Source organism: Ylistrum balloti, unplaced genomic scaffold (assembly GCF_031769215.1).
Source record: "Ylistrum balloti isolate Yb309-2 unplaced genomic scaffold, AGI_CSIRO_Ybal_v1 Utg371242, whole genome shotgun sequence".
In the NCBI taxonomy this organism is placed as follows: domain Eukaryota; kingdom Metazoa; phylum Mollusca; class Bivalvia; order Pectinida; family Pectinidae; genus Ylistrum; species Ylistrum balloti.
Window position 1 is genome coordinate 526591 of NW_026782672.1, and position 144179 is coordinate 670769.

General features: G+C 35.8%; 3 protein-coding genes and 1 long non-coding RNA gene across 4 annotated transcripts in view; 2 read left to right on the forward strand and 2 right to left on the reverse strand.

Annotated features, from left to right (window-relative positions):
- LOC132561616 (N-terminal EF-hand calcium-binding protein 1-like) overlaps nt 1-110 on the forward strand; it is a 22191-nt gene extending 22081 nt beyond the window's left edge. Inside the window, exon 12 of the mRNA XM_060226316.1 lies at nt 1-110. This exon is cut by the window's left edge and continues 659 nt beyond it. The gene's annotated coding sequence lies outside the window, so the exon portion shown is untranslated.
- Nucleotides 111-31551: 31441 nt separating this feature from the next.
- On the forward strand, nt 31552-75328 carry LOC132561614 (uncharacterized). The gene is made up of 31 exons (XM_060226312.1): nt 31552-31587; nt 34770-34805; nt 41033-41107; nt 41405-41452; nt 43504-43560; nt 45339-45407; nt 45700-45762; nt 46277-46309; nt 46867-46905; nt 47170-47205; nt 50245-50286; nt 50540-50548; nt 52266-52592; nt 56064-56114; nt 56378-56440; nt 57049-57090; nt 58060-58125; nt 59514-59558; nt 60356-60421; nt 60642-60665; nt 61156-61221; nt 62063-62086; nt 62316-62381; nt 62635-62658; nt 65443-65502; nt 70209-70262; nt 70546-70584; nt 73484-73624; nt 73750-73993; nt 74168-74389; nt 75242-75328. The coding sequence occupies exons 1-31, from the start codon at nt 31585-31587 to the stop codon at nt 75319-75321; spliced, it is 2214 nt and encodes a 737-aa protein (XP_060082295.1). The 5' UTR covers nt 31552-31584; the 3' UTR covers nt 75322-75328.
- Nucleotides 75329-85717: 10389 nt separating this feature from the next.
- LOC132561623 (uncharacterized) lies at nt 85718-87513 on the reverse strand. The gene is made up of 3 exons (XR_009554719.1): nt 87460-87513; nt 86374-86450; nt 85718-85756 (listed from the first exon to the last, which is right to left on the reverse strand). It is a non-coding gene; the product is annotated as an uncharacterized LOC132561623 (long non-coding RNA).
- An 8169-nt stretch (nt 87514-95682) lies between these two features.
- LOC132561621 (uncharacterized) lies at nt 95683-106705 on the reverse strand. The gene is made up of 7 exons (XM_060226323.1): nt 106599-106705; nt 104924-105041; nt 104554-104762; nt 104120-104212; nt 101139-101351; nt 98784-98986; nt 95683-96172 (listed from the first exon to the last, which is right to left on the reverse strand). The coding sequence occupies exons 2-7, from the start codon at nt 104997-104999 to the stop codon at nt 95764-95766; spliced, it is 1203 nt and encodes a 400-aa protein (XP_060082306.1). The 5' UTR covers nt 105000-105041; nt 106599-106705; the 3' UTR covers nt 95683-95763.
- Nucleotides 106706-144179: the final 37474 nt, after the last annotated feature.

A 144179-nucleotide genomic window follows, 5' to 3' on the forward strand; every position in this document is an offset into this window, starting at 1 on the left:
CCTTATTAAGACTGGTACTACCTTTTTTACTGAGATTTGTTGAATTAGATTAACATGTTTTTATGTTATCCTATTATATTAGCAAAACAATTTTATGCAATTTATTGATTTTAGAGTCCAATAATTATTTTGTCGTAAATTGCCATTTCAGTGATTAAAGCTAGACTACTGTACATTGTGTACCATTTTTAACAGTACAGTAATATTTCTGACCATGTAAAACAATGTAATATTTCTGACCATGTAAAACAATGTAATATTTCTGACCATGTAAAACAATGTAATATTTCTGACCATGTAAAACAATGTAATATTTCTGACCATGTTAAAATAATGTAATATTTCTGACCATGTTAAAATAATGTAATATTTCTGACCATGTAAAGCAATGTAATATTTCTGACCATGTAAAGCAATGTTAGATGCATGTTCTAGTGTAGATGTTACGTACAACCATTGTTCATAAATATATTTGGGTTTTAATCATTCTGTGTGACTTCTTGGACCAAATTGCATGAATGTCTATAATGTAATTTGCATATACGTATTTTGAAATAACCAAATAACTATAGATAACACCATATGATGTTCAGATTTTGCCCAAGTTTCATCAATTTTTTTTAATTGTGATTCCATTAGGATGTTGGCTTTTCTTTGTTGTTTTCATGTTGTTCTGCAATTCTATCCTGTCAGACAAGAAAACTGGCCAGTACATTTCTGTCTCACTATTCCTATGGTCAACAGCACAAGTGTTTTAGGTCTCAATATCATGATGCAGAACTTTGGGTATTCCATTATCACATTTAGACTTGTCTGAAATTCACCTGTACAATCTCAAAAATATTCAAGAAAAGATTGTGTAGCAGTATGTAAATATGCCTTTCACTAATTTAAGAAAGTAAAACCATGTGTTTGTGAATTCATCTTCTAACTTTGTAAGGCTTATAAATGTAGAAGAATTTCTGTCAATACTGTGTGATTTTTATATTATTTGTAGAACTCTGTACCTCAGGTGTTACCATTGTATTTATAAATAGGAATCATTGTTATGACTCATTAATGTTCAGTTCAGTGTGCTACCTTTACTCTGTAAAAAGTTACCTGTGTGATGATTTTTAACTCCTTTTCTGTCTGTTTTTTTTTTTTTTTTTTTTGAGCACGTAGTGACATATTCTCATCATGTTATATTTACTTTCATTGCTATGTTATGGATGTCTTTGAGCTTGTCACTTGTATATCTCTTAAATTTTTTGAAACTGTAATTCTATGATATTGACTTTGTCTTGCAGTATACAACAACAGAGGCTCGAGAAGTTAATTGAATTAGATGACATTCAAGGTCAAAAGTTCGAGACCAATTAGCTTGTAACCTGGGTAAAATGCTTATGCATGTCAAACCTGATGTTATATTGTATAAATGTTATGTATAAAAATAAACTATAGAATTATATTGTCACATATTATTTCTGTAGTATATTGTATAATACTCAAACACATGCTTAATTTTCTCTACACTTTCGTAACTTGGTTATTTTGTCTGTACATGTTCATTTAAATTTTACAGCTTTGCTTTGTAATTGATATCAGTGCCAAAGTGTTGGAAACATTCATGTCTAAATTATGAACAGCAAAAGTATTTTATCAAAAATATTTCTGATTTAAATAAAAAGTACAAATCACAGATGTTTTTTAACATCATGATCAAATGAAGTCAGCGTTGAACAAAGGTTACACCTAACATTGGATCTAGTTTACATAATCTACCACACACACACAGATACACTGAACCCAGCCCTCCTTGGTAAGTACCAAACATTGAACAAAGGTTACACCTAACATTGGATCTAGTTTACATAATCTACCACACACACACAGATACACTGAACCCAGCCCTCCTTGGTAAGTACCAAACATTGAACAAAGGTTACACCTAACATTGGATCTAGTTTACATAATCTACCACACACACATACACACACAGATACACTGAACCCAGCCCTCCTTGGTAAGTACCAAACATTGAACAAAGGTTACACCTAACATTGGATCTAGTTTACATAATCTACCACACACACACACACACAGATACACTACCACACACACACACACCCAGCCATTGAACTCCTTGGTAAGTACTACCACACACACACAAACATTGAACAAAGGTTACACCTAACATTGGATCTAGTTTACATAATCTACCACATTGGATCTAGCTTACATAATCTACCACACACACAAATACACCAAACATTGGATCTAGCTTACATAATCTACCACACACACACAGATACACTGAACCTTGAACAAAGGTTACACCTAACATTGGATCTAGCTTACATAATCAACCACACACACAAATACACCAAACATTGGATCTAGCTTACATAATCTACCACACACACACAGATACACTGAACCTTGAACAAAGGTTACACCTAACATTGGATCTAGTTTACATAATCTAACACACACACACAGATACACTGAACCCAGCCCTCCTTGGTAAGTACCAAACATTGAACAAAGGTTACACCTAACATTGGATCTAGCTTACATAATCTACCACACACACAAATACACCAAACATTTACATACATAATCTATCCACACACACACACACTGAACCTTGAACACACACAGATACACATGAACTAACACACACACACTCCTTGGTAAGTACCAAACATAATGACCACACACAGGTTACACTTGGTAAGTACCAAACATTGAACAAAGGTTACACCTAACATTGGATCTAGTTTACATAATCTACTACAGACACATACACTTAATCCAGCCTTCTTATTAAGTACCAAACACCCATGGTATTTTTTATGATATGCAATATGACAAGAAAGCATTGAATATTATTGTCAGGTCCAGTCTTGAAGGGTAACATGCAAGGTACCATAATATTTATTGCACTTATGTTGATATTTACATCCTCCAAATACTGCATTTTATTACTGTTACAATATTGTATTTGTGTGTTATACTAGATTAATAAATTATCAAATGGTTCCAGCTTTTGTTCATTCTTTGCATAAACAGAAATAGATAAGAAAGAAGAAAACAGCTACTAAAACATTGTGCCTATTCATGAAACAATTTGTGCTCCCATCTACATGCTACTTGTCATATCCAAGAAGTATATCTATCTACCTCAGACTGTAAACTTGTGTTGGAAAGAATTACTAGTAGTAGAGAACCAAATCTAGTAATAGCATAACAAACTGCATTCTCATCAGTACAAACCACACGTGTTAACTCTACAAGTCTTTCGAGGACAAATCTCATAAAAAAAATGCATTATTCTCTTGGACATTCCACGGCTGTGTAATTCATTCGTGACACCTCTATTCAAACTTCTCCGTTCTTTGACAGATTTGATAATTTCGCTTGGAAGGAAAGACTATTACGGGGATTTGTTGAACGTTGCAATACGGTTCTTACTCTTGGTCGGTAAGGTCAGATACATATAACACGATATATACGTCTCTGGTAAGGTTAGCCAGCAAAGACAGGTAAATGGTCAGTGATGTTGAGAGTACATCACATGGACATATTGTACATTGTAAGAAAAATAAGCTAAAGAAACCCTGAAACTGAGCCTCGTCCGTAATGCCAAACCAGTGACCTGACTAGTGACTAAATCATGTCAAATGTATAGCTAAACAGGACACAGTTACACTTCTTCGTGTTTAGGAAAACATTTTGATCTAGTTTTGCACTGAATAGTCAAGGCCATTTTATCAAGGATGCCCTCCTAATGTATACGACGTAAGTGCGTGATGTGTGCGCGTGTTTATGGGAGACATGATCAAGCAACCCTCTTTCCTTCGCAGTCCCATCAACTGTTTGGCTTAGAGAGTGAAACGAAGGGAAGTAACTCTGGAAGATCAGCATGTACTGACGGAGTGAAATGAAGGGAAGTAACTCTGAGAGATCAGAATGGCTTCTTGTGATAGTAAGGATTTGATGTTGATATTAAGACCAAAAGTGGGGTAGTGGCTCTTACGATCACATGTCAGCTTTCGTCTGCTGTCTTTCGTTGGTCCTGCTTTTGTTTCACGATTCCATTGGTTTTGCCTAAGTTCCTATTGTGTATTTGTATCAATTTTTGATTTCCGGTTTCATTCTTGAATACCGAACCTTGTATATGTTTTCTTTTTTATTGTCCATTGTTTTACATCTCCATGGGCGACTTCAGGAAGACAGCGCAATTAATTGTGAAAAATCAGATCAAGTAAAATTCTTACAACACAACCAGTAGAATATCGATGGAAGTTTTTATAACACAACCAGTAGAACATTGATGGAAGTTCTTATAACACAACCAGTAGAACATTGATGGAAGTTCTTATAACACAACCAGTAGAACATTGATGGAAGTTTTTATAACACAACCAGTAGAACATTGATGGAAGTTCTTATAACACAACCAGTAGAACATTGATGGAAGTTTTTATAACACAACCAGTAGAACATTGATGGAAGTTTTTATAACACAACCAGTAGAACATTGATGTAAGTTCTTATAACACAACCAGTAGATGATCGATAGAAATTCTCATAATAGATGACAAGTCGAAAGAGGTCTTAGAATTCCTATCAAACTATCTCTCACAGTCCTGTCATTCATGTTGGTTCTAACGTAGGGGCAAGAGTCGCTGCATCAAGAACAACATGTCTTCAATTTTTCTTCACTAAAGCACGCGCTATTGATTTGACACTCATTTGTCTTGAACATAATCGTGAAAAAAGCAAACTTGTGCTTAGTCTTGTCCAGTTGTAGAAGACATCACGCAACCTCAAAAGACTTGATCAGAAACCTGGTACCAAAGAGTAAATGATATAAAGTTGGATAACATTCCTGAGGATGATATGTACGGATTGATTGAGATGATGACGCCTTTAGTGTTGCTTCACTTCCTTTTAACAGCCAGGCACGTGTCAGGTTTGAGTGGTGGAGGAAAGCTGGAGATCCTGCAGAAAAGCCACCGACCTGCGGTGTCAGTGGAAGAAGTCGGACAATGCCTACCCACTAAATGTTGACAGGTCGTTAAACCTAACATTTAATTTCTTTATTTTCACTAATATGTCTCCCATGAAGACACTCTCGACACGTCTTACCTCGCTAATGAACACTATGTATTCTGTATAACAAGTTTGCTAACTAAAAGTACTTCTGTAAAATCGTTCTCCAATGTAATACCCTCAGTAACGTCAACATACAAACGATTCGTAAATTCTGTCTAAATAACTTATATCTTATGATTATATCAAAGGAAATATTGTTCAGTGACTGTAAATATATGAGAAGAAGTTCCAGAGTAATCACCAAATTATAGTTCCAGTTTTTGTGATCTGATTTTATTCCTTAAAAAATCATGAAAATATCCATTAGTGTTTATAAGGTTGTATATATAATCTGTCCCACAGATAAGAACGTATTTATGTAATGCTATAAGAATACCAAGATGTACTTTACCCCTTATTTATCTTCACTGACTGAGTACACGTTGTACCTAAGGCACAAACGTGCAAAATATTCATTAAATCTAACAGATAAGATCAATATTGGTATTGGTTCAAAATAAGTGAAGCTATTAAACGATCAAATACAGTTTAAGAAATGAAATATACATAAAATATATAATTGATGATATCTTGTATTTACCTGTACACTTAAATGGCTTACATATAAACCCATAGGATTTTGTCTTTGGGTAGTGTAGGTAACTCCCCGTCTTTTCAAATCTCTTGTTCAAAACAAAAATAATCAGTGATATTAGTCAATATTATTCAATATTTACTGATAAGAACGGATCACATACTTGGAGATCTTACTACAATGGTCGCTCACGTTATCAAACACTTCAAATCCCGCGCTTTGGAGACCGGCGAAACAACCAGATGATGGAACCTGTTCAGACACCAGCACTGGCATCGTATTTACGTGGTTCCTGGGCTCTATTATAGATAATTTATAGAAACGTCTCAACAATGAACTCTCTGTCAAAGCCAGTAACAAAACTGACGTCATCAATCGTCAGCTTTTCAACTTATACGTGTTGTCTTATTGATAAATACAAGAAATTGTCTAAATTATCTCACACATATTCTCCCCAGATTCAAGCGTCAAACAAATGTTAAATTCATAGAAGAAATACGTTTTACCTGTGTCACTGTTGATTAGAGTGACGTTTTACCTGTATCACTGTTGATTAGAGTAATGTTTTACCTGTATCACTGTTGATGAGAGTGGAATTTTACCTGTATCACTGTTGATGAGAGTGGAATTTTACCTGTGTCACTGTTGATGAGAGTGGAATTTTACCTGTATCACTGTTGATGAGAGTGGAATTTTACCTGTATCACTGTTGATGAGAGTGGAATTTTACCTGTATCACTGTTGATGAGAGTGGAATTTTACCTGTATCACTGTTGATGAGAGTGGAATTTTACCTGTATCACTGTTGATGATAGTGGAATTTTACCTGTATCACTGTTGATGAGAGTGGAATTTTACCTGTATCACTGTTGATGATAGTGGAATTTTACCTGTATCACTGTTGACGAGAGAGGAATTTTACCTGTATCACTGTTGATGAGAGTGGAATTTTACCTGTATCACTGTTGATTGGAGTGACGTTTTACCTGTATCACTGTTGATTAGAGTGACGTTTTACCTGTATCACTGTTGATGAGAGTGGAATTTTACCTGTATCACTGTTGATGAGAGTGGAATTTTACCTGTATCACTGTTGATGATAGTGGAATTTTACCTGTATCACTGTTGATGAGAGTGGAATTTTACCTGTATCACTGTTGATGAGAGTGGAATTTTACCTGTATCACTATTGATGAGAGTGGAATTTTACCTGTATCATTGTTGATGAGAGTGGAATTTTACCTGTATCACTGTTGATTAGAGTGACGTTTTACCTTTATCACTGTTGATTAGAGTGACGTTGTACCTGTATCACTGTTGATGAGAGTGGAATTTTACCTGTATCACTGTTGATGAGAGTGGAATTTTACCTGTATCACTGTTGATTAGAGTGGAATTTTACCTGTATCACTGTTGATGAGAGTGGAATTTTACCTGTATCACTGTTGATGAGAGTGGAATTTTACCTGTATCACTGTTGATGATAGTGGAATTTTACCTGTATCACTGTTGATGAGAGTGGAATTTTACCTGTATCACTGTTGATGAGAGTGGAATTTTACCTGTATCACTGTTGATTAGAGTGACGTTTTACCTGTATCACTGTTGATTAGAGTGACGTTTTACCTGTATCACTGTTGATGAGAGTGGAATTTTACCTGTATCACTGTTGATGAGAGTGGAATTTCACCTGTATCACTGTTGATGATAGTGGAATTTTACCTGTATCACTGTTGATGAGAGTGGAATTTTACCTGTATCACTGTTGATGAGAGTGACGTTTTACCTGTATCACTGTTGATTAGAGTGACGTTTTACCTGTATCACTGTTGATGAGAGTGGAATTTTACCTGTATCACTGTTGATGATAGTGGAATTTTACCTGTATCACTGTTGATGAGAGTGGAATTTTACCTGTATCACTGTTGATGATAGTGGAATTTTACCTGTATCACTGTTGATGATAGTGAAATTTTACCTGTATCACTGTTGATGATAGTGGAATTTTACCTGTATCACTGTGGATGATAGTGGAATTTTACCTGTATCACTGTTGATGAGAGTGGAATTTTACCTGTATCACTGTTGATTAGAGTGACGTTTTACCTGTATCACTGTTGATGATAGTGGAATTTTACCTGTATCACTGTTGATGAGAGTGGAATTTTACCTGTATCACTGTTGATGAGAGTGGAATTTTACCTGTATCACTGTTGATGAGAGTGGAATTTTACCTGTATCACTGTTGATGAGAGTGGAATTTTACCTGTATCACTGTTGATGAGAGTGGAATTAATTTTACCTGTATCACTGTTGATGAGAGTGGAATTTTACCTGTATCACTGTTGATGAGAGTGGAATTTTACCTGTATCACTGTTGATGAGAGTGGAATTTTACCTGTATCACTGTTGATGAGAGTGGAATTTTACCTGTATCACTGTTGATGAGAGTGGAATTTTACCTGTATCACTGTTGATGAGAGTGGAATTTTACCTGTATCACTATTGATGAGAGTGGAATTTTACCTGTGTCATTGTTGATGAGAGTGGAATTTTACCTGTATCACTGTTGATTAGAGTGACGTTTTACCTGTATCACTATTGATGAGAGTGGAATTTTACCTGTATCACTGTTGATGCGAGTGGAATTTTACCTGTATCACTGTTGATGAGAGTGGAATTTTACCTGTATCACTGTTGATTAGAGTGGTGTTTTACCTGTATCACTGTTGATTAGAGTGACGTTTTACCTGTGTCACTGTTGATGAGAGTGGAATTTTACCTGTGTCACTGTTGATGAGAGTGGAATTTTACCTGTGTCACTGTTGATGAGAGTGGAATTTTACCTGTGTCACTGTTGATGAGAGTGGAATTTTACCTCTGTCACTGTTGATAAGAATGACGTTTTACCTGTATCACTGTTGATTGGAGTGGTGTTTTACCTGTATCACTGTTGATTAGAGTGATAATTTACCTGTATCACTGTTGATTAGAGTAGTGTTTTACCAGTATCACTGTTGATTAGCGTGGTGTTTTACCAGTATTACTGTTGATAAGAGTGACGTTTTACCTGTATCACTGTTGATTAGAGTGGTGTTTTACCTGTATCACTATTGATTAGAGTGGTGTTTTACCTGTATCACTGTTGATTAGAGTGACTATTTACCTGTATTACTGTTGATAAGAGTGACGTTTTACCTGTATTACTGTTGATAAGAGTGACGTTTTACCTGTATTACTGTTGATTAGAGTGACGTTTTACCTGCATTACTGTTGATAAGAGTGACGTTTTACCTGTATTACTGTTGATTAGAGTGACGTTTTACCAGTATTACTGTTGATTAGAGTGACGTTTTACCTGTATCACTGTTGATTAGAGTGGTGTTTTACCTGTATTACTGTTGATTAGAGTGACGTTTTACCTGCATTACTGTTGATAAGAGTGACGTTTTACCTGCATTACTGTTAATAAGAGTGACGTTTTACCTGTATTACTGTTGATTAGAGTGACGTTTTACCTGCATTACTGTTGATAAGAGTGACGTTTTACCTGTATCACTGTTGATTAGAGTGGTGTTTTACCTGTATTACTGTTGATTAGAGTGACGTTTTACCTGCATTACTGTTGATAAGAGTGACGTTTTACCTGTATTACTGTTGATTAGAGTGACGTTTTACCTGCATTACTGTTGATAAGAGTGACGTTTTACCTGTATTACTGTTGATTAGAGTGACGTTTTACCTGCATTACTGTTGATAAGAGTGACGTTTTACCTGTATTACTGTTGATTAGAGTGACGTTTTACCTGCATTACTGTTGATTAGAGTGACGTTTTACCTGCATTACTGTTGATAAGAGTGATGTTTTACCTGCATTACTGTTGATAAGAGTGACGTTTTACCTGTATTACTGTTGATTAGAGTGACGTTTTACCTGTATTACTGTTGATTAGAGTGACGTTTTACCTGCATTACTGTTGATAAGAGTGACGTTTTACCTGTATTACTATTGATTAGAGTGACGTTTTACCTGCATTACTGTTGATAAGAGTGACGTTTTACCTGTATTACTGTTGATTAGAGTGACGTTTTACCTGCATTACTGTTGATAAGAGTGACGTTTTACCTGTATTACTGTTGATAAGAGTAACGTTTTACCTGTATCACTGTTGATTAGAGAGGTGTTTTACCTGTATCACTGTTGATTAGAGTGGTGTTTTACCTGTATCACTGTTGATGATAGTGGAATTTTACCTGTATCACTGTTGATGAGAGTGGTGTTTTACCTGTATCACTGTTGATTAGAGAGGTGTTTTACCTGTATCACTGTTGATTAGAGTGGTGTTGTACCTGTATCACTGTTGATTAGAGTGACGTTTTACCTGTATCTCTGTTGATTAGAGTGACGTTTTACCTGTATCACTGTTGATTAGAGTGACGTGGGGGGTGAAGGGCACATTCTTGAACACTAACACATAGAATATTATTACGGACAAAGACAAATGATCGGAATAGTCTTTGTCAAATGTTGAAATTATAATGAGACATTCTGAATTCCGATCAACACGGAAAAACTTCAGATTTGAAAACTAATGTTTATAGAGTGAAAGTGATATGTCAAATTAAGAGAGAACAGTGTTAGAAGATGTATACCACAACCGCTTGGCTAATTTAAAAAAAAACTAGTATGATTAATGTGAATACATTGGTATTCGTTACGAATCATAGGACACATTATTGAACGTTATTAAAACATCCCCTATTTGACTCTCGGAAAGCATGGCTACCTTAAAACTTGTCTAGTCTCTCCGACATGTAACAATATTTTGGAAGATCTGGGGTGTTACAATTATCAAACACAGAAATACTCATGACAGAAGAATTGCTATTAGTATTGCTAAGTGATAAGTATCAGTCCTTCCTGAACGCCTCCTAAGTAAAGATCGTGAAAAGTGGCTGATCTATGTAACCCTGTTAAAATACTAGTCGCAATATACTGGTCGGCTATAGAGATCTTGTCCTTAGCTCGATCGGTTGAGTGTCAGACTAGTACCCAGAGGTCCAAAGCTCGAACCCTAGCGGAGGCTTTGGAATGACCTAGGTTACACTGGCACTTATGTAGGGACTCGGTAATAATACTCAGCGTTAGTTTCACCAGTATCGCTGTAACTTCTGGACACTCGGGAACATAATATTTCCTGGAAGGGAGTATTCAACCCTGGTAAACACCAGCCGCAATATATTGATCGGCTTGAGAAAACGTTTACTATAGTAAGCGAGAGGTTCTGTGTTCGAGTCCTCGTGGAGGCATCGAAATAAATAATGACCCCTGTTACATTTAGATGAGTATGTATTTTCCCTATTTTTCAATGTCAAAAATATGTCCAAGATCAACATGAGGATAATTTACTGTAGAATGCATTGTTTAAAGTCAAGTAATACCCCAATATAACACATCTAAATGTAAACTTGAACGTCGGGGTGTTTGTTCTTCGTCCTGATAAAGTCAGTCTGATGCGAGAACGAAAATGAAGTCGTCGAAACGATTCATATAAGCTCTCTACAAATAGGCTTTTAAAATTGATTTCAATAAATTATCGCCCCTTGTTCTATCTAGAACGTGCGAGAGACTTTATTTACATACAACACTGCTGGCTGTGTACAGTACAGAACCAAGTCTGGTGGAATACACACGCACAGCAGAATCGGTAAAGTCTCTCCAAGGATTGTCAGCAAGGTTTCACTTTGTTGGTTATCCTAACTCGTGACTGTCAACAGGACGAGCAGTTTTCTATAACACAAAGTGTTTAATTGTGGGATAGAGTTAGGTCCGCGGTACACATCATTTAACTCAGAGGAAATTAATAGAAGCCTATCAGAAGCGGATTGTCTCCAAGCTCTTACAGGGTAAGTAATACTTATGTGTATTAAACCGTGTTTTACATATCTGTTAAATTACTATACTATGATACTTATATTCAAATCCATACAGAGTTTCATTTTTTAGAAAGTATTTTTTATCAAACAGATCGCAATCTGTTTGTTCTTTATTGAAAAAAATGAAGTTTTTACATTGTAATCAGCTTGTAACGTTATGATAATAACTATCTCGTTTGTGTTACATACAACGACAGTATTAAACCCCTTCCTACAATATTACCTGGCATGAAGACGTGTGATTTTCAATAACGTACATTTACCTGTGTTACCGTCTAGCTGTCATATGTCCTTAACCATCTCATTCATGTAGTTGTTTTTGCTACTCTGTCATATCTAATCAAGCATGAACTCACGCAAATGAAACATCTTTGTGTAAATTTGGCTCTGAGATATCGGGAGTATTGAATAATGCCGAACAAAACAACATACACAATTACATCGCGTGTCTTATTTTTCTCCTTGAAGACATGACCAATATAAGACAATTTATGTACAAACCGTTATATACCTAATTCGCGCTGGTTTTAACCCGGGCATTTATTTTTCTTTGACGCTGAACTTGTTTACATTTAAACCCAATGAACTATTCTCCCAGTGATAAAAATTTAGTGCTGTGAGCCCGAATGGCAATTTACAATCAATTGCGTATCGTTTAAATGTCACACATACATTCACCGATGCGGGCGTTGCTAAAGTGAAAGTCGATATGGTTAGCACGCATGCGCGGTATCTAGGTTGAGTGTTATACCGGGTGTATTCTCGTATGTATACACATTATAAATTCAACAACATGAGAGGGAGCTCTTCTATCATAGAGGGTTAAGAAAGCATGGTTAAATTAAAGTATTGATTACCTGAGTCTCCTGTCTATTAGTAGTTTAAATTAAAAGCTTTGTACTATTAAGAAGATGTTGACTTTCCTAGTACAAAATAGGCATCTATATATATTCAAATTTACAGCTTCTGGCGATGTGTTGATCTCCACTAGATTTTCAGACTGGTATTATTTGATCGGATTAAGTTGTCAAAACATGACTTTTAATAGAGCGTTAATCTAGTAAAGTAGCTATCGTAACTGCTATGCTTACTGGGATGTATATAGGATCAACATGAAACATGGCATAAAGAACTTGGCCGCTGTGACGAGGGTATTTCATTATTACGGATATTGCCATTGATTATGAGACGTGAAAGATGAATGGGCAAAGTTGGAGTTAATCAGTGTGACACTGTTTATATAAAAATACCGTATCGGAAGGAGCAATAATCGTTGGTATGTTGTGACAGAGATGCTGAAAAGTAAATGTTGGTCTTTTTCATCCTTTGAAATACGGACCTTGTAATCAGTTGTTTTTGAAGTCTGACTAAACATTGATCTAAACTTCTGCGAATTATGTTGTGACACATAAGTTATTGTTTTACATCATAGTAGGCTTGTTATCGACGTTAACACATTATAGATACAACAACACACGCTTGCTGAAGAGATGACCAATGGCTCCTTCACGCATGTTTATATTCATTTTCTTTTATTTTGTTTTTTTCTGATATGGGATGGTTTATAATTCAAGTACATTTTTACATCATCAAAAGTCACTCGAGATGTCGTAATATCAGTCTAGTTAACTTGATAAATCAATAGGAAAGAGTACCCTGTGTACAATGTCCTTTCTATAAATCAGTAACAGACGTTGATTTTTTTTTTCGGAAGGAAAGCCACTTGTAGTTAAGTCCCAGTCGTTCCTATTTGATATTACAATAACCTTTTATATATTAATTTATCATCACCAGTCATTGTAAGTGGATGCAAAGCTTTGTCAAGTGTTTGGATTAATCTTTATAGGGAAAGTAAACCAATATACAAGAGAGAGTCAACACGATCGCTGTTAGTCAATAGCAACCGGCTTTCTGTAGCTTCTACTCCTTCCCCTGTCAACATCAAAATTATATTTAACGTTAGTTACGAGGGCTTTCTGTAGCTTCTACTCCTTCCCCCGTCAACACCAAAGTTACATTTAACGTTAGTTACGAGGGTTTTCTGTAGCTTCTACTCCTTCCCCCGTCAACACAAAAGTTATATTTAACGTTAGTTACGAGGGCTTTCTGTAGCTTCTACTCCTTCCCCCGTCAACACAAAAGTTATATTTAACGTTAGTTACGAGGGCTTTCTGTAGCTTCTACTCCTTCCCCCGTCAACACAAAAGTTATATTTAACGTTAGTTACGAGGGCTTTCTGTTACTTCTACTCCTTCCCCCGTCAACACCAAAGTTACATTTAACGTTAGTTACGAGGGTTTTCTGTAGCTTCTACTCCTTCCCCTGTCAACATCAAAATTATATTTGACGTTAGTTACGAGGGTTTTCTGTTACTTCTACTCCTTCCCCCGTCAACACCAAAGTTATATTTAACGTTAGTTACGAGGGTTTTCTGTTACTTCTACTCCTTCCCCTGTCAACACAAAAGTTATATTTAACGTTAGTTACGAGGGTTTTCTGTTACTTCTAATCCTTCCTCTATCAACACAAAAGTTATATTTAACGTTAGTTACGAGGGCTTTCTGTAGCTTCTACTCCTTCCTCTATCAACACAAAAGTTATATTTAACGTTAGTTACGAGGGTTTTCTGTTACTTCTACTCCTTCCTCTATCAACACAAAAGTTATATTTAACGTTAGTTACGAGGGTTTTCTGTTACTTCTACTCCTTCCCCTGTCAACACCAAAGTTATATTTAACGTTAGTTACGAGGGCTTTCTGTAGCTTCTACTCCTTCCCCTGTCAACACCAAAGTTATATTTAACGTTAGTTACGAGGGTTTTCTGTTACTTCTACTCCTTCCCCCGTCAACACCAAAGTTATATTTAACGTTAGTTACGAGGGCTTTCTGTAGCTTCTACTCCTTCCCCTGTCAACACCAAAGTTATATTTAACGTTAGTTACGAGGGCTTTCTGTAGCTTCTACTCCTTCCCCCGTCAACACAAAAGTTATATTTAACGTTAGTTACGAGGGTTTTCTGTTACTTCTACTCCTTCCCCCGTCAACACAAAAGTTATATTTAACGTTAGTTACGAGGGCTTTCTGTAGCTTCTACTCCTTCTCCCGTCAACACAAAAATTATATTTAACGTTAGTTACGAGGGTTTTCTGTAGCTTCTACTCCTTCCCCTGTCAACACCAAAGTTACATTAACGCTAGTTACGAGGGCTTTCTGTAGCTTCTACTCCTTCCCCTGTCAACACCAAAGTTATATTTAACGTTAGTTACGAGGGCTTTCTGTTACTTCTACTCCTTCTTCCGTCAACACAAAAGTTACATTTAACATTAGTTACGAGGGTTTTCTGTAGCTTCTACTCATTCCTATGTCAACACCAAAGTTAATGTTCTAGTTCCTAATTCTAGGACTTATATATCATCAAGTTTCCTGATCTAAGAGCCACGGGTTAGGTTGCATGTAGGCCACATTTTTGGGGGGTTTTAAATGTAATTGTGCATTAATTAAAATTTAAGTTTATTTGTAGTACAGTCAAATGAAAAAAAATAATTTAGTAATTGAATAACATATTTCAGTTGAAAAATCTGTTCGAAACGTACCAACCAACATGTTTATGTCCATTTATATATGATTTCAATTAATGTTGATTTTCTATATAACGCAACAGAAGATAAGATGTCCACTACCTTTACACAGTCATTCAGTGTAATGTAAGTGTATGTAACAAAACAGGTTTTGCAGACCTTTGATTAAATACCACAGTACCACAGTATAAGACTAACAAAGACATTTCTCAAATATACATGGTTGTATTAGTGTAATTGAAATAATTACTGATTATGAAATTATAGCAGCTTGTATGAAATAGAGAAATATGTTGTATGATTGGACTTGCCCTGGATCAGAGACCGTGATTAACACGATGATCGTTATTTAATTATCCAGGTAGGAGTTCCACTGGTCGTAGTGGTAATGATTAATGCTCAGGGTAGTAATCGACTGATGTTATCGCCTTGTATTGTGACAAAGGTTATCGTAACCACATATTACCCTCAAGCCTTAATGAATACACAGGCATAATACCAATGTCTACCGCTGCTTATCTCGGCAATTAAACACTCGCCAACTTTGATGCTAACTTCAGTTTAGGGATCGTAATATATAAAGATTGTACCCCTGCCAGCAATTTTTGTTTTTGCCTTCATCAAAACATTACTTGTATTAGAAATGGAACAATCTATTGTCTTCTCGTGGCAGTAAGTTATTTATATGCAGTACTTCCAACAGCCAAGCAACTTCGATTTAGACTGCGTTATAACTGTCCTATGTTAGCTTCAATTGGCAGTAAATTCTGTAAGGTACGTTTTGATTGGTTCCTATATTGATCCTTTACATTAAGGTACGTTTTGATTGGTTCCTATATTGATCCTTTACATTAAGGTACGTTTTGATTGGTTCCTGTATTGATCCTTTACATTAAGGTACGTTTTGATTGGTTCCTATATTGATCCTTTACATTAAGGTACGTTTTGATTGGTTCCTGTATTGATCCTTTACATTAAGGTACGTTTTGATTGGTTCCTGTATTGATCCTTTACATTAAGGTACGTTTTGATTGGTTCCTATATTGATCCTTTACATTAAGGTACGTTTTGATTGGTTCCTATATTGATCCTTTACATTAAGGTACGTTTTGATTGGTTCCTATATTGATCCTTTACATTAAGGTACGTTTTGATTGGTTCCTATATTGATCCTTTACATTAAGGTACGTTTTGATTGGTTCCTATATTGATCCTTTACATTAAGGTACGTTTTGATTGGTTCCTGTATTGATCCTTTACATTAAGGTACGTTTTGATTGGTTCCTATATTGATCCTTTACATTAAGGTACGTTTTGATTGGTTCCTATATTGATCCTTTACATTAAGGTACGTTTTGATTGGTTCCTATATTGATCCTTTACATTAAGGTATTAACTTTCATTGTCTACTTACTCGAACACATTCTACCCATTCAATATATATGAAAGGCAATGAAATGTTAAATCCTGAGTGTTAGGGATATTAAGTGATCGGGAGTACAGAGCTCCATACTATATGTACATGGTATGTACATTATGTTGGTTTTACCAAGAGGTGACTGCTCGCACACTGTTTTAACTGTAGGCCTTTTCTTGTCGTTAATATACCCTTTATTATAAGCTGATGTTATGGTGTGCAATGACCAGGTATACAAATGAATAGTAAAGAATAGTATTTATTTCAATAAAAAAGACTTTGCAAGGTAGGAACTGTCTTTTTGAATGGTTGTCAATACCAAGTGTAACTGCTGGCAAAGACCCATGCCAGGTATTTAAGCATTGTTGACTAGATATTATAAGCTTGTATGTTAGTTTTATTGTAAACGTTTTGACTAAAACCAACACCTGAAATATACAGCCAAAATAAAAACATTGGAGTTGCTGGTTTGTTGGACAGACGAATCTTTGTACTATAGTATAATGATAAAGTAATGTTCCCCTGGCTATACATTCTTTTTCAGAAACACAGGGAGTAGTTTACATGGAGTCGATGATTGATGAAAAGATAAAAAAGTGAATATTACCGTTCAATACAAATCATAGAAATTGATACTGTAAAACCAAATGTATAAACCCAACTACCTGGTAAGCTGTGTCATTGTCAGTGATGGAGAGGGAGAGCTGTGAAGTATAAATGTGAGCTCATATGTAAATAACCGGATATATATATATAGGTATGAGACAGAATGGTATTAAGCCTTGTGAATTATATACGAGATTCTAGTTTCTCCAAAGTGCGCTTAAAACGATCACATTTAAGTGTAATTATTTGAATTCTACCCGGTATGAAACATATCTATATATGATGACGGTAATATATCTTTCATTTTGTTTCGATACTGTTTGTTTTCACTACAGCTATAATTAAATGTTAACTATCGATATTATTGGACGTTTTCTGATAGATTAGGTATCAATGACACACCAAACAGTCAAACATTAGGCTTCAGTTATATGTTTTCTAGGTTAGTATATAGACTGGTGTCATTCGGTGATCCTCGCTGTTCGTGTTTCCTTTTTAACTCCAGTGTCTATCAATGTAGAGTAACCCTCTTTTAATCATAACTTCCCAGCCCTAACTTTGTTACTCCAGAGTCTGTCAATGTAGAGTAACCCTGTTTTACTACTTCCCATGCGACAGATAAAGCACCTGTTTGAAATATTGATTACCATTGTAGTGCTGAGAGGATTGTTTATCGATTATCCCTGTCCTGATATTATTACCAGAGTTGGAGTCAGTACCACATTACTTGTATTTGGAATTAAGTCTTGTTTGATTTGAAATTGTATCTAATTCTAACTGTTTCTGATTTTCGTGTGATGTACTCTAATGACTTGTCCTGACATTGACTTTTTCGGTAAATAAATAGGCCCTGTATCTATTTTCAAAATGGTGTGTCACCTACATTGATCAGATATTTATAGTGTGTCACCTACATTGATCAGACACTTTATAGTGTGTCACCTATATTGATCAGACACTTTATGGTGTGCCACCTACATTGATCAGACACTTTATAGTGTGTCACCTACATTGATCAGACACTTTATAGTGTGTCACCTACATTGATCAGACAATTTATAGTGTGTCACCTACATTGATCAGACACTTTATAGTGTGTCACCTACATTGATCAGACACTTTATGGTGTGTCACCTACATTGATCAGACACTTTATGGTGTGTCACCTACATTGATCAGATACTTTATAGTGTGTCACATATATTGATCAGACATTTATGGTGTGTCACCTACATTGATCAGACACTTTATGGTGTGTCACCTACATTGATCAGACACTTTATGGTGTGTCACCTACATTGATCAGACACTTTATGGTGTGTCACCTACATTGATCAGACACTTTATGGTGTGTCACCTACATTGATCAGACACTTTATAGTGTGTCACCTACATTGATCAGACACTTTATAGTGTGTCACCTACATTGATCAGACAATTTATAGTGTGTCACCTACATTGATCAGACACTTTATAGTGTGTCACCTACATTGATCAGACACTTTATGGTGTGTCACCTACATTGATCAGACACTTTATGGTGTGTCACCTACATTGATCAGATACTTTATGGTGTGTCACCTACATTGATCAGACACTTTATAGTGTGTCACCTACATTGATCAGATACTTTATGGTGTGTCACCTACATTGATCAGATACTTTATGGTGTGTCACCTACATTGATCAGACACTTTATGATGTATCACTTACATAGAACAACTTCGTAATACTTCAGACTTGTCTATATCAGCCACTTCACTACCCTTCTCAGTTTAGAGCAAGGTTGAGGCTGACTTAAATCTGTACCATTTGCTATTATCCTTTTGCATCTGTGATTCATACGTTTGTTGACTTGTCTTGTTGTTTAAATATTTATGTATTTCGATTGTCAATTGTATTCATATGCTATTGTAGCTTATCATTAGATGTGAGTTTTCATGGATTCGATTATTCACAAAACTGAAATGAATTACAACAGTACGTTTCGAATCAAGTAGTCCGCCTTATTTTCACTGCAAAAACTTGTTGGACCAGATCAATCTTTTCCTGGAAAGATCTACATGTTAATGACTCTTTGTTTTCTACAGTGACTAAATCAACTCGATACTACAAGTAGGTCTATAATCCCAGTAGGTAGATCAACCTTATATTAACAATAGGTGAGGTATTTAATATATAACCTTTTTCATTGTACAGAATAGGCCGATGACAAGTCAATTTAAATTTGGTGTCAGTGTTGGTTTGATTGATTTGATACTGAAATTGTATTGGTTGAACGGAATTTAACCCATAGAGAATCATTAATCATTAATTTTATGGTAATATAACAAATGCCATATCAATGATTTATGATTAATACAGCAGCAAATTACTAAGGTGATGAAATTTCTAGATATCGACCGTTTTGTAGCCAAAGTTAGAGACCATGTCACAGTGTCTGAAGCACAAGATTAATGAATTTGATGGACCGCTGGTCTGTGTTACACAGCACCAGATTGATGAATCTGATGGACCGCTGGTCTGTGTTACACAGCACCAGATTGATGAATTTGATGGACCGCTGGTCTGTGTTACACAGCACCAGATTGATGAATTTGATGGACCGCTGGTCTGTGTTACACAGCACCAGATTGATGAATTTGATGGATCGCTGGTCTGTGTTACACAACATCAGATTGATGAATTTAATGACCGCTGGTCTGTGTTATACTACACAAGATTGATGAATTTGATGGACCGCTGGTCTGTGTTACGCAACACCAGATTGATGAATTTGATGGACCGCTGGTCTGTGTTACGCAACATCAGATTGATGAATTTGATTTACCGCTGATCTGTGTTACACAGCACCGGATTGATGAATTTGACGGACCGCTGGTCTGTGTTACACAGCACCAGATTGATGAATTTGACGGACCGCTGGTCTGTGTTACACAGCACCAGATTGATGAATCTGATGGACCGCTGGTCTTTGTTACGCAACACAAGATTGATGAATTTGATGGACCGCTGGTCTGTGTTACGCAACACCAGATTGATGAATTTAATGGACCGCTGGTCTGTGTTACGCAACATCAGATTGATGAATTTGACGGACCGCTGGTCTGTGTTACACAGCACCAGATTGATGAATTTGACGGACCGCTGGTCTGTGTTACACAGCACCAGATTGATGAATCTGATGGACCGCTGGTCTGTGTTACACAACACCAAATTGATGAATTTGATGGACCGCTGGTCTGTGTTACACAACATCAGATTGATGAATTTGATGGACCGCTGGTCTGTGTTACACAGCACCAGATTGTACTAATTAAAGCCTATACGTTTGTTGGATTGTCTTTTACACTATACATTCATCAAATTAAGAAAATTGCCACTTTTGAATGGCAGTATAAGAACATCAGTTCACTAAAGTCATCTCGACAAGTAAATACTATGGCCTTATATAATGTCTCCTCACAACTACTGTATATAAGACAAATGGTAGGCAGGTATTGTATGTCGTAGTTGTCCTAACAATCTGCCACTTACATCGACTTTGTTTGTAGTACAAACACACCCTGTTATAGCTATGACGACTCAACTGTTATGTAAATATGCTTAAATATTCAAATAATGATACAGGTGATATGTACAATTGTATCACCTCCCCTGGACAAAGGTAGCGGGATTTCCTAATCACCTGCTGGAATGTTAGTTTTTGTTGTAACGTTAACCTGATACCACGACCTGATACACAGAGTACACACTGTTTCAGTGTCAACTTTTGCCAATTGCACGAACTGGAGAGAGACTCGACGGTATTTCTGGAAATTTGTTTTTTCCATTTGCAATGTCTCCCCGGTTGACGTAACGTCTGGGTTTAGGTATCAGAGTGCTTTGTCTCGGCCAACCTTATGTCCTTCTTATTTTCTCTTCAGTGGGACGGAACTTTCAAATCATAGATTTCTTGTGTATATACAAAGGACAAACTCGGACAAACTGATAGGAGTCAACAGTCCGGAAAGAGTCTGTTGTACCGGGCAGCAGGAATCATTTAAACTCGAGGGTTATATTATCGGTTTTTTCTGAAAATGGTATATGTCGAAAAAAAAAATCAAGTAAAACCCTAACATAAAGTACGACACAGAAACGTTTACATTTCTGTGAACGTTTGACCCCTCTTTACTTCATTGAGGACACAAGGTCATGTTCAGCCATTTGTCCGTAGGCAAGCCATGGGTGGATCTATTAATTAGTCTCGTGTATACTGTAGCAGGTTCCACTAAAGGTTGAAAAGTGTATGTACTGAAAGGAGACGACTGACAAAGTATGAAAAAAGATTGTATTGAAGACGTCATTACGCATGAGAATATACATTAAGAATTTAGCTGGACTTTAATGACTTAAACGGACAACGTTTTTCTATAGAATTCGAAATATAGTTTTAAGCTAAACGTTGTCGTATTACGTATGCGGAACTTATGAACTTTCCTCAGTCAACTATTTTGTCCGTTTGACTGATAACAATATTCAACCGACAAATATTTTTTCTACCATTGAACCCTGTTGTAGGTAACATTAAAGCTACTCAATAACTTTTTTTTCATTGTTGTATTCGACCACCAAATGAAACAGGGACGAGTGATCGAGGCCTAGATCACACTCCAAGACCGACTGAGACTGTTCGCTTTTACAGTTTATAGACGACTGGTTGACCCTGACTACGAATAAGACTTATAACGTATTGCATATATTGTTATAGTTACGCGGACTCACTGATGTAATTGGACTGATACACATACCGTTCACTGTCAGCTTTACTACGAGTAAATGGTATTTTAATTATTCACACAATACAATAAAGTTTAACCTTATCTTTAATGGAAATCTTTCGCTACATTAATGCTTGAAAATGAAGTTGTTGATGTGAATTACCGTGTGGGTTATTTGTATATTAGGTTAACACAGTGTTATGTTAAGTAAAATTAACGGTGTTATCGGACATGATAACTGTTAGTTTTAGGGCGATATTTAAAAAAAGAAGGTAAGTTGACAGTAGTTTTACCCACTTAAAGCTTTGAGTAGTTGAGGGTAAATATATCGACAGTAGACAAGATAGATCAGATTATACTATTCAAACGAAAACCTCTTGAGGTGTTTGACGTGTGCGTATTTGTCTTGTGATGAATGTGTATAGCTGTGTTAGCTCTGAGGAGGGTCGGTCAGCAAGGAAAACGTTGTAAAGCACTAGGACTTCAAATAGCAACCGACCTAAACCATCGTATGTAATCCATTAACCTTTTGGGTCAGCAAATAATCTATCGATTCATCTTACCATTTTATTGAGTTGTTCTAGAGATTGACAGGGAAAAGGGTCGTGGTGGGCTCCTCCACAGACAACTACAAGTACACGGATATGATTGAAGAGAAATAGGGATTAGCATAAAGTTTACGTAATCCGGGAGCTGTCTTTACAGCATCATGTATGTGTTATTCTTACTCATTGAAATATGCTTTAGAGAAGTAAGTTGTATTGGTTACTTACTCTATTTCTCTTGTTAAAGGGATCCAATAAAATCTATACTACCTTACTTTATATAACAAACTCTACCTAACGTAATAACATTTAAACATTTGTCTACTGTATATTCTGGCCTTCTGTAAGCTGTATGTGGTCACCAGGCTTCATGCTTGAACCCTATGTAGTGTATACAGTTAATGTGAATGAAAGGCAGATTGTGGTTCTATTTAATCTGCATGCATGTTTCAAATATGTACTTTAGCATATTATGTTAAACTCATTGATTTTAATACGGATTGACTTACTTTTCATTCTAGGTCAATAACAGTTTTGCAAAACAAGCGAAATTGAATGCAGTAATTTTCAGTGACTGTAATTTTATGCATAAAGATTACGGGAAAAAATGTTCACTTTCCAAAGCTTTAACCTTTCATGTTCGGATTGACGGAATTTTTTGTTCCTGGAAATACCGTTAGTTCATTACTGTTTGCATGTCTGCACGATATCACAAAGATTTATCGCCGATTATATTTGTAATCAATTACTAGGTAAGCTGCTTGAATCATATATGTGCAATAATCATCACTATTGACAACCTCTTTATTTCCTTGTTTTCTCGCACTACCCACTCTGTACCATATATCCATTACCTTTCACGATAATCAAAATGCTCTTCGTAAATATTATGGTTGCTTGGTTATTGGATGTTTATATAATTCAGCGTGTTATTTGACGTTGTGGTCTTTCAGCCTGGTTACTTCTGTTTTCCGACTAAAGCCTTTCTACTATTGGATATATAGTGTCTCTCCTGCTTTGAAATATGCAGTTATCTTGCTTTGTGAGTTTTTGACAAGTTTATGCTAGATATATTTTCTTTACGTTACAATGGTTTTAAATCTATACTTATATATCTCACGAAGACAGGACTTTTGTTATACAGTGAAATAAAGCACATGTTTTATGTCTTTGGAGATAGTTGCAATAATGTAGAATGGCTTGACAATTTTTGTTATGATGAGCAAACACAACATAAGAAGGTAAAATTTCATTGCTTTTCTTGTCTCATCCTAATGGTTTATCTCACATGTTCTCTAAGTCATTGTTCGATCATGTTATCGGTAAAACCTGGCTTCTTGTGTTGTTTACCCGGATATAAGTTTCCCGGCCTTCAGCAAATCCTTGTGTTTTTATCACTTACGGCGACGGTTTTGTATTGATTGATGAATATATTATTTTTAATTTGATATCGATAACTCCAAAAGGGCCTGTACACCTTCTTGAAATATTGTTAAACGAAATAAAAAAAAAACTGAGTTTGGATACAGCTTGATTAAGGAATACAGGAATATTTAAGATCATTAATGTCCTGTCGTATTGTTATCATTTAACCACCAATCAAGGAGGAATGTTATTAAACCGATAATTCAAACAAGTGTCTTTTTATTGCGCTTTTTACGTTGATTATCCAGTGAAACGTGCAGCATTAATTAAACATTGTGATGAATAAATATGTTGTATGTGTTGTAAAGTGTAGACGAATTTCCCCAGGAGATTATATAGTCATGGTAAGGTCCATCAGTATTATTTCTACTAACACCGAATGGAACAACCACAACCATAATATTCACAGAAAGATATTAATGAACTTACATTCACATGCTCGGGTTTAAACACAGATCCGTCATCTAAACATTGGGTGTTTAGTTTAGACCTTACACAACACGATGAAAGAGAAAATTCTCGTTATGTATCACAGCCATGTTAATGTATTTTTACAAAGTATTGGTGACTCGGTAAGCTTGCCTATTTCAGGGTCGTTGTGAGGAGGTGTTACCACAGTACGGTCTACAAAACAATGGTTAAAAACGTGTTCAGGCGCATTGTGAACAGACTAACATTCCTGTGTATGTTTAAATCTTTAAAGTAATTATCATGTATAATTTCAAAACGCTACCGTTAAACTTTCAATGTCAAATTGGGTGTAGGTTGATATATAGAACTCTGTGATCTAGCGTTAAGCTGAACGGAGTCGATGAAAGTCAATAGTTAACGGTCCTAGTTACGGTTGAGGATACGGGAGTCCCACAACAGACTATCTGTGGTTGAGCGCTCAGGGATTTACCACTTTCCTCTTGTCTCCAAGCTAATTGTGCAGATCTGAGGAAGAAATGACAATGTGCTGATCTGATATTGACATCGATCATCATTTATTTTACAATTGATACAGGTGTTTATTAGAAACCCACAGTATTTTCTTTTGTAAGTATCAAAGATAGAATTTTTTCTCCTCGAACAAATCACCTTAATATAACCACAGTCGTCTCTAGAGGTATACAATATTGATAAGCAGAGCAGTCGCCTGTGAAATATTGACAAGTTGACAAGAAGCGTGGCAATGACAACACATGTTATGGTTGACGAAATATCGATAAATTCATTCTACATTATCTGTATTCGTCCATCAGTACACTTACTATTTTAGTAGACACCTAAATACCACCAAGTAGAGTCATATGTTTCATGTACAGAAGTTATTTCATTATATACAAAAGTCATATCGTGTTTTATATACAAAAGTCATATGATGTTTTATATAAAGAAGTGATAAAGTGTTTAATATACAAAAGTCATATCGTGTTTTATATAAAGAAGTGATAAAGTGTTTTATATACAGAAGTCATATCGTGTTTTGTATATAAAAGTCATATCGTGTTTTATATAAAGAAGTGATAAAGTGTTTTATATACAGAAGTCATATCGTGTTTTATATACAGAAGTGATAAAGTGTTTGATAGTAAGTAAACATATTTCTCGTGATACAGTATGATAAACTGCTGGCCCGTGGATAGTTATGATTCTTAAGAAATAATCAGTTACTAGAAGGGAATGGTATGTATATATAGCAGTGTCTATATAAATACAGTACGGAACAGCTTGTTGTCAAACACGGATCTCAGTGCTTATTGTTTGTAGGTTTTTGATATGGTTTAAGTGTATCGGCTAATTATAATTGGTACAAAATTCAAGACCTGTGAAAGGTATGACGACAATGAAATGAATTAGGACCAAATATGCTGTAGGTTTTTTTTTTTGGCTGGACTAAAGTTTCGCGATTGAATTACATTTGATGGATGGATTGTTAACGCTATCAGTATATAGAACTATAGAGGATTGGAAAACAAGCTACGTGGATATGGTTTCCAAATTCTGGCGAATTCCTACCTCCTCAGTTTAGTGTAAATCATATTTGTTAAGCTATATCACGAGTTTCGTGCAAGATTTCGTCGATTGACAGACAAAAAACCGGGTTTTAAAAAATAGACAAGTTTAACGGTCGACACAGTGATCTCATTGAAAATATTCTAATTGTTATTGCGATATGAAACTGGACGTGTTTGATACTCGTTAATTTGTTTGTTGTTCTACCTTAATATTGATTTGAGAACGTGACATTACTTACTGCATTGATCTATATTTACCTGGCAGTATCGTCACTGAAGCAGACCATGATAACTCTTGTAAAATACATGCTTTTGTTTTCTTTGTAGTTTGTTTTGTTCCTATTGTGCCCTATTTTCATTGGTTTTGGGCGTTGATTATGATTTTGTGCACATATTGGTATTTTCTTGTTGTTTTTGCTGTATCTGATATTGATATGAGCTGTAAATGTTTGTGTCCTTTATAAAGTTCTAGATAGGGACTGTCGTGCTCTTCATGATGATTCTTTATCATTCTATATTACACTGTGCAGGTAATAATCATTTATCCTTAAAATATTGTTTCGCTTATGATATACCGTGTATTTTTCTCACTAGAGAATTAAGCTTACTGCCTTATAATAAAAGATTAACAAATGCACAAAATTATCAACATTATCTATGAAATGGTTACACCCATCAAATAATGAATTGAATAAGGTAAGAAACACACAGTTTGACAGAAGTAATATTCATTAGGAAACCTGTTCACAGGTTTATTTAATAGGTACGTTGATTCATGTATTTAATGTGTATTAGAATTATACCGCTCTAAAAAGGTATTTATTTACCTAACCTTGAATTGAGGTCATACGTTTTTAATACAGGTGTACAAATCTCAGCATTTGTTATAAATATAATAAATAGTATGTGCTTATTGGTAAGCTGACATTGCGGTATTTACCTGCACGCTTCTTTAACCTTATCGAACAATATTGATAACTAAAAGACTGTATGAATGTATTAAGATTCGTGATCAATATCATGCGCCTATATTTTAAGTACATGGAATAGTGCAGAGCTCTCTTCCTGTGTTATAAAAGGGATCTATGCAATGATATGGTCCAGAAATGTATTACGAATATTGTGTAAAAATGCATTTGACAAAAATTAGCTTTAGTAATATGAATGTGCTCCATGCTCGTTCATTTGCCTGATGGTACATTGTGTGTTATGAAGTTAGATGTGTTTGACGCTCGTTAATATGTCTGGTGGTACATTGTGTGGTAGGAAGTTAGATGTGTTTGATGCTCGTTAATATTTGTGGTGGTACAATGTGTGTTATGGAGTTAGATGTATTTGATGCTCGTTAATATGTCTGGTGGTACATTGTGTGGTAGGAAGTTAGATGTGTTCTATGCTCCTTAATTTGCCTGGTGGTACATTGTGTGATGTAAAGTTAGATGTGTTTGATGCTCGTTAATTTGTCTGGTGGTCCATTGTGTGATGTACAGTTAGATGTGTTTGATGCTCGTTAATATGTCTGGTGGTCCATTGTGTGATGTAAAGTTAGATGTGTTTGATGCTCGTTTATATGTTTGGTGGTACATTGTGTGGTAGGAAGTTAGATGTGTTTGATGTCTGGTGGACCATTGTGTGATGTAAAGTTAGATGTGTTTGATGCTCGTTAACTTGTCTGGTGGTCCATTGTGTGATGTAAAGTTAGATGTATTTGATGCTCGTTAATATGTTTGGTGGTACATTGTGTGTTATGAAGTTAGATGTGTTTGATGCTCGTTAATATGTGTGGTTTTACAATGTGTGTTATGGAGTTAGATGTATTTGATGCTAGTTAATTTGTCTGGTGGTCCATTGTGTGATGTAAAGTTAGATGTGTTTGATGCTCGTTAATATTTGTGGTGGTACAATGTGTGTTATGAAGTTAGATGTGTTCTATGCTCATTAATTTGTCTGGTGGTACATTGTGTGGTGTACAGTTAGATGTGTTTGATGCTCGTTAATATGTCTGGTGGTACATTGTGTGGTATGAAGTTAGATGTGTTTGATGCTCGTTAATATGTCTGGTGGACCATTGTGTGATGTAAAGTTAGATGTGTTTGATGCTCGTTAATATTTCTGGTGGTACATTGTGTGTTGTGAAGTTAGATGTGTTTGATGCTCGTTAATATTGTCTGGTGGTACAATGTGTGTTATGAAGTTAGATGTGTTTGATGCTCGTTAACTTGTCTGGTGGTCCATTGTGTGATGTAAAGTTAGATGTGTTTGATGCTCGTTAATATGTTTGGTGGTACATTGTGTGTTATGAAGTTAGATGTGTTTGATGCTCGTTAATATTTGTGGTGGTACAATGTGTGTTATGAAGTTAGATGTGTTTGATGCTCGTTAATTTGTCTGGTGGTCCATTGTGTGATGTAAAGTTAGATGTGTTTGATGCTCGTTAATATGTTTGATGGTACATTGTGTGGTAGGAAGTTAGATGTGTTTGATGCTCGTTAATATGTGTGGTTTTACAATGTGTGTTATGAAGTTAGATGTATTTGATGCTCGTTAATTTGTCTGGTGGTCCATTGTGTGATGTAAAGTTAGATGTATTTGATGCTCGTTAATTTGTCTGGTGGTCCATTGTGTGATGTAAAGTTAGATGTGTTTGATGCTCGTTAATATGTCTTGTGGTACAATGTGTGTTATGAAGTTAGATAGATGTGTTTGATGCTCGTTAATATTTGTGGTGGTACAATGTGTGTTATGAAGTTAGATGTGTTCGATGCTCGTTTATATGTGTGGTTTTACAATGTGTGTTATGGAGTTAGATGTATTTGATGCTAGTTAATTTGTCTGGTGGTCCATTGTGTGATGTAAAGTTAGATGTGTTTGATTCGTGTGGTGTAATTGTGTGGTAGAAGTTAGATGTGTTTGATGCTCGTTAATATAGTGGTACAATGTGTGTTAAAGTTAGATGTATTTGATGCCATTTGTGGTGGTCCATTGTGTGATGTAAAGTTAGATGTGTTTGATGCTCAATGTGTGTTCAAAATAGATGTGTTCTGTGGTAATAGCACATTGTGTAATCAAAGATGTGTGTGTAATATTTGTGGTGGTACAATGTGTGTTATGAAGTTAGATGTATTTGATGCTAGTTAATTTGATGCTGGTGGTCAATGTGTGTGATGAAGTTAGATATTTGTGGTGGTACAATGTGTGTTAGATGTGTTTGATGCTCGTTAATATTTGTGGTGGTACAATGTGTGTTAGGAAGTTAGATGTATTTGATGCTCGTTAATATACAATGTTTGCTAGTTAATTGTGTGTGTGAGAGAAGTTAGATGTGTTTGATGCTCGTTAATATTTGTGGTGGTACAATGTGTGTTATGAAGTTAGATGTATTTGATGCTCGTTTATATGTTTGGTGGTACATTGTGTGGTAGGAAGTTAGATGTGTTTGATGCTCGTTAATATTTGTGGTGGTACAATGTGTGTTATGAAGTTAGATGTGTTTGATGCTCGTTAATATTTGTGGTGGTACAATGTGTGTTATGAAGTTAGATGTGTTCGATGCTCGTTAATATTTGTGGTGGTACAATGTGTGTTATGAAGTTAGATGTGTTTGATGCTCGTTAATATTTGTGGTGGTACAATGTGTGTTATGAAGTTAGATGTATTTGATGCTCGTTAATTTGTCTGGTGGTCCATTGTGTGATGTAAAGTTAGATGTATTTGATGCTAGTTAATTTGTCTGGTGGTCCATTGTGTGATGTAAAGTTAGATGTATTTGATGCTAGTTAATTTGTCTGGTGGTCCATTGTGTGATGTAAAGTTAGATGTATTTGATGCTAGTTAATTTGTCTGGTGGTCCATTGTGTGATGTAAAGTTAGATGTGTATTTGATGCTCGTTAATTTGTCTGGTGGTCCATTGTGTGATGTAAAGTTAGATGTATTTGATGCTCGTTAATTTGTCTGGTGGTCCATTGTGTGATGTAAAGTTAGATGTATTTGATGCTAGTTAATTTGTCTGGTGGTCCATTGTGTGATGTAAAGTTAGATGTGTTTGATGCTCGTTAATTTGTCTGGTGGTCCATTGTGTGATGTAAAGTTAGATGTATTTGATGCTCGTTAATTTGTCTGGTGGTCCATTGTGTGATGTAAAGTTAGATGTATTTGATGCTCGTTAATTTGTCTGGTGGTCCATTGTGTGATGTAAAGTTAGATGTATTTGATGCTAGTTAATTTGTCTGGTGGTCCATTGTGTGATGTAAAGTTAGATGTGTTTGATGCTCGTTAATTTGTCTGGTGGTCCATTGTGCTCCTGGTTATGTTCATTGGTTATGTCGTTATTAACGTTTTGAGACTTACGGAACTAATGAATGTGTGTAGACAGGCTGAAGGCCCTGAAGCAGCGTATATAGACATAAAAGGTTCCATTTTACGAGGAATGAAATTTCTGTCAATTTCTTGTCACATTCTAGTTTCTTCTAAATCTAATCACTAATCAAAATAGACTCTGAAACTAAAGCAATATGTAATCAAACAAGATACCACAGGGAACGCTGTTCACATAACATTTGTCAACATTATTCATGTAACAAACACTTATGCCGAGATCAAAGTGTAAAGCTCACATCTTGTTTACCTTTTCGACGGATAGACAGATTGATGGGGTTTGTTTGATTTTCACCGGAAAATCAAAAAACAACAACGCTGATTGCTAGAAATAATTACTTTGAAAGAGAAACTAGAATTGGTGGTACTGATATACTCATTGGTCACTTTTTCTGGCATACGATTGTACGCTGTTTTAAAAATTATTTAATACATGAAAATACGAAGATTATTAAATCATGGGGCTGCTGTATCTAGATTTTGACTTTTCTTTCGATCACTTTGAATTTTCCTCAGTCGCCTCCTAGACTTCATCATCAAGGCCTTCAGCATCACTGACGAGTCCTATAAGGACGAAACAGCTATAAGATGTAGCATCACTGACGAGTCCTATAAGGACGGACAGCTATATGATGTAGCATCACTGACGAGTCCTATAAGGACGAACAGCTATATGATGTAGCATCACTGAATAGTCCTAGAAGGACAAACAGCTATAATGTTGTAGCATCGGTGGCGATTCCTATAAGGACGAAACACCTGTATGATGTAGCATCACTGACGGGTCATATAAGGACGAATGTTGTAGCATCACTGACGGGTCCCATAAGGATGGAACAGCTATATGATGTTGTATCACTGATTAGTCCTATAAGGACAAACAGCTGTATGATGTAGCATCACTGACGAGTCCTAGAAGGACGAAACACCTGTAAATAACCTGTAAACAACCGCTTGGGAATTCACGCGACTGTCATGAATTCCCACTCAGCAGTCGCGTGAATTCCCACTCACCTGGTTACTCCACAAGATACGGTGGCCCGACAGGAACGACGAAAACACCGAACATACACAAACAATAAATATATACATACGACGTGACACTCTATATCACATGATAAAAACAAAATGACATTTTACATTCTCATTTTTTAATTATTGTGTATCTAAAGTTGAGTTAGTACTTACTATTGGATATTTGTCGTTTCAGGTGATAGTTCACCAAGAATAGTTGCCGCGGAGATCTTCATGAAAATCATTGATAATGGTAGGTATTATCTACATGTTTGTACAATCAATAAAGTTACATAATAGTGTTATTTTACAAGACGATATGACGTTACCACGTTAGCACTTTATCTTTAGATATCGATTTCGTATCACGTAAAGACAGGAAGTAGGTTAGAATAAAACAATTGACCGATATAAGATAGAAAACAAAAATGCTAATGGTTAAATCAACAGACAACAAAGAAAATTGATACAACCTCCTGATCGTGAAATTCGTTATAGACATAGCTGTTGGATTTTAGTGGACATGATACAGTATCGTAGACAAACGTAATGTAGCATGCTGGACTAAAGAAAACTAATGAATGAGAACACAATATCAGGATAATTCTTAATTTCGGGTGTGTGTACAATTTTGTTCCAGAACATGCTAGGTATGAAAACAAACAGGGTAGGTGTATTAAAGAACTGTGCTAGATCGTGTTGTCGTAGTGCTGTATAACACTATACTGGTCATTAGGACCGATAGAAAACAAAAATAATGGTTAAATCAACAGACAACAAAGAAAATTGATACAGATTACCAGACGTAACAAAGTGACATATACGCCATACTGGTCATTAGGACAGATACACAGACTTAACAAAGTAACATATATACACCATACTGGTCATTAGGACAGATACCCAGACGTAACAAAGTAACATATATACACCATACTGGTCATTAGGACAGATACCCAGACGTAACAAAGTAACATATATACACCATACTGGTAATTAGGACAGATACACAGACGTAACAAAGTAACATATATACACCATACTGGTCATTAGGACAGATACACAGACGTAACAAAGTAACATATATACACCATACTGGTTACTAGGACAGATACCCAGACGTAACAAAGTGACATATATACCCCATACTTGTCATTAGGACAGATACCCAGATGTAACAAAGTGACATATATATGCCATACTTGTCATTAGGACAGATACCCAGACGTAACAAAGTGACATATATACCCCATACTGGTTATTAGGACAGATACCCAGACGTAACAAAGTGACATATATACACCATACTGGTTATTAGGACAGATACACAGACGTAACAAAGTAACATATATACGCCATACTGGTCATTAGGACAGATACACAGACGTAACAAAGTAAAATATATATGCCATACTGGTCATTAGGACAGATACCCAGACGTAACAAAGTAACATATATACACCATACTGGTCATTAGGACAGATACCCAGACGTAACAAAGTAACATATATACCCCATACTTGTCATTAGGACAGATACCCAGACGTAACAAAGTAACATATATACGCCATACTGGTTATTAGGACAGATACCCAGACGTAACAAAGTAACATATATACGCCATACTGTCTTTCTTTATCGTAAACGTTTGCTTTGTACCAAATTGTGTTGTAGTATCTAGTCCACAACTCAATCTATTTAACAGATAGCAGAGACGAAATAATATTTAAATATTGTAAACCAAATCAACATAACTTAATACTAGAGAACGTAGAAATATGACTGGTACATCTTAAACCTTGTGTAACTTCAAAGAGTAATGTTTAGAAACCCTTGCTGTAGTATCTAGTCCACAACTAGTTAACAGATAACAAAGATAAAACGTTATTTTGATAGAGTAAACTACACAAACATAACCTAATGGGACATCTTAAACCTGGTTATAACTACGAAGGACAGTGTGACATTTGTTCACCTCCTACTGATTGCTAAATAACACTGTTACAGGAGGACGTGTTCGCACGGGCAAGTATATTGTATATACTTGGATAGTTATATTAACGCTGCCTGGTTCTGCATTCATGTTGTATCCTCATTATCAGTAGCTTTCTCGAGAGCTGTGCGATAATCTGGTCTGGATTCATTCCTGTTACATTGCTAACTCTATCAGCATATTGTTAGATCTGTGTAGCTAACACTCTGAAATAAGGAATGTGGTGATCATCTCTTCTGTGGTCATATCATTGTTATATTACCGTAAACGCCATTGCGCTTATGTGCGTAACGTATTTATTCGTTACGTTTTTATGTGTCACTGTCGAGCTTGTCCGAATGCGTTATTCCTTGACAAACACAATGTAGTATGTTAGTATACGACGAATGGAACTTGTGGTATTGTATCTGTCCATGAACTGGTGACGTGTACATGACATGTTGCCATGTCAGTAGCCGTACATGTGACACTAGACATCAGAAAATAATCATCTCTCTAAGAAATGTTAAATTACGTCTTCTTACCTGATATTTAGAATTCACAACATCAGATACATTACACCTGGTGAAATATCACACAAAATGTTTCATTGATCTTAACGCTGAATACACAGTATATCTGCATCAAGCTGCTTAGTCTGCTTTTTTGTACAGCATTGTAATCTACACAGCAATTGATTTATATGGTGAAGGATAACTGTGACTTTTTACCTTATTGTTATCAGGATATCTTTGCTCATCAGGCATATGATCTTACATCACCCAAATCATTTCATTAATCTTAAATGGAATGGACATAATTTAAAGATTCCTTTTATCACGCTATATACTTGTCACTTATACGGAAACTTTTCCCCTTGTCCGTGTGACGTTATGATGCATAGAACGAATTGATGTCGATCATTGCTTTATTGACATACCCTGACATCACAATGTCATTATAACCAGTTCATACTTATACTATTATATGGACATCTGTAATGAATAACATCGCAATCATTTAATTAAAATATTCATAGATTTGTGCTGCGTTCGCTGGTCATGTTTACTCTCTAACACACGGTTTGGTATGATTGCGAAAAGCTAGTCACTTGTCGAAATCTAACCAACATTTTATGTGTATGACCTCAATGCTACTCATTTATTTTGCTGCAATGAATGCATGTTATCATGTATTTGTTTAGTTTATACACTCCCTAGTCGAAATAAATGTTAATATTGTGTTTTATTTATCATGGAACTTGTTTTGTCTTATTTACATAAAAAAGGCTTCATTTAACAGTACTTAAGCGTATTTGAATGCATTGTAATGGGTGAAGTATTTCAACAATTTTAGTTTTCTTTTCTTCCTTTTCCCTTTGTTTTTATTGAAGTTAGTGATAAGTGTTTATCTTTGTTTTTATTTTCATTAATGTATTTTAAACATCATGTTTACTTTTTCAGTATTACCAGCAGACAACCTACAAACGTGATTACGACGTAAGTACAACGAGCAATCATTGAAATAGGAAAGTTTATATTGATCATGTTCATGCAATGTTATCTCCCTTGTTCAAGTTATGCAAATAAGTTTTAACATACACGACAATATTTTAAGTGGAAACATCGTGAATCGTGTAATGAACGAAGAAGTGTCTTGAAGTTAATCTAAAGCTATACTTAATTTTGAGGTTTGTCGTTACCTGCAGGCCACGTTTCAATTCATACACATGTACTTGGTGTTGTTCTAGAATTTCTGATATCTAAAAATTACTAAAATCCTTTAATCATGGGACTACTGCACCTCTCCGGTTAGATTTTGATATTTCTGGCGATAACTTTGGATTTTCCTCAATCGCCTCATAGTCTTCAAACGTTAAGCCCTTAGTATCATTGAAGGACGAAACAGCTGTATGATGTAGCATCACTGACGAGTCCTAGAAGGACCGAACAGCTGTATGATGTAGCATCACTGACGAGTCCTAGAAGGACCGAACAGCTGTATGATGTAGCATCACTGACGAGTCCTAGAAGGACCGAACAGCTGTATGATGTAGCATCACTGACGAGTCCTAGAAGGACCGAACAGCTGTATGATGTAGCATCACTGACGAGTCCTAGAAGGACCGAACAGCTGTATGATGTAGCATCACTGACGAGTCCTAGAAGGACCGAACAGCTGTATGATGTAGCATCACTGACGAGTCCTAGAAGGACCGAACAGCTGTATGATGTAGCATCACTGACGAGTCCTAGAAGGACCGAACAGCTGTATGATGTAGCATCACTGACGAGTCCTAGAAGGACCGAACAGCTGTATGATGTAGCATCACTGACGAGTCCTAGAAGGACCGAACAGCTGTATGATGTAGCATCACTGACGAGTCCTAGAAGGACCGAACAGCTGTATGATGTAGCATCACTGACGAGTCCTAGAAGGACCGAACAGCTGTATGATGTAGCATCACTGACGAGTCCTAGAAGGCAACACTGACGAGTCCTAGAAGGACCGAACAGCTGTATGATGTAGCATCACTGACGAGTCCTAGAAGGACCGAACAGCTGTATGATGTAGCATCACTGACGAGTCCTAGAAGGACCGAACAGCTGTATGATGTAGCATCACTGACGAGTCCTAGAAGGACCGAACAGCTGTATGATGTAGCATCACTGACGAGTCCTAGAAGGACCGAACAGCTGTATGATGTAGCATCACTGACGAGTCCTAGAAGGACCGAACAGCTGTATGATGTAGCATCACTGACGAGTCCTAGAAGGACCGAACAGCTGTATGATGTAGCATCACTGACGAGTCCTAGAAGGACCGAACAGCTGTATGATGTAGCATCACTGACGAGTCCTAGAAGGACCGAACAGCTGTATGATGTAGCATCACTGACGAGTCCTAGAAGGACCGAACAGCTGTATGATGTAGCATCACTGACGAGTCCTAGAAGGACCGAACAGCTGTATGATGTAGCATCACTGACGAGTCCTAGAAGGACCGAACAGCTGTATGATGTAGCATCACTGACGAGTCCTAGAAGGACCGAACAGCTGTATGATGTAGCATCACTGACGAGTCCTAGAAGGACCGAACAGCTGTCCTAGAAGGACCGAACAGCTGTATGATGTAGCATCACTGACGAGTCCTAGAAGGACCGAACAGCTGTATGATGTAGCATCACTGACGAGTCCTAGAAGGACCGAACAGCTGTGTGATGTAGCATCACTGACGAGTCCTGAAACAGCTGTATGATGTAGCATCACTGACGAGTCCTAGAAGGACTGACGAGTCGAAACAGTTGTATGATGTAGCATCACTGACGAGTCCTAGAAGGACGAAACAGCTGTATGATGTAGCATCACTGACGAGTCCTAGAAGGACCGAACAGCTGTATGATGTAGCATCACTGACGAGTCCTAGAAGGACCGAACAGCTGTATGATGTAGCATCACTGACGAGTCCTAGAAGGACGAACAGCTGTATGATGTAGCATCACTGACGAGTCCTAGAAGGACGAAACAGCTGTATGCTGTAGATTCTCTGACGAGTCCTAGAAGGACCGAACAGCTGTATGATGTAGCATCACTGACGAGTCCTAGAAGGACCGAACAGCTGTATGATGTAGCATCACTGACGAGTACTAGAAGGACCGAACAGCTGTATGATGTAGCATCACTAGTCCTAGAAGGACCGAACAGCTGTATGATGTAGCATCACTGACGAGTCCTAGAAGGACCGAACAGCTGTATGATGTAGCATCACTGACGAGTCCTAGAAGGACCGAACAGCTGTATGATGTAGCATCACTGACGAGTCCTAGAAGGACGAAACAGCTGTATGATGTAGCATCACTGACGAGTCCTAGAAGGAACAGCTGTATAGCATCATGTAGTAGCATCACTGACGAGTCCTAGAAGGACCGAACAGCTGTATGATGTAGCATCACTGACGAGTCCTAGAAGGACCGAACAGCTGTATGATGTAGCATCACTGACGAGTCCTAGAAGGACCGAACAGCTGTATGATGTAGCATCACTGACGAGTCCTAGAAGGACCGAACAGCTGTATGATGTAGCATCACTGACGAGTCCTAGAAGGACCGAAAAGCTGTATGATGTAGCATCACTGACGAGTCCTAGAAGGACCGAACAGCTGTATGATGTAGCATCACTGACGAGTCCTAGAAGGACGAAACAGCTGTATGATGTAGCATCACTGACGAGTCCTAGAAGGACGAAACAGCTGTATGATGTAGCATCACTGACGAGTCCTCCTAGAAGGACGAACAGCTGTATGATGTAGCATCACTGACGAGTCCTAGAAGGACGAAACAGCTGTATGATGTAGCATCACTGACGAGTCCTAGAAGGACGAAACAGCTGTATGATGTAGCATCACTGACGAGTCCTAGAAGGACGAAACAGCTGTATGATGTAGCATCACTGACGAGTAGAAGGACGAAACAGCTGTATGATGTAGCATCACTGACGAGTCCTAGAAGGACCGAACAGCTGTATGATGTAGCATCACTGACGAGTCCTAGAAGGACCGAACAGCTGTATGATGTAGCATCACTGACGAGTCCTAGAAGGACGAAACAGCTGTATGATGTAGCATCACTGACGAGTCCTAGAAGGACCGAACAGCTGTATGATGCAGTTAAATTCATTGTTTGGCTCTACTGCATCTTACTCTAAACTTGCATTAAAAGGTTGCATTCACTTGGGTGTCTTTTGTGCAATCATTGATATATCAATTAATGGTCACTTGCTACAAATGCCAATCTAGGAAAATGCCCAATATCGTTAGTATTCAATGAATCTTTGCTAACGCCAATAGATTTTACAAATGAAACCCAAGTATACGATGCTTTTCAAAACAAGTTATACAGCCCAATCAAACAAAGGATTAATTTATTCATTGTTTTCCCAGTAACCTAATTCGGAGGAGGGAGGGGGTATTCTATGTTATTCGCCCTATCGGTAAGGCTAAAACATCAATTTAGTGATATACAATGTTTTATGTTACCTGGTCGTTCTCGTTGTGTATGATTATAAAACACTACCTATGTAATACGAGCACCGTACTTTATTCATTGATGTATGTTTGTAATTACGAGTTTGTAATTTGGAATGTGTTAGTTTCTAAAAATGCTTTGCAGAAAAAAGTTGTTTAGAAACAATTTAATTGTATTTAAAGAATAACCTTCTAAAATATTTATCTGACGTAAATGAATAAAACATACTACCACACCAGTCTAACCACTCCATAACCACAAACGTAGCACTATACATTAATTTATCACTTACTTTAATTAAATCGATTGGGATAGAATTGGCGTTCCAATACAATATAACAAAGAACACTTTGACACTTATGAACACATCATCTCCCCACAATAAAAAGACCGGATTACGGCTACATAGCCTTCACACATTTAGTATTGGCAGTGGGTTTTGTCGGTCAGACTGGTGGAAGTCTTTGTATTGTTTTGGCAGAGTTTTACAATATACTTATTATGTACCTTGTTATTGTCTAACTACTGATAAGGTTACAATTCATATTTATCGTTTATATTGAATTTGTTTGCGATTAATAAGCATTATTTATTTAAAACATGTATAAATGCACTGGTTTCTTTCAATATTTCCAATATTTTTGAGAGTCGTAAAGGGTACGTTTACAAAGTATTACATGCAAGTAAAGGGTGGTGGGCATTCTCCCAATATATACATATGGCCACAGATAGCAGATCACCGATACACATGATTGTAATCGCACACAAGTGTTTAAACGCCAATACCGATATTATGCCGTTAACGCTTTATGTAATACATGTACTTGTGTTAGCAAGACTATACACATTTGTAACACATATGTGTTATATATACATATATATGTTATAATATTCCTGTTAGTAAATATTTCCCAATACGTGATACGTTTGTGCGCAGTATCATATGTGTACATAATTTATAGCTAGCATTAATTTACATAACATTATACAATATTTCCCTCCCCATGGCGAGTTCCATTACTTTGTGTTAAAACATTTCACCGGTGTACGTGTTGTTACTTTGTGTTAAAACATCACACAGGTGTGCGTGTTGTTACTTTGTGTTAAAACATTACACAGATGTACGTGTTGTTTCCATTCACATACTTCCTCTGATTGAAGATGATACAAAAGACACGTTATAATACAAATTTAGTGTTAGATGAAATAGAACAAACCAATGAATCACACTGCATGATACAGCTGCTTTGTCCTTCTACGCCATGTCAGTGATGCTAAGGGTCTAAATGTTGAAGCCCAACAGGCGACTAAGGAAAATACAGAGTGCAAAATATCAAAATTTAGATTAGGTAATGCACCTGTTCATAATTCAATAAATTTGTTTTCTTATATCTGATGATTTCAGTAGAGCCTCAAGTCCATGTGTATATCTTATTTAAGTCGTGTCACTATTGGACTTTAGGCGTTGTATTGATTTCCTTCTATATCTGTAAGTACTCGTGTTGATCTGTGGTCGCCATAGTGTTTCTATTAGATACGCGCTGTTAATCTAGTAAAGTGAACTAATTACAGTAAACACGGTTACCTTGTTTTCATGTTACATTCTCTATGTGTGTTGAAACGTATCTTAAATCCTGCTTGTATGACAATGACTAAAACATTGGTATTGGTATCAAGAGTGTGTGACATTTAAATCTATTAACGAAATAGATATCTTAACATTACAGCTATAAAATATGGAATCGTGATTGCTTATTATAGAATGTAAGTTGTAGCGAATGTTTGTGTTAGAAACTCAATGGCGTCAGTTGCCTTGAATTCATTATAGATATTTAAAGCTATATATATATATATATACGCTTTGCAAACCTTGTATTGTCGCGGGATACCCTATGTTTTGTCCAGTTAACATGCGAGACGAGATACATATATACCGTGTGACTTATAAACGCCAGTTAAGTGACTTCCGGCTGATGTATATCTGTATGGTTTATCACTAAATGGATAAATCAGTGGTTCATTTTTAGACAGAATAGACCGACCTTGAATGATATAGATAATCAGACACCAAATTTTATGTCCGACTTAAATATTCACTTAAAATACTTCTGTATATAAGGATTAGTAATGGTTTAGGTCTGGCTGAAATAAAGTCATTTTGCAAAAAAAAAAAAAAAAAAACAAAACAAAACTCACAAAAAACAAGATTCACAAATCGGGGGCACCAGCCTTAAGACATGTATAATGCCAAGTATTGATTGATACGTTAGGTAATGGTGAGATATACGTGTGAACATGTACTCAGTGTCACATGGAGGAGAGAGTAGGCTAGGGTGATAAATCGGGGTAGATTACCAGTACATATTGCGGTTAGTTTATGTACGCTATCAAATGTGTATGCAACATATGGTTTTTACCCTAAATAAACTACTACAACCTCCAAATCAAAACGATTTTAAACCAATGTTATTGACTGTTCTATAACCATATATCTCAATACTATTAACACAGGTGTAATTCTTATAAGGTTTGTGTTTTCACTAGTATTAGTACAGTTGTAATTCTGACAACGTTTGTGTTCTCAATAGTGTTAGTACATGTTTGAAATATAAAACTTTATCGAAGAGGATACTTTTCACAAAGAACATAAAAACTTTGTCTTTAAGTATATATTGCAATTCATAAACTTTTGTTTGTTTGCAGAGGTCTCCCCGAGGGCGGCCTTCGTACAGAGACTCCTCACCTCATGGCGGATACTATCAGGAGGGGCCACCACGCGTAAGTTTGTACACGTGCACACGTCATAAACACAGCTTACAAGAACAATACTAGCATGTACATTTTTGAATTGATATCTGAAGATTATTAAATAGGTTTTGTGTTTATATTTGCTGGTGTACTATACAATAAGATCAGGCAGGGGTCGTTAATGAAGACTCATTCAGATATATGGGAATCTTATTTATGGATTAGACAATAACTTGTAATAACATACCCGGTGACTTTCCCTTTTTAATCTATACGATATAGACATACAACATGTAGACATATATATTGTATATCCTGGATTGACAGGGAGATGAAAGATACTTCAGAGAGGCGCCCAGAGAACCAATAGATCGAGTAAGTATTCACAAAAAACAAAATCATAGTTCTGGGAAACGAAGGACAAGGTCTGTGAACACTTATATCTGGGACGAGATCCCTAACGAACCAGTGGGGCCGTAATCCCAGGCAATGGTGGTAATCTAACAGACCTCGCACTTCCTCCCCTGGAGATCTCACTGCTTTGGAGAGTGTTCCTCTTGCTAGATCTTTATGACGTTTTCCTGTTTTCTTATTCCAACTGTCTAACATTTAGAAGAGTGTACAATGTGATTTCAACCAAAAGTAGTTAAGGAAATATCAGATGTAAATATCAGGAAACTTTGAAATCATTTGTATTTGTGATTCGTTTGGAAACAATATTGTTCGTTAGGAACTTTCTTGAATTTTCGTTTTTGACATTTATTACGACAAACCAATGTTTCTAATGCTTTGACATGCGTCACTATCGAGTCTTAGAAGGAAAAAACAATTGTATGGTGCGGTTGCTCATTTTAAAATCAATTTTGTTTTTTATTTTTTGTTTTCTTATAATTATCATTCGAAATTTTGTATTGAAATGTATTGCTCGCTTGTATTTTGTACAATCTTAAAGAAGAATTAAAAACAAATGTACAAACAGATGGACACAAACTTCCCTATATACAAATATTCTTAATCATATTTCACCTATTTGGTGCATAAAAACATCAACTGACTGACAAACTTGTAACGCAAGATTTCAAAAGATACAGGTTGATAAAAAATTATGTGGAAGTTTTATGGTCGTTTTAGTGACCTCATTGATAAATGTTCTTTTTCACTGTACGATATGAAGCTGGGCGTGTTTGATGCGCGTTAGTTTGTCTGTTGGTTCCATTGTACGATATGAAGCTGGGCGTGTTTGATGCGCGTTAGTTTACTTGTTGGTTCCGTTGTACGATATGAAGCTGGACGTGTCTGATGCTCGTTAGTTTGTCTGTTGGTTCCGTTGTACGATATGAAGCTAGACGTGTTTGATGCGCGTTAGTTTGTCTGCTGGTTCCGTTGTACGATATGAAGCTAGACGTGTTTGATGCTCGTTAGTTTGTCTGTTGGTTCCGTTGTACGATATGAAGCTGGGCGTGTTTGATGCGCGTTAGTTTGCCTGTTGGTTCCATTGTACGATATGAAGCTGGGCGTGTTTGATGCTCGTTAGTTTACCTGTTGGTTTCGTTGTACGATATGAAGCTGGACGTGTTTGATGCTCGTTAGTTTGCCTTTTGGTTCCGTTGTACGATATGAAGCTGGGCGTGTCTGATGCTCGTTAGTTTACCTGTTGGTTCCTTTGTACGATATGAAGCTGGGCGTGTCTGATGCTCGTTAGTTTACCTGTTGGTTCCTTTGTACGATATGAAGCTGGGCGTGTCTGATGCTCGTTAGTTTACCTGTTGGTTCCGTTGTACGATATGAAGCTGGGCATGTTTGATGCTCGTTAGTTTGCCTGTTGGTTCCGTTGTACGATATAAAGCTGGACGTGTTTGATGCTCGTTAGTTTACCTGTTGGTTCCGTTGTACGATATGAAGCTGGGCATGTTTGATGCTCGTTAGTTTGCCGTTTGGTTCCGTTGTTCTATATTTCGTTCTCATTTGAGAACATGATATTACTTGGATTGACCAAGGTTTACATGACGGGTATCGTGGATGAAGCAGAAGTCGCTTACTCTTCCGGAACACCTATTCCGTGTAAAAAATCTTTCTTTTGTCATATTTCCCCAGTTCTATTGAAATTGAATTTGAATTATGATACTTTCACATGTTGGTATTTTATTGTTGTATGTTTTTGTATTTATTTATTTATTTTTTTTTTAAATATTTGTATTAGGCAATACCTCACTTACGTTACACGTAATTTTCAAAGATTAATGTTACACACCTAGGCTAGAATGTTGTGTTAGTTAAACACTTTTATCGTAGACACACGTGATTCAAAGTGACTGATATTATACGTAAATAGGAATATAGCTATATTGTGTATGAGGCACGTGATGAGGAGATGATGGAACTATAGAGAAAATTAATTAAGACATACAAATCACTTGTTTAAACAGCGATATGGAGACAATTCCCCTCGGCAGCCTATGCAACCGGGTGAAGCGTCCTATGCTGTAAGTATCTTTACACAGCGCTCTCCTATCGGATATTCTCCGTGTAGTGGTTATGTCTGCACTGACTAATTACCACCTAATGGGAGTTATCTTCCCTTGTGTATGTCTTGATGAGAACAAAGCACATGATCAAGAGGTGGTTCTCTAAAGTAGTCATTGATTGCCCCGATTTATCTCATTTAGTCGCGTTATAGAATTCCACTAATCGTGTTCTCCACTTACATCAAATGTAAGGTTACCAACTTCACCTCTAACACAGTAGAAAAATAATATATGCGCTTAAAATTCCACCCGTTTTAAATCAAATTTTCTTTGAGAACTTTACAAATTGAATTTGAATTGATTGCCATGCTTTTTGGCATGGTGCTTTATCAGTCCTTGTCAGTCCTCTTTTTATATTTCACACTACGGTGTCTGTCATTACGGAAAATGGTAGGCTGGTCTTACTTTTTACATTTCACACTACTGTGTCTGTCATTACGGAAAATGGTAGGCTGGTCTCACTTTTTACATTTCACACTACTGTGTCTGTCATTACGGAAAATGGTAGGCTGGTCTCACTTTTTACATTTCACACTACTGTGTCTGTCATTACGGAAAATGGTAGGCTGGTCTTACTTTTTACATTTCACACTACTGTGTCTGTCATTACGGAAAATGGTAGGCTGGTCTCACTTTTTACATTTCACACTACGGTGTCTGTCATTACGGAAAATGGTAGGCTGGTCTTACTTTTTACATTTCACACTACTGTGTCTGTCATTACGGAAAATGGTAGGCTGGTCTCACTTTTTACATTTCACACTACTGTGTCTGTCATTACGGAAAATGGTAGGCTGGTCTCACTTTTTACATTTCACACTACTGTGTCTGTCATTACGGAAAATGGTAGGCTTGTCTTACTTTTTACATTTCACACTACTGTGTCTGTCATTACGGAAAATGGTAGGCTGGTCTCACTTTTTACATTTCACACTACGGTGTCTGTCATTACGGAAAATGGTAGGCTGGTCTTACTTTTTTATCTCATGGCTACAGTATCTGTTATTACGAAATTATTACTTAACCCTTCCCGTTTGTTGGTCAGTCTGTTTATATATCACTACCATACATTCTACTATATCTGTTATCATCCATACCTCCTACTTTTGTAGTCGCTAGTTAGCCATATTTTCCACTTTTTTTTTATCTCAACCTAACCATGCTTTAATTAATTTGTTTCTACTTCGTTATGCATTTTCACTGTTTTTATATGTACCATAATAATTTACCTCACCTCACCTTGTACAGCATGTCGTGTCACCATTGCAGGTAATTTTCATTGATAAAACTACAGTTTAATGATCAACAATTGATTCGATGTAATTGTTTCTGTTCCACTGTAGAACGGTATATTAAGTTCATTCCGTTACGATAAAACAGAACGAGACATGAGGAATTCGTGAAGTTTAAGAGGGTTTACTATGGAGCTTTAAACATCGATACTGACGGCAACCAAATTGACGTAGTGTTATACCGAAAGGTCCTACACTTATCTATTTCCTGTATATTTCAACTCCCGAAGGTCATAAACGTGTCACATTTGTATAGTCTTTTGTAGAATATTGTAGAAAGGCATTGGGATAAAATCACCGAAGTCAAAGTCATACAGTAGATCATTGGTTGCTATCAAACAATATTAATGTCAAATTGTGTTGCAATGAAATGGATTTGTTGTCTGTGACCTAACTATCGCGATTTAGACCTTTTCCATATGCTTGATCATTTTATCGCTTTAGGATCCTCACAGATCCCCACATCATTCACCGAGATCACCGCGCCGTCAGCCACCTCTTTCAGACCGCAGGGTAAGTGAGACATAGAATACTGCATGGATAAACCTAAACATAAAGAGTAGCATCTGTAATTTAAATATTCGCACGCTCGCTTTCGTCATTCTAATTTTATATTTCATATTTTTACACAAACTGAAAGACAAGCTTCTGTGTCAAACGCTTCAGCAACAAAGCAATAATGAGTTCACTATACATAAGCCTTAACCAATGTAAATTGTGAGTGACGTAAGATCATCCAGGACTCGTTTATAATGTCAATGATAAACTAACCAGCAATATAACTGAGATAAGGTTGTGTTTTCAGGGCTATGATGGAGCTTCTCCTGTTCCCGGACTTAGTAACCCACGGCAATATCCCTATTATGATGTAAGTTGATAATACAACTCACGATGCCAGTGAAACTTCATGTTGGATGTTCGCATTTCGACTAAGCTAAGCTTATGTTGCAAATAAAATTGAGATAGCACGTTAACCTCCCGTTCTCTACAATCAGGCTGTATTTTGGCGAAGTCGTATTATACATGAAATTGTATTTCTTTTAAAGTTTGTACAATGACATGATGAATAAATTAGCGCGGATCTGTCAAACTGTAATACGAAAAGTCCAAGAGTGTATCAAAACTATTGATGTTTGTGTAATTGTCAGTTGGTTGATTATTCGGCCAAAAAAAGACAGTTGATGTTTTAATTGTAGGTTTCATCATAAAGCACTTAAGACATTGACTGTTCGTGTCTTTATTCATAAACGATTTCTAAGAGTCTCCGTTCTTATATTTTAGCTCTTCAGAAGTTGACATGATTTTCAAAATTTAAGTTAGAAATACATCTTGTCATCACGTGTAACCTGTTTTGTTATCCATACTTTTATATATTAATTCAGATGAGCCGAGAGGATCTTCCGCCTTTTAATACAGTAAGTACACAATGGAATCCATATATATTTCGCTCGAATCATTTGTGAAGTCTTATCAGCACCAATTTGTGTCTATCAGTTTATGATGATTTAGAACATTGTAACGTAATCCATGTGTAGAGTAAGTTAAATGTAAATCCATTTATGCTGTAAGAACTCTTTCTGTCACCGTAAATCTTTGTATATATTACATACCGTAAGGAACCTGTTATCATTGATGTTGAAATATATCAACATTTTGATTTGTATCATTTTTAAAAATGAAAGTTAATTGACTTATTTAAAAAACGAAACAAAATCAAACTAAAGTATAGTATAGTAGTGTATCTTAGTGCCATGATTTAAATGAAATTAATTCCTTTCAAAAAATATAAACTATACCCTCTAGACCATCAGATAAGTCGAATGTTTCCTTTGGTTTCGTCGACATCGACTTATCAGTGCTTTACTGTATATCGTCTATACCACCACCGTAAATTGCTAACGATATTTAAATTGATGGATATATGATTTCCATTGACTGATCGATGGTGACATAATGATATAATATATTGCAGTATGCAATCAACAGCACCACTCAGCATGACTATGGAGATGTGAGTACATTTTCTTTATATTTGATAAAGTTGGTTTATATCATAACGGTAGAGAAAAAAATCAGGATCTAAAATTTCCATTGTTTTCAAGGTTGTGTATCTTCACACACATACTGAACGGCCCATTGTGTTTATGTTTTACGTTTGTTTGCAATACGTTAAGGTTTCTATTCAGTAGGTAACTATGGAAATATGACTGTTTCTATGGTAACCTACATAGAGGATATAATACCGATGTATTTCCTCATTGACTTTGAATTTCAGTTTGATTCTAGAACAACACAAAGGGAATATGGAGACGTAAGTTTGCTATGTGGAAATTAAGTGGTAGACGATAGACGTTAGTGATTTAGTCTTTGGTTGCTTGAGTTATGTCCCTTAATATTAACGGTGAAATGCTTTACTTAAAAATGTTCTTAGTAATGGTCATAAATATCTCGACATTAATGCATGCGATAGCAGGGGAAGTACTTCTTATATATATTAGTTAGTTTAAACAATATTTATTTAATAATTCAACAATATTATACATGTACAAAATAGTAGGAAACAAAGCTTGACGCTTATATCAATTCACATATTATCAGGAACTCGCAAGCAAAGCTAGACTAGTATAAATATTTATAATATTAAAATATAGACAAAATATTCATTATTACTGTAAAGCCTTGATTTTGATCAATATACTTCTAGTGTAAGCCATATAATGGAACTTTTCTTTTATCAGTAAACATTGCAATATGAGCACTCGTTGATTATAATGTAACTTCACAAACTAAAAACAATTTTCTAAAAAGGATATTTACATCAATATCATACGTTCAAGTGCGAGATTCAAAATGAAATTATGGTCATCTTCCGGCATATCTAAATCCACTTCACCGATTGCATTTCTGAAATTATTTATTTACTTTTTAAAATTTTTTTTAATATATTTTCTCATAAACTGTATTTGTATTAATAATATGCATGTAGTGCATCTTGTTCTGTTGAAGTGACGTAATCAACAACTTACATGTTGCTTTTATGCAGTTCCCTTACACGGGACTTGCCTTATTGTTTTCTGGGTGCATGCTTTTGGAAAATTAAACTTAAAGTTAGGATTATTAGGATTGGTGCTGTTGTCAGACTTAAACTGGCGTTAAAGAATATAGCATAAGCAATGGTGTTCCAAACCAGAATCATGACAATCGTTATACCGTAATCATAGCATATATCAAAGATCATAAATGTAGTCAAAGATATTCTTTGCGTTTATCCCGGAGTCATGGAAATTGTCAGCAATAATAATGGAGATATAAAAATTGTCAGGGTTCATACCGGAGTCATAGAAATTGTCAGGGTTCATACCGGAGTCATAGAAATTGTCAGGGTTCATACCGGAGTCATAGAAATTGTCAGGGTTCATACCGGAGTCATAGAAATTGTCAGGGTTCATATCGGAGTCATAGAAATTGTAACAGTTTATACCGGAGTCATAGAAATTGTCAGGGTTCAAACTGGAGTGAAAGAAATTGTCAGGGTTCATACCGGAGTCATAGAAATTGTCAGGGTTCATACCGGAGTCAAAGAAATTGTCAGGGTTCAAACTGGAGTTATAGAAATTGTCAGGGTTGATAGCGGAGTCATAGAATTTGTAACGGTTTATACCGGAGTCATAGAAATTGTCAGGGTTCATATCGGAGTCATAGAAATTGTCAGGGTTGATAGCGGAGTCATAGAAATTGTCAGGGTTGATAGCGGAGTCATAGAAATTGTAACGGTTTATACCGGAGTCATAGAAATTGTCAGGGTTCAAACTGGAGTCATAGAAATTGTCAGGGTTCATACCGGAGTCATAGAAATTGTCAGGGTTCAAACTGGAGTGAAAGAAATTGTCAGGGTTCATACCGGAGTCATAGAAATTGTCAGGGTTCATACCGGAGTCAAAGAAATTGTCAGGGTTCAAACTGGAGTTATAGAAATTGTCAGGGTTGATAGCGGAGTCATAGAATTTGTAACGGTTTATACCGGAGTCATAGAAATTGTCAGGGTTCATATCGGAGTCATAGAAATTGTCAGGGTTGATAGCGGAGTCATAGAAATTGTCAGGGTTGATAGCGGAGTCATAGAAATTGTAACGGTTTATACCGGAGTCATAGAAATTGTCAGGGTTCAAACTGGAGTCATAGAAATTGTCAGGGTTCATACCGGAGTCATAGAAATTGTCAGGGTTCATACCGGAGTCATAGAAATTGTCAGGGTTCATACCGGAGTCATAGAAATTGTCAGGGTTCATATCGGAGTCATAGAAATTGTAACAGTTTATACCGGAGTCATAGAAATTGTCAGGGTTCAAACTGGAGTGAAAGAAATTGTCAGGGTTCATACCGGAGTCATAGAAATTGTCAGGGTTCATACCGGAGTCAAAGAAATTGTCAGGGTTCAAACTGGAGTTATAGAAATTGTCAGGGTTGATAGCGGAGTCATAGAAATTGTCAGGGTTAATACCGGAGTCATAGAAATTGTCAGGGTTCATACCGGAGTCATAGAAATTGTCAGGGTTCAAACTGGAGTCATAGAAATTGATAGGGTTCATACCGGAGTCATAGAAATTGATAGGGTTTATACCGGAGTCATAGAAATTGTCAAGGTTGATACTGGAGTCATAGAAATTTTTAGGTTTATACTGGAGTCATAGAAATTGTCAGTGTTTATACCGGAGTCATAGAAATTGTCAGGGTTCATACTTGAGTCAAAGAAATTATCAGGGTTGCTACCGGAGTCATAGTAATTGTCGGGGTTCATACCGGAGTCATAGAAATTGTCAGGGTTCATACCGGAGTCATAGCAATTGTCAGGGTTCATACCGGAGTCATAGAAATTGTCAGGGTTGATAGCGGAGTCATAGAAATTGTCAGGGTTGATAGCGGAGTCATAGAAATTGTCAGGGTTTATACCGGAGTCATAGAAATTGTCAGGGTTGATAGCGGAGTCATAGAAATTGTCAGGGTTCATACCGGAGTCATAGAAATTGTCAGGGTTGATACCGGAGTCATAGAAAGAGTCATAGAAATTGTCAGGGTTTATACCGGAGTCATAGAAATTGTCAGGGTTCATACCGGAGTCATAGAAATTGTCAGGGTTGATACCGGAGTCATAGAAATTGTCAGGGTTGATAGCGGAGTCATAGAAATTGTCAGGGTTTATACCGGAGTCATAGAAATTGTCAGGGTTCATACCGGAGTTATAGAAATTGTCAGGGTTCATACTGGAGTCATAGAAACTGTCAGGGTTCATACCGGAGTCATAGAAATTGTAAGGGTTTATGCCTCTATAAATTGAAATTTGTTGTTTCAGTTTACACAAAGACAGCAGATGATTAACGACATCAGAGCACGGGTAAGTTCAAAGAGAGAAAGCTATATTTGAATAAACAAAATAATATTTTACTACATTTAAATTGTATAAATAACGACCTAACATATATATATAATTCATTCGATATATATCTGTTATGATTTCTTTCTCGCAAAGGTTGAAGAAAAGGAAATACAGCGGTATATAATTAAGCAATATAATGACGATTAGTACTAGTCTGTTTACTTGACGTTCATGATAGCATTCACTCATTTTACGTTTTGTTCTTTCACAGGGGGACGCGGTGAGTTTTTACTTCAGTACTCCAACTAATATTTTCTGACACGTAATTCGTATTCGGTCTGTAATTAAAATTACATTATTAACGATCAGTGATGCGGTAATCTTTGTTGATCCCTGTACAGGTTTATACAAACGATATGTGATTCAGTTCAGTCAACTTTGGAATCTAACACGCGTTATGACAAATCAGTCCAATTTCTTATTTATTTACCAATAAAACTTATATCATGTAAATCCTGACCATACAATATTTCATTTGACATGTTATGTAATTAATTTTTGGTTGTGTTATTGTTACTTACGTGGTCTGATTCAGGATGATCTCCCTTTGATATGTTTAAATGTGTTTTACTAACCATTTATAACTTGTGTTGTCATTAACGATGTTATGTTTTGAATAGATGTGTTATTGACGTGATTCGCTGTGCATTATTTTTGCTAACATCACACAAACGGTTCACTCTCCTAGCTCCACCACAAACTTCGTTTTGTCAAATACACTGCGGTCCGCCCTTCCCCGCCCATTAAAGACAGGTAGCACCGAAAGAAATTTCTGAATTTTTTTATTCCATCAATGAGAACATATTCCCCACTATCACCTGCACGATTCGCTTTGAATTTTCCCTGTATGATACGATCACCTAATCAGTGTATATGGGATGGAGTTGGTATCAATCGTCTTTGTGTACTAACGTGATGATTAACTGAGTCATACAAATGAGAATAGATTGGACAGTGTAATAGACATACCTTCGATATTGATGCTGTCAAACTAAGGAAAAGTTTCTTGTCTGATATTTATTTATCAGTCTAAAACTTTTTAAATCAAACTACTTAAAGAAAGGTTGTTATTATAATAAACTATCGAATAATTGATATCAGCACAGGCGCATCTAATTCTAGATTTCTTTATCCTTTCGAATACGATATCCATGTAGGGTGACATTTGTTTGTATGTGGTTAGAGAATCGTATGATGGTAGACATAGATTGTATGATATTTTTACAAAGTCTGGGTGTGAATTAATACGATATCCGTGTAGGATGACATTTGTATGTATGTGGTTAGAGAATCGTATGATGGTAGATATATAGTGTTATAGTTCTATCAGAGGAATCAGGTCATGTTTTTGACAGCGTTACGTTTTTGTATAGACCATGAATAAGTCGTAGGGTGTTTTCACTGTATTAATTCTACTCTTTATTGATAAATTCAAATGACATTCACGCCTTTTGAGATATGAATACCTCTAAACATTTTCAGTGTTAAAATAGCTGGTTTTGTTATGATGAAAGAGGTGTACAGATATACAGTGTGTCTTTGTCGTTCCTGAATGAATGCTCTTTTGGTGTTTGTTAACCGATAAAGTAGGGACAAATATCTTGTCGACTTTCTGTTTGGTCACATGGTTAGTTCCGCAGCGAAGTTAGGGACCAGTAGGTTGGATACCGTTAGGTCTGTACACCTCGATCTAACACATACACAGCGTTAACAAAATGGCCACTCGAAATACTGGTTTACGTCTTGAACATATGGAAAGAAATCTCGGTTTCCATGACAACCGGTTGGAGCAGATACATGCTAGGAACGACAATCATTCAGCCAAGTTGCATGCTTTGCGACAGGAATTAGAGAATTTAAGGGCCGAGAATTACGTACTAAAGTCTGAAGTACATACATTGAGATCAAATCCTAATAATGCTACAATACTACCACAGGAACTTGCTCGAAGGTACGAATCAAAATATGACAGTCGACCATATTTCAACGAAAAGGACCCCCCTAGTTTCTACAGGGATTTACCACTTACGGATCGTTCGGGATATGATGTAGATCGCCGGGCTACAACGTTTGATGATGCTCCTTTAACGGACAGATCAGATCGAAACAGGCGTCACCGATCCCCGAGTCCTTCGCCGCGTCCACCTCCTCCCGCCAACGCATTTGAGGATATGTCAAAGGGACAGATGAGAAAGGAATTGGACAGAATTGAACTTCATGACGGCAATTTCAAACCTTATTCCCATCACAACTTGGGAGGAGGGGTAAGATTGTTTAATTGTTCTGCCATTCATTCCTTGGAACAAAGGATAATTTTAGTTAAAAGGTTTCCCAGTTGTCTTAGTCAAAGGGATACTTTTATGCTTAACATACGAATTGAAAATTTAAGTATTTTTGAAAAATCGCTTGCAATTGATAGCCCCTCTACTTTAAAAAATATTGCTGTTTTTTTTTCTCCAAAAAGCATTGTCTAACTTTATTTCCATAACCGTTATGAAAAAAGTGTCCTGCTATCCAGATTCAATATATTTTGGATAGCCTGTTGTGGTATAAACAGGTAGTTACTATGTTATTTAGTCAGATTTCGATACTACGTAAACACAATATGTCCGTTTTGGGATAAAGCCAAATTATTTTGTAAATTTTGTCTATCACTTGTCTATAAAGAAGTGTTCTCATTAGCAAACTTGTTTTATTAAGCTATTGACGATATGGTAGTTAATGTATTTACACGTACCAGAGTAAAGAGAAGAAAGCTCCACGAGAGGCCTGTGTTTACTCTATTGAGATCAGTGTATGGTATAGAGGATTTCAGTGTATGGATCTCAGATGTCTTCAATAGACTACATTCGCCACCAAATACACAGCACTGACATTTTCTGTAGGGTTACCTCCGGCCTTTCAATTGGGTTTTTTTTTATTACTTTGTTAATTTGCTGGGCTTTAAGTACGGTTGATGTACTATGAGTTCATACATTTTACTTTTATATTAAACTTAAAATGTCAAGTACATGCTCTTTTGTGGAACGTTAAATATACAGCGAACTAGTTAAATTTCCTCAATAGTGTTGTTGTACCTGTCACATGTTAAAAATATAGCGCAGTGATAAGTAAAATACGGGACCTTGGTTGTACTTATATATATAAATCTATAAAACATGATGTCGCTTTCTTTGGCAATATAATTACTGCTATAGCTGGCCAGGTTTGTAAACAAGTGGGCTAGTTTAGATAGGTATACGCCATTTCATAGTTATCTAAGACCATAACAAATTGCTGTTTGGGGGGAATTCTGACGTTACCAGCTAAAAGATACCGGTATTTGAATTGTAATGTTACTTGTTTGAAACATTCAGTAGCGGATTGTGTGTTATCAGCAGAACATTAGCTTACCCAGTGACATCTACAAGATCCCTGACTTTGTAATGTACGATAGAGCACGAACAGGTGTTTGTCACACCGGCCAACCATTGCGGTGCATGTCATTATACAGCAGTGTTATGTAAACACATTGTCGTCATTCTCTTGTTGTCACTCTAGTCAGGGATGTCTATGCGGAAGATTTATCGGGGACTTATAACATCACATCCTGAGTCATCTCATACATAGCTAATACAGTGATTCAGATCAGGAATTTATTGCCGCACAATCGCTTTATAGTCATGATAAAAATGTGATCGCATTCGATCTTTTGTGCATGATCAATCAGTGTTGTTGTTCTGTACGTGACACAGAATTCACCGGAGATGATTAAGACGTTGGAGGTGAAAATTATGTATATATATATATATATTATATATAAATGTTGACAATTAACAAAAATGAAGTAGAATCTATGCTGAACGTCAAATTCAGTTAAGAGTTTTGTCGGACTAAACACTAATCCTTTATGGCTTTCCATACTTGTTGTTGTACATTCATGTTCGAGTGAAAACTGAATACAAGTTTTCTAGCAGACAATTAAACTGATATTGAATCCCTTCTTTCACTAGGAAACATTTTTTATGACACCGAATTCAAATTTGACATTCGGACCGACCTGAGAATTAATAATCAATAATGATTAAAACTTGGAATTACTGCAGTTTCGGTTATCCCGAACGAAAAATGTGACAAGCGATTGAAACCAACGGTTTTGGCGAGAGAGCTGTAAGAACTCGGGATATAACTCAGTCGGCCTGACTTGATGAATGCGTTATATTTCATTCCAATCTCCAATCAAAGGGAGTAGGCAGGTGGGCATAGGATACCAGGGACATTCTATTTTGCGATAAAAAGCGATTTAATCAAATAAGCGAAAAGAAATTAAAAAAAAAAAAAAAAACAAAAAAAAAACCAAAAAACAAACAAAAAACGTGCAGTTACATACTAGGATTGACCTAGGTTTACATGGCGGGCATCGTCGATAAAGCAAAAGACGCTTACTTTTCAGGAACACATGGTCGTATTATCTATTTAATGTTTCCTGGAGTTTCTGTGTAAATATGGTTTTGTTCATATTTCATTTTGCTTAAGTATTAATGAATCCGAGTTTGGATTGTGAAAATGTTGACATGTTGGTATTTTTTCTTTTTCTTTCTTTATATTTAACATTGGATATGGTAACATGTCCTTTCATTGAATATAATTATATCATAATATTCATGCTCTCATCCATAACAGGTAATATTACAAATGTCAATATTGATATCGTCACTTGTATGTCCATATATAGCATACGGAACTCATTCTCCTAAATTTAGAGTGGTCTGGCCAAATATATACGCGTCTTGAATGATAATTTGTGATGTTCTTATCCAGTCATTTTATTTGTTGAAAGGTTTTATAAAATAAAAGAGACATAATTGGTATATGATAATCATGCATTTGTTTGAATATCACTTTTAAAATAATAAGTATTATCAGTATTAAAATCCTGTGCGTTAAAGGTGGTGAATAACTGATATGTTATTAGAATTATCAGTACATACGACATATGAGTCCGGACGTCTATGTTAACAGGAGGAGAACCACGTAGACAGCATATCTCAGCCGAATAGTGCTACCTCAGACCGGGTAGGACTGTGCACTTGTGTTACACAGAAATGTGGAATGTTAGAAATTTAAATACCATTCTGATGTATTTTTAAATGGCTATGTCATAAACTATTCAACTAAGTTTAAAACGTGGAAAATGATAAAGACAGGAAATAGCATGTAATTTGTAATACGGTTATTATGGAAGGTTATTTTGTCTAATTTCATAACAAACAAAACATTTAATGTCATCAATGTATTTACATAAGTTATAAGCTATAAGCATTGATTTCCACAGGTCATTCAAAGTCATAATAATGGATATTGTAATATGGTTCGTCGTATGGTTTGCTACACAGTTTTACGTGCCAATCAACTTTCTTTTTAAACTTTTTTGACAAAAGTAGACTAGACTTTTCTAGATTGTTACCCTTATGGCATTTTGATCAATTGAAGAAAAAGGACAATAGACGAACACATTTTTCATACATGTTACAATATATAATTATGTAAATATTTGTATTTCATCTACTCGATGAGCGATTAAAATCCAGATAAGATCGTGTTGCTGAATAGAGAAATCTGAATGTCTTTAAATCCCAGCAAACAAGTAAATCCTGAGTTTTTATGAAGCTGTTTTTTCGAGTGTTTGCCAAAAAGTCGTTTCACATGAAAGCCACTATGTAAACGTAGCTTTTACACGTAGCATACCGTTACAGGCAGAAAGACCGAGACAACTTTACCTGCCATATCACCTGCAGAATATACAGGTGTGTAGAACGTGTCTCTATAACTACATAAAGAATTAATGATCGGTGTTATCATTGAAATGATATACGTAAAGTTTACTCATTATCAGATAAAAATCAAATATATGTTCAAAGTAACCGCAAAGCTGACGTTGCTTATTTTGGAAAAATATTACATTAATAATTCTTATTGACTGTTAAGTCACTCTACTTTTACTATCCTGTGTTACAAATCTTCATAAACTTTAGGACGCGATATGTTGATATGTACACTTGTCCTTTAGCAACGCCATGACAACCCGAGACCTTGCGCTCACCACCAACGTTTGTATGAACAACATATTCAGGTGCGTTACAAGCACATCCCTGACTGTAATGTCATCTTCTTTGTGTTACATGTTTTTGATGTAGTCTCTCCAAATCAAGTTGATGTTAGTTAGAATCTTATTACAATTCATAAAACCATTCTCCATTGCCGTAACTTTTCCCATTTCAAATGTATCAAGATATTACTGGTTCTCGCCTGACATTACATTCCCATTTGATGTATAATGATTCCATGTATCTATGCATCTTTCTTTAAATGATAGATCAATGACAATCATAAAATACTAAAACGCGCTTTTTGAAGTGTCATTAATTGATGTTGTGTTTTGGTGTTGCATGATTTTCAATGTTTTGCTTGGTTCCATACGGTTCTTGTTATGATAAAACATTTATGAAAACGATCTATTAAATAATCCTTCTTTGCTTTCAATGTTAATTTAGTGACAATTGGCTTGGGAGATCTTGAAATGGCCTAGATATTGGTTTTGCCTAAAAAAAACCCGGCTTTACAAATGATAAATTTTTTAACGGAATGCACGATGTCGATTGATCATTGCCTTAAAGTTGTACAATATATGACAAGGTAACACAAAAAAAGGAGTGTAAAATTCTGTTTCTGATTGGACAGGCCGATCCGCGTCCTTCACCTGGGGCAAGCAGTGGTTCAAAGGTTGGTTTTGCACAAAGGTTCATATGTCACATTAGCAATACGAATGTGTTCAAATATCCAACAACAGTGCTTGTGTTGTGTGTTTTGTACCAAAACAAATTATATATCCGATGTGCTCGACATTGCAGTCGATCTGGAACAAGTCGTTTTATAGTTTTTAGCTTTTGTTTACCAAAATCGTATCCTGGGTTGGTTAGACTATTTTTATTACTTACTTCATTCCATAGAAAATTATATATTAAAAGGATTGACATTTATTTTTTCCTTTAAGCATTTCTGTCGGCTAGTGAATGAGCGTTCTCAGTGTCCTGATGACATTTCCATTTTCATGTAAACGTATCTGATATCTTCTTATATAAATGACGCATTTGCTGATATATCTGGTTTCAGAAGTCCCTTCCGCCACAGGTTCGTTAGAGTCCTTGTGGTTTCGTGGTGCAAGGTTGAGTTTGTCAATGTGCCGCGTGTTCTGTGTTTTGTGAACCATGTCCAAATTATAGCAATTATTACATCACAAAGAAACTCAAATGTATACTTTTGCTGATGAAATACCCTACTTTAAAGACATACGTTTCAATGCACGAAACATAATCGTTGAGGTGTAACATGACATCAACCACATTGCTACAATTAAAAATATTAAATTCGTTACAAACAGTTTTACCTATTACCCAATCAGTTTGATTGATTCCAATCTCACACGTTGTCATTAGAAAACCTTATAGTGCAGATACTCTTGAAAAATCTATAGACTAGACAGCAAACCGTTTAATCAAATGCAGTATTCTTCTCTTTGTCAGCCATGACTATTTACATTAGATGCAGAGACACGTCTGTCACACTTGCTTTTTATTTTCCTTACATTTGCATTGTTATCCAGTGTGTTTATGGGTTGAAATTAAATTGTTGAAAGACATGTGTAGATTAGAATGAAATATGTTTTACCCAATATTCTTACTCATACTTCAGGATCACCAGGCATACTCGGGGCCAATCGCTCACCATAAGCGTTTATACGAACGACCCCCATCCAAGGTGCGTTTTAGCACATCTATACAGTAGATAGTGGATACCGTATACACATACCCGGAGCTTTCCCTTTTTGTTAATCTTTTCAGAACATTTTATTTGCTTACGAATTACACACTTTTGCCTATCATATTATCCACTAAAGTCTCATTGTTATTAGAGCCTTATTGCTTATATAGGCCCAAATTTATTCGGTATATCTTTCACGTATTGCTTAAAGCATTTTGACATGGCATGCAAATATTTCATGCTCTGATCATCTTCTGTTTCTGACAGGCTTTTTCGGCCTGGAAAAAAACCACAAACGGAATAGTATGCCATGATATTGTCTTGATAGCGCTGTAGATATATTAGCATGGTGTTTTTAATTTGATTGAATAGTGTTAAATATGTTCATTTTGCAGTAAATTTGGATAAATGTTCAGATGAAATAGACATTTTGAATCTAATTAACTCAAATATTACAAATTTCCTGATTCTAGGCTAAAGGAAATGCTTGCTGTAACTTTACCTTTTTTTAAGCTTTTCGCGCATTGAAATGCATTATTTTAGTGTTACCATAGCGACTGAATGCTAAATTGATACTTATCAACTAGAACACTTTATTAAATGTATGACTGCAATGTGTGTAGGTTTGTATAACAATATGTTATTATTTGATACGGACAAGGAAACAAGATACTACAAGCAATTTCGCAACTAGAGGTGTATGTTTGTATCATCTTAAATATAGCGGACAGTGGCCTATAGATTAGGAAATCAACGCATTGTAGTTAGGTTCAAATGTAGTAGCTGCCAACGAAGTGGAACCATAGTCACAAAAAGGACTTCTTCAGCAAAGGAAGCATAAAGAGATGTTTATCTTATTCTACATTGTATGGAAGCTGAATTCATTTTTGTTCCCAAAAATATATTAGATAATTAGAGTGATACTTTGTTAAAATGTCTCTGACATACTTTTTTTTTTTTTTTTTATTGACAATTTAATAAAATATGTTCGTCATTAATTATGAGAAGAAATACGGACATACAGTATAAACTATTCATGGCCCATCTATCGGTAGGTCATAAATAGATGAACAAGAAGTCATATCTATGAAACAAGTTCAAAGGGTTCCGATTTCTATTTTATCTTGGTAATTCTTAGGAAAATAAAACTGGTTAAGAAGAGTCGATTACATTATTTCATGTTCTAAATTGTCATACTGATCTTTTTAATTTCTTTTTTTACATTTAATATGTCTTGTTCTTGCCAAATATTGTCCTCGATGTCAAAACTGAAGATAGAATAAGCAGGATATACTTGTGACCTTCATTTACTAACAAAGTTTTCTATGGAACAGATAATATAATATCTAAATCATAATCAAATGAATATGATTTAATTTTTCCAGCGATCAAATGAGGGAAAGGTTAATAAAGATGTGAGTGAAAAACAGGTTTGTCACACGCGAAATGAAGGCACCGCGATAGACACATAGAATATTGTTTCCGTACAATTTTGATGTTGTGTATGTCCTGCATACATTGGTATTGTGTCGACGATGGTATTACAAAAACTATTGTTGTATTTGAACTGGTGCATTGTACTCTACTTGACTCAACATGTGAGAGATTGGGTGAAGTGAACCAGATGTTGATTTATGATAACATATGCTGAGCCTTTACGTGTGCTTTAATATGCTTTTTATTCACAAAGTAGATTCACAAATATGGAAGAATATAAGCCTAAATGGCATTTTTATTATTGACACGTGATGCTAATGAAACCTATGGTACTTCGTCCTAAATAATGATAAACCTGTTTTATCGGCATATAATTTTTAGGTTATCATGCTGTATATATTATGGGATGTCAAAAAGAAAACTTTATTTGACCAACAGTGTGTAATATCTTAAGCGACAATTAACTTTGTATCCATAATGTGATTTTTTCATGCTAAATAAGTGAGTCCTTCTCAGTATCTATGTTAACCTTTTTTAAAGCAGTTGCCGCAATGTTGTTTCAGTTACATATGCAGAAAAGTGGAACAAATATTGGAATATTTCTTTTAAAAGCGTAGTGTCATCATTCGGTGTGTATCAATATTTAGAGGGAAAAAAACTGGTTTGGAGTTGCATAACCTTGAGTTGCCTATGTTACCTATGAACTGTGCATATTCCGGAACATTTACAAACTATGTATGGTAACAACAATGCGACTTAATTGTTACGATAATACTGTATTATATTTTAGGGACCAGGTGTGCTATCTCGCCCCATAGAACATCATGAACACCGTTTTGAAGATAACCTGATGAAGGTGTGTTCTCATATTATCTACAAACCGTTTTTAATGATTGTGTGATAATGCTTCAATTCTGATTAAGTTTGAGATCGAACTTTTTTCTACATATCAGTACAACATATACAACTTTTTTGTTGATTCGATAATATGGTTGTAATCATGACGAATTATATTGTTGTCTAATGTACATGTACAATGTACTAAAACCAACATATGAACATGTTTCGTATTTCAGACCACAAGTCCACGCCGTAGTCAGGTTCGTTATAATAGTTACTATTGATATACATTAGTCTTTCATTCTTTAGAATTTTTGTGACGGAATATAGATATGTAACCTTATAACAGACTTCTGCCATCTCCTTTATCTCTATAATACATCTACAATGCTCTGTTTTCTTTCCCTTAGAATGGTTTAAGCTTTCCTTATAATTCATTTCATTCTTTATTTCTTGTCATAGGAACCATTATCATTTTCCTTGATTGAACTTTTTTTATAAATCAGATGTTATTTTGTTTGTGAACAAACAGGCGTCTGTGCAGTGGGGGTAACTTTACATAACACCTGACAGTCCGGTAATGCGGACACACGAGAGAGTGTTTCCTAAGTGTCACTCTAACTGTTGAATCAAGTATCTATTGAAGAAACGTCATCAATTCGTTAGAGTTTTTAAATAGATACTAAAAGATAATCATTTAACGAGTGAAAATCAGGTAAAGCTGAATGTTTAAACGAATCTCCATTACAGGATCCTGGCGTATTAACACGACCAATCGAAAATGATGAACATCGATTTGAAAACAATCTCGTTGAGGTCTGTTTTAAAGAGAAATAAATAAAAAAACAATGAAAATTAACTAATGTAATCGTAAGCGTATTTATCTCAAAGAAGGAAATTAAAACCAAATGTAATGAAACGAATAATGACACTCTACAATTATTAAAACAAGTTAAAAATAATTTTAAAAAAACCGTTAAAGTCACATATATAACAAACTTGATATTTTATCTATTCAAGATCTGTAAAAAACTTTACAAACTTCATATATTCAAAATATTGAAAAGTTTTACAAACTCTTAAGTAATATTAACGTTCCTTTTTTCAGACATACAATCCTCGACGTAGCAAGGTCTGTTTGTAAGGAATACTAAAATGAAACAATCTCTTTGTTTTTGAAAGTGATAGGTGATATATATGAAACATATATTGATAATCTATGAAATTTTCAAGCATTCAAAACTTAAACTTTCACTTTAATGTCATCTAAAGACAAATGTAAAAAGAAAACGTAAGACACTTAAATGCGTTGTACAAACATTTGACTGTCCTCGACCTCTATTGTAGGACCATGGTGTCTTATCCAGACCGATAGAGCATCATGAACATCGATTTGAGAGTAATCTGGTGGAGGTGTGTAACCAATCATAAACGATCTGGAATAACGAAGATAAACGAAACTACAAAACAGACTGTACAAACAAAAGTCATTGATGCTATAATACATTTACAATGTTTCTCATCCAAAGCGTTGCTTTAGATGTATAAAAAACACAGTGAAATGAGTATTCAAAGACAACAAATCCTAATGTAATACCAGTCGTTTAATGACGCTGTACATAATATATTTATGTTTTCTTATTTTTTACTATTTCAGACAAACCACCCCCGACGTAGCACGGTTTGTTTGCAATATCTGACCGATAAGTTAAAAGTTCTTTTAACAACTTCCCTGGAATAGAATATAAACGTGTCATTGTGAATCAGTCGTATTAAGCATGAAAAGTCAAGTTATTAAATCCTAACTTATTTTCACAAAACAAATTTTAAAAACATGATAATTAATCAAATGTAAATGCAGAAAGACACCGAAATCACCAGTTGATGTGGACTTCTGCAATTCATTTCAGAATCCAGGTGTTTTACCACGACCGATCGAACACTCAGAACACCGATTTGAAAACAATCTCGTCGAGGTGTGTTGAATATATCTAACAGTTCACAGAACAACTCATAAAATAAAATAAATTATAATCAAATTTGATAATTACTTTTATGATGAAACGATTGAATATCAAAAATTATATTTCATTAAACAGCTTTACGCTCTTGAAAAGTAATGTTAAATAGTTACTCTTTAAATGATAAAAAAAGTTGGTACAAAGAATTACTTCAAGAAACCGACGTCATTGAACACATGGTCCATTCAATACATTTTCGTATTTTCAGACCAACTTTTCGGGGCAAAATAAGGTTTGTTTCAGCACACTTGTTTATATAAACCACTCTTAAAGCTTGCTTAAATATAACTTTTATTTTTTATATACAGATACACACAATGTTCGATATGTTATTAACAACAAGGTCGCTTTCTAACATGCTTCTATTAAATGCTGACACGAAATCACCGGTTTGTGATAACAATAGCAAGATGATACTGCTGTAGTTATATTAAAATTGATTTTTCGGTTCACGAAGTGAAGATGACTGGCGTTTGAGGATAAAAACGATATAAAATGTGCGTGTTTTTTCATATTTGTCATTAATATTTCATAATTGTATGCCTAATTAGGAATACCTAGTGATGCGAAACACTAAATTCTCTGACCTGAAAGATGTGCTGGACCTTATGCAAAGAAGATAAGATATATAAAAAAAAGCGTTTAAATTGTGATGAAGACAGAGTGAGTTTGAATCAGTCATATATATATATCAACTTCCAAACCCCCGGGGAGTTGATGAATCCATATAATGTAATGGGGACAAATTGTAATATACCACTGAAGAGCCTGTCAACAACACAGTCAAAAGGTATTCTATGTGATTACGTGTCCAGTTTATTGAAGAACAAATTTCACATCTAAAGGAAATACGATATCTCGTCGTCACTATCTCGGTCCGCTCTTCAAAAGAGACTTTGGCCTAAAGTCACATGTAATCGTCTCCAGTGAAATATAAAAAAAATCACACTTCAGCTACTTCCGGTTTTATCATCTTCGTTCCTTTCAATTGCGTCTTTAGTTATCTTTGACTGGTTTAAATAATATTTTGGGCGTCTCATGTTTTCTTTATACGTAGATAAGAAACCCTTCTTTACTTCCGATTTCTATTTTGCAGCATAAGTAGTCAAAATTAATACGAAAGATATTGTACTTTCTAACGAATCTAACACAAATTATCCATGGATGTTGTGTTATGTAGTGTTTTCTGATTTCCAGAACATTATACTCGTATTTACTTGGTTTATTCATGTTTATGAACGATGTAGTCATGCTGTTATGTACTTAATTGTTGTGATCACCGCGCTAATCGTCACTGTATAGTAATCTCTTTCTATCATTATTTCATGGTATATATTCAAACAAACCACAATGAGCTTACCTACTAGTCAGGAAATGGGTATACTTTCTCATATATCAAGTGGACCGTGCATTTTCAATAATATAAACAACTATTAGCTTCCAACCATATTTATTTTCCAACCATATTTTCAGCTCGAGCTACATGGATACATAAATGTAGTTATAATATTTACATGTAAAAATCGATTTCAGTGTAAATAATTGTTGATATGAAGTACTTATGTATGACATTGACCATTGTATGACGTTATCTGAGAACCTACAGTGTATACTAAAGTCTGTGACCAAGCGATGTTATACTCATGTAGAAATGGTACCCATCTGTACGACATGTTGCTCTAATAATAACTTGTATGGGGGTCATTCAAATTTCAGATTACGCATCATCGGAGAGAGGTTTGTCAATGATCCTTAAAAATTATAAACTAATTTGACTAATCTGTAGTGTGGAGGTGATGGTAGAAATCTTAGATGTGGATATATATAACTGTCCAAAATGTTTGTTTTCTTCTCCTACAATTTATATAGACAATAACACCAGAACTAGTATATATATCTTCTTTATGTACACTTTACATCACTCGCTATGATGTCAAAATGCTTTTAATTATTCAGAAATAATTCATAGACATTTTGACACCACCTAATGACTTCTACATGAGGAAACCAGAGTACCCGGGGAAACCCCACGCGGTTGGGCATGTAACCCCTAACTTTTTCAGTCCGTTCTAGGAATCGAACTCGAACGGCTGGTTGAAAGGCGAGTGCGTTACCACTGCGCCACCAGACCACCCAATCGTTATCAATCTAAATACTTTCGTTTTCGGTATCTAATTTTAAACGCCTTGTGTTAGGTGGTATGATGTAGGTAAGTGTTTATCATAATAACCCGAAATCATGTCGGGAGCATTGTTATATCCGATAAGGCTATTTGTCCATCACTTTACGATATATATATTTACGTATTGTTATTCAGATAACCTACACAAAGATCTGTGGTTATACAATCACAAGCTGCTTGTGTGGCGTGTTGTTGGCCTTTTGGGGTTTTTTTAACATGGGCTTACGGCGTGGTATGGTTCTTGTGTAAAAACCGTGCTGTAGGTTATATTAACACAAACTCCTTGTATGGAATGTCGTTCGCAATTAAATCACTCTCGTATCTATGATGCCATTATAATTACTTACTGCTTGTGACTGGTGTTTCAAAACATGACATTGTATTGTAGAACATACTTTAGTTGTGGTGACAAAGAATAGCTCTAGGGGTTTCAAAAGATTCAGGTTGAGGAAAATTATGTGGAGTGGAAGTTTTACCGTCATACAGAGATGTCATTGAGATTTATTCTGTTTGTTTGTGTAATGTGAAGCTGGACGTGTTTGGTGGTGGTTTGTTTGCCTGTTGGTTCCGTTGTTGTATATCCTGTTCTCATTTGGGAACGTGACATTACTTACTGGAATTGACCACAATTTACATGGCAGAAGACGCTTACTCTTCCAAAACACCTGATCTTATTTATCTTTGTACTTTTCAGGGGTCCCCGGGTAAATTTGTTTTGTTCATATTTTGCCCTCGTTTTATTGAATTTGAGTTTGGACTATATGATGTTGACACGTTGGTATTTTCTTGTTCTTTTCTTTTTAACAAACAAACATGACGTTATAACGTTTCTAGGATATGGAACCAGAAGGCCCCTTCTATCCGGATGCATTACTACGCCCAGAAGAGCGGAGGGTTCGTTTTCCTGACTAGACACACTTAATTATTTAATTTCGCTTCTTTGTCAGCATGAAATAGCCTTATCCCTGTCATACATTTTAGACATAATTAAATTAATGAAGAATGTGGCGGAATATTTAACTAATTGAATACAAATGTAATAACTGAAAATAGTCAATAAACAACAAATCAGTATGACAAATATTCTATTTGCAACATTTGGATCAAAGAGGCTAATATACTGATGTTTTACATACGCGGTGTATAAACATATATCTATTTTTCTAAGTAAAGCTAAACAAGCTTAGTATTAGTATGTTTTGAAGAGTTAGTAGACAGACAGACCGGATCGTAGTTTTGCCTGTTCAGTTCTTACTCGGCATCATCGACGAGTGCGGAAGTTTAACTATAGCAATATTATCTTTCATCTTATTTTGTTCAAATCTTGAAATATTGGCCATACAAACGAGTTTAAGAACTAAGTTTATGATCGGATGTTCACAATTCGGTTACAAGGTTTTCACTGTGATCCGGTCACCGCAACTAGTTACAATGTACAATGTGGCGTTCGCATTTCTTTAGATTTAGTAAAAAAATATGTTCAGCTGAATGTTTGATTCTTATAGTATAAATTCCATTGTATTATGTCAAGTACCAAATTTTAGTTATGTATCTTTGCATGATAGAGAAATTTTACCCTTCTTCGTTCTAATTGATTTTTCGTGACAATGCATGTTTGTAACTATTTTAAGACATCAAGCATGACATAAAACTGACGTGCATGACTTTTTTTTATTTAACTGCTTCTACACGTCGGGGTTATCGAAATGATCGACAGAGAAGGATTGTTAATTTTTTTTTATAATTAACCCGGAGGTTCAAAAGTAAAATATAGAAATACAATTAAAAATAAGAAACACCTTTGATAAGCAAACATCTGAATTCGTGAAGTATTGCCAACAAGTTTTCATATCATATAAACGAAATTCCGTATGTAGAAATCGTTTCAGATAATTGGTTTGCTAATAAGCGGAGGTTAGATTGCAACATCAAAAGGACATCGAGAACAGCTGCAATGCTGTAGATTTTTCTTTTTTTTGTGTGTTAAATTGTCGTTAACACCAGATCACGCTCCATTTGTATAATGCTGAACGTTCAGATGGAATATAGAAATGTGTTCCGATAATATCGTGATTATAGGGCAATCAAGGTTTATCGGGATTATAAGGCAATCACGGTTTATCGTGATAATAGGGCAATCACGGTTTATCGTGATTACAGGGCAATCACGGTTTATCGTGATTATAGGGCAGTCAAGGTTTATCGTGATTATAGGGCAATCACGGTTTATCGTGATTAAAGGGCAATCAAGGTATATCGTGATTATAGGGCAATCAAGGTTTATCGTGATTATAGGGCAATCAAGGTTTATCGGGATTATAGGGCAATCAAGGTTTATCGTGATTATATGGCAATCAAGGTTTATCGGGATTATAGGGCAATCAAGGTTTATCGTGATTATATGGCAATCAAGGTTTATCGTGATTATAGGGCAATCACGGTTTATCGTGATTATATGGCAATAACGGTTTATCGTGATTATAGGGCAATCGCGGTTTATCGTGATTATAAGGAAATCAAGGTTTATCGTGATTATAGGGCAATCAAGGTATATCGTGATTATAGGGCAATCACGGTTTATCGTGATTACAGGGCAATCACGGTTTATCGTGATTATAGGGCAATCAAGGTTTGTCGTGATTATAGGGCAATCAAGGTTTATCGTGATTATAGGGCAGTCAAGGTTTATCGTGATTATATGGCAATCACGGTTTATCGTGATTATATGGCAATCAAGGTTTGTCGTGATTATAGGGCAATCAAGGTTTATCGTGATTATAGGGCAGTCAAGGTTTATCGTGATTATATGGCAATCACGGTTTATCGTGATTATATGGCAATCAAGGTTTATTGTGATTATATGGCAATCAAGTTTTATCGTGATTATAGGGCAATCACGGTTTATCGTGAATATAGGGCAATCAAGGTTTATCGTGATTACAGGGCAATCACGGTTTATCGTGATTATAAGGAAATCAAGGTTTATCGTGATTATAGGGCAATCAAGGTATATCGTGATTATAGGGCAATCACGGTTTATCGTGATTACAGGGCAATCACGGTTTATCGTGATTATAGGGCAATCAAGGTTTTTCGTGATTATAGGGAAATCAAGGTTTATCGTGATTATAGGGCAGTCAAGGTTTATCGTGATTATATGGCAATCACGGTTTATCGTGATTATATGGCAATCAAGGTTTGTCGTGATTATAGGGCAATCAAGGTTTATCGTGATTATAGGGCAATCAAGGTTTATCGGGATTATAGGGCAATCAAGGTTATCGGGATTACAGGGCAATCAAGGTTTATTGTGATTATATGGCAATCAAGGTTTATCGGGATTATAGGGCAATCACGGTTTATCGTGATTACAGGGCAATCACGGTTTATTGTGATTATAAGGAAATCAAGGTTTATCGTGATTATATGGCAATCACGGTTTATCGTGATTATAGGGCAATCAAGGTTTAATGTGATTATAAGGAAATCAAGGTTTATCGTGATTATAGGGCAATCACGGTTTATCGTGATTATAGGGCAATCACGGTTTATTGTGATTATATGGCAATCAAGGTTTATCGTGATTACAGGGCAATCAAGGTTTATTGTGATTATAAGGAAATCAAGGTTTATCGTGATTATATGGCAATCACGGTTTATCGTGATTATAGGGCAATCAAGGTTTATCGTGATTATAGGGCAATCACGGTTTATTGTGATTATATGGCAATCACGGTTTATCGTGATTATATGGCAATCACGGTTTATCGTGATTATAGGGCAATCAAGGTTTATCGTGATTATATGGCAATCACGGTTTATCGTGATTATATGGCAATCAAGGTTTATCGGGATTATAGGGCAGTCAAGGTTTATCGTGATTATAGGGCAATCAAGTTTTATCGTGATTATAGGGCAATCACGGTTTATCGTGATTATAGGGCAATCACGGTTTATTGTGATTATATGGCAATCAAGGTTTATCGTGATTATAGGGCAATCAAGGTTTATCGTGATTATAGGGCAATCACGGTTTATCGTGATTATAGGGCAATCAAGGTTTATTGTGATTATAAGGAAATCACGGTTTATCGTGATTATAGGGCAATCAAGGTTTATCGTGATTATAGGGCAATCAAGGTTTATCGTGATTACAGGGCAATCACGGTTTATCGTGATTATATGGAAATCAAGGTTTATCGTGATTATATGGCAATCAAGGTTTATTGTGATTATAGGGCAATCACGGTTTATCGTGATTATATGGCAATCACGGTTTATCGTGATTATAGGGCAATCAAGGTTTATCGTGATTATATGGCAATCAAGGTTTATTGTGATTATAGGGCAATCAAGGTTTATCGTGATTATAAGGAAATCAAGGTTTATCGTGATTATATGGCAATCACGGTTTATCGTGATTATAGGGCAATCAAGGTTTATTGTGATTATAGGGCAATCACGGTTTATCGTGATTATATGGCAATCACGGTTTATCGTGATTATATGGCAATCAAGGTTTATTGTGATTATAGGGCAATCAAGGTTTATTGTGATTATAAGGAAATCACGGTTTATCGTGATTACAGGGCAATCACGGTTTATCGTGATTACAGGGCAATCAAGGTATATCGTGATTATAGGGCAATCAAGGTATATCGTGATTATAGGGCAATCACGGTTTATTGAGATTATATGGCAATAACGGTTTATCGTGATTATAGGGCAATCAAGGTTTATCGTGATTACAGGGCAATCACGGTTTATCGTGATTATATGGCAATCACGGTTTATCGTGATTATAGGGCAATCAAGGTATATCGTGATTATAGGGCAATCACGGTTTATCGTGATTACAGGGCAATCAAGGTTTATCGTGATTATAGGGCAATCAAGTTTTATCGTGATTATAGGGCAATCAAGGTTTATCGTGATTACAGGGCAATCAAGGTTTATCGTGATTACAGGGCAATCAAGGTTTTCTTGACGGTTTTTGATGGACTTGCACAATTGTCTTGTTTCCCAGATAAATATTACGTGGTATTTTTTATCATGTTTCTTTTTTTACCTTTGTTGTCGATAATGGCTAGAAGTTCAATAGAGAGACAATATTTTATAATTATAATTTTACTTTGACATCCCTTTAATCTCTATCATACTTAGTGCTTTTACCATGCATGTACCTGTCCCTTAAACAGGTGTCTGCGCTAATATTCTCCTGCAAGTTATGCTTTGACAAACTAAAAACCTTCAAGGTTCACTAGATTCCTTAACATTTAACTTGGCCTTTAGTTTCCTGTCGTACGGGGGTGGGGGGAGTCTTTAGAGATCTCCATCCAGATGCACGCTACGTTACACTTTGATGCACGAAATAACTACCTTTTTTTGGGGGGGGGGGGGGAGGGGGTGTCTTTAGAGATCTCCATCCAGATGCACGCTACTTTACACTTTGATGCACGAAATAACGACCTTTGTCCATTTTTAATAAAGATTTAATTTTCTAGGTGTATAACTGCTTACTTAGTTCCGAAGCTAGACCTCTGATATCGCACTATTTGAATTCCCTCTAACAACCTCAACCACTTGCTATACGTTTACAGGTGAGACAAAAGCTTCCGATGCACGACTTTCATCGGTTTGAACGAGTACACAAGGTTAGTTCAGATTGGAGGTAATCAATTACTAAGACGAGTACGTTTAGCCGTTGAAGAACATTTGATGAGTAAGCAAATTATAAGATAATTTTGACCAATTTCCACGTTTTGTTATTAAAACTAAAACAAAAAACAAAACAAAACGAAAGTGGAGGTAGCATTGTCAAAAAGGTTAATGCAGCGTTAACTTCGAGTATCTACAATCTAAGTAGTACTTCGACACTGCTAGGTGTGAACTATTAACGATATATTGTAACATAGGGGAGTTGTATTTGAATTTCAGACTGACAATCCCGAACGTATATATGCGGATCCTAAGCAGGTTTGTTGCTATTGGACGTGACGTCACTGACTTACGTGCTTGTATCACTTTGTATCACGCTAGCACTGCTAGTCCCCCGCCTCCTTCCAAACCCACCTCATCGTGCTGTGTTTGTACTAAACTTTCCTTCAACATGCTAGGCATGTTATCTCCATATAAATCAAGATTAAGGTGTCGATGTTTCCCAGTTTTGCAGTCTAACAGTTTCACTGGTTGTCATTTTTGGTAGTTTTTGTAGCTTTTGGTTGCGATCAAACAACGACTATCCTTGATGCAGTGCATCTGTGACGTAATATGGTTACAGGTGCTGTACATCAATATGACATGTCGCAATTAAACACTAACTAAGTGACGTCATAAACGAATGATAAAGATTTTTATAAACATTCAAAAGTCTAGAGATTATCGTGTGAAGTGGATCTTAATTCATTTTCCTTCAGGAGAATGGTTGAATTAGTTTCGAAGTTTTCGTGTGCGCCAACAGATACAAAAAAATACTTGTTTCCTTTGTTTTATTTTTCTACGAGGACTTTGAAAAACGCGTTGTCTAGAATGGGTTACTACTTTGTACAGTACAAATTGAGTGTAATTTAATGTTTCAGGTATGAATAAACGAACAGGTCTTAACGTAGAATATACGCACATGAAAATGTTTCGCTTCTTGTGTATTGTTCCAACACAAGAAATGTCTTACCACAAATATCAGTATTTTCTTCATGTTTTGAATGTGTGTGACTGGACCTCAGAGGTCGTTTTTTGATATTGGTATTATGCAGTGTTAAGGAGTAACGGTTCTGTCGAAAAGGGCATGCATGTTGTTCTGAAATTATGAAATTATATGGCGTAATGCATTCTTAAATATATATATGTGTACATTTTACGAAATCATTCGACAGTGCACTAATATACAGCTTAAGCAATACCAAAGCAAAACATAATATCTAATATAAAAAATCATGTTTCAAATACTCTTGTAGCAAACAAAATGCTTTTATTGGTAAATGGCGTTGTCTATCCATACTCCAGACCGACAGCGAGACGATACGTTATCCAACGGAACGTGCAAAAAAGACGTGTAACGTTACACCGTACCTAACAGAACGTACAATGAAGACGTGTAACGTTACACCTTACCTAACAGAACTTACAATAACGACGTGTAACGTTACACCTTACCTAACAGAACGTACAATAAAGACGTGTAACGTTACACCGTACCTAACAGAACGTACAATAAAGACGTGTAACGTTACACCGTACCTAACAGAACGTACAATAACGACGTGTAACGTTACACCTTACCTAACAGAACGTACAATAAAGACGTGTAACGTTACACCTTACCTAACAGAACGTACAATAAAGACGTGTAACGTTACACCGTACCTAACAGAACGTACAATAACGACGTGTAACGTTACACCTTACCTAACAGAACGTACAATAACGACGTGTAACGTTACACCTTACCTAACAGAACGTACAATAAAGACGTGTAACGTTACACCTTACCTAACAGAACGTACAATAAAGACGTGTAACGTTACACCTTACCTAACAGAACGTGCAATAACGACGTGTAACGTTACACCGTACCTAACAGAACGTACTATAAAGGCGTGTAACGTTACACCGTACCTAACAGAACGTACAATAACGACGTGTAACGTTACACCTTACCTAACAGAACGTACAATACGTTACACCGTTTTTTTGGTTTCAGTAGCATTAAGCGATAATGATTAACGTTTTAAAAAATACCACGTGACGCAAAAGATAAAATCCAAAGCGGCTGAGGAAGATATAACGTAAAACATCCTTAAAACATTTGAGTAGATATTATTTGTTTGCAGCCTTCGTAAAAGCGACACAAGGGACCAACACAATAAGTTTTACTTTCATTGGCGGTATGACGAGCTTTAAACTATAACCATCTGTACATGTATCTTTTTATTGACAAAAGTACAAATAGATATAGCTTTACTATATTTATAAACATGGTGAATGCCGTTTTCGCTTGGTGAATGTAACTAGTAGGGTAGGAATGAGCTGATTGAATGAGTTAGGGCTTTCACTTTCTACATGTTGACAAGTCCACTGGAAGAATTTGTGAAACATATCCCTCATAATATGTCGTTTCAGTATCACGATTGTCACCGAGATCAAACGACTGTCATCGTGATCACACGACTGTCACCGTGATCACACGACTGTCACCGAAATCAAACGACTGTCACCGTGATCACACGACTGTCACCGTGATCACACGACTGCCGATGAATTTAGGGTTACAGATCGCACGATACACGAGACTACGAAAGTAGTCGGTAGTAATCAGACCCGATTATTGATGTCCTAGTTTAGTCTACTTGTTTTGTAGTATTTTGTAGATATCAGTAGTTATTAGATGACTTTATACCATAATTAACGACTATTCATTAATTAGGTCACTGTTATTGTATCACGTAACTGTTCCTCGTCAGTCCAGATATCAATGTCAAGGCTTTATCAAAAACGCGTACACATGTGAATCACCCGATATTTCAGCTGATTCTACGATGTCTTAATTTCATCATATTTTTTCAGCTAGAGAAGTGTTTACATGTGCTCATATTTAGAATTTAACTGTCATTAGGTTCCTCGTTAAATAAGGTAAGATCTCGAATGATGACAATGAACATTTTGATATTTTCTGAGAAATGATACAATTACAATGACGATTCTATATCAGTATTTCAAATTTGCAGAGAAGATTGTCCACGGTATGTTATACTACACAATGAGATAGAAGTTAAATCTATTCTTATATTGTCTCAAAAGTGATATGTTGTATTATACTATTTTTACGTCTATAATATAAATGACCCAGTTACTGACCTTTGATCGATCACTTTGTTAGGATCCAGCAGGTACCGGGGCGGGCGTGTTCCTCTTCATCAGAACCGATGACGATGGATTCCACGATGTCAAGCGAGCGTTCGAACTCTGCTCCGGAGAAATGCCAGAAAGAAAACTTCTCGGATTTGCAACAGCAAAAATGGTAGTCATTTTTTTATTTCCGCTTTCTAAATCATCAATATAGATAATGACCTGGTAGTACTGATAACAAACAAGAAAATAAAGAAATTATTCTTATTATAATAATTATGAACTGTATCTATTTAGATTGACGTCAAGGAAGGTGGGTATGACTGGAAGAGACAGCCCATGATGGCACAATGGAACAAACAATACTATAACCTGGAACATAATGGACCAGTCACCAAAATGATGGTTATCAACTGGTTCAAAGGCGAGAAACAGGCCAGGGAGTGGGTCGACAGAGACCGCGAATTCAAACACGCCAGTTTCCCTATGCCGTATGGCAATCAGTCCTCGATCCTGTCGCTGAAGTATAGACCATCGTCAGGTAACATTTTATTGTTCAGTCGGTCAAGCCGTGTCATTTGATGGAGATGATTCATGAATTAATACCAGTTTGGGGAACAATGCATCTTTTTCCAACATTATCACTTTTTCAATTAATTAATCTATTTTTTTGGTATATTTTGTTGTGAGTTAGGTGTCACTTTTTTCACCACAGGGTATCGCACGTTTATGATGATGGAGTTCAACGACATCAGCAACAGACAGGAACTTCACAAGTACATCGATTTCTTGTGCAGCAAATTGCAAAATTACAAGGCTGATGCAGCTTTCATCGACACATCTCCTTTAGCCGTCAAGTCGTCTATCTTCCACCCAAGGTCGCATATTGTTTGCCACCTCTTCTGCGATATGAACGAAGCCAACTTGTTTTTCCGCGGTAAGTAGAAAACCTAGCGAACCAGCCCCATTGTCACATGCAATTTACCTTAACGTAACTTTGTTAAATAGGAAGTTCACCAAATACATTGTGTGCGATAGACATTTTGGTATTGTGTTGTTACACAATACTAACCGGGTAGGGAAATCATTTTTCAGAAGTCTTCGTGCAAGTCTTTGTTCACATTTTGTCCTAGTTTTATTGAATTTGAGTTTGGATTGTGATAATACTCACATGTTGATGTTTTCTCATTTTTGTTGCCCTAGTTTTATTGAATTTAAGTTTGGATTAATACTGATGTTGGTATTTCCATGTTGATTTTTGTTAGAAGTTTGATAACAATCGCTACATAATATTGTTACTACGTAAGTGAAATATTTATTAGCTGAACATTCATTGTCTGAAGGTTTCCATGGTTTCTTTTCTGACATCATTATTTCATGGCGCATTAAGCGTTATGTCTCCAAAAAGAGAGCGGTAGAGTATCAGTCAAGTAATTAGTCATTTTGTAGATTTTTAAAAAGTATTTGCATTCTGTCGAAACTAACACCACACAAACTACACTCAGCTCAGGTAACAGAATCAGATTCTACTTGCATTCTGTCGAAACTAACACCACACAAACCACCCCCCACCCCCTTCCCAACTTTAGATCCTGGCTACGCCACTGGATATATCTGAGACACGTTTTATAACGCAAATCTCATACGAATGCCAATAGATGTAAAATTCCCTGTACACCGTCGGATGGTCACCACGGATTCCAAGCCGTGTTGTTTAAATCTGGTACATAATGTCTTTATGTATTGTGTTAGACAGAGCCAAACATCATTCAAACATTCTCTTTGACAGATGTGGTTTCGGGAAGCAAATTTCAACACGCAAACATGACGACCCTGGTGTTTCAACTGTTTGACATTATGAAGAGGTAAACACAACCAAAGTCCTTAGAAACATTGTACTCCACGGCGGTGGGACATTCAACAATCTGTGATATCCATACTTCCGGCAGCAAAGGGGAGTTAACTCTTTCGATTTAATCCGGATTTTAATGTGAACTCATCTGTGATACTCAAAACAGGCAAATAGTATAGTTATATATTTTCTATTTATCTTTGTTCATTTCCAAGTGATGTATTATAATATATATAACAAATGATGCACTTAACCTTCCTCGTGAAATCATTTTACCACATATTTAAGTACCGGCTGTTGTGACCGTACATAGCTATATTAGTAACAATACACAACATGTATGCTCGTAGACATAAACACAGAAAACCATTTTCAATCAAAACAATCGACTACTTGTGAAACTACTTTAACTTGAAATTATAAGTACAGTGATAAAATAAACAAATAAGAGAATTAAAATGGTGAGATTCAAATTTGTTCATCTGAATCACGGCATACATACAACTGTAATTATAACCAGGAATTATTTATACTGGTCCAAGATTTATTACCATTCATAATATTCACAAAACTTTCAAGAAAGACCTTTACAACTTCAAAAAAAAAAAAAAAAAAATTAACCTGACCAATAAATATTAATTAACATAATATCACAATTCTATCATATACCTCTTACAAGTTTTAACTATAGATGGTTTACACAATCATTCGTTATACTCAGATAAAACTACCGTGCTGTAATTTACCATAACTTCTACCTGTAGTAATTATCATAATTAAATCATTTAAAATAATTCTAAAATAACTTATTACCTTTAAGTTTGGTTCCCAAAGTTCAAGTAATATTTTGACAAAGATAAGTACCATATTTTCATATCAAAACAATAAAATCAATAATATTACTCAAACAAAGATCAAATTAAAGAACATATCATCTTGGAACAACATGTGTGGTCAATTGAAAATACATCATCAACCAAACACAATCTACCTACATAAAGTACTAAACCTTGGATGGGTTTTGAAGTCAATTAGTCACACTCTGTGCATGAAGTTATGCCGAATTCATAAAAAGTACAGAAACATCACTGCTAAAATGCTGATTTTCTGTTTAAAACTTGGAATGTATTAAGAATACTTCTAATGTGGAGCCTTGAACTGTGATCAACAAAGATGTGATTTTTGTTTCTTTATTTTTGTAAGAAACTTTTGTTCTATATTTCTATGTGTTATTTTCAGTGTGTATCTATCACTTATACTTACTGGAGATTTTTATTTAGTACATTAAACATCTGTCCATTAATTAGTTTGTTTGTTCTTTTTTTTTTGTTCTATTTACAAAATGACATTTCACAGCACCTTATATATACAGGGCTTGATACATGATAATAATAATATGCAATATTTATATACTATTAAAAAGGTCAGTTCTAAAGCGCTTTACAGGCCATGTTTTATAAAATTATCGCTATTATAAAATATACAAAATACATCACATAGACATTTATGGTAATACAAATACACAAGATGATATCAACTTATCTCAACACTCAACCCCAAAATAAACCTTCAACCCCAAACTCAATACATAACCCCAAACTCAATACACAACCCCAAACTCCATACACAACTCCAAACTCAATACACAACCCAAAACTCAATACACAACCCCAAACTCAATACATAACCCACCAGCTCAACACTCATTCTCTAGCTCAAAACTTAACCATAACCTCACTACATAACCCTAAATTCACCACACAACCCCACACTCAAAACTCAACCCCCTAACTTAACTACATTTCAGCTCAACACTCAATCCCAAAATCAATACATAACCCCCAGCTCAACACTCAAAATTCAACCACAACCTGAATGCAACCAACAGCTCAAGACTCCAAACTCAATACATAACCCCAAACTCAACACTTAACCCCATACTCAAAACTCAACCCCTAGCTCAACACTCAACCCCAAACTAAATACACAGCCCCATACTCAAAACTCAACCCCTAGCTCAACACTCTACCCCAAACTAAACACACAACCCCATACTCAAAACTCAACCCCTCAACCCCAAACTCAAAACTCAACTAGCTCAACACTCAACCCCCTCAAAACTCAACCCCTTGCTCAACGCTCAACCCCAAACTAAACACACAACACTCAAAACTCAACCCCTGCTCAACACTCAACCCCAAATCTACATCAGACCTTTAAACACACAATTATCTAATGTGAAGATTTTAAAACACAATGCAGAAAAACATGTTCTTACAGCTGAACACTGACCCAATAAATTTCAATTTTATACAATAAAAATTTACTTGCATACAGAAAAAATATCAAATTTAAATTTGACACAATAGATATTCACTTGCATGCAGAAAAAATGTTCTAAATTTCAATTTTATACAATAAAAATTTACTTGCATACAGAAAAAATATCAAATTTAAATTTGACACAATAGATATTCACTTGCATGCAGAAAAAAATGTTCTAAATTTCAATTTTATACTATAAAAATTTACTTGCATACAGAAAAAATATCAAATCTAAATTTGACACAATAGATATTCACTTGCATGCAGAAAAAATGTTCTAAATTTCTATTTTACACGATAGAAATTCACTTGCATACAGAAAAAATATATTAAATTTCAATTTTTCACAATGGAAATTCACTTGCTTGCAGAAAAAAATGTTCTAAATTTCAATTTTACACAATAAAAATTCACTTGCATACAGAAAAAATATCAAATTTAAATTTGACACAATTGATATTCACTTGCTTGCAGAAATAATGTTCTAAATTTCTATTTTATACAATAAAAATTTACTTGCATACAGAAAAAATATCAAATTTAAATTTGACACAATAGGTATTCACTTGCATGCAGAAAAAATGTTCTAAATTTCAATTTTATACAATAAAAATTTACTTGCATAGAGAAAAAATATCAAATTTAAATTTGACAATAGATATTCACTTGCATAGAGAAAAAATGTTCTAAATTTCTATTTTACACGATAGAAATTCACTTGCATACAGAAAAAATATATCAAATTTCAATTTTTCACAATGGAAATTCACTTGCTTGCAGAAAAAAAATGTTCTAAATTTCAATTTTACACAATAAAATTTCACTTGCATAGAGGAAAGATATATTAAATTTCAATTTTACTCAATAGAAATTCACTTGCATACAGAAAAAAATGTATTTAATTTGAATATGGACATGGTCATGATTTCATGGAACATATCAATATGCATACGAAGTGTTTGTAATTAACATATTAATTTCCATCTTACGACAGACATTGTAAACTTCAAATATCTATGAGTTTTATATAAGTACTGCATAGTGTAGTTTTACTGACCAAGTGGAGGTAATCTCAGCCACAATGTATGATAATGAAATACAAACATTACACAGATAAATGAATCAACAGAGTTTTTCCCAATCAAATTGTAAAAATATTTATGTAACATGAGATAAAGCATTACGGTAATATAAAACACCAACAGTAAATGGTGTGTATACTACTGTAATACTACACCAGCCTTACAAATCAAGAAAATATAATCAAAACTGATCCATGCTGAGATAAATGTGTGTGTAGATAAATGGTGTGTATGTACCACTATAATACAAACACCATGAGATAAATTACTGTAATATAAACTACACACTATAATTTGAGATAAATGGTGTGTATATACTAAAAAATAAAACACCATGAGATAAATGGTGTGTATATTACTGTAATGTGTGTATACACCACTATAATACAAAGCACCATGAGATAAATGGTGTCTAAACAAACTATAATACAAAGCACCATGTATATAGATAAATGGTGTGTATACACCACTGTAATATAAAGCACCATGAGATAAATGGTGTGTATACACCACTATAATACAAAACACCATGAGATAAATGGTGTGTATATACTGTAATATAAAACACCATGAGATAAATGGTGTGTATACACCATGAGATAAATGGTGTGTACTATAATACAAAGCACCATGAGATAAATGGTGTGTATATACGACTGTAATAGAAAACACTATAATATAAAGCACCATGAGATAAATGGTGTGTATACACCACTATAATACAAAGCACCACGAGATAAATGGTGTGTATACACCACTATAATACAAAGCACCATGAGATAAATGGTGTGTATACACCACTATAATACAAAGCACCATGAGATAAATGGTGTGTATATACTACTGTAATATAAAATACCATGAGATAAATGGTGTGTATACACCACTATAATACAAAGCACCATGAGATAAATGGTGTGTATATACTACTGTAATATAAAATACCATGAGATAAATGGTGTGTATACACCTATATAATACAAAGCACCATGAGATAAATGGTGTGTAAACACCACTATAATACAAAGCACCATGTGATAAATGGTGTGTATGTACTACTGTAATACAAAGCACCATGAGATAAATGGTGTGTATATACTACTGTAATATAAAACACCATGAGATAAATGGTGTGTATACACTACTATAATACAAAGCACCATGAGATAAATGGTGTGTATACACCACTATAATACAAAGCACCATGAGATAAATGGTGTGTATATACTACTGTAATATAAAACACCATGAGATAAATGGTGTGTATACACCACTATAATACAAAGCACCATGAGATAAATGGTGTGTATACACCACTATAATACAAAGCACCATGAGATAAATGGTGTGTATATACTACTGTAATATAAAACACCATGAGATAAATGGTGTGTATATACTACTATAATACAAAGCACCATGAGATAAATGGTGTGTATAAACCACTATAATAGAAAGCACCATGAGATAAATGGTGTGTATATACTACTGTAATATAAAACACCACGAGATAAATGGTGTGTATACACCACTATAATACAAAGCACCATGAGATAAATGGTGTGTATATACTACTGTAATATAAAACACCATGCGATAAATGGTGTGTATATACTACTGTAATATAAAACACCATGAGATAAATGGTGTGTATACACCACTATAATACAAAGCACCATGAGATAAATGGTGTGTATATACTACTGTAATATAAAACACCATGCGATAAATGGTGTGTATATACTACTGTAATATAAAACACCATGAGATAAATGGTGTGTATACACCACTATAATACAAAGCACCATGAGATAAATGGTGTGTATATACTACTGTAATATAGAACACCATGCGATAAATGGTGTGTATATACTACTGTAATATAAAACACCATGAGATAAATGGTGTGTATATACCTATATAATAGATAAACTATATAATACAAAGCACCACGAGATAAATGGTGTGTATATACTACTGTAATATAAAACACCATGCGATAAATGGTGTGTATATACTACTGTAATATAAAATACCATGAGATAAATGGTGTGTATACACCACTATAATACAAAGCACCATGAGATAAATGGTGTGTATATACTACTGTAATATAAAATACCATGAGATAAATGGTGTGTATACACTACTGTAATATAAAACACCATGAGATAAATGGTGTGTATATACTACTGTAATATAAAACACCATGAGATAAATGGTGTGTATATACTACTGTAATATAAAACACCATGAGATAAATGGTGTGTATACACTATGGTGTGTATAATATAAAACACCATGAGATAAATGGTGTGTATATACTAATATAAAACACCATGAGATAAATGGTGTGTATATACTACTGTAATATAAAACACCACGAGATAAATGGTGTGTATACACCACTATAATACAAAGCACCATGAGATAAATGGTGTGTTTATACTACTGTAATATAAAACACCATGCGATAAATGGTGTGTATATACTACTGTAATATAAAACACCATGAGATAAATGGTGTGTATACACCACTATAATACAAAGCACCATGAGATAAATGGTGTGTATATACTACTGTAATATAAAACACCATGAGATAAATGGTGTGTATATACTACTGTAATATAAAACACCATGAGATAAATGGTGTGTATACACCACTATAATACAAAGCACCATGAGATAAATGGTGTGTATATACTACTGTAATATAAAACACCATGAGATAAATGGTGTGTAATATAAAATACCACGAGATAAATGGTGTGTATACACCACTATAATACAAAGCACCACGAGATAAATGGTGTGTATATACTACTGTAATATGAAAACACCACGAGATAAATGGTGTGTATACACCACTATAATACAAAGCACCATGAGATAAATGGTGTGTATATACTACTGTAATATAAAACACCATGAGATAAATGGTGTGTATATACTACTGTAATATAAAACACCATGAGATAAATGGTGTGTATACACCACTATAATACAAAGCACCATGAGATAAATGGTGTGTATATACTACTGTAATATAAAACACCATGCGATAAATGGTGTGTATACACCACTATAATACAAAGCACCATGAGATAAATGGTGTGTATATACTACTGTAATATAAAACACCATGAGATAAATGGTGTGTATATACTATGGTGTGTATATAATAATATAAAACACCATGAGATAAATGGTGTGTGTATATATATGGTGTGTATATATAATACAAAGCACCATGAGATAAATGGTGTGTATACACCACTATAATACAAAGCACCATGAGATAAATGGTGTGTATATACTACTGTAATATAAAACACCATGAGATAAATGGTGTGTATATACTACTGTAATATAAAACACCACGAGATAAATGGTGTGTATATACTACTGTAATATAAAACACCATGAGATAAATGGTGTGTATATACTACTGTAATATAAAACACCACGAGATAAATGGTGTGTATACACCACTATAATACAAAGCACCACGAGATAAATGGTGTGTATACACCACTATAATACAAAGCACCATGAGATAAATGGTGTGTATACACCACTATAATACAAAGCACCATGAGATAAATGGTGTGTATACACCACTATAATACAAAGCACCACGAGATAAATGGTGTGTATACACCACTATAATACAAAGCACCATGAGATAAATGGTGTGTATATACTACTGTAATATAAAACACCACGAGATAAATGGTGTGTATACACCTATATAATACAAAGCACCACGAGATAAATGGTGTGTATATACTACTGTAATATAAAACACCATGCGATAAATGGTGTGTATATACTACTGTAATATAAAACACACTATAATACAAAGCACCATGAGATAAATGGTGTGTATACACCACTATAATACAAAGCACCATGAGATAAATGGTGTGTATATACTACTATAATACAAAGCACCATGAGATAAATGGTGTGTATACACCACTATAATACAAAGCACCATGAGATAAATGGTGTGTATATGTACTATAATTAAAAACCAGTGAGATAAATGGTGTGTATAAAATTTGTCAAATACAGTGAAATGGTGTGTATATACCTGTAATATAAAACACCATGAGATAAAGTATATATCTGTCATCCCAATGTAAACAACTGGGAAAAATAATACCACCTAATCAAGTAGATGGCTTTGGAACATATCATACAGTCATGGCTTGTGTGAAATGTTAAACAAAGGGCAATAACTCGGTACGGAGAGGTCATGGGCCCTGACATCACTCCACTTCACCATGCTTCTGTATGACTGATGTAAATATTATGTTTCAACATCTCAAGTAATAAATAACCTGATTACAAATCCAATAACTTAAGTATCATTTTGTGCTCATTATATCAAAGTTTTATTTCTGTAGAGATTTTATTCAATGTCAATGATCAGCCATATGGTCCTAGGATTCAAATGTAAAACAAAAAAAGCACATAACATCGAGTATTGGTAAATATTTTGTAAGGAGTCAAATACAGCACCATCACTGTTAATCAACAAAGGAAAATAGAACATCACCCACCTGATTTCTGAAAAGTTTCACTACACAGAGTTTCATATCTGGGTGTTTTGCATGGGCTGCAATAGCTGGAACTGCTAATGGTTCTGCAGTGGTAGAATTGTTTTTATCACTGGAGAAAATATCCCAGAACTGTAACAAGAAGGATGTCACATTGATATCAGAACCTTCTAAAGTCTACACACCAAACATGTAAACAAAATTTGGTCTCCTCTACAGATGTCGCTTTCCCTTTAATGTTGACATAAGACAATACCAGTATTGTGATACAGTGTATATAAACATTATATATATTCCCTGAAAAGGGATCAAGGTCATTTGTTTCAACAAAGAGGATTCTCCGGAACAGAGCCTTTGGTTAGAAGGCTGACAAATCTTCTGGACGTCAGATCATTGAGGCAAGGAATGATTCTGGGGTTTAAATAAGGCACCCATCTTCTTTTCCATACAAAAGTATGGGGTGTGGCTCAATCGCACTGGTGGAACTTGAGAAGAAGTTGAAAATGTGTTTTCAAGATGGCAGCCATCTTGGATTTTGGACTGACCCAAAATTAGCAAACTTTGGTCAGTGCAATGTCATGATCATTTCATGCAAGTTTTGGCTCAATCGCACTGGTGGTACTTGAGAAGAAGTTGAAAATGAGTTTTCAAGATGGCGGCCATCTTGGATTTTGGACCAACCGGAAATTAACACACTTTGGTCAGGACCATGTCACGATCATTTCAGGTAAGTTTAAGCTCAATGTCACTAGTAGAACTTGAGAAGAAGTTGAAAATGTGATTTCAATGTATTTTCAAAACGGCGGCCATGGCTGCCATCTTGGATTTTGGACCAACCCAAAATTAACAAACTTTGGTCAGGACCATTTCACGATCATTTCAGGTAAGATTCAGCTCAGTGAGACATGTATAACTTGAGAAGAAGTTGAAAATGTAAATTGTTTACGCCAGACAAAAGACGATTGCATTAGGTCATCAGACCCTTAGGGTCAGACGACCTAAAAAATTAAAACACGATTATTTGGTGAATCACATTCCACTACTTATATATATATGTGACACATTATTTTACCAACATAATCCCATATCCAAAGTGTTAGAATCACATGATTAGTAGTGGTCAAAGATAGGGCCTGGATAAACTTTTCTTTGATGTAGGTCAAAGGTCAAATATAGGTCAGAGTGACTTAACCTACTTTGATACAAGACACACCATCTTACCTAGTTGTATTCATACCCCAAGTATTAAGTTCCAGTGATAAGTTTTGTGGAAGATAAGGGTCAGACATGAAGGCAGAAGGATGGACGGACAGGCAGACAGACACAATGCTAAACCTTAATCCCCTCTGGTTCCCTTTGGAGGACTTAAAAAGCCCTATATAAGACATCACTCATTGAACATACTTCAACATCCTCCATTCTGGATGGCGGTATAACAACATTGTCCTCATCACTGATTTGGTCTATGTCTGAGACACTACTGCACCTCGTCAGGCTTGTTGGTGAGTCAGAGAAGGAAAGCCATGGCTCTAGTATATCCACATCAGGATCAGATTTTACCGCTGTACCTGTACCAAATATTCACCAACTTGTGGGTATAACAACACTCACTATCACAGTACATGTTTAATAACTTGTTCTTCAAGATTTCATTTTTTTCTTCATTACATTGGATGTGATGATCTAGTATGATTAATGGCCTGTTGGATACTGAAACCATTTGGGCTGTACATAATAAAGAATAAGGAGACATCTTGGTCACTCCATCATACATAGTAGTAGAAGTTTTAAAACAGCAATGTTCTTTAAAAACTATTATAAATTTTCATCATAAAGCTTGTCTGCCTATCTTAAATATGCAAGGTTAGATTTTCTCTAACATGGGAATTGGAAATCTCGCACCATCCAAGATTTGTTCATCTTGCCTAATCTCTGGTCCCTTCATGTAACACTTGATGCAAATATCTAAAGTAATGTAAAATCCAATATCTTTCTGATACCAAAATAGAGGTACATGTTAAATACTAGTTTACCAGATAGATAAGAACCTAAAGGCGATTAACATGTAATCTCACCTTAACTGAGTAATTTGGTGACAAAAAAGTTAATCAAAGGAATAACTACTTCTGAGAAATAGAATCTATAACTTGTTAAATACTTGTTTACTTCACTTAACATTTTGTTAAATGTCATTCTCTACTGTAATGAGATCACTCTTGAACACAATCAAGTTAATCAAATGAATAACTACTTCTGAGAAATTGAATCTGTAACTTGTTAAATACTTGTTTACTTCACTTAACATTCTGTATCATGTCATCCTCTACTGTAATGAGATCACTCTTGAACATAAACAAGTTACATTTCAATTGATGAGATTACTTATAATAGATTGTATATATTGTTATCAGCTCCTTATAAACACCATGCTACCACTCACTGTGATTTAGACAAGACTCTCCTAGATCTTCTACTTCCTGAAAAAAAGAAAGAAATGAATTTAAAAGACTTTGTTGTGGCTTGGATAAATGTTCTCTGTTGAGATAAACACAAGCTACTGGACACACAATACTGATATCTGTAGAACAATTTTACTTAAATATTACAAATATAAAACAACAATAGAACAGTTTTAATATTAGCACATCATTAAAACAAAATCATATGTACGGTGCCAAGCATGAGATTGGATGGATTAGAGTAGAGTTACTATATATATTCTCAACATTATATAAGGATATTATTACTGAGAAACTGTAGACAAAATCATCAAAACGAAAACTTTTACAGGAAGGTGTCGTTCGATAGCAAAAAATGCTAACCCTTTTGGAACACATTGTCTTATTCATAAGGATTGCTGTGCAAATCTTTGACCATATTCTGGCCTAGTTTCATTGATGTTGAGCTTCAATTTACTTTTGCATACCCCATAATAAAAAGGTGTGTACTGTGTACACCAAATGATATTGTCTATACATTACACATTAAAAGCACAATGTTGACCAGTTCTATCTATCATGTTAACAGCTGATGTGACCAATTGAGAAATGATAACAGATTACAGAGATTAGTATCACTAGACAATGTTGGTTACCTGGGATTTTGTACCATCTGAACAAAGTTGTTGATCCAAAGTCCTTTTATCCTCATCTCCACATACCAGTTCAGATCCTAAAGGTAATTTACAAAATCTAACTTTACATTTAATCATTCCTCACCTATCTCTATAGTTTATTGTCAGTAAATGTAGAAATATTGAGTACAAACACAACTGATGTAATAGTGTAGGACTACTATTGTCAGTAAATGTAGAAATATTGAGTACAAACACAACTGATGTAATAGTGTAGGACTACTATTGTCAGTAAATGTAGAAATATTGAGTACAAACACAACTGATGTAATAGTGTAGGACTACTATTGTCAGTAAATGTAGAAATATTGAGTACAAACACAACTGATGGAATAGTGTAGGACTACTATTGTCAGTAAATGTAGAAATATTGAGTACAAACACAACTGATGGAATAGTGTAGGACTACTATTGTCAGTAAATGTAGAAATATTGAGTACAAACACAACTGATGGAATAGTTTAGGACTACTATTGTCAGTAAATGTAGAAATATTGAGTACAAACACAACTGATGTAATAGTGTAGGACTACTATTGTCAGTAAATGTAGAAATATTGAGTACAAACACAACTGATGTAATAGTTTAGGACTACTATTGTCAGTAAATGTAGAAATATTGAGTACAAACACAACTGATGTAATAGTGTAGGACTACTATTGTCAGTAAATGTAGAAATATTGAGTACAAACACAACTGATGTCATAGTTTAGGACTACTATTGTCAGTAAATGTAGAAATATTGAGTACAAACACAACTGATGGAATAGTTTAGGACTACTATTGTCAGTAAATGTAGAAATATTGAGTACAAACACAACTGATGGAATAGTGTAGGACTACTATTGTCAGTAAATGTAGAAATATTGAGTACAAACACAACTGATGGAATAGTTTAGGACTACTATTGTCAGTAAATGTAGAAATGTTGAGTACAAACACAACTGATAGAATAGTTTAGGACTACTATTGTCAGTAAATGTAGAAATGTTGAGTACAAACACAACTGATAGAATAGTTTAGGACATGTCTTTTAAAATTTCTTACCAAAAGGTAAGCTGGACCCTTTATCCATTGCATTATTTTCCTGTTTCACATTCTGAAAGAGAAATACATTGTAAGTAGAATTATTGGCTGTGATACATTGTGATCACAGGTATAGTGACAAACCTATTAAAGAAAGGTCCATTGGGCTATATCACTGTATATTCACAAAATGACCCCAAAATATTCTCACTTGAAAATTCTGAATTATCCCCAGAAGTAGGGTCAGAGGTCAGACTCTGTTTCAGTCTAAATAGCATGAATGTGTTTGTATCTTCAATCCCAGCAAAAGGAGTGAGGTTACAACATACAGGCTACAGTATACAGGAGAACTGAAGTATACACAAATATATTATCTTGTTTCTCAAGCTGTCTTTTATCAAATTACCCATTAACAAACAGATTCTGAAGAATCTTCAGTAACATAAAGGAGAAGTTTCTGCTACAGTAACATTTCATGAAACTAGATACAAGGCAACATGTTGGCAATTAACACTTATCTACATAAATAAGTGGGGAGAACCCATGGTCATCACAGTATCCACACTTGGCCGTCACAGTATCACCACACCTGGCCGTCACAGTATCACAACACCTGGCCGTCACAGTATCACCACACCTGGCCGTCACAGTATCACCACACCTGGTCATCACAGTATCCACACTTGGCCGTAACAGTATCACCACACCTGGCCGTCACAGTATCACAACACCTGGCCGTCACAGTATCACCACACCTGGTTGTCACAGTATCACCACACCTGGCCGTCACAGTATCACCACATCTGACCGTCACAGTATCACCACACATGGCCGTCACAGTATCACTACACCTGGCCGTCACAGTATCACCACACCTGGCCGTCACAGTATCACCACACTTGGCCGTCACAGTATCACAACACCTGGTCGTCACAATATCCACACCTGGCCGTCACAGTAACACAACACCTGGCCGTCACTGTATCACCAAACCTGGCCGTCACAGTATCATCACACCTGGCTGTCACAGTATCACCACACCTGGCCGTCACTGTATCATCACACCTGGCCCTCACAGTATCACAACACCTGGTCGTCACAATATCCACACCTGGCCGTCACAGTATCACAACACCTGGCCGTCACAGTATCACCACACCTGGCCGTCACAGTATCACAACACCTGGCCGTCACAGTATCACCACAAGTAGCCGTCACAGTATCACAACATCTGGCCGTCACAGTATCACAACACCTGGCCGTCACATTATCACCAAACCTGGCCCTCACAGTAACACAACACCTGGCCGTCACAGTAACACAACACCTGGCCGTCACTGTATCACCAAACCTGGCCGTCACAGTATCACCACACCTGGCTGTCACAGTATCACCACACCTGGCCCTCACAGTATCACAACACCTGGTCGTCACAATATCCACACCTGGCCGTCACAGTATCACAACACCTGGCCGTCACAGTATCACAACACCTGGCCGTCACAGTATCACCACAAGTAGCCGTCACAGTATCACAACACCTGGCCGTCACAGTATCACAACACCTGGCCGTCACATTATCACCAAACCTGGCCGTCACAGTATCACCACACCTGGCCGTCACATTATCACCAAACCTGGCCCTCACAGTATCACCACACCTGGCCCTCACAGTATCACCACACCTGGCCCTCACAGTATCACAACACCTGGCCCTCACAGTATCACCACACCTGGCCGTCACAGTATCACCACACCTGGCCGTCACAGTATCACAACACCTGACCGTCACTGTATCACCACACCTGGCCGTCACAGTATCACCACACCTGGCCGTCACAGTATCACCAAACCTGGCCGTCACAGTATCACCACACCTGTGTGAACTTTGCATTGTTTAACCATAATGATGAAAAGATGTATGGCACTTCTTTAACTTGATTCTGTATCTTCACATACAAGTTTACGATTATTTAACTTTCACACAAGGATTTACAAAACCTTAATCATCATTCTGTAGAGAATTGCTATCTTACCTCTATATCAATGCCAAACATCACTTGTCTGTCTGAGCTGGTGTTGTAGGGAGAGCTGCTGGTCACATTGTGTACCTGATCTGGGAAGTCACCAGGTGGATGTCCAGCCAGATTGTTTCCCTTACCAAGCCTCAATGTAAGGGAAAATCTTTCTATATATCACCATTATTTTGAATGTGTCTCATTCATTTACTCAATAGGAACAAGAGGCCCATAGGGCATGTACCACTCACCTGGTTTAATTTGCTAAAATTGTTTAATTCAAACTAAAGTAAAGGAATTTAAATACCTACATTTCTTACTGTCCCTCCTTCCCAAAGAGATCAGATGCACTGTTTATACAAAACCTAATTCCTCTTCACCAAAGGATACTTCAGATCTAAGTTAAGCAAATCCAAACATTTCTACAAGAGCAATTGAATTTTTTAAAATTTGTTCTATTTCTTCTATTTTCACATCATAATTATGTTTATCGTTTGATGCCCAGCTGTTATCTATGGTTATGGGTTGAGGATCTCAACTGTTGCAAAGACATTACCCAGAAGCTATGCCTACCCAAGGGCCAATTCTACATCATAATTGCGTTTATTAGTGATTAGGGCACTTAATTACCATGACCTACTTTTCAACAATGGCATATTTTTTGGTCATTTTTTCCAATGAAGGTTTTGAGATATATCATCAAATGACATTTAAGAGAAAAAAAAATTGGAAAAAAAAAAATTTTAGTTTGATAATTATTGCAATAATTATGAATTTGATCCCCCACTTGTCCCCACTATAACAACTGACCAGCCTTGAGCTGACCTTAGATTAATGTCATGTCATTACCGCCTGACCTCAAGTTTTTAATAGACAAAAAATAAAAAGTATTCGTCATGGCCACCAGAAGGCCCAAACTGGCACTCCTCCTTTCCCATTTCCTGCCCCGCCCATTGGGCCCTGGTGTGCAGGAACACATCATTTATACAAAAAAATGTTCCCTTCCCCTAAGGATGCTTTTGACCAGATTTAGTCGAAATCCCCTCTGTTGTGCATGACTTGTAGTATTTTGTAGGAAAAGTAGACAGACGACAGACAATGGATGGACAACAGATGCCGCAGTATACTTATAGCTCAGTTGGTCCTGCGGGCATCATAGAGTGTTGCTGACCAAATTTAGTTAAAATCTGTTCGTTTGTTAATGACAAGTAGCTATCTATAGAAAAAGTTGACATGCTGGACAGATGGACGACAGACACCATGGAATCCCACTAGCTCACTTAGTGCTAAAAACGCTGTCTTCATGTCTCAAACTACAAGATGTCAGAATCTACAACGTCAAAACAAATCATCAAAGAAGATTTTTAAACCGTCCCTAAATACACACTAAAGATTGTGTCGGGACACAATTAATAACATTATTAACTCCCCTTTTATTATAACAATAACATTACGTCACAATGTAGGTTACTAAGTAACGTACAGTGTACATGTAATGTAATCACCTGAAGATGGCCGCGAGGCCTGAAAACGTTAGTGATATATTTGTTTGTCATGTTAAGTGATTAATTTTCTCTGTATATACGATACACAAAGTTTTTATCTTTTTTTATATATATATATATATATAACTGCTTCAGTATTTAAACCTATTATATATATATATATAACTATCAGTATTTAAACCTATTATATATATAAAACTGTATCAGTGTTTAAACCTATTATATATATATAAATGTATAAATGTTTATACCTATTAGATATATATATATATATAACTGTATCAGTGTTTAAACCTATTATATATATATATAACTGTATCAGTGTTTAAACCTATTATATATATATATAACTGTATCAGTGTTTAAACCTATATATATAACTGTATATGTGTTTAAACCTATTATATATATATATCTAACTGTATATGTGTTTATACCTATTATATATATGTAACTGTTTCAGTTACTTGGATATTTGGAGAATGACACAAACTCTGCACCATATTTCATCCTATATTTATCATATGGATTATCTAGTGAATCTATTGTATGGCCGAGCACAGACTTTCCGTAGGATGAATAGACGCTTGTCTTCGGACTGGGACCCAGGGCCCTTAGAATTGGGAAAAATAGTGGCGTTTTCCGTAGAATTGGGAAAACGTGGGGTCTAAATTGGGGAACAAAAATACTATTTTGCATTGGGAATCTGCCCCAAATCTGGCAGATCGAGAGCCCTGATAATAGAAATTATGATTTTAAAACGGTTAAATGGTACACTACACCGAAGGAGTGTACCTATATACTACACTGAAGGAGTGTACCTATATACTACACTGAAGGAGTGTACCTATATACTACACCAAAGAAGTGTACCTATATACTACACTGAAGGAGTGTACCTATATACTACATTGAAGGTGTGTACCTATACACTACACTGAAGGAGTGTACATATACACTACACTGAAGGTGTGTACCTATACACTACACCGAAGGAGTGTACCTATATACTACACTGAAGGAGTGTACCTATATACTACACTGAAGGAGTGTACCTATATACTACACCAAAGAAGTGTACCTATATACTACACTGAAGGAGTGTACCTATATACTACATTGAAGGTGTGTACCTATACACTACACTGAAGGAGTGTACATATACACTACACTGAAGGTGTGTACCTATACACTACACCGAAGGAGTGTACCTATACACTACACCGAAGGAGTGTACCTATAAACTACATTGAAGGAGTCTACCTATATACCTCACTGAAGGAGTGTACCTATATACTACACTGAAGGAGTGTACCTATATACTACACTGAAGAGTGTACCTATATACTACACGGAAGGAGTGTACCTATATACTACACCGAAGGAGTGTACCTATATACTACACCGAAGGTGTGTACCTATATACTACACCGAAGGAGTGTACCTACACACTACACTGAAGGAGTGTACCTATATACTCCACTGAAGGAGTGTACCTATATACTACACCGAAGGAGTATTACAGTGAAGGAGTGTACCTATATACTACACCGAAGGAGTGTACATATATACTACACTGAAGAGTGTACCTATATACTACACGGAAGGAGTGTACCTATATACTACACCGAAGTAGTGTACCTATATACTACACTGAAGGAGTGTACCTATATACTCCACTGAAGGAGTGTACCTATATACTACACCGAAGGAGTACTACAGTGAAGGAGTGTACCTATATACTACACAAAAGGAGTGTACCTATATACTACACTGAAGGAGTGTACCTATATACGAAGGAGTACTACACTGAAGGAGTGTACCTATACACTACAACGAAGGAGTGTACCTATATACTACACCGAAGGAGTACTACAGTGAAGGAGTGTACCTATATACTACACCGAAGGAGTGTACATATATACTACACCGAAGGAGTACTACACTGAAGGAGTGTACCTATACACTACAACGAAGGAGTGTACCTATATACTACACCGAAGGAGTACTACAGTGAAGGAGTGTACCTATATACTACACTGAAGGAGTGTACCTATATACTCCACTGAAGGAGTGTACCTATATACTACACCGAAGGAGTACTACAGTGAAGGAGTGTACCTATATACTACACCGAAGGAGTGTACATGAAGAGTGTACCTATATACTACACGGAAGGAGTGAGTACTACACTGAAGGAGTGTACCTATATACTACAACGAAGGAGTGTACCTATCTACGACATCGAAGGAGTACTACACTGAAGGAGTGTACCTATACACTACACTGAAGGAGTGTACGAAGGAGTGTACATATACACTACATGAAGGAGTGTACCTATATACACTGAAGGATAGGAGTGTACCTATATACATATATACTACACGAAGGAGTGTACCTATAGTGTACCTATATACTACAACGAAGGAGTGTACCTATATACTACACCGAAGGAGTACTACACTGAAGGAGTGTACCTATACACTACACTGAAGGAGTGTACCTATATACTCCACTGAAGGAGTGTACCTATATACTACACCGAAGGAGTACTACACTGAAGGATTGTACATATACACTACACTGAAGGAGTGTACCTATATACTCCACTGAAGGAGTGTACCTATACACTACACTGAAGGTGTGTACCTATACACTACACCGAAGGAGTGTACCTATATACTACACTGAAGGAGTGTACATATACACTACACTGAAGGAGTGTACCTATATACTCCACTGAAGGAGTGTACCTATATACTACACCGAAGGAGTACTACAGTGAAGGAGTGTACCTATATACTACACCGAAGGAGTGTACATATATACTACACCGAAGGAGTACTACACTGAAGGAGTGTACCTATATACTACAACGAAGGAGTGTACCTATATACTACATCGAAGGAGTACTACACTGAAGGAGTGTACCTATACACTACACTGAAGGAGTGTACCTATATACTACAACGAAGGAGTGTACCTATATACTACACCGAAGGAGTACTACACTGAAGGAGTGTACCTATACACTACACTGAAGGAGTGTACATATATACTACACTGAAGGAGTGTACCTATATACTACACCGAAGGAGTGTACCTATATACTACACTGAAGGAGTGTACCTATACACTACACTGAAGGAGTCTACCTATATACCTCACTGAAGGAGTGTACCTATATACTACACCGAAGGAGTACTACACCGAAGGAATCTACCTATATACTACAACGAAGGAGTGTACCTATATACTACACTGAAGGAGTCTACCTATATACTACACTGAAGGAATCTACCTATATACTACATCGAAGGAGTGTACCTATATACTACACCGAAGGAATCCACCTATATACTACACTGAAGGAGTGTACCTATATACTACACCAAAGGAGTCTACCTATATACTACATCGAAGGAGTCTACCTATATACTACACCGAAGGAATCTTCCTATATACTACAACGAAGGAGTGTACCTATATACTACACTGAAGGAATCTACCTATATACTACACTGAAGGAATCTACCTATATACTACTACACCTGTGTTGGCTCTTCCCCTCTTTTAAAACTTCAAACAAAACATCAAATTCCACCTTTATATTTGAAGATATATATATAGATCATGTAATTCATTGAATTCTGCTTAAGATTGCTGACAAATGGGAAGTGTGCTGATCAGTCTGTAAACTAGTTAAAAGGAACAAAACACAGAATACTACTCCAGTATAACTGTCAATGATTATCTTATTTATGAGGTGTTAATTTCTGTATCTTCAATCATTAGTTTATATATGACTTATAGATCTATACATTCTATACTAATATCCAAAGGTCGAAGACAGTGTTATCAGAGTCTTTTAGGTAATTATGTTATCGTTTATATGTGTGTTGTACTAAGGTAAAGATGTATAAATACAGATTCCAGGATTTAACTTGACCTCATAACACTCTTAACAAACCCCAATTGCCACAAACATTTTTCTCTAGAGCTCCAAGGACAATGTTTGTAGTTCTTAGTAAATCCTTGGACCTACAAGTCCAAACTTTATCTCTCAATTAAGTCATTTATGTTTAAGAACAAAATGCAAAAACTAGTGTATATCTTTCAATTAAGTTTAAATTAAATTTAAGTCAAAAGAATAGATCATTAGTTTTATTCACAAGAATAGATATTAAAATCAAGTAACAAGAATAGATTGCTGAAAAACTGGAAAAGGTCTGCAGACAAACTAAGAATGCTAAAAAGTCAAAGGGCAATAATTCATTCTAAAACTGAAGTACTGTGTAGGAAACTACAATTTCATGTTATAGTCAAACAGCCTATAAAGGCCAAAAGAGATTGGTTGAAAATAGAAAGAGATCTCCAAGATTAACATAATGAAAACAACAAAGGGCAATAACTCTTTCAAGTACAGCCAAATCAAACTGTCATGCAGGAAAACTAAATTTCATGTCATGGTGATTACAAGGTAAGCCTACCTAATTTGAAAGAAACCAGTTGAAAACTTAGGAAAGAAGACCTGCGGACAAGATTAACATTATGAAAACAACAAGGGGAAAACACAGCTTCATGTAATGATGATTTTCCCATCCAAGTTTGAAAAATGTCTGTCAAAAACTGTGGGAGGAGATCTCCAAAAAAATGACAGATGGTTGCATGGACAATACCATACTATAATACAGTTGTGGTAAGACACAACGCACCAAAAACGTTGTGGGCACACACGCATGATATGATATTGTGTGCACAACACATAAACATCGAGATGTGGACCTAGTCATTTAGTCTGATTACCTATCATCCTCTGGATCTTTTCGAGTCTTGGTTCTTTGTTGTTTATTTCTCAAGATGGACACTGAATCTCCAGATGACTTCAGACTCTCTGCATTATCAGAATCCCTGTTTTTCTCTATATCCTTCTCCATTATTTGACTACTTTGAGAATCCTTTTGATCACAATGAAACAAATGCCTTTTATCATTGAAATCTCCAAAACTTTCATGAAGTTGTGTTTTATTGTAACTAACTGAGGTAGTATCACCACTATCCTCATTTGTTCTGTCTGGTGTTTGGTTTTGATTGCTATTATGCCATGTTTTAGGACCGCCCATGTTCTGTTCATGGCTGTTACTACATTCCAGCTCTGTCAGTTGATCAACTGAATGACTGGAAAACAAGGATTTGCTACTGGACTTCTCCCTGCAAAGATTTAAAATACAGGTATTTAAAGGGCTTGAAAAATATTTAATTTTATCTCCTCAGATTCCAAGAGTTAATCTTTTATAAAACATGATTGGAAAAAATAATAAGCAAAGCCATCTTAATACTGAGAATAGAGAACATTGTGGTTCTTATCTTGTAAGTCAACATTGTGGTCCTTATCTTATAAGACAACATTGTGGTCCTTTTCTTGTAAGTCAACATTGTGGTCCTTATCTTGTAAGTCAACATTGTGGTCCTTATCTTATAAGTCAACATTGTGGTCCTTTTCTTGTAAGTCAACATTGTGGTCCTTTTCTTATAAGTCAACACTGTGGTCCTTTTCTTGTAAGTCAACATTGTGGTCCTTATCTTATAAGTCAACATTGTGGTCCTTTTCTTGTAAGTCAACATTGTGGTCCTTTTCTTGTAAGTCAACATTGTGGTCCTTTTCTTGTAAGTCAACATTGTGGTCCTTATCTTATAAGTCAACATTGTGGTCCTTTTCTTGTAAGTCAACATTGTGGTCCTTATCTTATAAGTCAACATTGTGGTCCTTTTCTTGTAGGTCAGCATTGTGGTCCTTTTCTTGTAAGTCAACACTGTGGTCCTTTTCTTGTAAGTCAACACTGTGGTCCTTTTCTTGTAAGTCAACATTGTGGTTCTTATCTTATAAGTCAACATTGTGGTCCTTATCTTATAAGTCAACATTGTGGTCCTTTTCTTGTAAGTCAACATTGTGGTCCTTTTCTTGTAAGTCAACATTGTGGTCCTTTTCTTGTAAGTCAACATTGTGGTCCTTTTCTTGTAAGTCAACATTGTGGTCCTTTTCTTGTAAGTCAACATTGTGGTCCTTTTCTTGTAAGTCAACATTGTGGTCCTTTTCTTGTAAGTCAACATTGTGGTCCTTTTCTTGTAAGTCAACATTGTGGTCCTTTTCTTGTAAGTCAACATTGTGGTCCTTTTCTTGTAAGTCAACACTGTGGTCCTTTTCTTGTAAGTCAACACTGTGGTCCTTTTCTTGTAAGTCAACACTGTGGTCCTTTTCTTGTAAGTCAACATTGTGGTCCTTATCTTATAAGTCAACATTGTGGTCCTTATCTTATAAGTCAACATTGTGGTCCTTTTCTTGTAAGTCAACATTGTGGTCCTTTTCTTATAAGTCAACATTGTGGTCCTTTTCTTGTAAGTCAACATTGTGGTCCTTTTCTTGTAAGTCAACACTGTGGTCCTTTTCTTGTAAGTCAACACTGTGGTCCTTTTCTTGTAAGTCAACACTGTGGTCCTTTTCTTGTAAGTCAACATTGTGGTCCTTATCTTATAAGTCAACATTGTGGTCCTTTTCTTGTAAGTCAACATTGTGGTCCTTTTCTTGTAAGTCAACACTGTGGTCCTTTTATTGTAAGTCAACACTGTGGTCCTTTTCTTGTAAGTCAACACTGTGGTCCTTTTCTTATAAGACAACATTGTGGTCCTTTTCTTGTAAGTCAACATTGTGGTCCTTATCTTGTAAGTCAACATTGTGGTCCTTATCTTATAAGTCAACATTGTGGTCCTTTTCTTGTAAGTCAACATTGTGGTCCTTTTCTTGTAAGTCAACATTGTGGTCCTTTTCTTGTAAGTCAACATTGTGGTCCTTTTCTTGTAAGTCAACATTGTGGTCCTTTTCTTGTAAGTCAACATTGTGGTTCTAACTTATAAGTCAACATTGTGGTCCTTTTCTTGTAAGTCAACATTGTGGTCCTTTTCTTGTAAGTCAACATTGAGGTCCTTTTCTTGTAAGTCAACATTGTGGTTCCTATCTTATAAGTCAACATTGTGGTCCTTTTCTTGTAAGTCAACACTGTGGTCCTTTTCTTGTAAGTCAACACTGTGGTCCTTTTCTTGTAAGTCAACACTGTGGTCCTTTTCTTGTAAGTCAACATTGTGGTTCTTATCTTATAAGTCAACATTGTGGTCCTTTTCTTGTAAGTCAACATTGTGGTCCTTTTCTTGTAAGTCAACACTGTGGTCCTTTTATTGTAAGTCAACACTGTGGTCCTTTTCTTGTAAGTCAACACTGTGGTCCTTTTCTTATAAGACAACATTGTGGTCCTTTTCTTGTAAGTCAACATTGTGGTCCTTATCTTGTAAGTCAACATTGTGGTCCTTATCTTATAAGTCAACATTGTGGTCCTTTTCTTGTAAGTCAACATTGTGGTCCTTTTCTTGTAAGTCAACATTGTGGTCCTTTTCTTGTAAGTCAACATTGTGGTCCTTTTCTTGTAAGTCAACATTGTGGTCCTTTTCTTGTAAGTCAACATTGTGGTCCTTTTCTTGTAAGTCAACATTGTGGTCCTTTTCTTGTAAGTCAACATTGTGGTTCTAACTTATAAGTCAACATTGTGGTCCTTTTCTTGTAAGTCAACATTGTGGTCCTTTTCTTGTAAGTCAACATTGAGGTCCTTTTCTTGTAAGTCAACATTGTGGTTCCTATCTTATAAGTCAACATTGTGGTCCTTATCTTATAAGTCAACATTGTGGTCCTTTTCTTGTAAGTCAACATTGAGGTCCTTATCTTGAAAGTCAATATTGTGGTCCTTATCTTGAAAGTCAATATTGTGGTCTTTACCTTTCTTCTGAGCTAAGTAGCCACACCTTGTCCACTTGGACACGGTCCTGTGTGTTGAGGGGACTGATCATGGTCAGGAGGTCCAGTAGGTCTCCCTCCTCTAGAGCCTCCTTTCCATGCAATGTGTCCAGTAACATCTCCATTGATAAGTCTGTGCTATCCTCCATTAAAGGCTGATACTGCTCAGTACCCTCAGTAAGGAGCTAAGGGAGATAATTATTGAAAATCAAATTCCATGTGTATCTTTATATAAACCACCAAAAAAGACGAAGACTACGACAACCAGTTCTGGACTATGATAACTAGGTCTGGACTGTGATAACAAGGTATGGACTATGACAACCAGGTCTGGACTATGATAACCAGTTCTGGACTATGATAACCAGGTCTGGATTATGACAACTAGGTCTGGACTATGATAACCAGGTCTGGACTATGACAACTAGGTCTGGACTATGATAACCAGGTCTGGACTATAATACCCAGGTCTGCACTATCATAACTATGTCTGGACTATAATAACAAGGTATGGACTATGATAACCAGGTCTGAATTATGACAACAAGGTCTGGTCTGCGATAACAAGGGCTGAACTACGATAACCGAACATAGACTGTAGTAACCAGGCAAGGACCATGATATCAAGTCTGGTCTATGATAAGTTGACCTTGACCATGATAATCAGGCCTGGACTATGATAACCAGGTCCGGACTATGACAGCTAGGTCTGGACTATGATAACCAGGTCTGGACTATAATACCCAGGTCTGCACTATCATAACTATGTCTGGACTATAATAACAAGGTATGGACTATGATAACCAGGTCTGAATTATGACAACAAGGTCTGGTCTGCGATAACAAGGGCTGAACTATGATAACCGAACATAGACTGTAGTAACCAGGCAAGGACCATGATATCAAGTCTGGTCTATGATAAGTTGACCTTGACCATGATAATCAGGCCTGGACTATGATAACCAGGTCTGGACTATGACAACAAGGTCTGGTCTGCGATAACAAGGGCTGAACTATGATAACCAAACATAGACTGTAGTAACCAGGCAAGGACCATGAAAATCAAACCTAGTCTATGATGACCAGGTCTGGTCTAGGATAACCAGACATAGACTGTAGTATCCAGGCAAGGACTGATAATCAGGCCTGGTCTAGGATAACCAGACATAGACTTTAGTAACCAGGCAAGGACTATGATAATCAGGCCTGGTCTAGGATAAGTTGACCGTGACCATGATAATCAGGCCTGGACTATGATAACCAGGTCTGGACTATGACAACAAGGTCTGGACTAGGATAACCAGACATAGACTGTAGTATCCAGGCAAGGACTGATAATCAGGCCTGGTCCAGGATAACCAGACATAGACTTTAGTAACCAGGCAAGGACTATGATAATCAGGCCTGGTCTAGGATAAGTTGACCGTGACCATGATAATCAGGCCTGGACTATGATAACCAGGTCTGGACTATGACAACAAGGTCTGGACTAGGATAACCAGACATAGACTGTAGTATCCAGGCAAGGACTGATAATCAGGCCTGGTCTAGGATAACCAGACATAGACTTTAGTAACCAGGCAAGGACTATGATAATCAGGCCTGGTCTAGGATAAGTTGACCGTGACCATGATAATCAGGCCTGGACTATGATAACCAGGTCTGGACTATGACAACAAGGTCTGGACTAGGATAACCAGACATAGACTGTAGTATCCAGGCAAGGACTGATAATCAGGCCTGGTCTAGGATAACCAGACATAGACTTTAGTAACCAGGCAAGGACTATGATAACCAGGCCTGGTCTAGGATAACCAGACATAGACTTTAGTAACCAGGCAAGAGCTATGATAATCAGGCCTGGTCTAGGATAGGATAACCAGACATAGACTGTAGTATCCAGGCAAGAGCTATGATAATCAGGCCTGGTCTAGGATAACCAGACAGAGACTTTAGTAACCAGGCAAGGACTATGATAATCAGGCCTGGTCTAGGATAACCAGGCAAGGACCATGATAATCAGGCCTGGTCTATGATAATCTGACCGTGACCATGATAATCAGGCCTGGACTATGGTAATCTGACTGTGACCATGATAATCAGGCCTGGACTATGATAATTTGACCGTGAACATGATAACCACATTATGTGCAAATCCTAAATCTAGAGGCACAATTTCTAGAAAGTCTAGAAAGGCAATGAATTTTCTTATGTTTAATATATTATTTCACTTTTATGTAACATAATAGTGAGTTGTTCCACAAAACTTTGTTCTGCCAGTTTCATTTTTGTCAAATATTGTAGCTATCAATGTATGACAATCTGACATCTATCTACCTTCTCTATAGTTGTTTGTGGTAAGTGAGATGTCAGTTTCTCCACAAACAAGACAGCCAGTTGCTGCAGTGCTTCCTGGAAGTGCTTTCCATATTCTTCTTCAAACTCATTCTGAAAGTAAGCCTCTCTCTGGTTCTGATGTGCTAACAGTGGGAGAAAAAACTTGCGGAAATTCTTCTGTACGGAGTGCAAACTGGATAATTCCTTTGGAGTCTGAGTAGAGAAAATGAATAAATGTCTTATGATGGTGAAAACAGTGTGATATCTATTGTTTTGGCCTTTCGTTATAAACAAAGCAAAATATCAAGATGGTTGTTGGCCTTTAATAATTATAAACTTTATTTATTTTACAACAATTGCAAAGCAAGTTTTTCCAACTTATATAAATCACTCTTATTGGCTCAGACGGAAGCGTGTGAGGGGTCTTACTGTGGGAGGAAACCGGAGTACCCGGGGAAAACCCACGAGGTCGGGCAGGTAACCTCATTCCTTTACACATCCATTCCAGGAATCGAACCCCGGACCGGCTAGGTGAAAGGCGAGTGTGTTACCACTGTGTCACCCAACTACCCTTTGGCCTTTCTTAATACCAAACCAAAGTATAATGTACAGAAACTAATTTGGGCCTGCACCGCTCACCTTTGATTTCATTTTCATCAAAAATAGATTTGGTAATCATAACATTAATATTTCTACCTATACACCATTGACATTCAAAGCAGGCACATCCAATCAATTTTAACAACTTTCAACAACATAGAGCTTCTTACACCCACCTCTAAACAGTGACAGATCTTTTTTTCTCAAAATCTGTTGGACTTTGACCGAGAAAAACCTTTCCAAATATCATGCTTCTCCGACATTTGGTTTAACAGAAGAAATCTTTTACAGGCAAACCTTGTCAAGCTTCATCCTGGAAAACCTTGTCAAGCTTCATCCTAGGAAATCTTGTCAAACTTCATCGTAGTCAGAAGATGTTTTAATGTTTTAACAAATTTGATCCCTGTGAGCTTTCACAAGGGTCAATGTAATTTAATTTGTCAACCTTATCCGGATTCATCAAAGACACCCGTAAGCTAAATACCATGCTTTTGCATTGATTGGTTAGAAGAAGTCTTAACAGATTTAACCCTTGCAGGGCTCTCGATCTGCCAGATTTGGGGCCGATATTCCCAATGCAAAATAGTATCTTTTTTTCCCAATTTAGACCCCAAGTTTCCCAATTCTAAGGAAAACGCCACTATTTTTCCCAGTTCTAAGGGCCCCGGGCCCCAGTCCTAAAATGGGGTGTGAGAGCCCTGCCTTGAGATCTTGAATATGGGTCAAGGTAATTTCTTTTCGCAAATTTTGCTGGCTTCACATTAGGAATCTATATTCCAAAAACCATACTTCTGTATCTTTTGGTTATTCAGAAAAAGTTGTGTAAAAGTTTTCACGAATTTGACCCCTGTGACCTTAATAATAGGTCAAGGTCATTTCTTCTGCAAACTTTCTTGGGCTTCATCCTAGGAACATACCAGCCAAATATCATGCTTCCAGGCCTTTTAATAGTTCATGAAAAGAAGTCATTTAAATGTTTTAACAAATTTGACCCATGATCTTAAAAATATAGGTTATGGTAATGTATTTTAGCAAACTTTGTCAAGTTTCACAATAGGAACATACCAGCATATATCATGCCACTAGGATTTTAGTTCATGAGAAAAAGTCATTTAAAGGTTTTAACTAATCTGACCCCTGTGACCTTGAATATTACTCAAGGTCATTTCTTTCCTCACACTTAGTTGGGCCTCATCCTAGGATCATACTTGCCAAAATTTCATAACATTTGGTCCAATGGTTATTGAAAGGAGATTGTTTAAATGGAAACTGGATGCTGGACCCTGTGCCATAGTGTAAGCTTACATGGCCCTTTGAGAGACCAAAGGGTACATATGTATGAAATTTGAGAGATATCCAATCAGTACTTCCTAAGAAATAGCAATAATAATTTTTACTAAGCAAAATCTAAAATGACTGTCTGTTTGGTCAATTTCTCTTTCTGGTTAGTGATAAAATCAAACAGACACAACTAGGGACCTAAAAGGACCTATACATGAAAAGATCTCTTAGAGTAGCTCTCAAGAAATATTGATAACGAACTTTTGAAATGAAAAATCGTAGATGGCCGATTGTGGGCCATTTGATTTTATCTGATCAGTATCAAAATCAAACAGGCACAACTAGGGATCACTGAAAGCATATACACAAAATTTGACAAAGACCTCTGCTGTAGTTCTCAAGAAATAGCGATAACAAACTTTTTAAAGACAAAATCTCAGATGTCCATCTGTTGGCCATTTTGCTTTGCTGATTAGTGCCAAAATCAAATTGGCTTAATTAGGGACCGAGGGAAACCTACAAATGAAATTTTTGTAAGATCCATACAGGACTTCTCAAGAAAAATCGATAACAAACTTTCAAGGTCAAAATTCAAGATGGCCATGTTTCCGCCATTTTGTTTTTCCAATCAGTACCAAAACAAGATGGCCACAACAAGGGACCAAAAGGAACCTATTCATGAAATTTAAAAAAGATATAAATAGTAGTTCTCAAGAAATAGCGATACAGAAACAGAGACCAAGCGAAACCTACATATGAAATTTGAGAGAGGTCCATCTCTTTCTTTTCAAGAAAAAGCTATAACAGACTTCATTGAAAAAATCCAAGATGGCTCCCTGTCAACTGTTTTATTTTTTGGATCAATCCCAAATTCAAACGGGCACAACTAAGGACCAAAGGGAACCTACATATGCAATTTGAGAAAGATCCATCCAGTACCTCTCAAGACATTATGATAACAAAAATTGTTTTTGCGGACAGATGGACGGACGACAGCGACTTGGATAGCCCACCATCTGATGAGTGGGCTAGAAAAATCATGGGCAGACTGACCATTAGTAAAGGATAAACAATAAGTTATAACTGAATTATTTCCTTACCGCATGCTCATATTGACTGCCTTTACGAGGGAAGTACTTGTTTAACAACATCAGGGTATCATTATGGTTCTCCTTCAGTAACATCATAGCCCACTGGAGGTAGAAAATGACAGATATTATACTGCTATTATGTGATAACATTGACCGCAGAAAAGATATTCAGTGTGATATTACTATTACATAGAATATATTATCTTATATAATATAACATGACATAAACACTTGAACTCCTTCATAGTACTTTACACTGTACAAGTTTTAAGATTTCTTATGTTCACCATTCAAAAAGTTCAACAAAATTTCAAACTTTTACAACCTGGCAACAGCCAAGGTCATACAAGATGAAATATGAATAACAGTACATGATTATTCTTAATACTTAACAGTACACATTATTGTTATCACTTAACAGTACACATTATTGCTATAACTACCTTCATCTTGAGACCTATGCTGAGTTTGCTGTACAGTTTGAAAGGAACTGCATGAGGAACTTCAACGTCAATGAAATCTAGGTGATTGACAACTACAGGGTAGCGTAGGACATCATCTGTCATTATGATGTTGTAAATCATAGGAATGGATAAGTAGATATTTGGGACATCAAGATGTTCAATGTTGTCATGATGTCGGCGTAAAATACCTGTAATTATCAACATTTTCAATAGTTCAAACAAATACTTTAAACAAGTGTTACCAACCTCATACTTTTTTCAGCTTCATTATTTTACTCAACTTTCGTCTTTGACATATTCTTCCTATATAAATGATAGATGTACATACAAGAATAATGTCACACTTTACCTTGTATAACACCATGATATCTGTATTTGCAGGCATGAATCAACATCCAAGACTCCACCTGTATCTGGGAAATCATTTTCTTCACCAGGAGTTATACATCATAAAGAGAAACATGCCCCTGAAACAATACATATTCAACCATTCTATTTGTGATTTGCTGTCTGTAAGAAACAAATGGCAGTGTTATATGTGAAAGATAACAACTCTTTCCAACAATGCGAACCTTTTCATTCAAGTTTATAATAGATATACATATCAATTACATCGTAAACAAATTTGACTCTGTATCTTAAAATTATATAACAAAATGTTCAGTATTATCCATAGGGAGGAACACTTCTTAAAATGAAAACTTCTCGTCAAGTTGCTCCAATCACCTTCCACATTTTTATTTTTTGAGTCAAAGTCTTATTCATTCATTCAAGGTACAGTAATCAAATCAATGGAATAAAGGAAAATAACTTTGAAATTATTTAGATCTCAATTCGCTGATGTCAATGTGATGATACATTTCTTGCACTTGATGGATCACTTCACAAACCTGATCTTATTCAATCAAAATGATTGTGTCAACAAAATTGATATAGTTACCACACAAATAATTATGGAAATAATCAGAAGATATCATGAAGACACCACTATGACCCCAGAATTTGATCTTAAAATTAGTCATGGGTTACATTAAAGACCCAGGCTGGATATTCCTGATCATGATCAGGGCATTTTACAGAAGTGTGTGTATTCCTTATAGCTTGATTGTTCACAATTGTAACACGTTCATCAGGTTGGGGTACTGTGTGTAATCTCGCACTTGGGTAAAGTCCTGCATTTGAGGGAAAGTTACAGCTTTGAGTAATCAATTAGTTATCAAAATGCAGGATTATACCTAATGTGACACTGAATATATTCTCACACAGTATATTAATTTCCGTTACCTCTCTTCAGCTAAAATGGCAACTTGCATCACCGACTTTCTTCTCCATAGACAATATATATTAGTATATAAAGTGAACAGCAGCATTTAGTGCAAATATACATATTCAGGTGAGCATGAATTTGCATGATTTTTTACCAATGGAGAGAAGAATATGAAATGGACAGTACAAGTAGAACTAGAGGTCATAACAAGAAAATATTCAAAAAACGATGCCGTCTTGATATTAAAAAGCACTTTTTCAGTTACCGAGTGGTGGATTTGTGGAATAGTTTACCACAATCAGTAATAAATGTGGACTCTGTAATAAAATTTGAAATAATGTTAGATGAACATTGGAAAAATAACCGTTTTGATACATCATTGTACATCAATTAACTCAGATATAAGCCAGTACACGGGAATTACTATGTAATTACTATACAATATGTAATATTTGATATGGACATAGAGGCTTTAAACCTGCGTCCATTATTTATGCTAATAAATGCTAATAAAAAGAATAATCTTTATCCAAAGTTATTCAGTTTTTCTGTAAAAATTTACAATGTTACATTGGTTGTTGCACCAAGTCGAAAAATGATACCCATTTTTTATTCAGATGTCTAGAAGAACTGTATATATACTTCTGTTTGCATTTGCATTGGTTAACAAATTGTATCCTTCAAATACACGACTATTACAGATTTACGGGGTTGAGCCCACCCTGTTTATACAGTTCATATGATCTATTACACGTACCTGTATTGAGATAGAGAATATTTCCTTTCAAGGACCAACCACAATCCACCCCGCGTTGTGAATTTACCAAAACAGACGTAGTACCGTCATCTTGATTTTAGGAAACTTATTCAGCTGTAGATCTGCATTCACTTCTCTTTTCGCGCCGAGTTTTCTGGGTCAAGCTAAAGCTCATAATGTCCTCGTCACTAAACGTTCGTTTTAAACACTGTGATAACGTAGTCAATTTTTCATTATAACTTTAAAGCCGGAAACAGGACAATACTTCCGACAAGAAAATATTAGCATATTATTTAATACTTGCTGCCAAATAATCTTTAATTTTTATCTGTAACAAAACGTTCTAAATTAGGTTTCTTCGCCACCAGAATTCAATCTTACCTTTAAATTGATTCAATAAGTGATTTCGGTAGTGTTAATGAGTCAATTAAGTTCTAATTACTTAATGAGACATATTTTTTTTAGATATGATACATTATAAGAATTATTTTACACTTTTATATACACAGATGTTTAACATAGCTTTATTTTATAAATAAATATGTCAGGTACCAATAACATGGTGTATAATTCTAATCTGAAACGTTCGTTGCTAAGATTTTTTAGTCACTGAAAGTCGTTAATTGTCTATTTTCCACTTTTCGATCCTGATCAAACTCATACTCTTGATTCAGTTGATCCTGGAGTAATAACACAAGTATAGAAATCTACCGAGCCCTTTCTGATGTTAAAAATATCTCTGTAAGTAATGAAATTGTTGATGGGTTTTCAAAATTAACACGATTTCTCGTTCCTTTGTCAGTACAACCCATGGTATTGAAGGAAGTTGGTGTTAAGATTTTTACAAATTCCTCAAACGGAAAAGTTAAATGTTACTGTGCTTACACTAGCCTTAAACCAATTGGGAATAAAATAGGATTATTTATTTCTAAAAGAAACTTTGTTATACCTTTCTTCTTGTCTAATTACTTTCTTAAAATCAGAATGAGATTTTTCCACGCTTTTAAAACATCCTTCAAAATGAAAAAAAAAAACATAAATAAATAAAATAAAATCGAGGAATTGGTTTGACAAAGTCTATATTGCCGTGTATGTTGTTATATTGCCGTGTATGTTGTTATATTACCGTGTATGCTGTTATGTTGGCGTGTATGTTGTTATATTGGCGTGGATGTTTTTATATCGCCGTGTATGTTGTTATAATGCCGTGTATGTTGTTATATTGCCGTGTATGTTGTTATATTGGCGTGGATGTTTTTATATTGCCGTGTATGTTGTTATATTGGCGTGTATGTTGTTATATTGCCGTGTATGTTGTTATATTGCCGTGTATGTTGTTATGTTGGCGTGTATGTTGTTATATTGCCGCGTATGTTGTTATATTGGCGTGTATGTTTTTATATTGCCGCGTATGTTGTTATATTGGCGTGTATGTTGTTATATTGATGTGTATGTTGTTATATTGATGTGTATGTTGTTATATCGGCGTGTATGTTGTTATATTGGCGTGTATGTTGTTATATTGGCGTGTATGTTGTTATATTGCCGTGTATGTTGTTATATTGATGTGTATGTTGTTATATCGGCGTGTATGTTGTTATATTGGCGTGTATGTTGTTATATTGATGTGTATGTTGTTATATTGATGTGTATGTTGTTATATTGCCGTGTATGTTGTTATATTGATGTGTATGTTGTTATATTGATGTGTATGTTGTTATATTGATGTGTATGTTGTTATATTGGCGTGTATGTTGTTATATTGATGTGTATGTTGTTATATTGATGTGTATGTTGTTATATTGATGTGTATGTTGTTATATTGATGTGTATGTTGTTATATTGCCGTGTATGTTGTTATATTGATGTGTATGTTGTTATATTGATGTGTATGTTGTTATATTGATGTGTATGTTGTTATATTGCCGTGTATGTTGTTATATTGATGTGTATGTTGTTATATTGATGTGTATGTTGTTATATTGATGTGTATGTTGTTATATTGGCGTGTATGTTGTTATATTGATGTGTATGTTGTTATATTGATGTGTATTGGCGTGTATGATGTTATATTGGCGTGTTTGTTGTTATATTGGCGTGTATTGGCGTATATGTTGTTATATTGGCGTGTATGTTGTTATATTGCTGCGTATGTTGTTATATTGGGGTGTCTGTTGTTATATTGGCGTGTATGTTGTTATATTGCCGTGTTTGTTGTTATATTGCCGTGTATGTTGTTATATTGCCGTGTATTAGCGTGTATGTTGTTATATTGGCATGTATGTTGTTATATTGCCGTGTACGTTGTTATATTGATGTGCATGTTCTTATATTACCGTGTATGTTGTTATGTTGGCGTTTATGCTGTTATATTGCCGCGTATGTTGTTATATTGGCGTGTATGTTGTTATGTTGCCCTGTATGTTGCTATATTGGCTTGTATGTTGTTATATTGGCTTGTATGTTGTTATATTGATGTGTATGTTGTTATATTGTCCTGTATGTTGTTATATTGCCGTGTATTGGCGTGTATGTTGTTATATTGATGTGTATGTTGTTATATTGATGTGTATGTTGTTATATTGCCGTGTATGTTGTTATATTGATGTGTATGATGTTATATTGATGTGTATGTTGTTATATTGCCGTGTATGTTGTTATATTGCCGTGTATGTTGTTATATTGATGTGTATGTTGTTATATTGCCGTGTATGTTGTTAAATTGGCGTGTATGTTGTGATATTGCCGTGTATGTTGTTATATTGCCGTGTATGTTGTTATATTGGCGTTTATGTTGTTATATTGGCGTGTATGTTGTTATATTGTCCTGTATGTTGTTATATTGCCGTGTATGTTGTTATATTGCCCTGTATGTTGTTATATTTGCGTGTATGTTTGTATTTTGATGTGTATGTTGTTATATTGGCGTGTATGTTGTTATGAAAATAATAATTATCCGCCGCTTTCACCCAAACGGGGGATCCATTTTGGGTTTGTCCGTCCGTCCGTCTGTCTGTCACACTTTCGTTTCCGTGTTCTAACTTCCCCAAATATCATCCAATTTGGGTGACACTTGGTCAGCAGATGCATCTTGGGGTCATGAAGACTGAGTTTGACTATCAGTGTCATCTGTTAATAATCATGCATAGTAATGAGGTATCCTTTGATTTCATTGGTCGATTCATTTTCGTGCTCTAGACACTCAAGGATATTCATTTCCAGTCCCCTATACTGATCATCATATTGCATGGACTGCTATACCTGCTGATGACCATGGATCTGCTTAGCACCATTATAGTTACTAGTATGCAAGTTTTCTTCATTTAGTTCACTTTGTTTGTTAATATTTGATATGTCCAATAAAACATCTACTCTCTATAATCCTTTACATCTTTCTTTGGCTTTAAAGCAATACATCATAGCTCAAGAGAATATATCATTCTACATAGCATTATGACATGTTTACTCCGAACCACTAAAATATTTACTTACAATATGTTTGGAAAGCGGAGGATATAAATTCCACGAATTTGCTTGTTTTTACAGTTTTTTTTTATTACTATTACTATTTTACTAACAAAACAGCAAAGAACTATCACATTTCTTGAAACTGACACATTTTCTATTTGAAAAATACACATTATCCACTTACAAAATGACATTTTAATTTTTTCCCAAATGTGTCATGACGATAAAAGACTCCATCTTTTTCTGCTGTATTGCTTTTGTTTACTGCTGGTATTTCAATGCAAAATCTCAGTTTTTACTGTTTTTATTGACAAAATATTACTGACAAAAACAGTTATTTTTTTTAAATTTTTGACATACAAAAATATTAACATCTTAAATTTCTTATTTGCAAAAAATTAATGTTAAAAAATATTTTTGGCCTCAAAAAGTGTAATTGAACTTTTCCAGGATTCAGCGATATTCTTATGATGGTTATACTGAGCAAGAAGGGAAAAACATATTCAGAGGAAATATGCGTCAATTCTGCTATGCGACATTGGACATTGCGAAAAAGAAAAGACTGGATATTTGCGATAATGAGTATTCAGAAGAAGAATGATTATTGGAACATTTCTAAAAAAAATTAAATGTTAGTAGCACAGAAAAATGTATAAAGAGAAAGTTTTTGTCAATCGCAGGGGGAAAATGTTGTCCATAAAACTAGAAGATTATCTAAGGACGATATAGTGTGACCCCAAGTTCGTTTTAGGTTTTACAGGTCCTTCCAGAGTGTTTGAGGGGGAAATGAAGGCAAATATAAGATCAATCAATCACAGATCGTCGATTGGCTACAAAGCCAAGATCACAATAACGTTCGAAGACAAGTGAGAAACAAGACCCCTTGAGTAAGCACTCCTTTAATTGGCGCTGACTACATGTGGGATGCAGATTTGGCCGACCTGTCTAACATCAAGGAGCATAACAACTTCTTAAAGCAAGAAAACCAACGCCACTTTTGAAGCTTTCAAATAAATATTTACCGAAAGAACATCAGATCTCGTCAGATCGTACCAAAGAAAGGAGTTTCTGAACGACTCGATTAAACGCTATTGTAAATCCATAGGCGTCATACACATAGCGAGTCACAAGTGCTCACAAAGCAGCTTTTGCCGAATCTTTAATAGGTAACTTGAAAATTATCATGTATAGGTACTTCCACTCGAATCAGACATACAGGTTCACCGACGTGTTACCGGATCTCATTCAAAGCTAAAACGATAGAAAACATTCCAAGCTGCTCGGTTTGGCTCTCAAGGACGTAAACGAAGACACCCAGCATCTCTTTTTTATCGGAAGAAAGGATGACAGGCATTTGAAGAAAATGGCGAACAAATTTAAGAAAGGCGATCAGGTGAGATTGAGTTATAAAAAACGCCAGTTTTGTTGTTGATGGCAACAGAAGTGGACCGAAGAGATATTCGTAGTCTTACATGTATTACCGAGGAAATATGTCCGTGTATAAAGTCAAAGACTTCGACAACGAGCAAATACATGGTTCTTTCTAAGGTCAAGCATTGTAGAGAGTAAATAAAGAAAAAAAACACGGTCTGGAAGATAGAAGAAGTTTTAAAAACGAAAAAAGTCAAAGGAAAGAAATTACCATTAGTTCGTAGGTTAAACTGGAAAAAAAATCGATTCCTGGATAGATGCCAACGATGTAACCATAAAAAGCATAAATACATGGTATTAAGATATATTTACACCATATTTACATCATGCCTAACGATCACTTTTGTCCGATTTGTTTTCAGTCTATCACGAGGAAATATTCTTAGACAGTACACATGGAAAGAAAACATGCGTCAAGTGATTTGCCTTAAAGTAAAAATTCAAACGACGATACGCACCTCCCCGATATTTCACCACGAGAAGTCTACCGATAAAAAAAATTATGTATATATATATATATACATCCTTTCAAAATCAGCGACGTCCCCTAACACGTTTCCACCCGTACCCTCAGTCATTTCTTACATCGTACAAACTCTATTGTTCCAAAACAAAGAACACAGAAACGCCAGTCTTAACGCCAATTAAATAGTGTTGATGAAAAACCCTAGAGACGCTTCGAAAATCAACGCAACAGGATTTTCCTGGAGGAAGCACTCTTCTGCGAGAAGCTTACGATGACACAACGTACAAACCGCACGGCTATTTGCTAATAGACCTGAAAAAAGACATTCACCCTGACCACAGATTGCGTACTGATATATTTCCTGGACAATGTCAAAAAGAATATCTTCCTTAAAAATTCTACATGAGGTAACCGCCTTTCGAGGCAATTTTCAAACATTCGCAACATGTCGTCGTTTCTCGAAAAACACTGTAGAGACTTGCAGTATCTATGTCGAGCTAAACCTGCAACATGCAAAGTAACCTCGAAAAAGCCTACTATGGCCTAATGAATTGTATCTGTGAGTGCATTCAAAACATATTATAATGTCGAATGGATAGTAAAATCCATGCAACAACATAGACGTCGATAAGTCAAACATCTTAAATCGAGACAATCTTCCGTTAGACAATAAAATGATGTGATACATTCAGACTTTACAGAAGTACATGTCGAGATACTGGCAATACAGACATGACAATGATAAACCTATATTGACGGACACCGTCCACTCGGTGGGTGTAACGGAGGGCAACGTGGAAAGAACGGGAAAACCAAAGGACTCCATTCTAGACATCATCTTACAGAGTGTACCGAAATCTTCCCGTTCAAAAACGGAAATGTTGGTCAATCGATTGAAAGACGTCTTCAGTTGGAACGAAGAGGGGGAATTCGGATACAAATGTCAAGAGGTGATTCCGGATTCGAATCTGGTAGACTTAGTCGGTAATGCTTCACGTCACGGATCTCTGAAGCACGACAATCCCGAGGGCACGAACACTTTCCTGAAGGCTCTCAGAGACGTATGTATATTCCACAATCAATCTATCAATCAATCAATCAATCAATCCTTTTATTCCTCAACAGTGAGATTTACAAGGAAATATCAAAATTCAAATTTAAGCAAAAGTTCAAAAAGCTCAAAATCTTATCTTTTTACATATATTGTCACTTTGAATCACATCACATACTATGATGAGATGCACCATCTACTTAAACATCACATCTTGCGGTTGTTTTGCGATAAAATGTTTTTGATGCGGTGTCCAGGAACTCAATGCCGTCTCTAAGGAAGAGAAAGTACTGATCGTCGGATTCGAAATATTGTTTAAATGTCGAGCAATACATCCCAAGTAACAGTCTCAGGGAGTGTTCATGGGAGAGGTTATCAATGTAAATACAAATATCCGTTCCATATGAAACAAGGACATGTTCCATGAACTTAGTTCTACTTTCCTGTGTCACAGAATCGGATCAATGTACAGTTCTTTGCATTTTTCACATTCCGATTCTATCCACGTCGGAGTATATGTTAACATTTTTGCAACACATCTTGAAGATTTTGAACACTTTAACTTCCATAGTATATGAGGTGAACAGTAAGTATGGTGAGTATCGTGATATCGTAAAAAGTCACGGTCACAGTGCATTCTTTCTCTTAATAAAGTATCTTCTTTTCGATTGATAGCATCTCTGACTAATTTCTTCCAGGGAAACTTTTGTGGAAAAGTGTACGTTTGAAGATATGATTGAAGGTACTTCAGAAGATCATAGTTTGATAATATTTTTACGATATCCGGTATGAAGCCAGCTTGATGAGTTGGACTGTTTTCAAGGTACTGATACAAGCGCGACAGAAATATTTGCTTTGAAAGGGTGTTCGTAGGGAGATCGATCAATGAGCGAAGGAATAAAAGTTTCTTTCTGTCTAACTCCGCAGTTATTCTATGTATGCCGAGCATGGATTCGGCTATGTCGGACCGCGTTAACTTACGAAAACACTGAGTTCTTTTCGCGATTTCATGTTGGAATATATTTAGATTGTTTATATCTTTTCGCAAAGGATTATTCCAAAACTGTGATCCAAATAGTACACTCGGTAAAATGACTTTCTTATAAAGGTCAGCTGTTATGATTGGACTTGTAGTTTTACAGTCTTGACCAAATCTTGTCATAAGGTTAAATGTTCTTCTTCCTTTTTCGCACCCGTTGGTAATCGCCTTCTCAGTTTTTAGATCATTCGATATAATCATCCCGACGTGTTTATATGAATCACATATTTCCAATTTTATTGTGTTTAAAGTCCATTCAAAGTTTGTTTTATTTCTGATTTTCCCAAATATCAAGATAGCGCTTTTACTTGCATTATATTCAAATTTCCAAGTTTTTGAATATTGACTACATAAGTCGAGGAGAACCTGTAGCGAGGCAGGATTTGTAGCAAGAAGAGCAAGGTCATCGGCCAGCGCTGGATTACCACAGTTAATATCCGAGATACGGGCTCCAGCTTTTGAAGATTCAAGCTCAACTAGTAAGTCATTGATATATATGAGGTATAGAAATGTTGACGTCACTCCCCCTTGACGTAATCCGGAACTGACCGAGAACCACCGAGAGCGAATCCCGTGGGTCATCACGGCACTGCAGATATCCAAATAAGAATTACGAATGATTTCAAACATGTGTCCTCTTATACCAAAGCTGTGTATTTTTCTGATTAGTCCCTCCTGCCAAACAGTGTCAAACGCTTTCCGCGTATCAAGGAAAGCGGCGAAAACATTACTGTGTTTTTCAATATTGTAATGGATACATTCTCTAAGATTGAATGCAACAGTTTCGCAACTCAAGTTTTTCTGAAAGCCTTGCTGCTGGGTACATAGTTTGTGTTCGGTAAGTTTCATCCAGTCTTGTAGTCTCACATGCATTACTTTTTGTAAGAGTTTGTATAACACCGGAAGTAAGGAAATTGGCCTGTAATTGTCAGGGCAATTTTTAGATTTTTTACGGTCTTTTAGAAGTGGGATGATAATTCCACATTTCCATGTTTTCGGTATGTAATGCTGTTCTTGTATTGCATTGAATAGACGAAGTACACACATCAGTAAATTGCGGCCACCATAACGTAAATGCTCATTGCATACATTGTCGACGCCAGGAGCTTTGTTAAGTTTCGTATCCATGACAGCATTCCTTATTTCCGCAAATGAGAACGGAGCGTTAAGTACCTCCAGTGCTTTAGGATCTGGGTTTTGGCATGATGCCGTTTCAATGTTGTCACTACTGTCGGGGCGATTGTAAATACTTTCAAAGTAGCCGGCAAAAGCATCTGATATTGTCTGCGGTGTGTCATATGTTTGTCCGTTTACGTTAATATCTTGGCATCGATCTGCTTTCGCACAGCAGAGAATCACGGCGTCCCATCGAACGGAATCACCAGTCACACAACCGCGAGTAGAAAATATCAACAAGAATATGGTTAAATGGTAAAAATGATGATGATGATGATGACGACGATGATGATGATGAAGGACAAAGTGGTTCATATTTGGTCAGAAATCACCGCGAGAGGAAATCGTTTTCTTTTGTCAAATCGTCGTTCGATTTTGAGGCTTAGGAGGCGACAAAGGGAAATCAAAAAGTGATCAAAAGAAAAGTGCAAATGAAGACGGGGAGGTGCAGCAGCCCCGTAATTTGATACATTTGGTCATTTTCATACATCAGATAATCTTATCAAAGCGTAAAGTACGTGTGTAATTTCTTAACCGTGTCACTATTCGAGTGAATTAAAATGTGGCAAGTAGGTAACAGCAAACCTCGGGGACTTTTAAGTCCAAAAAACACACACGTGAATAGCACCTTTTCATAATATCACTGAATACTAGAAAAGTTCAAATTACACATTTTGAGGCCAAACAAGGTTTTGAAAGTAAAGTTTTCAAAAATGAAATGTAAGACATTAATATTTTTGTATGTCAATATAAATATGCTAATTCAAATAAATGAAATAATTTGCTGATTTTTGTCAGTAACAAAGTAATATTTTGTAGCAGAAAACTATGAAAAAAATATACGGTTTTAATTGCAAAATACCTGGTATTATTTCCCGATCTCTTTAGGAGTCTTCGTGTAAATGTAAAGGACTTGTTCCCAGTATCATTTCCTGGTATTATTTCCCGATCTCTTTAGGAGTCTTCGTGTAAATGTAAAGAGTCCATGTCGGCATTACCTAGCTTTACGTTGCATTAATCAACACGAAGGATATCAGATGGGCTTATAATAGCAATATAACTGTTTGCAGTTTTCTAAAATGATACCTGTATAACAGAGCATTTAAGGGAAAGCAAAGGTATCGAGGGTTCAAATTAACCAATCAAACACGTAACACAGGGGTTCAACAGATTGCAGGTTAGTGAAAATTATAGGGAAAGTTTTGTGGTCGCCATAGTGATCTCACTGAGAGACATTCTATATTCTGTTTCTTTGTGTGATATGAAGCTGGACGTGTTTAATGCTCGTTAATTTATCTGTTGGTTCTGTTGTTGTATACCTTGTTCTCATTTGAGAACGTGACATTATTTACTTGGATTGACCGAGGTTTAAATTGCGGGTTACGTAGATAAAACAAGACTCTTACTCACCTGGTCTTATTCTCCTTGTACTTTTTCAGAAGTATCCGTGTAAAACTTTCATTTGTTCACATTTTACCCAAGTATTATTGAATTTGAGTTTGGATTATAATTATGTTGCCATGCTGGTACAATGCATTTTCTTGGTGTTTTTTTTTTCTAGTAACACTGTGTAAGACTTCCCTGTAGTACTGTTTGTATGCCTGTATGTTTAATTTTAAGTAAAGATAAAAAAGCGACATATCACAGGTAAGATTATTATTACCTGTCCACTGATATAGCATGATACGAACAAATATTTGTGAAGACGTACACAATGACATAACCTTACATTTATCATCTTACAGATATCACATTGCAGATAAGCTTCTGATAAACCAACTGTACAGGCCGAAACGATGGCGGACATTCTGTAAGTATCTGTATTACAAAACAATGTACAATAGCGAAATAATTTGCAAAAATTGTTACAATGTAGTAAAATGTTTATATATTATTTGTGTAGTTCAATTAGGTGATAGCACATAATGGGCAATACACATGTGTAGGTATCGACAGTCTTACATATCCAAATAACATTTTGCATTTTGCAAATTTGCATCGAGAGCGAAAGGACGATAGTGCTTAGCTATACGAAATATGTTGGGTCGCTTATCAGCGACTTCATTGGTAATTGCACTAGGTACATTTTGACTGTATCTCATTGTCGTGTAACAAAAGAGTGATGTTAAGCGGAGCAAAGGTAAAAGCGTAAATAACGAAATGGCGGTTACCAGCCAACATACGTTAGAGATAGAATAAAACCTCTCAATCAACAAAGTGTGCCCGTGCATTAGAGCCATCCTGTTCATGCAATACATATCTATAAATCATGAATCTATGTTAGTGGTTTGTTGTCTGAATTGATCTCAATATGACACAATTTCAGAAAATAATTAAAATCCCGAAATATCAAAAACATAATGCTCACTTACATATACTTATGCATATACGTTAGCATCATATCTTTGAGAAATTTCATCGCAAACTACAAGTCTGTCAAAATACAGATGTTATAATCAAGATAGTAACTATAACACTTCCTCTTGTCTGTCAATATACAGATGTTATAACCAAGATAGTAACTATAACACGTCCTCTTGTCTGTCAATATACCGATGTTATAACCAAGATAGTTACTATAACACTTCCTCTTGTCTGTCAATATACAGATGTTATAATCAAGATAGTAACTATAACACTTCCTCTTGTCTGTCAATATACCGATGTTATAATCAAGATAGTAACTATAACACTTCCTCTTGTCTGTCAATATACAGATGTTATAACCAAGATAGTAACTATAACACGTCCTCTTGTCTGTCAATATACAGATGTTATAACCAAGACAGTAACTATAACACGTCCTCTTGTCTGTCAATATACAGATGTTATAACCAAGATAGTAACTATAACACGTCCTCTTGTCTGTCAATATACAGATGTTATAACCAAGATAGTAACTATAACACGTCCTCTTGTCTGTCAATATACCGATGTTATAATCAAGATAGTAACTATAACACTTCCTCTTGTCTGTCAATATACCGATGTTATAATCAAGATAGTAACTATAACACTTCCTCTTGTCTGTCAATATACAGATGTTATAACCAAGATAGTAACTATAAAACTTCCTCTTGTCTGTCAATATACAGTTGTTATAACCAAGATAGTTACTATAACACTTCCTCTTGTCTGTCAATATACCGATGTTATAATCAAGATAGTAACTATAACACTTCCTCTTGTCTGTCAATATACCGATGTTATAATCAAGATAGTAACTATAACACTTCCTCTTGTCTGTCAATATACCGATGTTATAATCAAGATAGTAACTATAACACTTCCTCTTGTCTGTCAATATACAGATGTTATAACCAAGATAGTAACTATAACACTTCCTCTTGTCTGTCAATATACAGTTGTTATAACCAAGATAGTTACTATAACACTTCCTCTTGTCTGTCAATATACAGATGTTATAACCAAGATAGTAACTATAACACTTCCTCTTGTCTGTCAATATACCGATGTTATAATCAAGATAGTAACTATAACACTTCCTCTTGTCTGTCAATATACCGATGTTATAACCAAGATAGTAACTATAACACTTCCTCTTGTCTGTCAATATACAGATGTTATAATCAAGATAGTAACTATAACACGTCCTCTTGTCTGTCAATATACAGATGTTATAACCAAGATAGTTACTATAACACTTCCTCTTGTCTGTCAATATACAGATGTTATAATCAAGATAGTAACTATAACACTTCCTCTTGTCTGTCAATATACAGATGTTATAACCAAGATAGTAACTATAACACTTCCTCTTGTCTGTCAATATACCGATGTTATAATCAAGATAGTAACTATAACACTTTCTCTTGTCTGTCAATATACCGATGTTATAATCAAGATAGTAACTATAACACGTCCTCTTGTCTGTCAATATACAGATGTTATAACCAAGATAGTAACTATAACACTTCCTCTTGTCTGTCAATATACCGATGTTATAATCAAGATAGTAACTATAACACTTTCTCTTGTCTGTCAATATACCGATGTTATAATCAAGATAGTAACTATAACACTTCCTCTTGTCTGTCAATATACCGATGTTATAATCAAGATAGTAACTATAACACGTCCTCTTGTCTGTCAATATACAGATGTTATAACCAAGATAGTTACTATAACACTTCCTCTTGTCTGTCAATATACAGATGTTATAACCAAGATAGTAACTATAACACTTCCTCTTGTCTGTCAATATACCGATGTTATAATCAAGATAGTAACTATAACACTTTCTCTTGTCTGTCAATATACAGATGTTATAACCAAGATAGTAACTATAACACTTTCTCTTGTCTGTCAATATACCGATGTTATAATCAAGATAGTAACTATAACACTTTCTCTTGTCTGTCAATATACAGATGTTATAACCAAGATAGTAACTATAACACTTTCTCTTGTCTGTCAATATACCGATGTTATAATCAAGATAGTAACTATAACACTTTCTCTTGTCTGTCAATATACAGATGTTATAACCAAGATAGTAACTATAACACTTCCTCTTGTCTGTCAATATACAGATGTTATAACCAAGATAGTAACTATAACACTTCCTCTTGTCTGTCAATAAACAGATGTTATAATCAAGATAGTAACTATAACACTTCCTCTTGTCTGTCAATATGCTGTCGATAGACTTAAGGAAACATCGTAAATGGTCAAATTTCGGCAAACCGGCCACTGTGAGATTTCAAAAGCCTCCTCAGGTTTATATCAGAAGTACATAATTGAATTGATAGAAATATGAGTTTTATAGGAAGACAAGGATAGAGCCTGTGGATGATCAACAGACTTTTATTCATTTCAGTCGACTTAATGAGACTGAAAACGAACAATTTTTAAGCTTTTTCTTAGTTTGAATTATCTGTTAATAAAAGGCACATGCATGTACATAGCTTTGTCGCTCTCTTGGAACCGATGCTGTTTTATTACAAACCATTAAATATACAACTATCATTATACTAAATCTCTGATTTTGTGATGTTTCACAGATTAATGATTTTAAACGTCATGATAAAATATCTATTAAAATCTCTAGCACACATACATGTATATAACGTTGCTGATATATGGGTATGTATTATGTATATGAAGTCATTGTATTTCAGTGGAACGTTGAGATCTTATCAAAATCATGTTGATGTTTTCTATAGGTGATTTAACTTCTGTTCTTATCTGTTATTCGATTTGTAATACTACTTAAAGCCCTTTGGGCTCATTTTTATCTGATTCCACGTTTAAAATTTATCATAAGATAGTGCTGTTTTCATAGTTAAATGATAACAATAATTTGAAGTAAACAAAATGATGTACTGTACTGGTTATGTTCCCAAACCTTAATCTATATTTATAGCATCATACTCGTTTTCATTTGAAATTTTGCTCATATTTCTTAATCGCCGTGCGACATGTCAGTCCATTAAATTAACTTTTGTTTCGTCGAGGTCTTTTTGGAACGAGACGAATAACTCGACTGACTCACCTGTATCAAGTTGTCCGAATGAAGCCCCGGTCCAAGAGGTCTATTTGTTTTTCGCTGCAGTATGTATACAACTGAGATGTGATGTCTATTGTATTTCTGGGAATGTTCTATCGCCAAAGAGGAAGGAGGATTTCGCTTACGTTAAATTTACAATTACATCTATTGTATTCAAATTATAACATGATATTACAATTACGACATGTATTTGATTAAGGGGGTGGTGCTCCCCGTCTATATTTTTCACATTCTTTTCGATCACTTTGGATTTTCTTTAGACGACTACTAGGCTTTAGGCCCTTCACTGACGAGTCCTATAAGGACGAAACAGCTGTATGGTGTAGCATCACTGACGAGTCCTATAAGGACGAAACAGCTGTATGGTGTAGTTTACTTCGCTGCTTTATTCGTCTGTATTTAACTGTAAATTATGAAATGGTGCTACTCACTTGTAAGTCATTTGTAAAATCTTACCTTACAACAATCTGACGTTCTGTGAACATAATTTATTCTAACGTTTATACAATGCACACTGTTTTAATAAGAGCATGTGAAACATTGTTTACGGATCACAATGATTTAACAATGCCGACTTATCGTGATGATATCCAATGTTTTCAGTGACTACAAATATGTCTCTCTGCACTGATTACCATTTAATTGAACTGAATAAGCTATCAATCTAAAATTTATCAAACCTGAGGCAAACATGTATCGGATAATATTTTCGACGTCACATGTATTGATAAGACTATGAATGTTGCTATATATGCTTGTGCTGTTTGATGTTTAGATTTGTCTGATCCCCATTTTGTCCTGGTTCGAGAAACGGAAATCTCATCCCCGATGTTTGGGAGGAAGACCGGGCTGCCTTGTGTTTGTATACTTATATAAACATAGCGTGTCTTGCAATGAAAACTACTATTTGTTATAACTGATCTGTTCACACATAGCTTTAGACATAGACGTCGTTTTCCAGAAGGAATGGTCTTTTCTAATTCTGTCAATAATGTTATCCTCGTTAATAGAACATTATGTATTTGTATTAATCTTATGCCATAAAGGGACAGTCGACACTAACAAACTCTGGCGTTTGGATTCCGTTCGAAATTGAAGACATTATCGAGTATTTGACAAATGAGAACAAGGTATACAACAATTAAACCAACAGGAAAACTCTTTCTTCACAGACCTGCAAACCTGTTGGACGGAGATCAAGATACTTTTGCATACGCCGCAGCGTTTGGCTGTACGACTTCCACCATCATCAATGTCCTTGCAGTGAAGGCCCCTTCTGGTGACTGGGCAGTAATTACTTTCTGTGAGTATTATAGCGATTTTTTTTGACAGGATCCTCTTTTGAGACACTGAGTAGCAACACATCATTTGATTGGACGAGACAGATATGACATATACCAGACAACAGTGTAGCAATGTGTCATATATTAATATATATAACAAATCCAATAATATCGGTAATAAAGCAATAACGACAGTATCGACAAGTGAATCATATAGAAATAATCTGAAATTTTAACAGCACAGTTCTGTTTCTTCACTAAGTGTCCATGAGATGCTGCTGTCCGTTCAACTACTTGTAAAAGTGTACACGAGAACATCGCTTCAGGCTATCCGTATTTATCAGATGGAGACCATGCAAATAGATACGAAGATTCTCACGTTATCAAACATGTAATATGTTACTTTCCCTTTCAGTTTGTCTCCTCATTTTGGAATCTATTGTGATCGGGATAATATTTTACCCACTGTTTGTGTGCCTGAATCCTACCGTTAGATTCGTCCATTCCATCATTGGATTTGGTTTCACAACTACATGGTAAGTTATGACTTATCAGAGTATGATCAGGAAGATCTAGTGAGGTTTTATACTATTTCAATGTGGGGGGGGTGGGGGGGGGGGAGGGTGTGTGTGTGTGTGGGGGGGGGGGGGGGGGTTATACGAAAAAAAAGGCCAAGGTTTGGGCCCAATGTCCTGTGTGTTCAATATCATGTGTTACTTAAAAGAATCGTCCAGTCTTTTGATAAATCTGTTAAATACACTGACAGAGACAAACAGTGCGAATTTAAAACCTGAAATCAACGTTTGTACTAGTATTCTGGTTATAACTAAGCTATGGTGATTGACCAAGTGTTTCCAGAGGACCTCATGGATAAATTGTCTCTGTAAATAATACCGTCATCAAGTACCAATAAATGATATCGTCATCTAGTACCAATAAATGATATCGTCATCTAGTACCGATAAATGATATCGTCATCTAGTACCAATAAATGATATCGTCATCTAGTACCGATAAATGATATCGTCATCTAGTACCGATAAATGATATCGTCATCTAGTACCAATAAATGATATCGTCATCTAGTACCGATAAATGATATCGTCATCTAGTACCGATAAATGATATCGTCATCTAGTACCGATAAATGATATCGTCATCTAGTACCAATAAATGATATCGTCATCTAGTACCGATAAATGATATCGTCATCTAGTACCAATAAATGATATCGTCATCTAGTACCGATAAATGATATCGTCATCTAGTACCGATAAATGATATCGTCATCTAGTACCGATAAATGATATCGTCATCTAGTACCGATAAATGATATCGTCATCTAGTACCGATAAATGATATCGTCATCTAGTACCGATAAATTATATCGTCATCTAGTACCAATAAATGATATCGTCATCTAGTACCGATAAATGATATCGTCATCTAGTACCGATAAATGATATCGTCATCTAGTACCGATAAATGATATCGTCATCTAGTACCGATAAATGATATCGTCATCTTGTACCGATAAATGATATCGTCATCTAGTGCCGATAAATGATATCGTCATCTAGTACCGATACATGATATCGTCATCTAGTACCGATAAATGATATCGTCATCTAGTACCGATAAATGATATCGTCATCTAGTACCGATAAATGATATCGTCATCTTGTACCGATAAATGATATCGTCATCTAGTACCAATAAATGATATCGTCATCTAGTACCGATAAATGATATCGTCATCTAGTACCAATAAAGGATATCGTCATCTAGTACCAATAAATGATATCGTCATCTAGTACCGATAAATGATATCGTCATCTAGTACCAATAAATGATATCGTCATCTAGTACCGATAAATGATATCGTCATCTAGTACCAATAAATGATATCGTCATCTAGTACCGATAAATGATATCGTCTTCTGGTACCGATAAATGATATCGTCATCTAGTACCGATAAATGATATCGTCATCTAGTACTGATACATGACGTATTTGGTTATCACTGATACACGATATGTTTGGTTAACACTGATACACAGTGTGTTATCACTGATACACAGTGTGTTATCACTGATACACGGAGTGTTTGGTTATCACTGATACACGGTGTGTTTGGTTATCACTGATACACAATGTGTTATCACTGATACACAGTGTGTTTGGTTATCACTGATACACGCACGGTGTGTTTGGTTATCACTGATACACGATGTGTTTGGTTATCACTGATACACGGTGTGTTTGGTTATCACTGATACACGGTGTATTTGGTTATCACTGATACACGATGTGTTTAGTTATCACTGATACACGGTGTGTTATCACTGATACACGATGTGTTTGGTTATCACTGATACACGGTGTGTTATCATTAATACACGATGTGTTATCACTGATACACGGTGCGTTTGATTATCACTGATACACGGTGTGTTTGATTATCACTGATACACGGTGTGTTTGGTTATCACTGATACACGGTGTGTTATCACTGATACACGGTTTGATATCACTGATACACGGTGTGTTTGGTTATCACTGATACACGGTATGTTTGGTTATCACTGATACACAGTGTATTTGGTTATCACTGATACACGATGTGTTTGGTTATCACTGATACACGGTGTGTTATCACTAATACACGGTGTGTTTGGTTATCACTGATACACGGTGTGTTATCACTGATAAACGATGTGTTTGGTTATCACTGATACACGGTGTGTTATCACTGATACACGGTGTGTTTGGTTATCACTGACACACGGTGTGTTATCACTAATACACGATGTGTTATCACTGATACACAGTGTGTTTGGTTATCACGAAAAATCAGGCAAAGGTTTGGGCCCAATGTCCTGTGTGTTCAATATCATGTGTTACTTAAAAGAATCGTCCAGTCTTTTGATAAATCTGTTAAATACACTGACAGAGACAAACAGTGCGAATTTAAAACCTGAAATCAACGTTTGTACTAGTATTCTGGTTATAACTAAGCTATGGTGATTGACCAAGTTTTTTTTAACCTTTACAGGGTGGTGTTAACTTCCATTGGGATTAAGGGACAAATTGTGTGTGTCGAGAGGACCTCATGGGTAAATTGTCTCTGTAAATAATACCGTCATCAAGTACCAATAAATGATATCGTCATCTAGTACCGATAAATGATATCGTCATCTAGTACCGATAAATGATATCGTCATCTAGTAGCAATAAATGATATCGTCATCTAGCAATAAATGATATCGTCTAGTACCGATAAATGATATCGTCATCTAGTACCGATAAATGATATCGTCATCTAGTACCGATAAATGATATCGTCATCTAGTACCGATACATGATATCGTCATCTAGTACCAATAAATGATATCGTCATCTAGTACCAATAAAGGATATCGTCATCTAGTACCAATAAATGATATCGTCATCTAGTACCGATAAATGATATCGTCATCTAGTACCAATAAATGATATCGTCATCTAGTACCGATAAATGATATCGTCATCTAGTACCAATAAATGATATCGTCATCTAGTACCGATAAATGATATCGTCATCTAGTACTGATACATGACGTATTTGGTTATCACTGATACACGATATGTTTGGTTAACACTGATACACAGTGTGTTATCACTGATACACAGTGTGTTATCACTGATACACGGTGTGTTTGGTTATCACTGATACACGGTGTGTATGGTTATCACTGATACACAATGTGTTATCACTGATACACAGTGTGTTTGGTTATCACTGATACACGCACGGTGTGTTTGGTTATCACTGATACACGGTGTGTTTGGTTATCACTGACACACGGTGTGTTATCACTAATACACGATGTGTTATCACTGATACACGGTGTGTTTGATTATCACTGATACACGGTGTGTTTGATTATCACTGATACACGGTGTGTTTGGTTATCACTGATACACGGTGTGTTATCACTGATACACGGTTTGATATCACTGATACACGGTGTGTTTGGTTATCACTGATACACGGTATGTTTGGTTATCACTGATACACAGTGTATTTGGTTATCACTGATACACGATGTGTTTGGTTATCACTGATACACGGTGTGTTATCACTAATACACGGTGTGTTTGGTTATCACTGATACACGGTGTGTTATCACTGATAAACGATGTGTTTGGTTATCACTGATACACGGTGTGTTATCACTGATACACGGTGTGTTTGGTTATCACTGACACACGGTGTGTTATCACTAATACACGATGTGTTATCACTGATACACAGTGTGTTTGGTTATCACGAAAAATCAGGCAAAGGTTTGGGCCCAATGTCCTGTGTGTTCAATATCATGTGTTACTTAAAAGAATCGTCCAGTCTTTTGATAAATCTGTTAAATACACTGACAGAGACAAGCAGTGCGAATTTAAAACCTGAAATCAACGTTTGTACTAGTATTCTGGTTATAACTAAGCTATGGTGATTGACCAAGTGTTTCCAGAGGACCTCATGGGTAAATTGTCTCTGTAAATAATACCGTCATCAAGTACCAATAAATGATATCGTCATCTAGTACCAATAAATGATATCGTCATCTAGTACCGATAAATGATATCGTCATCTAGTACCAATAAATGATATCGTCATCTAGTACCGATAAATGATATCGTCATCTAGTACCGATAAATGATATCGTCATCTAGTACCAATAAATGATATCGTCATCTAGTACCGATAAATGATATCGTCATCTAGTACCGATAAATGATACCGTCATCAAGTACCGATAAATGATATCGTCATCTAGTACCGATAAATGATATCGTCATCTAGTACCAATAAATGATATCGTCATCTAGTACCGATAAATGATATCGTCATCTAGTACCAATAAATGATATCGTCATCTAGTACCGATAAATGATATCGTCATCTAGTACCGATAAATGATATCGTCATCTAGTACCGATAAATGATATCGTCATCTAGTACCGATAAATGATATCGTCATCTAGTACCGATAAATGATATCGTCATCTAGTACCGATAAATTATATCGTCATCTAGTACCAATAAATGATATCCTCATCTAGTACCGATAAATGATATCGTCATCTAGTACCGATAAATGATATCGTCATCTAGTACCGATAAATGATATCGTCATCTAGTACCGATAAATGATATCGTCATCTTGTACCGATAAATGATATCGTCATCTAGTACCGATACATGATATCGTCATCTAGTACCAATAAATGATATCGTCATCTTGTACCGATAAATGATATCGTCATCTAGTACCAATAAATGATATCGTCATCTAGTACCGATAAATGATATCGTCATCTAGTACCGATAAATGATATCGTCATCTAGTACCGATAAATGATATCGTCATCAAGTACCGATAAATGATATCGTCATCTAGTACCGATAAATGATATCGTCATCAAGTACCGATAAATGATATCGTCATCTAGTACCGATAAATGATATCGTCATCTAGTACTGATACATGACGTATTTGGTTATCACTGATACACGATATGTTTGGTTAACACTGATACACAGTGTGTTATCACTGATACACAGTGTGTTATCACTGATACACGGAGTGTTTGGTTATCACTGATACACGGTGTGTTTGGTTATCACTGATACACAATGTGTTATCACTGATACACAGTGTGTTTGGTTATCACTGATACACGCACGGTGTGTTTGGTTATCACTGATACACGATGTGTTTGGTTATCACTGATACACGGTGTGTTTGGTTATCACTGATACACGGTGTATTTGGTTATCACTGATACACGAGGTGTTTAGTTATCACTGATACACGGTGTGTTATCACTGATACACGATGTGTTTGGTTATCACTGATACACGGTGTGTTATCATTAATACACGATGTGTTATCACTGATACACGGTGTGTTTGATTATCACTGATACACGGTGTGTTTGATTATCACTGATACACGGTGTGTTTGGTTATCACTGATACACGGTGTGTTATCACTGATACACGGTTTGATATCACTGATACACGGTGTGTTTGGTTATCACTGATACACGGTATGTTTGGTTATCACTGATACACAGTGTATTTGGTTATCACTGATACACGATGTGTTTGGTTATCACTGATACACGGTGTGTTATCACTAATACACGGTGTGTTTGGTTATCACTGATACACGGTGTGTTATCACTGATAAACGATGTGTTTGGTTATCACTGATACACGGTGTGTTATCACTGATACACGGTGTGTTTGGTTATCACTGACACACGGTGTGTTATCACTAATACACGATGTGTTATCACTGATACACAGTGTGTTTGGTTATCACGAAAAATCAGGCAAAGGTTTGGGCCCAATGTCCTGTGTGTTCAATATCATGTGTTACTTAAAAGAATCGTCCAGTCTTTTGATAAATCTGTTAAATACACTGACAGAGACAAACAGTGCGAATTTAAAACCTGAAATCAACGTTTGTACTAGTATTCTGGTTATAACTAAGCTATGGTGATTGACCAAGTTTTTTTAACCTTTACAGGGTGGTGTTAACTTCCATTGGGATTAAGGGACAAATTGTGTGTGTCGAGAGGACCTCATGGGTAAATTGTCTCTGTAAATAATACCGTCATCAAGTACCAATAAATGATATCGTCATCTAGTAAATGATATCGTCATCTAGTACCGATAAATGATATCGTCATCTAGTACCGATAAATGATATCGTCATCTAGTAGCAATAAATGATATCGTCATCTAGTACCAATAAATGATATCGTCATCTAGTACCAATAAATGATATCGTCATCTAGTACCGATAAATGATATCGTCATCTAGTACCGATAAATGGTATCGTCATCTAGTACCGATACATGATATCGTCATCTAGATACCAATAAATGATATCGTCATCTAGTACCAATAAAGGATATCGTCATCTAGTACCAATAAATGATATCGTCATCTAGTACCGATAAATGATATCGTCATCTAGTACCAATAAATGATATCGTCATCTGGTACCGATATCGTCATCTAGTACCGATAAATGATATCGTCATCTAGTACCGATAAATGATATCGTCTAGTACCAATAAATGATCTTACCAATAAATGATATCGTCATCTAGTACCGATAAATGATATCGTCATCTAGTACCGATAAATGATATCGTCATCTAGTACTGATACATGACGTATTTGGTTATCACTGATACACGATATGTTTGGTTAACACTGATACACAGTGTGTTATCACTGATACACAGTGTGTGTTATCACTGATACACGGTGTGTTTGGTTATCACTGATACACGGTGTGTTTGGTTATCATGATACACGGTGTATTTGGTTATCACACACGATGTGTGTTATACACGGTGTGTTATCACTGATACACGTGTGTTTGGTTATCACTGATACACGGTGTGTTATCATTAATACACGATGTGTTATCACTGATACACGGTGTGTGATTATCACTGATACACGGTGTGTTTGATTATCACTGATACACGGTGTGTTTGGTTATCACTGATACACGGTGTGTTATCACTGATACACGGTTTGATATCACTGATACACGGTGTGTTTGGTTATCACTGATACACGGTATGTTTGGTTATCACTGATACACAGTGTATTTGGTTATCACTGATACACGATGTGTTTGGTTATCACTGATACACGGTGTGTTATCACTAATACACGGTGTGTTTGGTTATCACTGATACACGGTGTGTTATCACTGATAAACGATGTGTTTGGTTATCACTGATACACGGTGTGTTATCACTGATACACGGTGTGTTTGGTTATCACTGACACACGGTGTGTTATCACTAATACACGATGTGTTATCACTGATACACAGTGTGTTTGGTTATCACGAAAAATCAGGCAAAGGTTTGGGCCCAATGTCCTGTGTGTTCAATATCATGTGTTACTTAAAAGAATCGTCCAGTCTTTTGATAAATCTGTTAAATACACTGACAGAGACAAACAGTGCGAATTTAAAACCTGAAATCAACGTTTGTACTAGTATTCTGGTTATAACTAAGCTATGGTGATTGACCAAGTTTTTTTTAACCTTTACAGGGTGGTGTTAACTTCCATTGGGATTAAGGGACAAATTGTGTGTGTCGAGAGGACCTCATGGGTAAATTGTCTCTGTAAATAATACCGTCATCAAGTACCAATAAATGATATCGTCATCTAGTACCGATAAATGATATCGTCATCTAGTACCGATAAATGATATCGTCATCTAGTAGCAATAAATGATATCGTCATCTAGTACCAATAAATGATATCGTCATCTAGTACCGATAAATGATATCGTCATCTAGTACCGATAAATGATATCGTCATCTAGTACCAATAAATGATATCGTCATCTAGTACCGATAAATGATATCGTCATCTAGTACCGATAAATGATATCGTCATCTAGTACCAATAAATGATATCGTCATCTAGTACCGATAAATGATATCGTCATCTAGTACCGATAAATGATATCGTCATCTAGTACCGATAAATGATATCGTCATCTAGTACCGATAAATGATATCGTCATCTAGTACCAATAAATGATATCGTCATCTAGTACCAATAAATGATATCGTCATCTAGTACCAATAAATGATATCGTCATCTAGTACCGATAAATGATATCGTCATCTAGTACCAATAAATGATATCGTCATCTAGTACCGATAAATGATATCGTCATCTAGTACCAATAAATGATATCGTCATCTAGTACCGATAAATGATATCGTCATCTAGTACTGATACATGACGTATTTGGTTATCACTGATACACGATATGTTTGGTTAACACTGATACACAGTGTGTTATCACTGATACACAGTGTGTTATCACTGATACACGGTGTGTTTGGTTATCACTGATACACGGTGTGTTTGGTTATCACTGATACACAATGTGTTATCACTGATACACAGTGTGTTTGGTTATCACTGATACACGCACGGTGTGTTTGGTTATCACTGGTGTGTTTGATCACTGATACACGGTGTGTTTGGTTATCACTGATTCACGGTGTATTTGGTTATCACTGATACACGATGTGTTTAGTTATCACTGATACACGGTGTGTTACCACTGATACACGATGTGTTTGGTTATCACTGATACACGGTGTGTTATCACTAATACACGATGTGTTATCACTGATACACGGTGTGTTTGATTATCACTGATACACGGTGTGTTTGATTATCACTGATACACGGTGTGTTTGGTTATCACTGATACACGGTGTGTTATCACTGATACACGGTTTGATATCACTGATACACGGTGTGTTTGGTTATCACTGATACACGGTATGTTTGGTTATCACTGATACACAGTGTATTTGGTTATCACTGATACACGATGTGTTTGGTTATCACTGATACACGGTGTGTTATCACTAATACACGGTGTGTTTGGTTATCACTGATACACGGTGTGTTATCACTGATAAACGATGTGTTTGGTTATCACTGATACACGGTGTGTTATCACTGATACACGGTGTGTTTGGTTATCACTGACACACGGTGTGTTATCACTAATACACGATGTGTTATCACTGATACACAGTGTGTTTGGTTATCACGAAAAATCAGGCAAAGGTTTGGGCCCAATGTCCTGTGTGTTCAATATCATGTGTTACTTAAAAGAATCGTCCAGTCTTTTGATAAATCTGTTAAATACACTGACAGAGACAAACAGTGCGAATTTAAAACCTGAAATCAACGTTTGTACTAGTATTCTGGTTATAACTAAGCTAGGGTGATTGACCAAGTTTTTTTTTAACCTTTACAGGGTGGTGTTAACTTCCATTGGGATTAAGGGACAAATTGTGTGTGTCGAGAGGACCTCATGGGTAAATTGTCTCTGTAAATAATACCGTCATCAAGTACCAATAAATGATATCGTCATCTAGTACCAATAAATGATATCGTCATCTAGTACCAATAAATGATATCGTCATCTAGTACCAATAAATGATATCGTCATCTAGTACCGATAAATGATATCGTCATCTAGTACCAATAAATGATATCGTCATCTAGTACCAATAAATGATATCGTCATCTAGTACCGATAAATGATATCGTCATCTAGTACCGATAAATGATATCGTCATCTAGTACCGATACATGATATCGTCATCTAGTACCAATAAATGATATCGTCATCTAGTACCAATAAAGGATATCGTCATCTAGTACCAATAAATGATATCGTCATCTAGTACCGATAAATGATATCGTCATCTAGTACCAATAAATGATATCGTCATCTAGTACCGATAAATGATATCGTCATCTAGTACCGATAAATGATATCGTCATCTAGTACCGATAAATGATATCGTCATCTAGTACCGATAAATGATATCGTCATTTAGTACCAATAAATGATATCGTCATCAAGTACCAATAAATGATATCGTCATCTAGTACCGATAAATGATATCGTCATCTAGGACCAATAAATGATATCGTCATCTAGTACCGATAAATGATATCGTCATCTAGTACCGATAAATGATATCGTCATCTAGTACCAATAAATGATATCGTCATCTAGTACCGATAAATGATATCGTCTTCTGGTACCGATAAATGATATCGTCATCTAGTACCGATGAATGATATCGTCATCTAATACCGATACATGATATCGTCATCTAGTACTGATACATGACGTATTTGGTTATCACTGATACACGATATGTTTGGTTAACACTGATACACGGTGTGTTATCACTGATACACGGTTTGATATCACTGATACACGGTGTGTTTGATTATCACTGATACACGGTGTGTTTGGTTATCACTGATACACGGTGTGTTATCACTGATACACGGTTTGATATCACTGATACACGGTGTGTTTGGTTATCACTGATACACGGTATGTTTGGTTATCACTGATACACGATGTGTTTGGTTATCACTGATACACGGTGTGTTATCACTAATACACGGTGTGTTTGGTTATCACTGATACACGGTGTGTTATCACTGATAAACGATGTGTTTGGTTATCACTGATACACGGTGTGTTATCACTGATACACGATGTGTTTGGTTATCACTGATACACGGTGTGTTATCACTAATACACGATGTGTTATCACTGATACACAGTGTGTTTGGTTATCACGAAAAATCAGGCAAAGGTTTGGGCCCAATGTCCTGTGTGTTCAATATCATGTGTTACTTAAAAGAATCGTCCAGTCTTTTGATAAATCTGTTAAATACACTGACAGAGACAAACAGTGCGAATTTAAAACCTGAAATCAACGTTTGTACTAGTATTCTGGTTATAACTAAGCTATGGTGATTGACCAAGTTTTTTTTTTCCTTTACAGGGTGGTGTTAACTTCCATTGGGATTAAGGGACAAATTGTGTGTGTCGAGAGGACCTCATGGGTAAATTGTCTCTGTAAATAATACCGTCATCAAGTACCAATAAATGATATCGTCATCTAGTACCAATAAATGATATCGTCATCTAGTACCAATAAATGATATCGTCATCTAGTACCGATAAATGATATCGTCATCTAGTACCAATAAATGATATCGTCATCTAGTACCGATAAATGATATCGTCATCTAGTACCAATAAATGATATCGTCATCTAGTACCAATAAATGATATCGTCATCTAGTACCAATAAATGATATCGTCATCTAGTACCGATAAATGATATCGTCATCTGGTACCAATAAAGGATATCGTCATCTAGTACCGATAAATGATATCGTTATCTAGTACCAATAAATGATATCGTCATCTAGTACCAATAAATGATATCGTCATCTAGTACCAATAAAGGATATCGTCATCTAGTACCGATAAATGATACCGTCATCTAGTACCAATAAATGATATCGTCATCTAGTACTGATAAATGATATCGTCATCTAGTACCAATAAATGATATCGTCATCTAGTACCGATAAATGATATCGTCATCTAGTACCGATAAATGATATCGTCATCTAGTACCAATAAATGATATCGTCATCTAGTACCGATAAATGATACCGTCATCTAGTACCAATAAATGATATCGTCATCTAGTACCAATAAATGATATCGTCATCTAGTACCAATAAATGATATCGTCATCTAGTACCAATAAATGATATCGTCATCTAGTACCGATCAATGATATCGTCATCTAGTACCAATAAATGATATCGTCATCTAGTACCGATAAATGATATCGTCATCTAGTACCAATAAATGATATCGTCATCTAGTACCGATAAATGATATCGTCATCTAGTACTGATAAATGATATCGTCATCTAGTACCAATAAATGATATCGTAATCTAGTACCAATAAATGATATCGTCATCTAGTACTGATAAATGATATCGTCATCTAGTACCGATAAATGATATCGTCATCTAGTACTGATACATGACGTGTTTGGTTATCACTGATACACGATATGTTTGGTTATCACTGATACACAGTGTGTTATCACTGATACACAGTGTGTTATCACTGATACACGGTGTGTTTGGTTATCACTGATACACAATGTGTTATCACTGATACACAGTGTGTTTGGTTATCACTGATACACGGTGTATTTGGTTATCACTGATACACGATGTGTTTAGTTATCACTGATACACGGTGTGTTATCACTGATACACGATGTGTTTGGTTATCACTGATACACGGTGTGTTATCACTGATACACAGTGTGTTTGGTTATCACTGATACACGGTGTGTTATCACTGATACACAGTGTGTTTGGTTATCACTGATACACGGTGTATTTGGTTATCACTGATACACGATGTGTTTAGTTATCACTGATACACGGTGTGTTATCACTGATACACGATGTGTTTGGTTATCACTGATACACAGTGTGTTATCACTGATACACAGTGTGTTTGGTTATCACTGATACACGCACGGTGTGTTTGGTTATCACTGATACACGCACGATGTGTTTGGTTATCACTGATACACGGTGTGTTTGGTTATCACTGATACACGGTGTGTTATCACTGATACACGATGTGTTTGGTTATCACTGATACACGGTGTGTTATCACTAATACACGATCTGTTATCACTGATACACGGTGTGTTTGATTATCACTGATACACGGTGTGTTTGATTATCACTGATACACGGTGTGTTTGGTTATCACTGATACACGGTTTGATATCACTGATACACGGTGTGTTTGGTTATCTCTGATACACGGTGTGTTTGGTTATCACTGATACACAGTGTATTTGGTTATCACTGATACACGATGTGTTTGGTTATCACTGATACACGGTGTGTTATCACTAATACACGGTGTGTTTGGTTATCACTGATACACGGTGTGTTATCACTGATAAACGATGTGTTTGGTTATCACTGATACACGGTGTGTTTGGTTATCACTGATACACGGTGTGTTATCACTAATACACGATGTGTTATCACTGATACACAGTGTGTTTGGTTATCACTGATACACGGTGTGTTTGATTATCACTGATACACGGTGTGTTATCACTGATACACGGTGTGATATCACTGATACACGGTGTGTTTTGTTATCACTGATACACGGTGTGTTATCACTGATACACTGTGTGTTTGGTTATCACTGATACACGGTGTGTTATCACTGATACATGATTTTTTTGGTTATCACTGATACACGGTGTGTTTGGTTAACAATGATACACGGTGTGTTTGGTTATCACTGATACACGGTGTGTTTGGTTATCACTGATACACGGTGTGTTTGGTTATCACTGATACACGATGTGTTTGGTTATCACTGATACACGGTGTGTTATCACTAATACACGGTGTGTTTGGTTATCACTGATACACGGTGTGTTATCACTGATAAACGATGTGTTTGGTTATCACTGATACACGGTGTGTTATCACTGATACACGGTGTGTTTGGTTATCACTGATACACGGTGTGTTATCACTAATACACGATGTGTTATCACTGATACACAGTGTGTTTGGTTATCACTGATACACGGTGTGTTTGATTATCACTGATACACGGTGTGTTATCACTGATACACGGTGTTATATCACTGATACACGGTGTGTTTTGTTATCACTGGTACACGGTGTGTTATCACTGATACACTGTGTGTTTGGTTATCACTGATACACGGTGTGTTATCACTGATACATGATGTGTTTGGTTATCACTGATACACGGTGTGTTTGGTTAACAATGATACACGGTGTGTTTGGTTATCACTGATACACGGTGTGTTTGGTTATCACTGATACACGGTGTGTTTGGTTATCACTGATACACGATGTGTTTGGTTATCTGTAGAACCTGTCCACGACAATTATATTGACGAGTTTTCCACAGCTGGCTTGTCTTCTGTACCTTGCTCTCAGATTCATTGTCATGTTTATGACAGACGTAGCGGTCTGTGTCCGTGCCTATAGACAGGTATGTTTTCCATCTACATATAACGACGAGAATTGTTTTGCTGTCGGCTCAACATACAAAAATGTTGATTGTCAAAACCATTTTATCGTAAAAAGAAAAAGTGCTCACTGAGAGTGTCTTATTGGTGATGTCTAATTGAAGGTATGTATTAACGTTTTAAACATTTCTGTGATGTCGCCAATATTACCACTTTTTATGGAATACAAAATATTGTATGTACAGGTTAGTGATGTAGTAGTCAACCAAACACTGGACGCCACATTGCTCCACTTGAGATAATCCTTATTGATATATATGTTTGTTATGTGTTAACAGTGGTGGGTTTGGTGTACCAATATTTTGGACACAAACTGTATTAAATGTACAGACGTGTTCGATGACAGAACTTCATTGAATTACTCACATATCTATCAAAATGACAGAGGTTTATATTTATGTTTTATATTCCTTCATGTTACATATCTACACATTATCCTACAACGATACAACAATTTTCCAATCATACGAATTATAGCGAATTGATCACTGATACAATGTACAAATACAAGTGATAACATAGCAAAGAGTATTGAGTTACTTCATTCTCCTCTTAAAACTAGGGAAATCAAGGTCAAGGTCGTATCACATCACCTGAGGTAAGTGATCGGATTGCCTTTTTGCATATAACGTGTATGGATCGCCACAACACATCCTTATCACAATGACAGATTAAAGGAAATTTCGTTTGTTGAACATGTTAATATACAAATGGAATCCCGTTTTAAACGAACATTTTGGCCACACTGCTGTTATCATTAAATGCAATAAAACGTTTAGTGATTGTTTATAACGTGACATCTGATTGGCCAGAAAAGGTACGATAAGAAACAAAATTACTATAGTTTCTTGAGCTATAATTTTCCACGACGATCCATTTTCGTTTCGTTTTTTACTTTTGATTTGAATGTGTTATTACTCTCCATAGGTGTACATAACAATCTCTCTCAGTTAAATCTTAGTTGGGTTCACTGGTTAAATCTGCTCATTCGAACATGAAAACCAGTAAGGAACAAAAACCATTAAAGATATGTACCGTGGCAGTAAGAAAGCTAACACTAACAAATCAACACATAGAAAATGCATTTTGTTCCCTAATGATTTTTCCTAATTATATTTCATGACAGTTGGGTTGTGATCGTCTAGCCAACTTGAAGCAACTTCAACATGTACGAAAACTGTTCCTGAAAACAGAAGAACAAACACTGCCTGGGTATGTTGTTTCCCTCACATAATCTGCGTAAACATAAACGACGAAGACGCTTAGAAAGTGTTCCATTCCCTGAGTTAATTAATCACAAAGGCATTCGTTTGATTTTAGCGGCATTGTATTAAGGATAGAGCTCGACTGTATGACACAATGTGACTAAACGGTGATGTGACTTGATACCAACAGTATTAGCTAGGTTGTGGACAAATATATTCACTTTTTGTCTTTAAGAGACAACGGACCATTGGGCCGTATTTTATCTGTTGTAGTGGCGTGGCAATACCATGGGTATATGTAGAGGTATTATATATATATTAACTTAAATTTATTTATGTCAACTGATTTGCAGCTCATTTTAACTTTCCATATTTTATATGACGTAAAAATACAACATACATCAGTTGGGTAGTTATCATAGGTAAACCCTTTACATTTAAGTGCAAACATCTGAAATATAACCCCCCCCCCTCCCTTGTCAAGACATATCTATTACAAAACCAAAATAATATGAATCAGACTGTTTAACACGAAAAACATTGCAATAAACAACAAGAAAATACCAACATGTCAACTTAATCACAATTCAAACAAATCTAATCAAACAAGGGCAAAATATGTACAAATGAAAGATTTACACGAAGACTCGTGAAAAAAGTACAAGTAGTATACGACTTATTTTTCGGAAGAGTAAGCGTCTTTTGCTTCATCAACGACACCCGCCATGTTAACCTCTGTAAATCAGTAGAGTAAGGCTCTTCTGTTTCATCAACGACACCCGCCATGATAACCTCGGTCAATCAGTGGAGTAAGGGTCTTCTGTTTCATCAACGACACCCGCCATGTTAACCTCGGTAAATCAGTAGAGTAAGCGTCTTCTGTTTCATCAATGACACCCGCCATGTTAACCTCGGTAAATCAGTAAAGTAAGGCTCTTCTGTTTCATCAATGACACCCGCCATGTTAACCTCTGTAAATCAGTAGAGTAAGGCTCTTCTGTTTCATCAACGACACCCGCCATGATAACCTCGGTCAATCAGTAGAGTAAGGGTCTTTTGTTTCATCAACGACACCCGCCATGTTAACCTCGGTCAATCAGTAGAGTAAGGGTCTTTTGTTTCATCAACGACACCCGCCATGATAACCTCGGTAAATCAGTAGAGTAAGGCTCTTCTGTTTCATCAACGACACCCGCCATGTTAACCTCGGTAAATCAGTAGAGTAAGGCTCTTCTGTTTCATCAACGACACCCGCCATGATAACCTCGGTAAATCAGTAGAGTAAGCGTCTTCTGTTTCATCAATGACACCCGCCATGATAACCTCGGTCAATCAGTGGAGTAAGGGTCTTCTGTTTCATCAACGACACCCGCCATGTTAACCTCTGTAAATCAGTAGAGTAAGCGTCTTCTGTTTCATCAATGACACCCGCCATGATAACCTCGGTAAATCAGTAGAGTAAGCGTCTTTTGCTTCATCAACGACACCCGCCATGTTAAGCTCTGTAACTCAGTAGAGTAAGGGTCTTCTGCTTCATCAATGACACCCGCCATGTTAACCTCTGTAAATCAGAAGAGTAAGGCTCTTCTGTTTCATCAACGACACCCACCATGTTAACCTCATGTGAACACTAAAGTTTTGGGATGCAGGAATGTTGCTATCGAGAAATGGAAAATTAGCAATAGGTAAATTGAAATCACGCTTATCATACAGCTTGGTCGAAAGCTGTTCTTGATGGTTTCGTTTTGGGTAAATATCGAGATAAGCGGCTGATGTAGAAAAGTCTGTTATTTCTTCTTTAGTGACACCATGTTTATAAGGAATATTTAGTTGTATATGGAAAGTGCCTTGCGTTAGCATTTGGTTTCATTTTTAATATCTATCATTTTTGTAATGAATCGATACTCATATTAATCAATGGATTTGAAAACACGACCGATTACTAACACGAAAGCGTATATTTTCCGCTACATGCATCAGGATGGGTGTAACAGATGATATCCATTTTCACTCATTAGTCATTTTTTCCCTGACCAATATATTAGAATCATACTTGTAACAAAATGATGATAAGGTAGAAATGCTCAAGGTTCAGGAGACAACGTGCATTAATTATTACAACCAGGAAATAACAAGTTTGATGAAAATGTCTTTATCGTTTATTTGGCCAAGCTCTTAGATTTAACTTTTAACTTTATAATTTGTTCGTGGTTAAAACAGATTTACTCAAATAACTATTTTCCAAAGATCGTAAATCAAAAAAGGGGTCGACCAATAAGGAATTCACGTGTTTGGAATCTATGATTTATGGTGATAATCCAATCAAGACGAATGAAATTGTTGACGCGTTTAATCGAATCACGTTGTCAACTGGACCATTACAACATGTTGATCGCAAGCAAGCATTCTTTCAAAATCATGTTAAGACTCCGGTTAAACTGACTCGCGTTACAACATTAGATATATAAGTACATGTATATTAGACGCCGAGAGTCGTTTACGCCGGTAAAATATGTCTTTATAGTTATTTCCGGTAAACCATGACTTTAAGGCTAGTTCCGGTAAAACATGACTTCATGGCTAATTCCGGCAAAACATGATTTTATAGCTAGTTCCGCTAAAACATGACTTCATAGCAAATTCCGGTAAAACGGTACTTGAAGACTAGTTCCGGTAAAACATGATTTCATGACTAATTTGAGTAAAACATGACGTTATGGCTAATTCCGGTAAAACATGACTTTTTGGCTAATTCCGGTAAAACATGACTTGATGGCTAATTCCAGTATAACATGACTTTGTGGCTAATTCCGGTAAAACATGACTTGTGGCTTATTCCCGTAAAACATGACTTTGTGGCTTATTTCGGTAAAACATGACTTTGTGGCTAATTCAGGTAAATCATGACGCTTTGGCTAATTCCGGTGAAACATGACTTCATGGATAATTCCGATAAAACATGACTATTTGCCAAATTCCGGTAAAACATGACTTTTTGGCTAATTCCGGTAAAACATGACTTGATGGCTACTTCCGATAAAACATGATTTTATAGCTAGTTCCGCTAAAACATGACTTCATGGATAATTTCGATAAAACATGACTATTTGCCAAATTCCGGTAAAACATGACGTTTTGGCTAATTCCGGTAAAACATGACTTTAAGGCTAATTCCAGTAAAACATGACTTTAAGTCTTATTCCAGTAAAACATGACTTTAAGGTTAAGTCCGGTAAAACATGACTTTATGGCTAATTCCGGTAAAACATGACTTGATGGCTAATTCCGTTAAAACATGACTTTTTGGCTAATTCCGGTAAAACATGACTTTAAGTCTAATTCCAGTAAAACATGACTTTTTGGCTAATTCCGGTAAAACATGACTTAAAGGCTAATTCCAGTTAAACATGACTTTATGGCTAATTCCAGTAAAACATGTCTTTTTGGCTAATTCCGGTAAAACATGACTTGATGGCTACTTCCGATAAAACATGATTTTATAGCTACTTCCGCTAAAACATGACTTCATGGATAATTCCGATAAAACATGACTATTTGCCAAATTCCGGTAAAACATGACGTTTTGGCTAATTCCGGTAAAACATGACTTTATGGCTAATTCCAGTAAAACACGACTTTTTGGCTTATTCCGGTAAAACATGACTTTAAGGGTAATTCCGGTAAGACATGACTTTGAGGCTAATTCCGGTAAAACATGACTTTATGGCTACTTCCGGTAAAACATGATTTTATAGCTAGTTCTGCTAAAACATGACTTCATAGCTAATTCCGGAAAAACGGTACTTTAAGGCTAGTTCCGGTAAAACATGATTTCATGACTAATTTGAGTAAAACATGACTTTAAGGCTAATTCCGGTAAAACATGACTTTAAGGCTAATTCCAGTAAACCATGACTTGATGGCTTATTCCGGTAAAACATGACTTGAATTCTTATTCCGGTAAAACAAGACTTGATAACTTATTCCGGTAAAACATGACTTTGTGGCTAATTCCAGTAAAACATGACTTTAAGGCTCATTCCAGTGAAACATGACTTGATAACTAATTCCGGTAAAACAGGACGTTTTGGCTAATTCCGGTAAAAAATGACTTTAAGGCTAATTCCAGTAAAACATTACTTTAAGTCTTATTCCAGTAAAACATGACTTTAAGGTTAAGTCCGGTAAAACATGACTTTATGGCTAATTCCGGTAAAACATGACTTGATGGCTAATTCCGTTAAAACATGACTTTTTGGCTAATTCCGGTAAAACATGACTTGATGGCTAATTCCAGTAAAACATGATTTTATAGCTACTTCCGCTAAAACATGGCTTCATGGATAATTCCGATAAAACATGACTATTTGCCAAATTCCGGTAAAACATGACGTTTTGGCTAATTCCGGTAAAACATGACTTTATGGCTAATTCCAGTAAAACACGACTTTTTGGCTTATTCCGGTAAAACATGACTTTAAGGGTAATTCCGGTAAGACATGACTTTGAGGCTAATTCCGGTAAAACATGACTTTATGGCTACTTCCGGTAAAACATGATTTTATAGCTAGTTCTGCTAAAACATGACTTCATAGCTAATTCCGGAAAAACGGTATTTTAAGGCTAGTTCCGGTAAAACATGATTTCATGACTAATTTGAGTAAAACATGACTTTAAGGCTAATTCCGGTAAAACATGACTTTAAGGCTAATTCCGGTAAAACATGACTTTAAGGCTAATTCCAGTAAACCATGACTTGATGGCTTATTCCGGTAAAACATGAGTTTGTGGCTAATTCCAGTAAAACATGACTTTAAGGCTAATTCCGGTAAAACATGACTTTAAGGCTAATTCCGGTAAAACATGACTTTAAGGCTAATTCCAGTAAACCATGACTTGATGGCTTATTCCGGTAAAACATGACTTTGTGGCTAATTCCAGTAAAACATGACTTTAAGGCTAATTCCTGTAAAACATGACTTGAATTCTTATTCCGGTAAAACAAGACTTGATAACTTATTCCGGTAAAACATGACTTTGTGGCTAATTCCAGTAAAACATGACTTTAAGGCTCATTCCAGTGAAACATGCCTTTTTGGCTAATTCCGGGAAAACAGGACTTTTTGGCTAATTCCGGTAAAAAATGACTTGAAGGCTAATTCCAGTAAAACATGACTTTAAGTCTTATTCCGGTAAAACATGACTTGAATTCTTATTCCGGTAAAACAAGACTTGATAACTTATTCCGGTAAAACATGATTTTATAGCTAGTTCCGCTAAAACATGACTTCATAGCAAATTCCGGTAAAACGGTACTTGAAGACTAGTTCCGGTAAAACATGATTTCATGACTAATTTGAGTAAAAGATGACTTTAAGGCTAATTCCGGTAAAACATGACTTTGTGGCTAATTCCAGTAAAACATGACTTTAAGGCTAATTCCAGTAAAACATGACTTGATGGCTAATTCTGGTAAAACAGGACTTTTATTCTAAGTCCGGTAAAACAACACTTGATGGCTAATTCCGGTAAAACATGACTTCAAGGCTTAGTCCTGTAAAACATGACTATTATGGCAAATTCCGGTAAAACATGACTTTTTGGCTAATTCCGGTAAAAAATGACTTTAAGGCTAATTCCAGTAAAACACGACTTTTTGGCTTATTCCGGTAAAACATGACTTTGTAATTCCGGTAAGACATGACTTTGAGGCTAATTCCGGTAAAACATGACTTTATGGCTACTTCCGGTAAAACATGATTTTATAGCTAGGCTAAAACATGATTCATAGCTAATTCCGGTAAAAAAGTTCCGGTAAAACATGATTTCATGACTAATTTGAGTAAAACATGACTTGATGGCTAATTCCGTTAAAACATGACTTTTTGGCTAATTCCGGTAAAACAAGACTTGATAACTTATTCCGGTAAAACATGACTTTGTGGCTAATTCCGGTAAAACATAACTTTAAGGCTCATTCCGGTAAAACATGACTTTTTGGCTAATTCCAGTTAAACATGACATTTTGACTAATTCCAGTAAAACATGATTTTTTGGCTAATTCCAGTAAAACATGACTTTTTGGCTAATTCCGGTAAAACATGACTTTATGGCTAATTCCAGTAAAACACGACTTTTTGGCTTATTCCGGTAAAACATGACTTGATGGCTACTTCCGATAAAACATGATTTTATAGCTAGTTCCGCTAAAACATGACTTCCATGCTAATTCCGATAAAACATGACTATTTGCCAAATTCCGGTAAAACATGACGTTTTGGCTAATTCCGGTAAAACATGACTTGATGGCTAATTCCAGTTAAAACATGACTTTTTGGCTTATTCCGGTAA

What these genes read in the sequence shown, in the direction of transcription:
- LOC132561614 (XM_060226312.1), top strand. An exon ending in ATCTTCCGCCTTTTAATACA is followed by an intron (nt 46,310 to 46,866) that starts GTAAGTACACAA and finishes AATATATTGCAG; the next exon opens with TATGCAATCAACAGCACCAC. An exon ending in AAGATGTGAGTGAAAAACAG is followed by an intron (nt 59,559 to 60,355) that starts GTTTGTCACACG and finishes ATTATATTTTAG; the next exon opens with GGACCAGGTGTGCTATCTCG.
- LOC132561621 (XM_060226323.1), bottom strand. Translation starts at nt 104,999, where the DNA reads ATGATTTCCCAGATACAGGTGGAGTCTTGGATGTTGATTCATGCCTGC. An exon ending in CACAAACAACTATAGAGAAG is followed by an intron (nt 98,987 to 101,138) that starts GTAGATAGATGT and finishes TATCTCCCTTAG; the next exon opens with CTCCTTACTGAGGGTACTGA. An exon ending in CTACTTAGCTCAGAAGAAAG is followed by an intron (nt 96,173 to 98,783) that starts GTAAAGACCACA and finishes AAATCTTTGCAG; the next exon opens with GGAGAAGTCCAGTAGCAAAT.